At 40.8% G+C, this 144,179-nt stretch overlaps 5 protein-coding genes and 1 non-coding gene across 10 annotated transcripts in view; all 6 read left to right on the top strand.

Annotated features, from left to right (window-relative positions):
• The window catches only part of LOC131256122 (uncharacterized), a 4,464-nt gene extending 2,635 nt beyond the window's left edge, over nucleotides 1-1,829 (top strand). Inside the window, exons 2-3 of one of the 2 annotated variants that reach the window (XM_058257173.1) lie at nucleotides 1-58; nucleotides 944-1,829. The exon at nucleotides 1-58 is cut by the window's left edge and continues 274 nt beyond it. In XM_058257173.1, the coding sequence (XP_058113156.1) occupies nucleotides 1-58; nucleotides 944-1,276 (391 nt within the window). In that variant the 3' untranslated portion in view covers nucleotides 1,277-1,829. Of the gene's footprint in view, nucleotides 62-943 lie in introns of both variants that reach the window. The other variant, XM_058257172.1, reaches the window with a different exon arrangement.
• Nucleotides 1,830-1,923: 94 nt separating this feature from the next.
• Nucleotides 1,924-5,858, top strand: LOC131256121 (glutamate receptor 2.9-like). Its single transcript, XM_058257171.1, has 4 exons — nucleotides 1,924-2,443; nucleotides 2,826-3,141; nucleotides 4,023-4,429; nucleotides 5,203-5,858. The coding sequence occupies exons 1-4, from the start codon at nucleotides 1,955-1,957 to the stop codon at nucleotides 5,644-5,646; spliced, it is 1,656 nt and encodes a 551-aa protein (XP_058113154.1). The 5' UTR covers nucleotides 1,924-1,954; the 3' UTR covers nucleotides 5,647-5,858.
• Nucleotides 5,859-43,421: 37,563 nt separating this feature from the next.
• LOC131256120 (glutamate receptor 2.8-like) lies at nucleotides 43,422-88,807 on the top strand. Its single transcript, XM_058257170.1, has 4 exons — nucleotides 43,422-44,219; nucleotides 44,366-44,681; nucleotides 86,674-87,080; nucleotides 88,293-88,807. The coding sequence occupies exons 1-4, from the start codon at nucleotides 43,536-43,538 to the stop codon at nucleotides 88,794-88,796; spliced, it is 1,911 nt and encodes a 636-aa protein (XP_058113153.1). The 5' UTR covers nucleotides 43,422-43,535; the 3' UTR covers nucleotides 88,797-88,807.
• LOC131257101 (small nucleolar RNA R71) lies at nucleotides 54,253-54,359 on the top strand. Its single transcript, XR_009177120.1, has one exon. It is a non-coding gene; the product is annotated as a small nucleolar RNA R71 (small nucleolar RNA).
• A 7,323-nt stretch (nucleotides 88,808-96,130) lies between the features above and the next one.
• Nucleotides 96,131-104,493, top strand: LOC131256810 (glutamate receptor 2.9-like). 4 transcript variants are annotated; one of them, XM_058257848.1, is made up of 7 exons: nucleotides 96,131-96,839; nucleotides 98,284-98,615; nucleotides 99,520-99,844; nucleotides 100,476-101,032; nucleotides 101,410-101,728; nucleotides 102,624-103,030; nucleotides 103,846-104,493. In XM_058257848.1, the coding sequence occupies exons 1-7, from the start codon at nucleotides 96,692-96,694 to the stop codon at nucleotides 104,254-104,256; spliced, it is 2,499 nt and encodes an 832-aa protein (XP_058113831.1). In that variant the 5' UTR covers nucleotides 96,131-96,691; the 3' UTR covers nucleotides 104,257-104,493. The 4 variants fall into 4 exon arrangements, with proteins under 4 accessions (XP_058113831.1, XP_058113833.1, XP_058113830.1 ...); XM_058257850.1 differs by having other exon boundaries at nucleotides 96,132-96,839; nucleotides 98,284-98,393; XM_058257847.1 differs by having other exon boundaries at nucleotides 96,132-96,839; nucleotides 98,284-98,618.
• Nucleotides 104,494-115,611: 11,118 nt separating this feature from the next.
• On the top strand, nucleotides 115,612-116,301 carry LOC131256415 (uncharacterized). Its single transcript, XM_058257322.1, has one exon. It carries the CDS (start codon nucleotides 115,612-115,614, stop codon nucleotides 116,299-116,301), a length of 690 nt encoding a protein of 229 aa, XP_058113305.1.
• The last annotated feature ends 27,878 nt before the right edge of the window (nucleotides 116,302-144,179 follow it).

Raw genomic sequence — 144,179 nt, 5'->3', positions numbered from 1 at the left:
TCTGCATCCAATATCCTCCAAATTCCTGTCATCCCAGAACAACTCTAAAGACACTTTGGTGGTACGTAACAGATGAACTCCTTTGTAGACTATCTTAGGCTACGTTTGGATGCACATGTGAATTGAATCATGAAAATTCAGTTTAATTGAAGAGGAATGCCAATTTTAGTTATTTCTATTGATATCAACTTAATAATACATGCGAACATTCATTTTGAATCCTGCTCCAAAGAAACACGATTGCAATTTGTATCACTGGTCTAAAAAAACTATGGTCTGGTTATTTCCACTTTATTAGACTAGTTATCGCAATTCAATTTGCTAGTGCATCCAAACTTACTATTAGGCTGCCTTTGGACGTTCAATCGAATTTACAATAATTCAGTTCAATTGAGTGAATGGGGCTACTCCTGCCAATAAATATTTAAAATAGTTTGGTATGATAAAATATAAAAATAATGGAAGGGGATGCATCGAGTCAAATCAACCAAGTTAGTGAGTTGACTCAATGAGTCATGATCAGTCAAAGCCAAGTCAGGCTTACAACTGAGTTTCATAGTGACTCAGCTCAAAATCCTGCTGGGTCAAGTCGACTCCGCCTAGTTTCGAGTTGAGTTACCAACTGTCAGAACTATGCTTGATAGACTGGCAGCCAAATTTCAATTCTCTCATGTGGGCCATTTCCTCTTTAATGAATTGCAATTCAATTGCTCATCCAAACGCACCATTGTAGTGTAAGGCTTTTTTTTCTTTCCCTGTTAGCTTGTCAGTTCACACTTCAGTGTTAGCCACCCCCACAAGGGAATTGATACCAAGACTTCAGTTTTGAAACGAGGTATTTTCACTCAGTCTGCCACTTGAGCTATGGATCAGGGTGTATTGAAGTGTAAGGCTGGTTCTTGGTTGACTGCCTTCTATTTATGCAATTCCTTCTTTGAATCAGTTACCCTCCTCCAAGAAAACATCAGAGGTTGCAGTTGCTGGAAGTAGCACAATCATGGCAAACAGAGAAAGTCACATGGATTTCATGCAGATTTATGCTGAAATTGAAGTTTCCAGAGCCTATGAAATAATGGATTGTGACAACTATTCCGAGTTGCATATGGAAAGTTTCCAGAGCCTATTTCTGATTATCCCCCTTCTCGGCATATTGACATGGATACTGATATTGATTTGTAAGCTTAAGATAGTTCCCAGATTACAGCAGATGCAGTGGCAATGGCAGCAGGCCGTCTCTCTTTCTTGGAATCACTTGACGTTTGCACACAGTAAGTAGCAAGTTTTATAATTTTCTTAGCTACAGTCTCCTGAGCTGTGAGCCTCTCCATGGCTGGTTCTAGAGCCAGGGTAAAATAGGATAGTTGATGTTCAGTGGGCCCCAAATTGTAAAAATTTTCAATCAACCATTTAAAAGCCTGCCCCGAATGGATGGGAGAGAGGCTATGATGATGATGATGATGATGATCTCCTCTGTTTTATGACTCTGCTTGTCTCTGTTTTGCTTCCATCTACTACTATGAAAGAAGAATTTTGTTATGGTCGCGACCCAAGAAATGAATAAATCATCGTGGTTTTTGGTTTGTATAAGTGGGCGATGGTTAAATGATCCAGACAGTTAATTTGATGGGCCCACAGAGGATGAACCATGCCTTGAAAATCTCCTTGACTGGAAGATCCTGGCCAACTGATCGTTCACATTTTCCAGATGAATTAGGGGTGCTACACTAATTTGTTTATCAGCCATCTGTTCCTAGGGTGAGAATGGATGCATTGGGATTGCCCCATCAAGGAGATTTTTTTTGGTTCACCATAAAATGGACCCACCTTTACAAATTTTGGATCCAATAATCATATGATTCATCCATAAGAAGAGGATCTTCATATATTGCTTCACTATCACAGAAGAGGAGCTTCCAGATTTGTTATAAACCTGGCGACAATCATCTTGTTGATAATGGCGATGGGTTATGTTGCAAGATGGATGTCAATTCGAACTGTTGAGAAGCTGCAATCTACCACTAACAATGATTCAAAGGAATTTGGTGTACATGCAAGCCATTCAAGATCTTTGTTATTAGACAGGGATAGGCTCCCTAATCAGACTTGGATCAGCAACAAAGAAACAGTGATATTCAACCAGCATTCTGGAGCTCTTGAACACGATGATCGGTCAAGAAGGTCCACAGCAGTAGTGTCAGGTGGAACAACTGATTTGAAGCTGAGGATCGCTGTTCCCATTAAAAATGGGTTCCAAGAGTTTAGAAAGATAGATCATGATTCAAAAGAAAACCAATTGATAGTGAGCGGTTTCGTTATAGAGGTGTTCAAGAATGCGATGGATGCTTTGCCTTATCGGGTCTCCTGTGAATTCATTCCCTTTGCAAATGGCCATGAAAATTCCTCAGGATACTACAACGATCTCATCTACCAACTAAACCTCAGAGTAGTTCTTCCTTCCTTTCTTTTATTTTTTGTGATAATTTGACATTTTTGGGATCATTCATCAGGTGGGGCCCATTGTCAAGTTTCCATAGTCTAAATATCAGGTCTCTCCAGCCATCAGGTGGTACATGCTTGTATGAGAAACATGGATGGTTAGGAAACATAGCAAATGGTCCACATGCATTGCGTGCTTCTGTGCACCTGGTGTGTAGATTGTCCTGAATTTTTGGCCAGGGCCTTTTCATGGTATGCGCCACCTGATAAATGGATTTGATTCTCTCAGTCTCCACATGCGAGCACTTGTGCTTGTGGTCAGTCTATTTGATTACAGGCTTTCTCTTAAATCATTTTTGTTTTTTGAAACCTTGGGACAATGGGAGCAGAAGTATGATGGGGTTGTGGGAGATGTAACAATAATGGCAAGCAGACTGAAGCATGGGGACTTTACTGTTCCATATATGATGTCTGGAGTCGCCATGATCGTGCCGATAGAGGAGGAAAACGGCATGAACAGTATCTGGTGGTTCTTCAAGCCACTTTCGATGGAAACGTGGCTGCTCATAATCACTCTTTTCATGTTGAAGGGGGTTCTGGTTTGGATTTTTGAGCATGAAACAAACCAGGAATTCCAAGGCACACCTTCAGAACAAGTTGGGAAGATCCTCTCCTTCTCTTTCTCTATATTCGTCTTTGCTCAAAGTAAGTACCAGAGTTGCTCTTGGGCTAGTTATTCGAGGAATGCTCTAGCACTTCCGTGGCTTCCACTCATTCTCATACATGCCAAGCTGGTATATGTGCATGAGATAGAAGCCAAACATCATCTGGGTCTTACTAATTAGATTTCTTGTTTAAAAAGTAATGTTGATCTGATCATTAGGCCGGAACATATGTATGTCGAATGTGGATTGTTAGTCAATTTCTCCAAAAAAAAAATAAATAAATAAAAAATGTTAGTTCACTCTGATTCCATCTATGGACTTAAACAGGCTTGTTTATGTGCTTAGTTTAAACAGTTCATTAGTGCTTTACTTGAGCTTGGATTCAGGTCCACTGCTTGGACTGCAATTATCATCCCGTTCTTCTTGACATTTACTCCACCTTATGATCAAATCATCTTAATTTTTTTGGTAGAAAAAGCATCTAAATGTGAGACCCATTTGATGAGGGGTTCATATTCTAGACTTGCCACATTAGCATGTGTGAGAGATGGGTGTCCCAAGTGCACTTAGAATTCCTACAGGCCGTTGAGTGTTTTCACACCATTTCATAAACGTCAAGACTCATCCATTGTGTTGATTCGGATGTCCCAATTCGTGAACAAACAGAAAATGGAGCATAGCTCAAAATCGTACTGATAAGACAATCTGAAACCATCTTATATTAGCAATTCAATTTGGACAATTTCTATTCCAACAACCTATTGGATGGCCACCAAATTGGCCGGTTAGGATTGTCTGATAACTTAGGTAGATGAGTAAGGGACCATTAAGAAATAGTGAAAAACACATCTAGGAGTTTGGCTCCTCTTTGGATGTTCATGCCTACTGACCATCTTTGAGAATTTTTCTTGGTGATTACAGAGGAAAAGCTTGAATGCAACTACTCAAAGTTCATTGTAAACCTGTGGATGTTCATGGTGTTTGTAATTGTGACCATATATGCTGCGAATGTGTCATTGATGCTATTGATCGAGTCGCCACAACTGACTGTTACCAACCTAGAGTCATTGATTGAGAATGGCGACTGTGTTGGGTATCAGAAAGGATCGTTTGTGTTTGAGCTTTTGAAGCAATGGGGATTCCAAGAGTCGAAGCTCAAAGCATATGCCACTGAAGCAGAGTATGCAGAAGCCTTATTGCGAGGGAGCGGCAACAATGGAGTTTCAGCTATAGTCGACGAGATTCGTTATAAAAGAGTCTTCCTCACTCATTATGGCCATCGCTACGCTATGGGCAGTCTGACTCATGTTACAGGCGGATTTGGCTTTGTATGCTCTCTCTCTCTCTCTCTCTCTCTCTCTCTCTCATGCTTGATCAAATGGCCATTATAAAGAAGACCTAGATAGTTGATCAAATTGGCTATTTTAAAGAAGGCCCCATCACTTACTAATGCTCATTGCACTCAAGATAGGGCACCTTTCTTGCACTCGCCTCTTCAGTACCAAGCGGACACATGCGTGCAAGATCTAAACCACTCATCAGTCAAGGCCCCACTGTCACAGTGCCTTGTTTGAAAAAAATTCGACTGATCTGATCATCAAGTGGATCATTTCTCTTGTACCCATGTGGCTCACCTAATAATCAGAACAGTTGGATTTTTACGGGAGGTGCCCACCTTGTGGAGCCCAACTAATGAGCAGTCTGCATCATGCACACGTGTGCGCAGTGAGTGCCACAAGGTGCATGTTCGAGCATTACAATCTCTGCCCATTATTTCCCCATCTGCTAATGTGAAATGTCTGAAAGATGACATTCTTATTTGTTGCAACTAACTCACCTCTGATACATGCTGCAATACGGTCAGTGAATCCAAGCGGTCTGTCTGGTGATCCCATCACGACCACACAACGGGGAAATCTAAGTTTGATTAATTAGCGGAGTTCACTTTTGAATGTGGAGTTTGAAGCATCTCTCTTTTCTTTCACAATCTATTTGAAAGCCATTAATTGGACGACAATGATGGTATGTCCATGATTGGGCCCACCTGATGGACGAACCTAAAATCTGCTTTATAATCAATATGCATATTTGTCTTTGGCAGGTGTTTGCGAGAGGTTCAAAAATAGTTCATGACATTTCTGTGGCCATCTTAGAACTGGAGGAAAGAGGAATCATATCCAACATAAAGAGGAAATGGTTTGAGCCCATAACATGTCCTGACCCACCTCAAAGCTCATCAACTTACAAGAAGCTGGACCCACACGTCTTCCGTGGCCTCTTAATTTTCACAGAAGCTTCTACCGGTGCAGTTCTCATCCTCTTCATCATCCTCTGCATTTATAATAGATTCATGAAGGATAGCATTACAGGACGATGGGAAAGGATCAAAGATAGCATTACAGGACGATGGGAAAGAATCGAAGCCATTCTTTCCCACTTGTACAACTACCGGTGGGCCAATTCATCCCAATCAACGGTGGAGATTAGCAGCCTCCAAGAAGCTGATACTAGTAGCCACATGAATGAGGGAGGCCCTGACGTGTAAGGAGATAAAAGAGTAAGGGTCATGGAGAGCTAAATGATAATAGCACGAATGTGGAGTGTAATGCTTTGTTCTGTGGTCCATGTTTCAGCAATCCAAACCATCTGTCTGATCAATGGTTTGGATCACTGGCCATGGGCCCCATATGTAGAAATCACGTGTATCACAAGATGTACTAGGAAAATTTTATATGGTGTACCTGTATTTTGAAGACATTGTCACTGCAGCCCATGTACTCGGCTTTTGTATCAGTTGTGATCCTCAAAGTTCAATCGGAACCATTGAGGCCTCGAATGATACTCTCACGGCAACTAATCCTACACCTAGACACAGTCGTGGGAATGAGCATACATACTACTCAATCGAAGCCTTCCAAATTGTGGACCCCATTTTAGATGAGGTGTGGTGACAGATCTGACGCAGGGAAGGACGTGAGGTGGAGCACCATCTTCCTCGGGAGGATAATTGTTCCGAATCCACGGAACTTAACTAGACTCCTCACAAGGAAACCTCGAATCCACGAGGAAAAGAAAATAGAAATAATTCTAAAATATTGGAAATAATTTCATTGTTGAATTTTTAATGTCTATGCACCTGTTACACTACTAATATGGTATAAAAAAATAATACTAAAAAATAAATAAAAATAAATAAAAAAAATTCGAAATTCATAATTACCAAAAATAACAAATTTCTAATTCTTATAAAAATTCTAATTCTATTAAAACTCTTTTAAAGCATAATTTCTAAAAATAAAATTTCAAATAAACTTTACAAGTTATTTCTAAAAAGCAAGAAAATCTAAAACTCTAAAAATAGAAAAATATTAAAAATTTTGGAATTAGTAAAAATAGTATTTTTTTTAAAAAAAAAAAACTAAAAATTCGTTTTAGAGTTGATAAGGCGCATTTTCTGACGAAACGGATAGATGTGACCCACTTTGTGGGTTAGTTCATCTCAGATGGCCTGTTTCAGTAAAGATTGATAGGTTGTGCGCCTCGTAAAGATACCCGGATCAAAAGTTACGATCAATTTATGGTCTACCTTCTTTTGCTCCAACCACAATGGAAACATATATATCCATGACATGTTATACATCAATATCTCATTGATTGGACCATTCTATCCTTTAATCAATGGACTTTTGAACGTTAGGTACTTGTCTTATGAAATGTGAAAATTTTTACGAACAACTGCATAAGTAATGTGAATTTACATTCCAGTAACTTTTTCAAAAATCTATTTCGTTATAACCGGTTGGCATGGGACCAAATGGGTTGGCTTCATGGCTGGGCTTCATCTTGATGTTTAGTTAAAATGCAACCCCCACCATCGGTTGCGGCACTTCATTTTATGCTAAGGGCCCAAATTTATGTTTCTCTCTGGGGTAGCCCACTTGAATAGAAGATGACCTTTATTTTTTGGCCCCAGGCCAAAATTTTGGTGTGTCATCAAATGGTCAAAATGTATTTCATATAATAATCATTGTAGGCCTTGTAAAAATCAATGATTCACAACTGGGTCCTTTGGTGTGGTCCAATTGAATCATAAGTCAGCCTGATTTTTCAGCTCCGGCCTAAACTGGGATTAAATATCTAATGGTTGAACTTAATCTTGTATAAAATGTTGTTATAGATGTCTTAAATTAAGTCTGTTACTGTATCTGTTGATGCTATCGACAATCTGTTTGATGTCACCTTCAATGGTATCCAACAGTTCTCGATCCCATCGATGTCTTCTAGATTTTTTTCCGTTGATTACTGGACTAACAGGGCACTTTTTTGATTCCATCGATGAGTGTTCAATTCCATCGAAAATTTCGTGAAAATCATGTTTTGTCTTTAGACAATTGATGTGTTAGTTCGATGGCATCGACAGATTCTACGTAGATTTTTTGCAAAACTATGAAATTGTGGGATTTGTTTCCGATTTTGTTTTGGGATCCTTTCCAAGGCTATATATAGATATAAATGGGATTGGGAGGTATTTAAAAGGGTTTCTAAAAAGTTTTAGGGTTTCAAAGAGGTGAAGCAATGGTGAGATTCGAAGTTGTTCAAATCGGGTACGCCTTCTCTCTTTATAATTTCTGCTTTTATAGTGAATTTCTGTCGCTTTGTGCCGTAATTTTCAAAAAGATTTTCCACATTAAATCGCTGTAATCTCTTTCCTTTTGCTTGATACTTTTGGAATGCTATCCTAGATTCATCTTTGTGTGATTCTGCTGTTCTCCCAACATAAACATCATGGTTGGCCCCTCAAAATCAAGAGCTAGTTACATGAAATTCAGTTTTGCAATAAGATTTTGCTATGGTACAATTGAAGGGAGAAGTAGGACTTTGATTTTTGGCTATCAGATTTGTATGCGAAATCCACTGACTATCAGATCAACTAGGTTGAAATGTGGTTCTGATGGGCAAAACAATGGTAATAGTTGTGAGAGACGCCCACCCTATATTTTTACATTTCCCACTTATAAATATATAAAATCCACTCCAATTATTATATTACACACAAAACTTTAGACCAATATGCCAAAAATCATATACATCCGTGATTCACGTGGGCACATTAATGAAAACAATTTGAAGGGCGAGCGTTGTCATGTATACTATTTCTGATTATGTCGGCTACCTTCATTGTGGATTAATGGAGTTGAGTTTTGGGCCCTTGGCCTAACATGGGGTGACACATCTAGTGTTCGGGTGGAATTTAAGTATACCTTACAGTGGCGTCCACCCAAGCCATTGACCCATTTGTCCCAATGGAGGCTGGCAACAGGTTTTAAGGTAGGAGCCTCACAACCATGATCTTGTACGATGTTAAAGATGCCTCTTGGATTACAGTAGCATATCTTTCAAACCATGCACCAGATTAGCTTGAAATTTTTTACGTGTTACTTTAGCACGTACACTAAGATATCTTTGATTTTGATACGTTGTTGGGTCAAACTAGATAAGTGGGTTCAACTGGTCTACTCAATGATTTTATTTTATTTTATTTATCACTGTTCATTCGCTTCATGATTCTGACACATCAAATCTCATCTTACAATTTTATGGATTTCTTTTGCATATATGATAAGACAGGGTTTACATGGTTACGAGAGCTTACAAGAGTTAGCAATCAACAAATCCAATGACGACCATGTTTGTCTGAGTTGTAGATAATCTGATGACTCTGAATACTGTTTTCCATGAACAATATGATTCCTTGAACTATATGAGCCGTAGGTAACCCATATGCACATAGCTCAATAGAACATCAATGGACTTTTAAGATTGATCAGAATAACCTACAATCAAGTGTAACTTATAAATATAAACATAAATACACACATAATGATGATACAACCTTATAAATAATAATAAATATGTTTATAATATCTAGATTCGACTTCTAATGGGGTACATCCTAATAACTCTCATACAAGATTATATTTTGTTTATATGTGCACCCTTAAAATTTCTCTAGTTTTTATGACTGTGCTATTGCCATGAAATTGTAACAGAAAAATGTAATAGGTGGATTGATCTTTGAAGCTACTTGCAACTTTTTAAGGAACTTCTTAAACCATTTGCTTCATTTGTCACTTTGCTAGTTGTAATGTACTTGGGTGGGGGCGACATGGCTCTAGATAGGCCCTTATTCCATCTATAGCACGCCGAAATCCTGAGGAAAATGGATGTGATTCGAAGGAGCTACAAGGCCTCAAATGTGGACTCTCTCTCTCTCTCTCTCTCTCTCTCTCTCTCTCTCTCTCTCTCATTTAACGCAGGCTGCCTTCTTTTTGGAGGTTAGGATGCTTGGCCATGGTGGGCGTGGGCCTCGTGGCATGCGGGCTTGAATGCCTAACCGAAACGAGTTTGCGGTCCCCGTTGGGATGCAGTATTATACTCAGGGAGCGGATTATCTGTTACCCGGTTAACAGCTTAGTGGAAGTTACCGTTGCCGTGTGGGGCCCACATCGATGAATTTTTTTCATACCCACGCCGTCCATACGTTTTTATAGCTCATTTAACAAAGTTACACCAAAAATTAACCAAACCCAAATCTCAGGTGGACCAAACCACTGGAAAAAGTGGTGAATGACCATTAAAAGCTTTTTGTAGGAAACAAGAATTTTGGATCAAGCTAATATTTGTATTTTCTGTTCATTCAGTTCTGTTTGATCTTATCAATGGCTTGGATGGAAATTAAACATTAGGGATTGTTGAGGGTCAAATATTGCATATCAAACCCCATTTATTACCTGGATTTATGAGCATGACTCTGTTTAACGCCCGGTTTTAATTATGTTTTGTTGCAGGATGCAATCAGGAGCTTAAACTGAAATTGGGTATTAAAAGCGTGGATTCGGCACTCCGATGTCACAAAAGCAGGGGACGGACTCCTGAGGATTGGGATCGACGATTTTACACAGCCGAGATCCGGAAAAAATCGAGAAACTGAAGCTCAAGTGGCCCGAAAGTCAGCCAGAATACAAGATCATAGGTTTATCACCACCCGTTTGTCCCGAAATTTCATACACGACCTGAAGAACATAAATTAATCGTACATGCAGAATTTCGGCCGTTGTATCCTGGTGGAAGTGGCCTAATGGATAGATCATCCCTCGGAATCATGATTCTGGGCCCACCTGCTGTTTGGATCTGCTTCATCTCCGGTCTCCACGGTCTAAATGATGTGACAGAATGGATGGACGGAGCGGATTTCATATATACATCATGATGGACCCCATAAGGAGCATGCGAGTGCATAGACGGTGCACTCCTGTGGTGCACCGAATTCCTACAAAAGGGTCAGCCACCGCTGACCCGCGTCCTCTTCAAAAACGCAACAGCGTTTTCGCTGTCGTCCGCCGGTCCTCCTCAGTGGGGCCCACTCGACACCTGGAGTGATGATCCAAACCGTCCATTGTATCAAGAGGGTGGGCGTGAACATCGCCTAGGTGGCGTAATCTCGGAAGATAATGGAGAGTAGATTTCAGCTGTTAAAACGGATGATTAACGGTGACTTGAAAGATAACGTGGGTCACATGGAATTTAATCCAAAAGTAGTGCTTCCCACCTGATTTTTCGAGTAGAACGCAGTGGACGGCTCGGATTTTTCAAAAAGACAGTGAAATGGGGCCCACCATCGTCACAGCGTCAATGACGCTACCCTGTTTTCGCAACCGGAAGCCGTCCGGTTTTTACGGCGGATTGTACGCCCTTGGGCACGGTCGGACAGCTGATCTGAACCGTTCATCATGTAGGTGGGCCAGAAAGCTCCCAGAGGACGTTGTCCTTTTGGAAGGAAAGCAAAGAAGAAGAAGAGGAGAAGACTCCGAGTTTGGCTGCTGTGCGTGAAGACGTCTCCGCAACCAACTCGTCCGCGGACTCCGGCCTTTCGCACGGACCTCCTGCTCTACATACAGGAGTCTCCAGCTTCTGCAGCCGAGTCCTGCCAGGACTCCACAGCAGGGAGGTGAGAAGAAAGATAAAAGGAGAGGTCTCGGTTTGGGTTGTAGGCAGGAGGAAAACGAGGAAGAAAAGAAGGAGGGAAGCTGTGTGGCTGGAGGCAGGTGGACTTGAGCAAGAGGTTGGGTTTGAGAGAAGAAACAGAGAAGAAATAGAGAAGACAGGAAAGGAGGATGTGAAGTTTTTTAAGCTGTTTTTTTCCCTTCTCGTTCTTTTCTTTCTTTTCTCTATTATCATTTGTTTTGTTTAGTCCATCCATGTCAGGCTAAAACCTCTTAGCTAGGGCTAAGAGGTGAAGCTTGTAGAATGATGGGAGATTGTATGCGTGTGCCTTTTGTTTAGATTAAGGGGATTTTTTTAATTTAATTTTATTATGGAAGTATTGTTAGTTTTTAATGGCCTGTTGTGACTGAAATTACAATGGGTTTGCAATGGCTTTTAGTATTTCTTGTTCCTTATTTTGATTATGATATCAGGAAACCCTGTTGTTCGCCATCGTCTCCTGGGCATGGTTGGATGTCGGTACCCTTCATAACCTTCATAATCAGCTGATTGGTTGGTAATTAGTTTAATTCTGTTGTTGACTTTGTCTCTTGGGCATGGTTTGGTGATGGAATCCATTCTAATTCATATACCTTTCACCCCTTGAAAACTATATCAAAGGAAGTCTAGTCAATTTCCATGATTTCTGAAGCAGGCATAAGATCTCCCTGATCTCTACAAGTGGATCCTCTGAATCCCTAGTTTTCTTCCTTGGATTGTTTAAAGTTTTAGATAATTATTCCACAATTATTTCTGAAATTCTATTTGGTTTAGATCATATCTTAGTCTAGTTATATTTCTACTTGGTTTCAAATAACGTACAGGTATCAGTCTCTGTGGATTCGACCTCGGTCTTACCGAGTTTATTACTACATCACAACCCTATACTTGGGGAGTGAACAGGGATCTTCTTATGGTGGGCCTTGGGAAGTTTTTAATGGTGAACATTCAATCATCACTGTTTATTATGGTGTGGCCCACTTGAGATTTGGATATGCTTAATGTGTAACATGTCTTAAAATGACATGAAAAAACATATAGACGGAATGGATATACGACATATCATCAAGTTGGGCCACACGGTAAGGGTAACATCCGCTATTAGCAGAAGAAGTTGTCCACCTGGATCAAAGCTCACAACACTCAATCAGTATGGATCATTGAAATTACTGGATGCCTGGAAATCGACGGGGAATGTTGGAGTGGCTCAGATGAGGTCTGCATCATGGTCCATCTGCACTGGGCCTAAACAGATGAATGGTCAGGATCACTGAACCATGGGCTTCACATATACAACCAGAAAACGCTCTAGATATCCTCAAATGGACAACGTTGACTTCGGTTGTGTCGGCCATCCTACGTAGGGATGCGAATATAATGGGCGCAGATTGGGTCTACCCCCACCAGCCACCGCGACCTAGCTAGAGACGGACGGTCCTGATAGGGGCTCTGTGGGGACCACCGTGATTTACATGTTTTATTTACGCCGTCCATCCATTTTGACTGATCATTTTCAGGCAATATCCAAAAAAAAAAAAAAGGAGGAGAGAGATCGAAGGCTCCAGTGGTCCACACCGAAGGAAACAATGGCAACAATGCCGCTCACCGTTGAAACCTATCTACGGCCCACTGTGATGCTTATTTTCTATCCAACCTGTTCATGAGGTGATGTAGACCTTGATGAAAGGGAAATAAAAAATATTAGCTTGATCCAAAACTTCTATGCCCTAATAAGTTTTCGATGGTAAGCGTTCAATCACTACTGCTCTCTGTAGTGTGGTCAACTTGATCATTTGATCTGCCTCCTTTTTGAGCTAATGTCCTAAAATGATATATCAAAATGGATGGATGGCGTGGATAAAACACATACATCATGGTAGCCCTACAGAACCCCTGCTAGGACGATCCATCTCTACCAAGATCCTGATGGGGGTAGTACCCAATCCGCGTCCGAATATAATAATCCTGATCCTATTCTCAGTGGTCCGGGCTTGGACAGAGCTTGGCCACCTAATCCGGGCGTTGACAAAGAGAGGCATTCATACTCCGGTACAGTGTGATGGAAGATACGCAGGCACTTAGAAATTACACAAGTAGCCAGCTTAAACATTCCAAATCACCTATGTGGACGTATCATGGACATAAATTATACTTATTTAATTATTTAATTATCGGATTGGTGTACATTTTTCTTAGGTAAAAAATAGAGAAATATTGAATGATCTTATTTACACAAACAAGTTTCCATGAATCAGAGATTAGGATCGTTCAAACAATCCAACCTTGGGATCTTCACTTGAAGACAGTGGGCTCCACAACCTGGATGGTTTTCTTTGAATAGTATATTCCACATTTGCATTCGACTAGGCCTGACCATGATGTATGTATTGTATCCACACCATCCATCCATTTTGAGAGATCGTATTATGGCATTATCCAAAGAATGAGGCTGATCAAAAGCTCTAGTGGACCCACCACAGAAAAAAGTGGGGAGAGTGATTCCCACCATTAAAAACTTCTAAGGGCCACAAAGGTTTTCGACTAAGCTGATATTAGTGTTTTCCCTTCTTCATGTCTGCGTTAACACATGAACGGGTTGGATCTCAAATAAACATCACGGTGGACCTTAGGAAGGTTTCAACGGTGGGCGTCACTCTCCCCACTGTTTTCAGTGGTGGGTCCACTCCATCCTTGGATCCTTCTCATTCTTTGGATAATTCCCTAAAATGATCTCTCCAAATGAATGGACGGTGTGGATACACAACATATATCATGGTGGGGCCCACAGAACTTGGTGACGTCACTTCAGTAGTAGCTAATCCGCGTCCATCAACGTCACACGCGGAATGACCTTGCATCGGGTAGAACAGTCAAACCGGTATAATGGTGGGCCCGCAGAACGTTGACATTATGGTGGGGCCCGCAGAGCATTGACACCAGCTAGCTGGCTGATATGTTTGGCGGTCAATGGCAAACCGCGTCCAGCTGTGGTGTGGTATAAACACGAAAACTGCACCAGGAAGATGATATTAACTGACTTTTCCGTTACCATTTGGACCACTCATTCTTTCACTATTAACCGTAGCCATTAATTAGATGGTTAGGATTGCTTAATCAGTGTGATTTTGAAGACAAACTTTATCCAAAATGGGCCCCACAATTTGGATGGTCTGGATAGTACACACATTTGAGGAGGATGAGTCACCATGTGGATCCATGGGACTGGAAGAGAGAGAGAGAGAGAGAGAGAGAGAGAGAGAGAGAGAGAGATTGATTCTTTAGAGAGAGAGAGAGATTGATTCTTTAGAGAGAGAGAGAGAGAGAGAGAGAGAGAGAGAGAGAGATTCTTTCACGTAACCCACACACGGTTAGCCATGCGGTCAAAGTCAAACTTCTACTTTGATCAAAGCCGAAGTTCCCTTGTATGTATTCATGTCCGAACCGTCGAAGTAGATAGGACAGAAAACAGGCTCTCTTCAAACGAGGAAATGAAGCTCCTTTACATGAACTTCTTCTCATTGCTGCTGATTCTTCATACAACATCGATGGTGGTGGACGTTGCTGCCATTGAGTCTACGAACATCGATAACAACCAAAACGTTCGCAATTCCTGCATGTCCGTGGCACTCCATGATTTCTACTCCATCGCAAGCAATGCACCGCAACCGTCGAAAAGATCGTGTGATTATCAGAGCCATGATACCGGAGCTACCTCTAACGGTATGATCTGTGTCCCCCATCTCTCTCTCTCTCTCTCTCACTTACCTGTTTTCTCTGAATATCTGTGTGATCATACAAGTGATATTACACCACATCGAGTTGCACCCCTTTTTTTTTATCTTGCCAATCTATTCATCAGGTGGGTACACGCAAAAATTTTGATGTGTGGGCCACCTGATGACTGGACCGTAATTTTTGGCAGCTGCTGATCTTCGTGGTGGGGTCACCCTTTCGGAAGCGGCTTGGGTGGTGACCCCAACACTACTATCCATGTCATCCATCCATTTTGCCAATTCATTTTAGGGTATGTGCCCAAAAATGAAGCAGATCCGAAGCTCAAGTGGACCACACCATAGGAAAGAGTGGGGTAATGACACCCACCATTAAAAACTTCTTAGGGCGCACCGTAATGTTTATTGGTCATCCAACCTGTTGATAAGGTTACACAAACCTGGATGAAGGGTAAAAAACAAATATTAGCTTGATCCAAAACTTTTGTTACCTCCCAGAAGTTTTTAATGGTCGGCATCCAATCACCATTGTTTCTTGTGGTGTGGTCCATCTGAGATTTTGATCTTCTTCATTTTTGGGTTCATGCCCTAAAATGAGCTGACAAAACGGATGGAAGGAGTGGATAATATACAGATATCATGGCAGGCCCCACAATACCCAACATCACCTAGTTGGGTGGTGTTAGGAACACGCTTGATCCTGGTCCTACATCAGACCCCTTCACTTGAAAAAAAAAAAATTTGTTCTCGAGTTTGGTTCATGGTATGTGTTCAATTTACTTGAGTTCTTCGACATATTTAGTTCACAATATGTATTCAACTTCGGTTATCGACATTTATTAACATCTTCTTTGTATCTTGTTATAGGCTAATCTGGTTTCTCCTAAACACTGGCCGCCTGAATAGTTGTTACTTAAACTACCATATTCTTTGTTGCAACACTCATTCCGAGTAGTTTAGGTAATGGTAACAAGTCAATTTTAGGTTTAAGAACTCAGACATACACAGGCTTGGTTGGTAGATTGACTCTTGGTGTTGTTGGAGACAAACTCAACCTGAGAAAAATCAATCTCTTATATAAGAGACAATTCATCAGGAATTTTAGTGATCATAATTGTCTTAAACTCCTATAACACAGGTTTTACATCTTTTGAAACGGTCGCAAACATCACTCACGTCTCTTTAGAGTGATTGATGAAATCCCATTCGTTTACAAGATTCTGCTCGTCCACTTTAGAAATATCGGATTGGTTCTGCACTTCCATAGGGGTCACACGTATGCCACCGATGAATCTAGTGGCCTGTCGTAACTCCTTTTCGACTGGGTTGGCTCTCGCCTACAAACAATGAGATTATTTGTTTACAAAAACTCTCATCGATAGACTATCCAGGCGACGATTTTGGTATTGTTGGAACAATACCTAATCGTAATCTTGAAGAAGGAATTGTGTGTAATAACTGCTTCATCCATGGCCACATGTGGATTGGTGTTTTCATCTGTCTCATTCGCTTGAGTTGAAGTTGTTCCCACCAAACTGAAACTTCATCTTTCAACTTGTAAGCCACAAGTTTAACCCTCTTCTCTTAAACGACATCCATGTAGTCGAAGAGTCGTTCAACTTCAAGCAACCAATCGAGGAAGTCCTCGATGTGGAGTTGACCGATGAAACTAAGAAGGTTGACTTTCATCCTAAATTCCAAATCCATCTGATCTATCCGATCAATGCCTCATCCGAGATGTTGGGAAATCATGTCATTAGATCCCACCTTCTCAGAAGTGATTTTTCAATTCACCGCTGGCATCACCTTATGATCAACGTGATTACAAATTTCAGTACCTATCGGGAGCGGATCACCGCCATGAGGATAGAGTTTCCCTAGGGCCTCTGTCATGCGATCCACGATAGCTTGCAACCCTTGCATGAATTGTTGATACTCTTATTATGCCACTTCAAAAGGCATCATTAATGTTAAAGGATAATCCCCTTGAGCATTGTCAATGGGATTGTGCCCGACTCGTCGTTAGAAGCCACCGATCCGAGAAAAAGCCTTGCTCTAATAACAATCCTACATAGGGCAAGATATAACTGGGTCACAAGCACATCTAGTTCAAAGAATTAATTATGAATAGAAACAAATTTTCGTTCAAAGTGTGGATAGTAAATCAATCATAACTTTTGATTCATGCATCGTCATGAAACACATGACCTATGATCTTTATGTAATGATGCTTCAGGGGTCAACTGGGTTGTTATGTTGGCAATTCTTCCATTTTGCCAGAAAATGCACCCCCTTTAGTTCAACATTATGAATTTAGGAAAATATATTATTTTTTAATAATTTCTAATTTTGTCATATTTCTTTATTTTAGAGTTTTAAGATTTTCAACTTTTTATAAATTTCTTATAATAATGTTAGGAATGGTCTAGTAGGGTTTATCTAGACATTTCTGTTTTTGGCAAATTAGGCTTTAAAAGAGTTTTGCTGGATTTAGGAAATTAGACTTTAGAAAAGTTTTGCTATTTTGGGTAATTTCGAATTAGGTTTTAAGTTTTCTTTATTAGTGGTGTAATCGAACAATTATACACATTATTTAATAAAATATCCAAATTTCCTCTCTTATTTTCATGTGGACTCAAGAACTCTCCTTATGGAATTAAGGTTTTAACCACTTGAGGAGGATGAATCTTTCGCTTATTGTTTCATGCTCTTTCTGCATCAGAATCAACAATGAATGGTATGGTCCAACCTATTGGCCGGTCTAATCATCAAGTAGGATGCCATCATATAAAAGAGTAGATTGGTTAAAGATCCTCGTGAGCCAAATTGATTCATTACACATACGTAGTTTAAGACACCTTTTGAATTCAAGTCATGTTTCAATTATTTAAACCATTTATATGATGGAACTTGTTGTACATGAATGATTAAAAAAAAAAAAAAAAAACTAAACAGGCTATTTCAACCTTTGTTTATTTAATCCTTTTCCTCATTTGGTTAACCTTGGCTCGTATTAGACTTGTAGTGCATGACTTGGGTTGGACCTTTTCAGCCTAATTAAGGTTAGGCCAGGGCTGAGCTAGGGTTATCCCCTCCTATTTTCACCCTATTATTGGGCTTTTGATTTGCAAGTGGGCGCTATTTACACCTGCCCTGATGTACTCCACATTAGCCAACGAGGAGCCGTCATGTGTCAGCACAGTCATATGGAAGATGAGAGAGAAACTTACTCTAAGAAAGACTGCTAGTGGTTATTTGCCAAAAGAGTTAATTCTCGTAATCATACGCATAGCTACGATGAAAAAGGTGATCATCTCTCACATGACATGTGACGAGTACATGGGACACGTGCAACACTTGACATGTTAAGGAAGTTTCTAAGACTTATCGTTGCCTAATTCTTTGTAACTAGCATACGCATGGCATGACCATCTTGGATCAACTAAAAAATAATAATAAAATAAATGGACATTTAAAACTTTTTCAGAAATCATAAAAAATTAGGAGCGAACAATGGAAAGCCATCTGAAATTAGAAACAAATCACATATGATGACGTGACCTAGCAAGGAATCCAGATCCTAGTAGGATACGACTGCTGCGTAATCATGAGATTCATATACAAGTCAAGAAATTTTATTCATGTCCATCACCTCTTAGATGTCTATAAAAGTAGCACCTGAAGAAGAGCTCTACCCCTGCCAACACAAATCAATCAATTCTTTACAGCTCTACGCTGCTTGTCGTCCTCCATAGACAATTATTAATTTACCTTATTAGCTTAGTTCATCCACTTTTGTCTAGATATGCTATAACATGTTTAGAGTTATTAGTTCTTAGCTTAGATTCACTACTATTCACACATCACTGCAGTACGCACTTCGAGTAGCTTAATATTCATGAATTCCTTGATTATCGAGTTCTTACTTCATACATCTTTAATTACATCCTACTAACTTCACGTCATGATCGTCTCACAACTGTCTGGTATTTTCTATGGTCATTTTTTGTAACAACCTAGTTTCCGAAATACGAGTATACTACTCATTTTTCAAAAACCCGAGTGTTATCCCTTAAAGATAGTCTAAATTTTACGTATATTTTTTTCTTTTCTTTATTAGAGTTAGCAGTTTAGCAAAATAGAAATAAATTAAGCATAAAAACAAGTTTAAATATACATAACTAAATATTCGTGTTGCTGCCCGAAAGCTTATACAAACCAATGTCTTAAGTTTTTATAAATACATGAAAATACAAATTCAACATAAATGAAATATATAATCTAGAGTCACAAGGTCATCTAGCTCCTCATATTCCACATGAGCGCCAACATGCGCATCAAATATGTCTCCTGCACACTGAAAATCATTTAATAGCGTCAATGACTATTGCAGTGAGGTATAAACCCCAAGATTTATCAACCACCATGGTAATTAAGCATAATTGTCATAGCAATCTAAATTAAATATTTTACAATGACTATCATAATAATAAGATAGAGTTCATCAGATGCGCAAACGTTAAATAAATTTCACAATGATATTCTTATTTAAATGCATAAATGCATGCACATGCTCACAGACCTGAGTATCACATTCAGCTAACAAAAGGTCGCCCAAGGAGAACTAGTCACTTGAAAAAATACTCAATGTACATCCAATGGGCACTAGTCACCAGGAAAAGTCCATGCAAAAAGGACAACCCATGGTAGTCAAATGCACGCGATGATGACTTCCGATCACTCAGTAAAGTACTTTAAGGTATAACCCATAATGACCCAAGAAAACTACACGTCTTATATCAACCACTCGATAAAGTTCGCATGTCATGAAATGCATGATTAGCCCAACCATTATTAATCCAATTACAACCAGCTAATTTGTGAAAGCTTAAAGGTCACTATGAGGGTTTGTCACCTAATATAGGCTAATAACTCATTATAACATATCCCATTTCATCATTCTCAATTCATGGGCCTCTAATAAACATCCCATTTCATCATCCTCGACTCATGGGTCTCTAATAAATATGATGTTTTAAAGGTAACCTCTTTAACTAGTAGCCAACCATGGTTTGACAAGTGGAATTTACCATCGCAAGATTATATGCAAATAGTCCATCAAAGCAACATAGGGTAATCATTCCATTAAAACCGCACGGGGCAAATATTCAATCAATGCATGATGCGATAGAAATGGATTATTCTCAAAAGCCACATAAGCATAAATGATCTACATTATGGTAAATCCATGATAAAATTTTATTTAATTCGATACACAAAAATGACCACTAGTTCGATGACTTTAAAAAACCACCATCAAGTAAGCACAAGTGGCAGAACAAGCCACATGCAATGTCGTTAGCACTTACATATATAAAGTACGCATCTTAAACCAGAATAGGGATATTAGATATCCATATATAGCATGCTAAAAATACTTGAATTTAAATATAAACATATTGTATTGATGAAGAATTACTAAAATAGAACTAACATTTATCATCATTTCCATAGAGCACTATATTAAGTAATCAACAAAATAAATGAACTAAGTTAATATCATAATATGAAAAAACTTGAAGGGTGATCCTCACTCTCATGTTGCATTTACTTTTGAGTATTTGTTGGAATACGCACGCACGCTTTAGGATTGAGTCCTTGTTGCGAAATTTGATCCAACTCGACTTTGAATTTGATTGCTAACTAGCGACAACCAACTTAGGTTCACACTATTTTCTCAGTAGTGCTCTCCTATTTTCTCTTTCTTCTTTCTTTTCTATTCTTCTTCTTCTCTCTCTCTCTCTCTCTCTCTCTCTCTCTCTCTCTCTTTCTCTACTGAAAATCTACCCCATCTAGAACTTAAAAATCGAACCCGACCTTGTCCAGATGGGCTTGGACAAGCTCCACTCAACTTAGACAACTCAATTGTCTGGCTAACTCGCCTATAGACTCAGTCTGAGTCAACCAGGTGTGGCATGACTCACGGACCCTCTTCTACTACTACTACTACTACTTCTTCTTCTTCTTCTTCTTCTTTTTTTACACACGCACCCGACACACACACCCATACACGTTGTAGTGGAATTTCACCACCTATGGGTTTCGAACCTAAGACCTCATGTTGAAACTCCTAAGAGTCTACCACTGAGGCAAGGACTGGAACCCTCTTCTACTTCTTCCTTCTTCTTCCTTTCCGTCTTCTCTCTCTCTTTCTCTCTCTCTCTCTCTCTCTCTCTCTCTCTCTCTACTGGAAATCTAGGCACTCACCCGACCTGTAACACCCCGTACTTTTCGGTACTCGGGTGTTACTGTATAACCAAATTTAGAATAGTGCAGGCCTGGTGTAACACTCCGAATTTTCAGGGGCCATGTATGAACTCGGCCTCCGAATTCCCAGGTGTCGCTTATAATCTAATTATGGTAATTTGTACATAAATCAGTTTAAGTGAGCAATAAAGGAATCGACTGGAACATAAACCACAACTACAACTAATCTACTGAAACAAATACGACTAAGAAATACAAGTCTATAAGAATATCAAACAGGTCGCACAAGGCGTCGCCCGACAAATTTTTTATAAAATAATGTCCAAAAGAAATGGTGCACTAGATCCACAACTCAACAACCCATAATCAACCCGCATAGTCTACAATGAACTGCCCATGAGGTGGAAGTAGGAAGCTCCTCCTCCTCATCCATGATCACCTTGCTCCGCTCGTCGAGCTCCGCCTCACGTGCATCTAATTAAGGGTCTGGTTGGTATTTTAAAACACCGTCCCAAAGTGAGAGTGAGTAGCTAACTCAGTGGTTACTATTAGCCTTAAGTAATAATAAAAATCAATTATATGATGAATTTAATAAAAGACATACATTCACAAATTTCTAACTAGTCTTGTTAATGCATATGCATATGTTATGATACGATGTGTGCCCTCGCAACAACATTCTCTCGAGCGATTTCGTCTAATGATCGCGCATGACCAACACTCCTTCATTACAACCTGAACTACCAAGTCGCCAACCTAACTACTGTGATGCAATCATGAATATGTTAGCCGAGTTTTTAAATTAATTTCGTTCATCCAGCAAAATGGGAAAACCGGTACACCCTACGTATCATTGCTCTTAACTGGTTGCGAGGCCAAGGCCCCTTAACGTGCGAGGCCAGGACCCCGCGATCCTTGATCCCAACGGGTTCCCCATCCCCGATTTCAAGCACATGGGGAGTGCTGAGAAGAGGGATCACTCACAGTCACTACGGGGAGGCTCGTCACCCCAGCGTAGACTGACAGCTCGGACACAGTACTGTCCCATTCCACCATGCCTAGCTCTCGAGTCAGTGGATCGGTTTCAAATGATTATTAATAGGCTTCAGTGGTTGAAGGGTGTTCCAGGTTCCATACAGGCGTGAGCAGACATGGTTAACAAACATGGTTGGTAAGTAAGCGAACTAGACCGTGTAAGTTCAGGCCAAGTGCATGACGGACGACATCGAGTACAAGCAACCCATGTAGTCTAACTACTGTCGCCCATTCGCATCCGCCCAAACCCGCTGGTTTAGCCGCATGATAGTCCTACTAATGGGACTGCCTTCTCCTACTTCAGTTCCCTGACCAACCTAGCGGTCTATGACATTCAATAATACTTCAACGAATCAGAATTCATCATCTAATACAAGTGATGTCATGCACTCATACATTAAACATATAAATTTAGATTTATCTACAATTGCAACCACTAATAATAATATGAAATAAATGCGTATGTGTGTTGTGTGGGGTTAACGAAGAAATAAAGAGCTACACATCATTCATAGGATAAATGTACAACAAGGATTTATGCAATCATGCATGCCACAAGAAAGGTTATACTAGGATTGGATACGAGATGATCATATCTTACCAAATCAATCTTAATCATGTTGAAGAGCAAATAAACAATGCTCAATCATGTCATAGAATTTAGTAAAATCATATATGGGATGAACATGCCACACCAAAATTAAACCCAATCATGTTGAAGAATCAATAAACAATACTTATTCATTTTATAGAATTTAGGGGGACCTATCATGTAGGGTCTTGGCTAGGCTCTCTCTAGATTACTCAAGCACCTCATCCTAACATTCATAATCATTATGCTCATAGTAAAATTGGTGCTAGGCCACCTAAGGATAATAGTCCGCACCTTGTGACTAACCACTCGATTCATGGTGCTCGTAGGGTTATGGTGTTAGGAAATCATCGTTGAAATGCCTAATTAAGCATACACGCTTATAATAATTGGAAAGAATTAAACACAAAACCTAAATCTACAAACATAACTTAATACTTACCTTCAATCGTCGCCAAATCGACACCAATGAAGGACAGGGTTGCTATAGAGGAGATGAGAGGGTAAAGGTGCACAAACCCTCATGTTCCAAGCTTTCCCTCTCTCTTCCTCCTCTTTTTTCCTCATTCTCTCTTTCTCTCTTTCTTTTCTCTAGGGTAAATTCGTATAGGGAGAGGGGTGCCCCAAAGAAGCCCTTATATAGGGCCAGATTTGGTGTAAATGGTTCCAAGGGCTAGGTTTTTACTATACTAATCCTATGGGAGGGTCTTTCTAACCTCTAGGGCCCACTATGGGGCGTACATATTAATATACACCGTAGGATAGTTAGCCCTAATGATGATCTATGTAGGGATATGATTAGCCCGCCATTTGGATACGCCGATCAACAAATATGATTAGAAGTTTGTTCAATGGCCACCAATAGTCGATCGGGGCTGCGGTTATACGGATATGAGTAGAAAAATATTTTTACTCCACGTGTGAAGTTTGGTCGTAAACCACCGGTCTGAAATCCTCAACTTTGCATAAGAATGGACGACCCAATTCACTTAAGTTTCAGCTTCTTCCTTTAGAGTATTTGTACTTCTCATACACTCGTCCTTTGGCTCAAATTAAGCGGTTCTAGATAGTATTTGGGTTTGACTCTCGCGATGGACGTCAAGCCCAGTAAGATGGACATTATTCTATAGTTTTAAAACTAGTGGCCCACCAACGAGCGGTCTAGAGCGTGTTTAGAAAATCGAGCCATTTTTGGAATGAATTAGGTATTGAGATTTCTCGTGGGCAATGATTAAGGTTTGGATTAACTATGTTCATAGTGTGACTTATTTATAGCCAGTGAAAGTGGAGATTTGATCATAATTACTCTAAACCGTCGGTTTTAGGCTAGAAGAGTAACGGGGTTGATTTGATCTATTAGTCAAGATCCGGGTCTTATCTGACCTGGCTTCGGTTAGATCTTTAATTTAGTTATGATTGTCTTGATTAGTTAGCGATGTGTTAGTTAGATTTTGAGCCCTATGTGAGTAAATCATGGGGCTAGACTTAATATTCAGATGATTGGGCGGATTCGTTAGCTTCCTATGGCTGATTAATCGGGCTTGTGCGGTTCTTTACTAGTTTCACCCGTGTATAAACTAACATTAAGTGCTAATAGTCAGTAACTGATAATATAAGTTAATTACATAAAAAAATTTAAGGATTTTTGAAAATCCAGGATGTTACACCTAGCTAGATGAACATTTACGTTCATCCTAGCCAAAATCCAACCATTGAAAACAGTACCAATCCATACGTCAAATTATCTATCCGTCGATTTTTAAGATGGATCGTCATACTGCCAAAGAGACCTATCTTCTTAGGATCCACCGTTTGAAAACATAGATTGGGTTACCTGGTTTCATATCCAACTCCCGGATCACACCTAAGCGTTCTTTAATATCCCAATGGTTACTAAAAATTTAATGTTAGTCAATCTATTGTCTGAATGCTCAGTAAATCATGATTTAGCAATTAAAAATTTATGTGGTGTAGCTCGCACTAGTGCAAAGCAACCCTAAAGTTAGGATAGATAGCTGAATGACTCATAACGAGTAGCCTCACTTCCTACATAGGTATAATAATAATGATGAATAAATAAATAAACAATGCATAGACGATATTGGTTAAATATTAATAATATAAAATCATGAAATGGGTAGTCATGCAAAGTGGGACCCACAACATGATGTACATATATATACATATAATAATAATAAGAATTAAAATTAATATATTAAGTGAATAGAAACACATGATGGTGTATTTGAGCATAAAAAGGATTCCTTAGGACATTTTGACCGTTGATGGTCGAATTGGAACAAATCCGACCGTTGGATTAACACAATTGACAATAAACAGGCCTTAATCCGTTCGTATGGCCCACCTGAACTTTGGGTCTGACGATATTTGGTCAGAGGCCCTTAGTAGGACCCGTACAAACGAATGGAAGGAGTGGATTTCCTACAAACATCACGCTGGACCCCACACAAATGTTGCGTGTGCACCATAGGTGGTGCACTCGCCGTGCACGGATCCGGAGAGGCCGGTCAGACGCCTCTGACCCGCACTTTCCAAAACAAGAGATCTCTCTCTCTCTCTCTCCGGTTTACACAGCGGACGGACGGACGTCCGTTTGGAACGTCCGTGGCCCACCATGACCTCCCACCTAGACGATCCAGACCGTCCATCGTGTCCGGGGCTTGGGTCCCACCAAAAAAAAACCTATCTTACACGTTGAAATATGCGTGCGTAGGCACAATCCTTGCCGCAAGTGAGCCCGAAAGCACAAAGTTCCCAAAAAAGGAAACTGTCCATTGCCAGCTGAGCAATCCGCGTGCGCCCTCATCCTCGGATCTTAGCCGTCCATGGGAAGAAGATCCTGGCCGTCCAATGCCAGCTGATCCAGCTGTGTGAATAAAAGAAAAAAAAAAGAGAATGAGAGAGAGAAAGGAAACCGGCCGAGAGCTCCACCCTTCGAACCCACTGCCCAAAGCTTCTCTAAACTTCATATAGGCGCATTCATAAGCTTCATATGATCCATCTAACCTGTCCATGAAAACCGAATTGAAGAAAACATTGCCGTCTAGAAGTTGCCATTAGAGCACCATCTTCTTCTCGGCAAACCATGGTTCCTGAGTTGCTGCAGGCCACCTTCTGATGCGTCTGGGAGGAAAGGAATGAAGAAGATGAGGAGAAAAGAGAAGAAAGAAACGAAAAGAAAGGAGAAGAAGGGAAAACGGGGTGGAGAGGTGCGGCTGTTGCACCGCACCATCTTGACCCGACCGCTGCCGAGTCAAGCCAGGTTGAAAGTCCATTTCTGGACGTTTCAGCAGATGAAGAGAAGAAGCAAGAAGAGGGAAAAGGAAAAGAAGGAAGAAGGAAAAGAGACAGAGAAAGAGGAGAGTAATGTGGGTGCGTGGGTTGTTGCCCTCCAACCCAAACTCGAACCGAGCTAGCCTGACTCGCTGCCGAGTCTGGCGTGCGAGTTGGGCCTGGGTTGGTCTAGAAAGCCTGCTGGTTCGGTCCAGGAAAAGGAGAGAAAAGAGAGGAAATAGAGTAGGAAGAAATAGGAGAAAGAGAAAAGAAAGGAAAAACAGGAGAGAAAGCTGCTGCTCATAGTGGTGCTGCACCACACTGACTTGCACCAAGTCATCGCTTGACTCGCTGTCAAGTCCAGCAGTGTGAGTCGGATCGGGTCATGGCTGCTCGAGTCCGGACTGAGTTCTGACTCTGTGAGGTCACCCTAAGAGCAAGTTCCGATAAGGTAGGTGATGGCAAGTGCTGTCGAACCAGTGGCTAAGGAAGGAAGTTGAGGCGCTGATTATAGACCTGGTCCGAGGTGTGCAGTCGCATCGTCCTACTGCTTGTGTCGCTGATCTGAAGGGAAGATTGTGAGACTCTCGGGCTGAGCTCGAACCAAGTCTGAAACGACTTGGGCTGCATGAACCTATGGCAAGTCATCCACGACCACAACTAGTTAGTTAAACCCATTCTCTCTTTCTTTTAAAATCATCTCTGCTATTACTCAAACTAGATGGCTTGGTGACTTGATGTAGAACCGAGTTATTTAGCTATTTTTGGATCTAGCAGGCCATCCAGCCTCTGAGTTAGTAACTCAAGGTTTTTCCCTACTATTGAGATGAACTCTGGATGAACTAAAGTGTAGGCTTAATGCACTCAAGTTGGACCTGCCTCGGGCCTCCTTGTCACTAGATGAAAGAAAAATCCAAGCTAAACCAAGCCTAGATAGCTAGGAGATCAAGTTCACCGGGTTAGATCCATGAGTCGGGATAAAACAAGCTGAACCAAACTTATAAGTAAATGAATTGTTGCAATTATCCCTAGGATTCCTATCAACGGAGTTATTGATCTCAATTCTTAGTCCCTCGTATTAAGAATGACATAGGTGTTCAATCAAGCGACATTGAATAGGGGACTGTCTCAACTAATTGAGGGAACTTGGATTACTCTAAAAGAAAAACCATGTAAGGGAATTTGACTTGAGAGGTGATAAATTTTCCCCTTAAACTTTCTATTTTCAAATTGGTTTAAGTTATAGTCTTTATCAAATGTTAAAATTGTTGTCTCATAGCATGCGAGCTCTTACATTAGTATGAATTCTTAAGATGTGATTTATATCTGATTTATGGTCGATAGTTGTGAACCGTGATTGCATGCGATAGTTACTTACGCAATAACTCTCATTTTAATGGATAGTTCGCATCGTGAATTATTATAATTATTATGCTTACCTTTTATCTACCATGCCACAATTATATGCTTTCTCATGGATTGTTGTGAGTCGCTATAGATCTTTATTCACTACGCTTACTAGCGGGTGATACCTCTTGTATACGTGAACCCATGCTTAGGATGTAACAAAATGGAGTGTGCTAAGGAATGGGCCCTTGATTTAGAGGTTATAAGAGATATGGAACGTTAATGTGAGATTTACCATCTATAGGGCATACGGCTTGAATGGCTTGAAACGACCTCTTTAACCGCTCTGATTTACTCTTACCTGACCCTTTGCTAACTTGATTAATATTCCAAACATTCCTTTACCGCTGCGATTTAACATCTGTCTCACGTTTTGATGATTTCCTTACGTGCCTTTGATGGCTTATACCATGCAATGGGAATCCCTACTCATTGAATTTGATTGGCCACTGATCGATGGGTTCCATTAAGCATCCTAAGGTGGGGGAATCTCATGAGTCGAGGATGATGGTCATGGGACGCTATACCCGAGTTGTCGGCCTACGCTGGGTGACAAGCCCCCCTGTAGTGACTATTAAGTTACTTAAATTGGCTGACTGTAATTAGATTAATAACGGTTGGCTAATCATGCATTCATAGTATATTAGAGATGACAGGTCGCTAATTCTGGATGCTGTAGCACGTGCCTTAGAATTGTTAGGGTATCGTTTTGCTAGCTCCCAGACCATCGACTATCAACCCATTATTCCAACTGGATGATCATTCCCAGGTCGATGATCGCATGGGTGACGAGCCCAAGTCCGACTAGATGTGCATCCCCAGGTCGATGTGCATTCACGCATCCATGCATATAAAAAGACTGCATCATGTTTTGTTTTGATTGCCTTGTCATTTTAACTATGCTTAGCTAAGGCGGCGATGTGTAATCTTGAGAAAAATTCACACTGAGTTGGCTACTCATCCATCAAATATATAACCGTATAGGTAGCACAGGTGGCTTAAGTGATATGTAAGTTCAGACTGATGAGGAGCCGTCTTAGTAGTTAAGGATTCGGGGTTGTACCTGTTAAGGAAGCTACGCGATCTTACAGCTTTCGTTTATATGCTTTTATATATTTCTCATGTATGTAAATCTTAAAAGGTTAACGTGGGGACATTGGTTTGTATAAGTTATTATGGGCAAACTCTTGTATACTCTAAATGTAAATAAAAATTTTTCTTTATGCTGACTTGTCCATTCTACATTTATCTGCTAACTCTGATAAAAGAAAAAGATTATATATATAATTTGGCTCTTTTAAGTTAACACTCGGGTTCTTGGGAAACGGGTCATATACTCGGGTCTTAAAAACACGGGGTGTTACACGACCAATCCCAAACCCAACTCGGTACAGACTCCCAACTCTTACCATGACTCGAATCGAGTCAAGGTAGCCTGACTCGGTAGCAGCGGGACTCGGTTGCGACTTCCACCTTTCCTTTCTTATTTCTTTTGTTACTCCCTCTCCTTTCCTTCTTTCTCCCTCTTTGTTGAGGGTCAAATATTACATATTAGACTCCAGTTATTACCTAGTTTTACGAACATGATATCGTTTAATGCTATATTTTAATTGTGTTTGTGTTGCAAGGTGGATTTATGAGCTTGAACTAAAAAAAGGTGCTAAAAGCATGGATTTAATGCTCAAAAATCACTAAGGCAAGGGATGGACCCCATGGGACCGAAATCGAATGATTTACATGCCAGAGATCTAAGGAAATCAAGAAATTGATGTTAAATGGCCTGAAAGTCATCTAGAATGTAAGATCACACGATTCCCACTATCTATTCGGCTCGAAATTTTATATCTGACTTGAGGACCATAAATTAACGGTACACGTTGAATTTCAGTCATTGGATCTTTGTAGAAGTGGTCCAATGGAGTGTATTAGCCACTAAAGGACCGTCTCGGCCATCCTTGGCAGATTAGAGAAAAATTTAACCGGTTGAAAGATCTTGAGAAATGAGGATTTGTGGTAAAATTTCACTTCTTTTGGATGGTACAGTAGGGAGAAACGAACGACAAAAGTTCCTAAAAGGGAGAGTGGTAAATTTGTAAATAAACAAAACTCCATATGCATGCAAGTAAGGGAGAACAGAGGTTTGCTTCGACGGTGGGTAGTGCCTCATCACAGGTGGATGGTGTGGCCCACATAGAGTTCGAATTTACTTCATATTTTGACCCATGGGCTTACACATTACTAAGAAGATGATGCGCAAATTAGATCTCCAAGAATATCCTTAGAAGTGGGCCCCACCTATTTTTTGAACAAAACATCTAAAAAGTGTCCTTCTGCATGTTGCGTTAGCGGGTGACAAAACCTGAATTTAAAGATGGTTTTACCTCATCTTCTTGCTTCAATTGTGGGCTACCTGATCAGAGCATATACCCCATACTTGAGGCCATAATCGATCAAGACCTTGTGAAAACAATGAATGGGATGGATTTCCAGGAGGACACCCTGAATGGGCCCCACCAGATTCGCAGGCTGAACTGCTGCGCCAACAGATCTCATGAACTGTGAGACTCCTCACGCCCAAAAATCAGAAGGAAACTCCTTCCTTCTTTCCGTCGAAACAGATGGATGGACTGTGTCTATTCGAAATTTAGTGCGGCCCACCATCACGATAACTCCATTAGATCCGAACCACTTAAAGTCCATGGAAGACAAATTTGATCCCAACCGTGAATGTCAGAAAGATTAGATTCAAATTCCCATCACAACAGGAACACCGTTCCTCCTTATTATGCAAACAGATTATAAGGAAGGGAATACTCCGCTTTCCCTGCTGTGTAAGGTTTATGCACGAGACATCCCGCGGCCAAAAGACGATCGGGAACGTCCATTGAATGGCCCCCCTATAAGAAGATCTCCCTTAGACATCAGATGGAAATGATGGCTTCAACCACTCCGCAAAATCGAGATCATGCGCAGGTCAGGTGCTAAGCTTTTCGGTGCACAAACAAAAGTTCTGTCAGCAAGGACTGATAGCACCTGCATATGTAGAAGGTTCTGGATTTCCAAACCCTTATAAATACACCCCTCCCTCTAGGATATAGGGATCAGCTGGGACATGAAGCAGAGAGAGAGAGAGAGAGAGAGAGAGAGAGAGAGAGAGAGAAGTCATGTAGAGCAACTTTTCTAAACAGAGTTTTTTCTCTCTCCCCAGTTTTTGTTGATTTATGTTTTTTTTTGAGATTTAGTTTAATCATGGTCATGATTTGTTAAACTTCTTAGATAGGGATAAGAGGTGAAGTTTGTAGTGTGATAGGATTGGTTCTATGTCCTTGATTCATGCGTTACTGAACTGACTTTGATTATAGTTTGATTATGAGGAATATTCGTAGTTTTTAATGGTTTATTATGACTTAAAATTATAATGGATCTATGATAGCTTCGGGTATGTTCTTTGCATTATAGGGATTGTGAACATGGGAGCCTTGTTGTTCGCCATCATCTCATGGGCATGGTTGGATAATGGAACCCTTCCTAATGTTCATAAATTTCTTAGATTGGATATGGATTAGTTAAGTTTTGTTGTTTGCTTTGTCTCATGGACATAGTTTTGTGATGGAATCAATTCTAATTCTCATACCTCTCACCTCTTGAAAACTGGATCAAAGGATGTTCAGATTGGTTTTTAATGAAATATCTTCCAACTGGATGAAGATAAGACTCTCATTCTAATTGTGTTCGTGAATCAAGCATAGATCTCCCTGATCTCTACAAGTAGATCCTTGGAATCCCTAGTTTCCCACCTTTAAATTTTACAAGTTTTAGTCTAATACCATTATTCCCTTAATTTTCCCTAATTTAGTTTACATTGTCGCCTAGTTTTAGTTCAAGTTATTTTCAGATTACGTACAAGGTTCAATCCCTGTGGATTCGACCTCAGTCTTACCGAGATTATTACTACATCACAACCCTATACTTGGGGTGTGAAAACTCTTCCACTGAGTGGGAGTGGGACCGGACTCGATCAAATCATGCAGCGACTTGAACCGAGTCGACTCAACTCGATGTGGCTGTTAGAGCAGTCTCTCTTTTTTCCCTCAACCTCATTTCTCTACCTCTCTCTCCCTCCTTACTCCTCTCTTCTTCTACTTCTCTCTCTAATGGAAAGCCCCTGATGGGACGCTGGACTCAGCCCGACATACAGCAACTTGGACCGAGTCGACTTGACTTGATGCGGCATCTCGGTGCGGCCCCTCAAGTTGAAATTTCTCTCTCTTTCTAGCTTTCCTCTTTTGGAATGGTTTCCTTAAAAGGCAGGTTTTAATAGGCCCTATTAGTCTATTTTTAGAGGCTTCTATTCCAACTAATCGGCGGATTAGTTACAGGTTTAGTCATATAAGCCAACAAGATCTACGATGATCTTACCATATTCTAATAGCATGGCTACGATTAGACTGTATGAATCGACTTTTGGGACACTGTCCAACCTAACGGACAGCTTAGATCAGACAAAGGGGCCCACTCAAAGAGGATGGGTTTTCATGCTAAACGAAGAAGATGCCTCTGCTGGTAATGGCGGATTGTGATTGAAGGGCCGAACTTATGATCCGATGCATATGGATGGCATGGATCTAACCCTTGATCATTTTGGGACCCACCATTTATCTACATAGTCCCCAAATATCGTGAACCACAAGAATCCCCGCCACGGCTTAACAACTCGTGCATTTGCGACTTTCTCACGAGAACTCCGTTTCGAGCGAGATGATGTTGCTAGTTGCCCTAAATCCACTGCTAGGATGCTTCAGATGGCTTCTACAAGGTCACGGATGGCTGAGATTTCTCTGGTGCTAGAAACGGAAAGATTCTTTCCGTAACGCCTTTGCCTGTTGTAGAAACCCTAAAACAGTTCGATTTTGAAATCACGGTCGAGATTTCCTGGAGTTGGATGGCTAGGATTGTAAGAGCCCTCCCGTTTGCAGATTACCAGCTTGGCAGCAATGGAAAGTTTCCATTTTCGGAAACCATCGCACGCATATTCCTTTTGCGCCCGTTGTCGTGTGTACACACGTGCGCATGAGGTCGTGTGGACGATCTAGTCTTCTCTGGTTTTTACTACCAAGCCCGATGGACGGTTCCGATCGTTGATCGCTTGGTGGGCCCGGTTTCAAATCTACCGTAAGTGGGAAAAACAATGGAGAGAAAATCTCCTTTTTCTTATTTTTATCGGGTCAAACCGTGTTGACGATCTCGGTGTGTTACGAGTGCATGCACACTTTGTGTACACGCAGCCAAGGTGGGGTCGACATTGGTGTTCATGATAAGATCCACTCCATTCATTTTGTTCTACTGCTCCTTATAGATCATTAGGGTAATTTTTCAGTAGATCCAGCTGTTATATGTGCCATAAATCCAAATTTTTGGTTATTTAATTGTATTTTTTGCCATTCCGATGGCCATATTGTATTTAATATGATCATTAGCGGTTATTAGAATTCTAGGGTCTGCCTATATGAGATTTAACGGTAGAATTTTTGGTTTAATGGCCTAGGTGATTGATCGGTAGACCAAGGGTCGTGAGCCATATTTTTAGATTGGGAATTTAGTTATGGATTATTGCCATTCGATGGCCAGATTGCAGTCAAATCTCATCATTAAAAATGATCATGATTAAGTGATTGATCGGTAGACTGAGGGTCGTGGGCCATATTTTTAGATATGGGTATTTAGTTATGGATTATTGCCATTCGATGGTCTGATTGCAGTCAAGTCTCATTATTAATGGTGATTGATGACATTTGTCCATTTTAGAGTCAATTTCATGATTATTTTTATAGTTGGTTGTTCCTACATCTCAATTGAACGGACAATTGTGAATTTGAAGGTCTGAATCATTTTAGGACAGATCTGCAATGATCCAAAAGTCCTTTAAAGTCTTCTGTTGAATTTAATAGATGTTTTCGATGATTAGACCCATCATTGTATAATGTGAGGTCTTGACTATCTCCAATCCAATGATTGATCGACAATTTTTAAGAATTGGATCTTGGGATTCAACATGAAATTGTCTCAAAGGTGTTTCTCATTGATTCTAAGCACCCCAAAGCCTTTGTAGTCGAGAATATATCTTTTGGTTTATATTTAGATAGTTGGGTAGCTTAATTTATGGGTGGCGTCATGGTAACACCGAGTATTGAAAGTACAGGCTGTTATATTTGTAGGTATTTTATTCTTTTTTCTACTTTATTTATTTATTTATTTATTTATTTTTTTTTTATTTTTTATTTTTTGATTGTATTGATCTAACATTTGAATTAATAAAATCAACGATCTAACCTTATTTTGATTTTTTCTAAGCTTTTATTGCTCCATTGAAAAAGTTTATCTACTATCACTATTGGAAAAAAAGTCATTGGTTTCAAGGCAAAAAGATCCCATTCAGGAGAATTAACCCTCTCATTATAAAATTTTCCTATCCCTGTAACAGCTGGTAACTAAACAATCAAGCCAATCTTCTTGGATCTAGTCTTTATCAAATTGATTTAATGCTTGTGATCACAAGTCTGACGGTAAATCTAATCGCATACATTTAACCGAATTCAAGCCGTTGCACATGTGGCCACATGTCTGGATTGAACGGGCCCATTATTCCATATATTATCTAGATTTCAATCCATTATGCGATGGGTCACACCATGTGATGTGCTTGCAGCATCGTTCACATGTTGCTCACATGATGACTTGTACGAACTGACATTATTTTTCTACCATGGAGTAGACCTTGACTGGGTAGTGGCTCCTCTAGTACCCATATTGGTGTTGGAAAATGATGTAGAGTGGGCCACAGGCATCAAGTTGGACCTCACGATTGTGGCCGCACCGTGTTGGTTGAGGCCGGCGCCGCACCTAATTCGCTCTCGGTCAGTCTAAGCTATCACCAGGCGGAAGCGGACTGCGTACTGAGTAACTCGGTACCCGAAGCGTACTAAGTAAACTCTGTGGGGCCACTGTCATTCATGCATTTTATCCACTCCATCTATCCATTTTAACTGATAATTGTATGGCTTTAACCCAAAAATTAAGTCTATCAAAATCTCAGATGGACCACACCAATGGAAACAGCGTGAATTGAACGTCGACCATTAAAAAGTTCTTAGGGGCCACGGAAGTTTTAGATCAAGATGATATTTGTGTTTTCCATTCATCCATGTCTGATTAATCTTATTAACAGGTGGCCTCACGTGATTTTGGAGTCAACAGGCTGTAATAATAATAATAATAATAATAATAATAATAATAACTAACTCTTGCAGAAATTATACCTAGTGGCGCTCACGCGGTTTTGGAGTCAACAGCCTGTAATCGGGTGGAAGCTAGTCAATTGTCATTTGTGTGTGTGTGTGTGTGTGTGTGTATATATATATATATATATATATATATAGAGAGAGAGAGAGAGAGAGAGAGAGAGAGAGAGAGAGAGAGAGAGAGAGAGAGAGAGAGAGGCCCTTCTCATGTCTTTCTTCTTCATCCTAGTACTTTGCTCTCTATCCCCATCGGTGGTGGAGGGTGGTGCTATTGAATCAATATCGACCGATGAGGTTTTAGATTCAGGATTGACGGTTGGGATAACCAGCAACGCCTGCATCTCCGCCATGTTCCACAAGTTCTACGAGATCCCCTACCATCGAATGCAAATGGTGATCAATGGTGTAGATTCTCATTCTAGCATCACGGGAATTGCATCTGCAGGTACGCGGTTTGGTAGGCATTCATGAACAAACACACGCATGGGTTCGGATCATCGTATGTAGCATCCATAGGTATAGTGCAAGCATTCATGAACAAACACGTGCATGGGTTCAATTCATCGTGGATAGTATCCATATGGGTGACCACTGATACACATAAAATTCTTACTGGATAGCCAATGCGACCGATAAATCCGGCCTAAGTAATGCTCTCCTGAGGACTGATTTCCATAAAACTCCTAAAGCTAACCTTAATTTTTCTCTGTCCGGATCTAAAAATCTGATGAGCCATAAGTAAAGTGAGATACAAATTAAGAGCTGATGGGTTTTTACTTTGGTATGGTTCACCAGTTTTTTGGCTTGGGCAAATAATTAGCCCGACGTGTTTTTACTTTGCTTTGGTTCACCAAATTTTTGGGTCGTATCAAATAGTTAGCCCGGGCGTTTCATAAGGTAACTCATCTAGTGAGCCATTCGGATTTTGTGTTTATATCATAGTGTTTTGAAGTATTAATGAAATTCCCATGAGAAGCTGTTCTAACAGGAGAGCATTTTTGTATACACATAGGGAGATGCTTCTATTAAACGGTTGTATATACAACTATTTTTTAATTTAAGTATTAATTTATGCTAGTAAATGAATAAAGAGATGAGATTTTTTCTTTTTCTTTTTTCATGTGTGTCACCCTTCCTTAACCCCAAGGTCTGAAAATCAACTCTATTCATAATTTAGGTGGACCACAGTTGGAAACAATATAGGGGGAAAAGCTCAGCCTCCCAACTATTTCCTTTGGTGTGGCCCACTTCAATCAAATATGGGCCTGATTAATGGTTAGAGTGGATTTCACACACTCATCGTGATGGACTGTAAAATTCAATAGTGTGCGTGTCTCTCAGCTGTTCCATTGGTGTGTCCCACCTAATTTATAAGTTGGCTTATTTTTTTAACTCCAAGTGTGGAATAAGATTGCACATGTAATGGTCGAAGTAAATTTCATATACACGTTACGGTGGACCCATAAAAGATCAAGCTTGGGCGTCTGTCTCCTCCCATCCGTTCCAAGGAGTGGTAGTTGCTTTATTTCTTTCTTTTTTTCTTTTTTTTCTTTTTTTTTTTTTTTTTTAAAAAAGATCCTAGGTTCAAGTAGTTGGACCACAAGTTACAATATATCTATATGATAGCTTTCAAAGTATAAGTACATGTAAAGTCCAACCCTTTCAACAGGTTGGCCCCACCATGAGAATCGTATAGTGCATTGCTTGGTAGTATCTAAGCATCCAGTGGTCCACACCGTATAAAACAACATTGACACGTTAGTAAATAGGAAAACACATGTTTGGTCCACTCAATGAGTAAGTGCTGCAGGGTTTTCCAAAAGGTAATGCTCATTATAGCCAACCTATAGCCGGGTTGGATGTCATATGCACATGAATGGTTGGAAGTCATCAGCTGGTTGGACCTTGACCTAAAGTCCAGCCCAATGGACTTGAGACCTTCTCATTAAAGGTAATTTTCTACAGCAGTTGCCCTTGGTTTTTAAAGCGGGCCTCTATGATGTGTATTTGATATCCACTCCAATCATTAGATGTATTACTCTATTTTGAGCTTAAAGGAAAATATAAAAAATAAAATAAAATCAGCTAGACCTATGATTTAAGTGGGCCTCATCAAGGAAACAGTTGGAAGAGCGATGTGCACCCTGAATTTTTACAGGGCTCACTGTTATGATTATACAAAATCAACACCATCTATTAGATGCCATACCAAAATATGGGCTTGTGGCCCAACAGCAGGCCCATACATGATTCAAGTGGGACACCAAGGGACAAGTTTGGGACATGGGCTTTTTCCTATATACTGTTTCCAATCCTATGGTCCATCTTAATCACATACGTGGCTGATTTTTGGGCCCTGGGTCTACAATGTGGTGATGCACCTAATGATCGGGTGGATTTAACATTAACACCATACTGGGGCTGACCTAAGTCGCAGACACCTGTTTTGCAAAGTTAGTGAAATAACTCTTTTCTCTGAACTATTTCGTCGTATAACTGGTTACATGTTTGCAGTGGAGTTTTACAACAAACTATATAATTAATATGTAATTTATATTTTAATACCTTTTCGAAAAACTACCTCGTCAGTTGTCAATGATATAATTATTATTCCACTAGTAACATTTCTTTCGCAGTTGGTCGGAGGGGCGTGTGAGTGGGTTGGTTACATCGGTTGACCCCACCATAATGCTGATGTAAAATCCACATACATCACCTTATGTCAGTCCAAATTTTCAAAAATCACCTCTATCTATGATTCAGGTCGACCACATGATTTGTAATGTACAGAGAGCAACGATCACCCTCCATCTTGTTTTCCTTGGTATGGCCCACACGAATCACATATGGGTCTAAGTATGAGATCCAAAGCCTAAATTTTGGTGTGGCATCTAATGGTTGAAGTAGATTTCTCATAGTCATTAACATGGCCCCATAAAAATTAAGGGTAGACATCTCTCTCACCAGTGTTTTCTTTGGTGTGGCCCACCTGAGTCACAAGACAGCCTGATTTTTAATATCCAGAGATAAAATGGCATTATACATTTAATAGTTGGATTGGATTTTGCATACACATTACAGTGCTCCCGATTCATTTTTTAAAAAAAGTTAAGAAATTATTTAGAAAATAAGTAAAAAATGAATGGTCTATTGTGATGTTCATGTAAGATCCACCATGACCAATATAAAGAGACAAGATCAGGCTAACTCGAGACTTTGGTGGGCCACGTGAAAGGAAACATTTGGGAGAGAGATCTCTACCCATGTTTTTTTTTTTTTGAGCCTACCAACGCAGGATGGGTGTGATGAGCTTGATCACCATCTTCCTCAAGGGGATAAATATTCCGAATCCACATAACTTTTCTGTCTCCTCACGGAGATGCCTCAAATCTACGAAGAAAGATAAAAACTAAAAGTAATTCTAGAAATTAAATTTTCATTAATGGATAATTGTGTGCTATGTATATCCTTATTAAAACATTAATATAGGAAAAAAAGAAAAAATCAAAATTCGTAATTACCAAAAATAGCAAAATTCTAATTCTAATAAATTTCGTTTAAAGCCTAATTTCTAAAAGTAAAAATTTCAAATAAACTTTTACTAGAAGAGTCCTATCATGATTAAAAGTTATTTCTAAAAAGAAGAAATTCTACAACTCTAAAAATAAAAAAATATTAAAAAATTGGGATTACTAAAAATAGTAATTTTTCCTTAAAAAATCATTTTTGATATGAAAGTGCACGTTTTTTGATGAATTGGAAAGATGCGACACTTTATGGGTTGTTCACCTCGGATGACCCGTTTCAGTAAAGATTGATAGGTTACGTGCCCCGTAATGATACATGAATCAAAAGTTATGATCAATTTACAATTCACCTTCTTTTGACCCAACCATGCTAGGAATGTCTCTATGTCATGTTCTACATCAGACCCCTCCACTTGAAAAAAACTCATCCTCAAGTTACTCAATGAATTTGGCTCATGATTTTTAGATAATTTCTGATGCCGATGTCTACTTATTAGCCATTTTCTTGTACTTGGCATTAGGCTCTTGAGCTAACATAATACATGTGCTTAAACTCTCCTTAACTTGGCTAGTTTCGATCAATTCCTTCACTTGCCTTGGCAGAATCCCATGTTTTTCCTAATAATGTGGGCAATTAGGCATACTTGCTCCTGAGACAAGATCAATGTAGTTTTATATATCTCGTATCGGAGGCAATTTATTAGGAAGTTCATTAAGCACAATTGTCTTGAACTCCAACATTGGTTTCAAATCTTCTAAGATGCTCACTGGCTCTATATATTTTTTCTTTTCAACTAATGCATATATATCTCTTGTTTCCTCATATATATTGTTTAATGAAATCATATTTGGGTATGAGAGACTGTTCTTCAACTTTAAAAGTATTGAGTTGGTTCTCCATTTCCATAGGGATGAGGCCAATCTTTCTACTATCTTTAGTAAATATAAATATGTTATCTCAACATCTATACGTAACATCAATATTATTTTGTCATGATTGACCAAGTAACATATGACAAGCTTTTATGTCGGTTACGTCACAAAGTATTTGATCTTTAAAATTTTTACCAATTAAAAACGAGACAGTGCATTGTTTGGTTAACTTTATTTTGTTGATATCTTTAATCCATTCAATCGTGTATGGAGATGGATGATTTTCTGTTTTCAGTTGCAGCTTTTTTACAATTAATATTTTCGATACGAGCTTCTCATTGCTCTTAACATCGATGATCACATTACAAGCTTTTTGGCTTACAATGCATCTCGTTCAAAAGATGTTGTCTCATTGTAAATCTATTTCTACCCTTAACATGTATAACAGTTTCCTCACGATCAAAGTAGTGGCTTGTTGATGTAGAGCGGGTCGTGGACAGTTTCATGGCCAAGATGGATCAGAAAAGGCCCAGTTGACGACAGAAGTGATCCGGACCATCGGACCTTAGATCGGGCGTATCTCACAATCCGGAATGAGTTCTCTGATGTAAAATATATGATTTTGGGGTAGAACGAGCTATTTTAGCCAACCAACCCTACTACGCAGGGTTATGCAGCCTGGAATTATGAAAAACCCCTTGATCGATGGTCGTTTCCCTGTTTTAATTTCGTTTTTACTATAAATAGTAAGTTTTAGTTTGATTATAACTTTTCATCCATCGGGCTTTAGGAGTTGCGCCCAATGTGAAAAGAGCTTAGAATAATTAGGAGAACAGTTTGGTGAAGCTAAATAGGACACTTACTATTTTTGGCCGAAAAACTTGGGCACTAGTAGACGTCACGACCGTCTATTTATAGTAAGTCGCGAATTCTAGGAGTTTTAGTTGTAGTTTGATTCTGATTTCTTTCTCATTACTTGGTACCTCTATTTAAAGGGTTGTGAACTCGTTTTTATTCATTCATTAATTAATTTCGAATTTATTAGAATTTATTTCTATTTTCTGCTTTCTTTGCTCGTAGATTTGAGAAGTCTCTATGAGGAGTCCAGAGAAGTTCTATGGATTCGAAATAGTTATCCTCTTGAGGAAGACGGTGCTCGACCTCACGTCCTCCCTTGCGTCACTTGTGATTTACCATCATCTGATGGTGCTTTATAGAAATCAAGGTTGTGTCGTACAGTGAACACGGATGGTTGAACATCGCTTTGAGTTTGGGGCAGAATTAGCCATCCCCAATACTGTTGATTGTTGCCTACAGCCCTTGTATGGTCAACTGAGTCTTCCGATAGAAAGCTTTCATTCTTTCCTGAAAATAACGAATCCTTGTATCACTGTCTACAGGATTTTGGTTCATACATTTATTGTTTGCCATTGACCTGAGGGGAGTTCTCGCTCTAATACCAATTGACATAGGTAAGGACATGTAAAGGTCGATCACCATCTTCCTCAAGGGGATAACTACTCCGAATCTACAGAGCTTCTCTGGAATCCTTACAGAGATGCCTCAATTCCATGAAGAAAGATAGAAACTAGAAGTAATTCTATAAATCAAATTTTCATTAATGGATAATTGTCTGCTATGTATGTCCCTATTATATCATTAATATAGAAAAAAAAACTCAAAATTCTAACTCTAATAAAAATCTTTATTCTAATAAAACTTTTTTAAAGCCTAATTTCTAAAAATAAAAATTCTAAATAAACTTTTATTAGAAGAGTCCTATCATGATTAACAGTTATTTCTAAAAAAGAAAATAATCTAAAAATCTAAATATTAAAAATATTAAAAAATTGAGATTACTAAAAATAGTTATTTTTCCTTAAAAATTCGTTTTTGATATGAAAGTGTGCGTTTTCTAACAAAATGGACAAACGTGACCCACTTGGTGGGTCGGTTCACCTCAGATGGCCCGTTTGAGTAAAGATTGATAGGTTATGTGCTTCGTAATGATACCTGGATAGTTATGATCAATTTATAGCCCACCTTTTAATCCAACCATGCTAGGAATGTATCTGTGCCATGTTCTAGATCACCTAACATGATAATTTTATAAAATCCACTCCATCCATTGGATTCTAAACAAAATTTTAGGCTGGGGCCTGAAATTGATACCCATTAGTGAATGTTGTGGGCCACATTAATGGAAATGATTTGGAGGGCGAGCATTGTGATGTACACTGTCTCCAATCATGTGGTGCATCAAAGTGTACGTGAGCCTAATATTAAGTGGCACACCTGTTGGTCGGGTGGATTTTGCATAAACATTATAGTGAGCCAATCTAATTTGCTCGGATACAGGATAATTATACAAATTGATGAGGTAGCTTTTTGAAAACCACGGTGAAAAAGGTAACCGAATGTAAATTCCATGTTAATTAGGTGTGTAATTAGTACATGATAAGTGTCCATAAGGGGAATCCTCATTAATCAGATGGCCAGGACGGTCCACTAATTGTGTTTTTCTTACATCCTGGCTATTCATGATGAAGTCCCACCAGATGGACAATTTAGATTCCCTTCCATTCTAGTACTGCTTCTTCATTTGCAGTGCCGATCAATCCAACTCGTGTTTCATTTCTTCTCATCTGCAGTTCCGAAGATTATGAAAATGGTGGAGATGCAAGCGATGATCGGGCCAGAAGCATTATATCATGCGGATTTCCTACCCTACCTGGGAAGCGAAGCTTCCTGTCCGGTGTCCTTTTCCCACGACTATCATTCTCAGTCCTCCCTCTTGGCTAGCCAAGTTCTTTACTTCATACGAATGGCACAAAATAACTCATCTCATATTACATCCATCGTCACATCCATTCTCAATAATCAAACGAACGTATCTGATCTCTTGCTGGAGGTGTCCCACGCAATGATGGACAGATTGCCTTATCCGTGCTCCTATGACTTCTTCCCATACAACAATGGCCATGACAACGCTTCAAGATATTACGATGAACTCATTTACGAAATCTATCTTAAGGTGAGTATCTCTAGTTCTATACCCTTCGCAGTGCGGTTTTTCTTTTATTGTTTTTTAAATTTTCTAAATTGGTTTTGGTCTTTTTGCAAAATATCGAGAGCAGACATTTGATGCAGTCTTGGGAGATGAAACGATTGCAGCAAACAGAACAATTTTCTTGAGTGAAACACGTCAATATATGGAATCTGGAGATTCCATGATTGTCCCCATGAAGACGGATGATCATGCAGAGAGATCATGGTCGTTCATGAAGCTACTAATAATAGAATTGTGGCTGATCACCTCCGGTCTCTTCTTCTTGTGGGCGGTGATCATTTTGATTTGGATACTTGGAAGTAGGATTAACGACACAAAATGCTGCGGCCCACCTTCGCAACATATAGGTCAGATTTTCTGGTTTTCCTTCTCCGCATTCGTTTTTTTTTTTTTTTCACATAGTAACAAGAACATTCTTTCAGAGAATGCCTTTTTTTTTTTTTTGGGTTAGCTTGTTAGTACACACCCATGTCAGTAAACACACTCCATGTTAACCACCCCCGCTAGGGATCGATACCAAGACCTCAAGTGTTGAAACGAGGTATCTCCACTCACTCTGCTAATTGAGCTATGGATCTGGGTGTTCTTTCAGAGAATGCTTGGCTACTTATCATCTGTCCCAAATTGCAATTAGAGGAAATTAATGCAGAGGCAATATGCATGTGGATGGATTGAAGAGGTGGTATACATCTGGAATGTTACATGCGTGAGAACGTAGGCCGTTCATCAGCTGGGGCCCGATTTGAGCATTGCCTGGACCAAACTCAGGCAGTTCCAATCATCAGGTGGACCTCATGTGTAGGTTGAATATAAGCCGTTGGTCTTTTTTTTTTTTTTAAGAACTATTCAGTTTCTCAAATGCATATGGCCCACTTGATGAGTGGATTGGCCTGTCAGTTGTTATGTTTGGATGGAACTCTCTGCTTTCATGGAATTGTAGTTATAGTGTCTGGATGACTCCTTCCTGGGATTGAAAGAACTGTTTATAAAGAAGGTCGATTCCATGGAATTTTACATCCCACCATTTTATTTTTTTTCTTAAAATCAATCGATAGAGTGACTGATTTTGTGGAATTGCACTTCTGTTAGAAGATCAATTCCACGTACAAAGTAGTACATCGAAACAATGAAAGCTTAAAATTCCAAGGAATATATCTCAGTTCCTTTCCAAGCCTTTCTATGTATCCAAACGACCTGTTATGGATAAGACCATGACATTCACCTTGTCATCACAGAAGAGAAGCTGGAAAGTACGTACTCTAGATTATTCAAATACCTGGTGAAGTTTGTGGTGCTGATGTTGGTCATGGGGTATGCTGCAAGCCAGACATCCATGTTCATGGTTGAGAAGCTGAGATCAACAGTAAAAGACGATTGGAAGGAATCAAGCCTCAAATCAAGTGTATTTGGGTCATCATACATGCGAGCATCAAGGAATGATTCTTCTCGGGGTTTAATTTCCAGTGATATACTGAAGAACCACTCGGTGTTTGTGGAAGATCTTGTTACTGTCTTCTTGACGGAAGTACCAGCTGCTACAAGAGGTGGGAAGAACAACAACACACTGACTATAGCGGTCTCGGACAAAAATGGGTTCCATGAGTTGTTGTTGGTGGGCACTGATATACCAACAACGGCGGATATCAATGTAAATGCTTTAATGGAAGTGATACAGATGTTGCCTTACAATGTATCCCATGGGTCTTTTCAATTTCGAAATGGACACAAAAATAGCCACTGGATGAGGGCTGTTATTGAAGGTGGAATGATCAATAAGACCTTGAGGATTGCTGTGCCAGCTAAAAGCGGGTTTAGTGGTTTTGTCAATCAGAAAGGCGATCCACCTAGCGTGATGGGTTTCTCCATGTTCAAGGAGGTGATGAAATCTTTGCCTTATCAGGTCTCCTACATTCCATATGAAGCTGGCCATGAAAATGAGGACAGATACAACGATGAACTAATTTACAAACTATACCTCAAGGTAAGCCTATTTCAGTACAGACTTTTGAATTTGATGAAGAGTAGAAATTCCAAAATCTAAAATTATTTTTCTCACGATTGTGCATCCAAACACAACATAAAATTATTATTCTCCACCTCTATCTAACCATAGAAAAGTGAAAACAGGAATATGATGGGGTTGTAGGAAGTATAACCATCACAGCCAACAGATCCAAGTTCGTTGATTTTACGCAGCCATATATGATGTCTGGTATTTCAATGTTAGTGCCCATTGAGGACGATGATGACATGAAGAGTCTTTGGTGGTTCTTGAAGCCGATGACGGCAGAAATGTGGGTAGCTACGATTGCACTTTTCATGTTGAAGGGGATTCTGGTTTGGATTTTTGAGCATGGAACGAACGAGGAATTCCAAGGAACGCCTTCACAACAAGTGGGGAAAATCCTATGTGTCTCCTTCGCCGTATTTGTCTCTGCTGAAAGTACGTACTCAGTCTTTCTTAGTGTAATTACGTGCAGATGTGTCGTTTGTTTGGTGGGTCACACCATCTATCTATCTTGGCCAGAAAATCAGGCCAGTTTGGTCAGTTTGGGCCATACATGTATGAAAAAAAATCAGACGGATATATAAGATGTTCAATGTACAGTTGTGGTCCACTTCATGACTGGACCAGCCTGAATTTTGAGGCCATGACACGTGCCAAGTGGGTCCCAGCTGATAATTGGCCCGATATAGAACACGAAAGCTAAATTGCCATATTGGCAAGTAGAGAGTAGGATTCAGCTGTCTACACATCCTCCAAACCATGGTTATAAAATTGTAGACTGGGCTTAGTGACATTTCGAGCCAAGTCAGTGTGAAACTTGGTCCTGGCTGTGATCATCCCTGATTGGAGGGGATTCATCGGGCTGACTCAGCCATTCAGTCGACTCAATCCGCACCAGGTCGAAGCTAGTAACGTCGAGTCGAGACTTTGAGTCAACCTGACCCGGCTTGAGGTAGAGCAGGTCACTGATAATTTCATGGCTAAGATGGACCAGAAAAGGCCCAATCAGAGATGGAGGTGATCCAGACCGTCATAACCTTAAAATGGTCATATCTCGCAAACCGGAATGAGTTATCAGATGTGACATATATGATTTTGGGGTAGAACGAGCTACTTTAGCCACCAAACCAACTATGCTGGGTTGCCCATGCTGAATTTGCGAGATTCCATCAGATCAACGGTCGAAATCCCTGTTAATTTTCATTTTTACTATTTTTAGTAAGTTTTAGCTTGATTGTAACTCTTCCTATGTTGCGCTTTAGGAGTTGTATCCAACGCACAAAAAAAAAAAAAAAATGCTTAGAAAAATTAGGGAATGTCATGGTTCGGGCACTTACTATTTTTGGCCAAAAACCATGTGCCCCAGTAGAAATAACGACCGTCTATAAATATTAAGTTTACTATTTGTAGTAAGTTATGATTTTTAGGGAGTTTTAGTTGTAGTTGAATTCCAAAACTTCTCCCTAGGGTTTGTAGCTTTATTTAAAGAGTTGTAAACTCATTTTTTATCATCAGCAACATTATTTCGATTTTTCTAGAATTAATTCAACTTTCCTCATGGATTTGATGCATCTATGTGAGGAGTCTGGAGAAGCTCCCTGGTTTCAGAATAGTTATCCTTGAGGAAGACGGTGCTCTACCTCTACACGTCCTTTCCTGCGTACAGCTGAACAACGAGTTAATCTAGCACAAATGAATAAAATCTAACCTTGGTGAGCTTAGGTGAGCTCCTACATGCATGTTAACGAAATAAACAATTAGGCTTGTCCTGATTGTTGAGATATGGAGCCACATTTGGGGGCCACTCGACCAGTCGAGTGCCCTGCTTGACCGGTCGAGTTCGTAACTTGAATGTAGGCTGAAAGCTCGAATACGGTGTCCCATACACCATCATATTCGGCTCGACTGTTCACTCCCCAAGTATAGGGTTGTGATGTAGTAATAAACTCGGTGAGACCGAGGTCGAATCCCAAGGGACTGAAACCTGTACGTAATTTGAAACTAAGTAGAACTAGAATTAGAGTAAGATGAAATCTAAATCGAGTGTAACTTGAGGAATAATGATGAAATAATTATCTAAAACTTAAGGAATTCAGAGAAAGGACACTAGGGATTCAGAGGATCCACTTGTAGAAATCAGGGAGATCTTATGCCTGTTTTAAGTATTTAACTGGACTTAGAGTCCTATCTTCATCCAGTTGAAGGGTGTAACCATCAAACTGAACTTCCTTTGATATAGTTTTCAAGAGATGAAAGGTATATGAATTAGAATGGATTCCATCACCAAACCATACCCATGAGACAAAGTAAACAACATAATTAAACTAATTACCAACCAATCAATATGTTATGAAGGTTAGGAAGGGTACCGTCATCCGACCATGCCTAGGAGACGATGGTGAATAACAGGGCTTCCTGATGTCATAAACATTAAAAGGAAAGGAACATGTTCAAGCTATCGTAGGCCCATTGTAATTTTAGTCACAACAGACCATTAAAAACTAAAAACATTCCCTTAATAATCAAACTAATATCAAATTCAGTTCATAAATTAAATTAAAGACATAAAATAGAGTCTCCCATCTCCTACAAGCTTCACCTCTCAGCCCTAGCTAAGAGGTCTAACCTAACATGATTGGACCAGATCTCTGAAAAACCATGATTAAAAAAAACTACAAATAAAACAAATAAACAAAACTACTCCCTGTCTCTCTCTCTGCTATTGACGTTCTCAGCGAGATCTCCTCCAAGATCCCTTCCTGCTCTCTCTCTCTTCTTTCTTATAGGCAAGGACGCCCTGGAGAAGGAGTTCCGCAGTCCTTTTTACGAAATGTGGTTCGCAAAAACGCCAGACTGTGCACCTCTGCTCAGCAAAAACGCAGAGATGGGTTGTGTTTGAGGTGAATCCGAGAGGTAGGATCGCCCAAACTAACAAATCCAACCACATAGGAGTGGTAGAAACTTGTTTGGATAGCTACTGGACGGTTCTGATTGACGGTCCGATCACCACCATGGTCATACAACCTTCCGCAAAACTCGGACAGCGTCCGGGCGCGAAACAGAGCCTGCGTAAGATGGTTACATGTGATGATGATGGGATCCATGATCGGTGATGCCTGGAAAATCCATTCTATCCACTGAATTCCCCTCACAAAACCAGTCGAGTATGGATGACTTTTTCTTAGTTTCAGTGTGGCCCACAGAACTTTTCTTGCTGCCGTCCGTTCCGTGTTTGAATGGTTGAAAACCATTCAAGTTGTCCTCTTTTAGTTCCCTCTTCTAGGTCTGGGTCATATGGTCCTTGGTCTTTGAATGGACGGTTCAGATTTCTCTAATAGACACTCATGGTGGCCCACATCAGCATCCCACATGGACGGCGTGCGAACGCTGGAACGAAAATGGAAATTCCGTTTTGAAGAAGGAGAACTCGGTCAAACCGAGTTTGACCGGCTTGAGTGGTCCGGTGCACAGCGGGCGTGCACCTGCTGTGTACACCGGTCGCATGAAGTGGGGTCCATATTGATGTTTATGAGAAATCTAATCCATCCATCCTTTCTTCCAGCTAATTTAAGGGGTCAAACCCAAGTTTGAAGCATATCTAGATAACAGGTGGGCCCAAATCAATGTTTTATGACCTGATCTGTCCATTAGGATACTTCTAGAGGGATCTAACGGCTGAAATTCTACTTGTAAAGTTAATTTATGGTCCTCAAGCCATGTATGAAGTTTGGAGCCAATCATATGGTGGGAACCCTGTGATCTTGCATTCTGGCTGACTTTTAGGCCACTTGAGCTTCAGTTTCTCGATTTTCTCGGATCTCTGGCATGTAAATCCGTCGATCTTGGTCCCCTGGAGTCCGTCCCTTGCCTTGGTGATTCTAGAGCGTCAAATCCATGCTTTTAGTATCCTTTTTCAGTCCAAGTTCCTAAATACACCTTGCATAACAAACACGATTAAATTGAGCTGTTAAACAGTACAATGTTCGTAAATTCAGGCAATAACTGGGGTCTAATATACAATATTTGACCCTCAACGCAACCCTCAACCAGCATTTTGCTAGTCCCGAGCAAAGTGTGCGAAAAATAAGTTGAGAATTACAAGACAATTTCTATAAACTCGAGTGATTTTTAAAAACAATCCAGAATTAAAAGTCTAAGATTATGAATGTTGAACATTAATTTCTCCTGGACACAAGCGCATGGTAGACTTCATAATCAAGTTCAAAGGTATTAATTTATCAATTAGAACAATTCTAAACATTAAGTTCCCTGAGTGTATAATGTAATCTCTGCTTATCATCATCAAAATTCATTTCGTTATTTCATAATAGCATTGGTAACCAATAAGAGAATTCATGATAACCAAAACGTAAACCAAAACTTACCTCATATATCATCTTTTCATTCTTTCAGCTTTTGATTTTTTTCATTAAAAGCAATGCCTAGGAGGGGAATCAAATCTTCACCTATAGGGAGCAAACTTATGGTGAAGACCATATACCCAACTCTTTTCACATATTAATCATGGGGAATTAAATCTACACCTATAAGGAGCAACCCTATGGTGAAGATTATTCGCCCAACCCTTTACAAAGGTATCTATTTATTATTATTATTATTATTTTTGCTAGGTATTTTCTTTTTCTTCAATTGATCATGACGGATAATTTTTCCAAGCTGGTTCCTTACATGCTTAGTGATTACTAAGTTAATCATTCAATATCGAACTGAAACCTCAATGTATAAGCGAGATGTGATATGTGAAATCATGACTCAATCAATGTTTACAATTTCTAATCATTGATTAATAATTCGAATGTGACAGTGAAATCTAACAGATAACTAAGTTCAAGAGTAGTAAATCACCAACATTCTGTATCCTGTAATTCTAAATCAAAGATGGTTGTCAAAATCACATCAAAATCACAAGAAAATCCAAAAAAAATTAAAATTTTCACAATTTTTTGCTCAAGACCAAGAAAACATTGATTAGGTAACCTAATCTCCCACCCCCAACTAAAAATCTACATTGTCCTCAATGTAAAAGATATATGAGCACGCAATGCATATGGGACAATGAAAGTAAATGAAAAGTGATGGAAAGATAATACCTGGAGGAAGAAATCAAGAGAGACTTTCCAAGAGATCGCAGCTTGAGAGCGGGTGAGTACGAGAGTGAAACACAAAAATCAACTATCCTAAAACAACGTATCAAGCAAACTAACTTAACGGCATAAATCCGTATATCTTAGAACAGCATAAAGCAAACTACCCTAGTCCTAGAAAAGCGATAAACCTACCTATACCTCCATCAGACTAAGAGATCAAGCTTGGTAAACAGGATCAATCAGAGGCATGGACATGTCCTCTAAATCAAATTTCTCGACAAATGGTTTTAACCGATGTCCATTTACTTTAAACTTCTTGCCATTGTCGGGATCTCTTATTTTAACAGCCCCATGAGGATAAGCAGTAACAACAATGTAAGGGCCAGTCCAACGAGATCGAAGCTTACCCGGAAAGAGATATAGTCAAGAGTCATATAAAAGGACTTTCTGACCTGGCATGAATGTTTTTCGCAGAATATGTTGATCATGAAACGCTTTCATCCTGTCCTTATAAATTCTCGAGTTCTCGTATGCGTCATTTCGAATTTCTTCAAGTTCATTCAACTGAAGTTTGCGTAGCGAGCCAGCGTTGTCTAGATTGAAATTTAGATTTTTGATTGCCCAGTATGCTTTATGTTCCAACTCCATAGGAAAGTGACAAGCCTTCCCATAGACAAGTCTAAAGAGAGACGTTTTAAAAGCAGTACGGTATGCCCATAAGGCATCAGTCAATCGGGTTGACTAATCCTTACGATCAGGGTTAACCGTTTTCTCCAGGATATGTTTGATCTCCCTATTAGAAATCTCAGCTTGTCCACTTATCTGTAGATGGTATGGGGTACTTACCTTATGAGAGATACGGTATTTCTTCATTAGGCTCTCGAATGGTCTATTACAAAAGTGTGAGCCCCCATCACTAATGATGGATCGAGGCATTCCAAACCGTAAAAGGATATTCTCTTTTAAAAATTTAATGACAGTGCGATGGTCATTGTTTCGGCATGGAATTGCTTCGACCCATTTAGTGACATAATCTACGGCGAGTAAAATATGCAAATTTCTAAAGGATTGGGGGAATGGTCCCATGAAATCGATGCCCCAACAATCGAAGGCTTCAATGATAAGGATAGGATTCAAATGCATCATATTTCGACGGGACAATGCTCCCAATTTTTGACAACGCTCACAAGCCTTGCAAAACTCATGAGTGTCCTTAAACATCGTGGGCCAATAAAAGCCACACTGCAGAATCTTGGCCGTGGTTTTTTAACAGAAAAGTGACCACCATAGGCCTGTGAGTGATAAAAGGAGATGACACTTTGATGCTCATTGTCTGGCACACATCTCCTTAGGATCTGGTCTGGGCAATATTTAAATAAATATGGATCATCCTAGAAAAAGTTACGTACCTTGGTAAAGAATTTCTTCTTATCTTGCGCAGTCCAATGTGTTGGTATGGAACCTGTGGTAAGATAATTAGCAATATCAGCGAACCAAGGTGAATGGGAGACTCTGAACAATTGTTCATCAAGGAACATGTCATTGATATGTATCGTTTCAAGGGAATCAAAGGAATTAAGGCGAGAAAGGTGATCGGCCACTACACTCCCTTTTTATCTTTAATCTTCAAATCAAACTCTTAGAGTAGAAGGATCCATCGTATCGTGCGGGGCTTAGAATCATTCTTAGAAAAAAGATACTTAAGTGCCGCATGATCAGTGTAGATAATGATCTTAGATCCGATCAAGTAGGACCTAAATTTGTCCAAAGCGAACACTACGGCTACGAGTTCCTTTTCCATAGTCGAGAAGTTCACTTGGGCAGGATTTAAAGTCCTACTCGCATAATGAATGACGTAGAGCCTCTTATCTTTTCTCTGACCTAGAACCGCTCCAAGAGCATAATCAGAAGCGTCACATATAAGCTCAAAAGGGAGGCTCTAGTTGGGTGGCTGCATGATAGGTGCAGTGGTTAGCATGCCCTTAAGCTTGGTGAAAGCTTCCTGGCATTGCTCAGTCCACTCATACGGTGCATCCTTTTGCAGAAGATTACATAAAACATGAGAGAGGAGACTAAAGTCCTTTATGAATCGCCTGTAAAATCCTGCGTGTCCTAAAAAGGAGCGCACGTCTCTGATGTTCTTGGTTAGAGGTAGGTTAGAAATAAGATCGATTTTTGCCTTATCCACCTCGATTCCTTTGGACGAGATAATATGTCCAAGGACAATTCCCTTATGAACCATGAAATGACACTTCTCCCAATTAAGTACCAAGTTCTTTTCTTCACATCTTTTCAGCACACATTTAAGACTCTCTAAGCACTCATTGAAAGATGAACCGAAAACAGAGAAATCATCCATAAAGACCTCTAGATATTTTCCCACTATGTCAGAAAAGATACTCATCATACATCACTGAAAGGTGGTAGGGGCATTACATAATCCGAATGGCATCCTTCTGTAGGCAAAGGTGCCGTAGGGACATGTAAATGTGGTCTTTTCCTGGTCCTCATGGGCGATTTCAATCTGATTGTAGCCCGAATACTCGTCAAGGAAACAGTAATAGGAATGACCAGTTAGCCTTTCCAAGATTTGATCAATGAAGGGCAAAGGAAAGTGGTCCTTCCTCGTGACGGTATTCAGCTTCCTGTAGTCAATACACATTCTCCAACCAGTAGTAACTCTAGTTGGCACGAGTTCATTATTGGCATTGGCTACGATGGTAATCCCGGACTTCTTAGGAACTACCTGAGTTGGACTCACCCATTGACTATCGGATATGAGGTATATGATACCCACATCTAATAGTTTAAGAACCTCGGCCTTAACCACTTCCTTCATGTTTGGATTTAGTCTACGTTGTGATTGCCGAGCGGTCTTCGCATTATCTCAAGATATATGCGGTGAGTACAAATCGAGGGGTCGATTCCCTTGAGGTCCGTTATTGTCTATCCAAGGGTTCCCTTATACTCAATGAGAGTAGATATAAGCATACTCTCCTGTTCTTTCTCCAGATGGGAAGAGATCACCACTGGGTATGTCTCATCTTGACCTAAATATGTATATTTCAAATTAGAGGGTAAAGGTTTTAGGTCAAGCTTCGGTGGCTTGAGGTTAGACGGTAGAGGTCCTACATCGGTTTGTCGCAATTCTTCAAATTGTGGCCTCCACCGGTTAACTTCAAGTACCGGTGCAGTATCAAGTAAGGCACATGTCTCTCTAATAATGTCATCATCAAAATCATGGGAGTGGGCCAGGCACGTCTCTAGAGGGTCAGAGGATAAGGTCAGAGGTGTCGTATCTTCCACGAAAGAGTCAATCATATTAAGGTCGTGAAAATCGTCATCCTCCTCTAAGTTTCCGTCGTTATTGAAAAAGATGTTTGACTCCAATGTCATATTCCCAAAAGACAGTCATGACACCATTCCTGCAATTGATAATTGCGTTTGAAGTGGTAAGGAATTGGCGACTAAGAATGACGAGAATCTGAGTGCTCATGTTATTGATGGGTTCTGTGTCCAGGATAAAAAAATCTAAAGGATAGTAAAATCTATCAACTTGGACCAACACATCCTCAATTATCCCTCTTGGTATACGATTAGAGTGATCAGCAAGTTGTAGTATGATTAGGGTGAGTTTTAATTCACCCAAACCTAACTGTTTGTTTACCGAGTAGGGAATCAGATTGACGCTCGCTCCTAAGTCAAGAAGTGCGTGATCAATTCGATAGTCCCCGATTACACATGATATGGTTGGGCTACCGGGATCTTTGAATTTTTACGGCACGTCTTGCTTCAGGATGACACTCACTTTCTCAGTCAAGAAGATTTTCTTTTGAATACTCTGCCGTCGTTTGGTCGTGCATAAGTCTTTTAGGAATTTGGCGTATGAAGGTATCTGTTTTACGTCATCAAGTAGAGGAATGTTGACTTTCACTTGTTTCAACACTTCTAAGATATCTTGAGAGTTAGAGAGAGGTTTTGGTGCGACCAACCGTTGGGAAAATGGAGCAACTGGCTTTTCTAGAAGTTCCGGTTCTAATTTTTGTGGGGCATCACTAGATCCATCATTGCTGTCCTCTTCTGGTTCTTGAGGCTTTTGGGGCCTAACCGGAAGGGTTTTATCAATGATCTTTCCACTCCTAAGAGTGGTTATGGATTTAGCGTGCTCCATTTGATTTGAAAAGCTGGGATTACTTATCTCGTATTGCGGTTTAGGATTGGGGAGCGGTTGTGCAGGAAGCATCCCTTTTTCTATAACCGTCATACGTGAATCCATCTTTTACATAAAATCTCGCATTGCCTAGGTCAGCTCTTGCATGGAATTTTGAACCGATTCTTCTTGAGGTTTCCCCTGATTTGGATTTTGATTGAAGAAACCTTGAGGGGTAGCAGTTTGTCCATTTCTCCAACTAAAGTTTGGATGATTTTCCCAACCAGGATTGTACGTATTAGAGGTTGGTCCATTAAAAGGTCTTTGATAAGTATTTACGACATTGAATTGTTCATTCAACACTTCTCGAAAGGCGGGTATTATAAGACAATTTTCAGTTGTATGAATGTTGCAATCACAGATGCCGCAAACACTTTCATTAACCTTATCCTTCTTTCCTTCCATGGCCTCAAATTTTCTTATGAGCATAGACATTTTATACTTGAGATCATCATCTTCTTTCAAGAGATACAATCCACCTTTCTCCTTAGATTGAGTCGGCCTAGACGTGGTGTTCGATTTTGGGTAATAATCCCATGATTGTATTTTTTCAGCAAGACTATCGAGGTAATCCCATATCTCGTCGACATTTTTATTAATGAATTCTCCGTTACGCATTGTCTCGACCATTTGACGCATGGAAGATGTTAGTCCATCGTAGAAAAAATTTGTAATGCGCCACGTTTCAAAGCCGTGTTGTGGGCATGAACTGACCAAATCCTTGAACCTTTCCCAACATTGGTAAAATGTTTCATCCTCCTTTTGGGTGAAGTTCATAATTTCTTTTCTAGGGATAATCGTTTTATGATGTGGAAAAAATTTCTTTATAAATTCCCTCTGCATATCATTCCATGTGCCAATGGATCTAGGACGCAGTGAATGTAACCACGTCTTAGCTTTCTCCTTCAAGGAAAAAGGAAAGAGTTTTAGCCTAACTGTGTCCTCAGACACATTTTAAAAATATAAAGTGGCTATGATCTCATCAAACTCTTTCAAATGTAGATATGGTTCTTCAGATTCAAGCCCATGGAACTTAGGAAGGAGTTGGATAACCCCTGGCTTGATGTCCATATGTCCTGTATTTTCAGAAAAAATCATGCATGAGGGCGTACTCACCCCCGCTGGTTGTAAATAATCTCATAAAGTACGAGGCGGGGGTACTTGATGTACCTCATTCTCATCCTGAATGTCCTCCACCCTAGGCTGGGGTAGAAGAGGTTGGTTTTCAGCCATCACTTCAATTAACTCAGGGGATTTCGAGTGGTGTTTAGTCCAGCGATGGATAGTTAACCCCTCAACTAATCCTCTTTCAGTCACGAGACGTTGAGTGTTGTCACGAGCCCACTTGGGCATGAAACATTCGCAGCCCTCAATCAGATTCTAAACCTAATCCTAAGAAAGGAAATAAAAACCTAGAAAAAGAAGGTTGGAAAGAAGTTACCAAATTGGAGTCCCTAAGTTAAAAACCTACAAAAGAAAACAAAATAAGTTAGATTAAAAATGAGAAGAACTAAAATTAGAAAATCCTTAAAAAGAAAGATAGAAGTAAACTAGTTTCTAAAAGAAAAAATTCCTAAAAGAAAGTGGAAATTTCTAAAATAAATTAGGAAAGTCCTAAACTAGAAAGTAAGTTACTAAAAGAGATCTGAAAAATAGAAAGTAGAGAAAGAGCTTACCGAATTAGAAATTTCTATCTTAAAAGCCTACAAAATAGGAAGGTTAGTTTCTAAACAAAAAGTCTACAAGTAGAAAATTTCTAAAAATAAATTAGGAAACAAAGTTAGATTCTAAAAGAGTTAGAATTAGAAACTTGCTAAAATAATAATAATAATAATAAATAAATAAATAAATCCTAATTTAGATATAGCAAGGAAGAAATTAAGAAATTACCAATTTAGAAAGTATATATATTAGAATCCTACAAAACAGAAAAAATAAGTTAGTTTCTAAAAATCAGGAAAAAAAAAAATCTAAGGTTAGAAAAATCCTAATCTTAAACTAATCCTAAAACTAATTAATTTCAAAAAGCGTAACCATCAATCCCCTGCAACAGCGCCAAAAACTTGTTCACTCCCTAAGTATAGGGTTGTGATGTAGTAATAAACTCAGTGAGACCGAGGTTGAATCCCAAGGGACTGAAACTTGTACATAATCTGAAACTAAGTAGAATTAGAATTAGAGTAAGATGAAATCTAAATCGAGTGTAACTTGAGGAATAATGATGAAATAATTATCTAAAACTTAAGGAATTCAGAGAAAGGACACTAGGGATTTAGAGGATCCACTTGTAGAAATCAGGGAGATCTTACGTCTGTTTCAAGTATTCAACTGGACTGAGAGTCCCATCTTCATCCAGTTGAAGAGTGTAACCATCAAACTGAACTTCCTTTGATATAGTTTTCAAGAGATGAAAGGTATATGAATTAGAATGGATTCCATCACCAAACCATGCCCATGAGACAAAGTAAACAACATAATTAAACTAATTACCCACCAATCAATATGCTATAAGGTTAGGAAGGGTACCGTCATCCAACCATGCCCAGGAGACAATGGTGAACAACAGGACTTCCTGACATCATAAACATTAAAAGGAAAGGAACATGCTCAAGCTATCGCAGACCCATTGTAATTTTAGTCACAACAGACCATTAAAAACTAAAAACATTCCCTTAATAATCAAACTAATATCAAATTCAGTTCATAAATTAAATTAAAGGCATAAAATAAAGTCTCCCATCTCCTACAAGCTTCACCTCTTAACCCTAGCTAAGAGGTCTAGCTTAACATGATTGAACCAGATCTCTGAAAAACCATGATAAAAAAAAATACAAATAAAACAAATAAACAAAACTACTCCCTGTCTCTCTCTCTGCTATTGACGTTCTCAGTCGAGATCTCCTTTAAGATCCCTTCCCGTTCTCTCTCTCTTCTTTCTTATAGGCAAGGACGCCCTGGAGAAGGAGTTTCGCACTCCTTTTTACGCAATGTGGTTCGCAAAAACGCCGAACTGCGCACCTCTGCTCAGCAAAAATGCATAGATGGGTTGTGTTTGAGGTGAATCCGAGAGGTAGGATCGCCCAAACTAACAAATCCAACCACATATGTGTAACACCCTGAAAATCGGGGGTCGTGCATACGCTCGACTCCCGAGTTCCCGGGGTTACTTATATCCAGTTTTCATTAATATGCGATTAATCCAGTCTAAATGCGCATTCTGGAACTTCCTGGAACATGAAGCACAAATGCACCTGCCGACTGAAATGAAAGAGAACTAGCATATATATATACACACATATACATGACCAAGAAAAATATAAAGGGTCATACATGGTGTCACCCAACAAAATCACAAAGAATAATATGTCAAAAAAAAGAATAAAGCTGAGCCCTTTGCGCAGCGATCCAACGACCCATCTACTGATCCGATGGAGTCCTGCTCATCAACTGGAAGTAAGGGAACTCGTCCTCCTCCTCAAGGTTCGCATCGTCAGGCTCCATGAAATCTGTATTACCTGCATCTATGAACGGGTCTGGTTGGTGTATTAAAACACTGTCCCAGAGTGGGAGTGAGTGATCAACTCAGTGGGTGCTATTAGCCTTAAGTCGCAACAAGCATCAATTATAATAAGAATTTAATGAAAAATAATCAATTATAAACATCTATCTAGTCTTGTTAATGTGCATGGATGCAGGATGATATGATGTATGCCCTCACCACAACGCTCCCTCGTGCGACAACATCTAACGATCGCCAATGCAACACTCCCTCAGTGCGACCTCGACTGCCGAGTCGCTAACCTAGCTAATGCCATGCAATGATGATGTTAACCAGGTTCTTAGTTAAGTCCATTCATCCAGCAGATTTGGGAATCTGATACACCCCACGTATCAAATGCCCTGAACTAGTTGCGAGGCCAAGACCCTCCAATGTGTGAGGCCGAGACCCCGCGATCCTTGACCCCGTCGGGTTTCCCCCATCCCCGACTTCAAGCACATGGGGGGTGCTGAATGTGGGGTCGCTCGCAGTCACTACGGGAAGGCGCATCACCCCAGCGTAGGCCGACAGCTCGGACATAGTGTCCCATTCCACCATGCCCGGCTCACGAGACTGTGGATCAATATTCTATCCAGTATCGATGGGCTACAACGGTGGTGGGGTGTTTCAGTTTCCATAAATGTGTGAGCAAACAAGGTTAACAAACTAGGTGGGTCAGCCAGTGGACTGAACCGCACGAGCTCAGGCAAGTATGTGGCGGAACGACATCGGGTACAAGCGACCCATGTAGCCTAACTACTGTCGCCCACATGTACTCGTCCAAACCCATGGGTTTAGCCTCATGGTGGTCCTACCAACGGAACCACCTTCGCTCTCTTCATGTTCCTGACCAACCCAAGTGTAGGAATAGTGACTTATAACATGCTAACTACCAATGTAACATCAAACATTTTCAACACCTTGATCTCATATTGCTCAACATACAATTCAAATTTTCCTACAAGAAAAATCATTAATATTATAAATAAAGTGTATGTGTGTGGTGTGGGTTATTGAGGAAGTTAACACTTCCTCCATGTTGAGAAATCATACACACAAGAGTAATGAAATCATACGAAATATGAAGCAACAACGTATAAAAATTAACACGGCATGAGCATATGATCATCCATACATCAAATCATGTGAGAAACATAAACGACATCATGACAGAGAGAGTCAAAACATATAAATCCATATCATATCAACCAACATACAATTCCTAGGATTTCCTAAGCTTTCAAAAATAACATCTAAGCAATCAACATCATTAATCTCGTATTAAAATTGGTGCTAGGTCACCTAAGAGTAATAGTCCGCACCTATGGATCGCTGAGATCTTGGAAAACGACCTAGAAACGCCAAACTTGATGTTGATCGGTCGGAATCCTAAGACAATGCACTAGTATATTAGGATTTCATACAAATCCTTGCTCAACACAAAAGATTACAAAAAGGATGGGTGCTTACCTCCCCATTCGGATAGAAATGGCTTGTAGTTGTGCATATGGGAAAGGAAAGATATTTCTCTAAGGCCCCAAGCTTCCTTGGGCCTCACCTCCTACCACATACTCTTTTCCTTTCTTCTTCCTCTCTCTTTCTCCTCCTTTCTCCTCTTTCTCTTCTCCCTTTTCTCTCTTCTCTCCTTCCTTCTCTAGGGCAAATTCGTATGAGAGAGGGATGCCCCAAATGAGGCCCTTTTATAATGTCAGATTTGGTGACAATGGCCCCAAGTGTTGGGTTTTTACTATACTAGACCTATGAGAGGGTCTTTCTAAGCTCTAGGGCCCACTATGGGGTGTACAAGTCAATATACACCGTAGGATAGTTAGCCCTAATGATGATCTACGTATGGATATGATCGACCCGCCATTTGGATGCGTCGATCGACAGATATGATAAGAAGTCTGTTCAACGGTCGCCGATGGTCGATCGGAGCCGCGGCTATACGGATATGAGCAGAGAAATATCCTCACTCTATGTGTGAGTTTGGTCGCAAACCGACGGTCCAAAATCCTCAACTTTGCATAAGAGTGGACGACTCAATTCACTTAAGTTCCAACTCCTTCCTTTAAGGTATTTGCACTTCTCATGCACTCAACCTTCAGCTCAAGTTGACCGGTTCTGGATCGTACCCAGGTGCGATTCTCGTGATGGACGTCAAGCCCAATGAGACGGACATTATTCTATAGTTTTGGAACTAGTGGTCCACCAACGAGCGGTCTAGAGCTTGTTTGGATAACCGGGTCAGTTTTGGTGGCCCTCTAACCATGAAACTTATAGGATAGGTGCTCCATGGCCCGATGAAGGGCCATGCAAAATTTGAAAATGATCAGATATGGGGTTTGGTCGCACGGGTCTGATTCGCTTTCAACGGTCACCGTGCCACGATTGGGACCCAGATTTTTGTGGGCGGGTGTAGAAAAATACATTAAACACTCATCGTAAATTATGAAGAAATCTGATGGCTGAAATGTCTCACATTTCAATTTTTATTTACACGTGCCAGATTCTAATTTTGGCATTGGTGGGGCGCATCTGGCAAGTGCTAGATTACACTTCTGGGTGTCCACTAGGTCCGTGGTCCTCGATGGTCCCCAAGCCCAGTGAGATCTATGCTCCTCTCAATTTTTATAATTTTCTGACCTTCCCATGTCGCGGTATAGCCCGCACGGGCTGCCGCCAAGTGTAAATGGTCATTTGGCTTGACGGCGCGCACTTGACCCAATCACAACCCGACTGGTCTACTCTAATGGGCTAATCCTAACTTATTTTAGTTATGGCACCAAACCATGAGTAGTTTAAACGAACGGTCCTGCGGCAAATCTTACGAGGACGCCTCAGTATACTGTTCTGGTTGGACGGGACGTTACTTGATTAACCGGACTTGTGCGGTTCTTCACTGGTACACCCTGTATAAACTGACATTGAGTACTAATAGTCATTAAGTAATATTTAGGTTAATTAAATAAAATAAAAATAAAAATAAAAATTGATGAATTTTTGGAAGTCCAAAACAGTGAAAATCGAGGATGTTACAATATGAGTGGTAGAAACTTGTTTGGATAGCTACTGGACGGTTCTAATTGACGGTCTGATCACCACCATGGTCATACAACCTTCCGCAAAACTCGGACAGCGTCCGGACGTGACATAGAGCCTACGTAAGATGGTTACGCTGTGATGATGATGGGATCCATGATCGGTGATGCCTGGAAAATCCATTCCGTCCACTAAATTCCCCTCGCAAAACCAGTCAGGTATGGATGACTTTTTCTTAGTTTCAGTGTGGCCCACAGAACTTTTCTTGCTGCCGTCCGTTCCATGTTTGAACGGTTGAAAACCATTCAAGCTGTCCTCTTTTAGTTCCCTCTTCTAGGTCTGGGTCATATGGTCCTTGGTCTTTGAATGGACGGTTCAGATTTCTCTAATAGACACTCACGGTGGCCCACATCAGCATCCCACATGGACGGTGTGCTCACACTGGAATGAAAACGAAAATTCCGTTTTGAAGAAGGAGAGCTCGGTCAAACCGAGTTTGACCGGCTTGAGTGGTCCGGTGCACAGCGGGCGTGCACCTGCTGTGTACACTGGTCGCATGAAGTGGGGTACATATTGATGTTTATGAGAAATCTAATCCATCCATCCTTTCTTCCAGCTAATTTAAGGGGTCAAACCCAAGTTTGAAGCATATCGAGATAACAGGTGGGCCGAAATCAATGTTTTATGACCTGATCTGTCCATTAGGATACTTCTAGAGGGATCTAATGGCTGAAATTTTACTTGTACAGTTAATTTATGGTCCTCAAGCCATGTATGAAGTTTGAAGCCGATCATATGGTGGAAACCTTGTGATCTTGCATTCTAGCTGACTTTCAGGCCACTTGAGCTTCAGTTTCTCGATTTTCTCGGATCTTTGGCATGTAAATCCGTCGATCTTGGTCCCCTAGAGTCCGTCCCTTGCCTTGGTGATTCTAGAGTGTCAAATCCACACTTTTAGTATCCTTTTTCAGTCCAAGTTCCTAAATACACCTTGCATAACAAACACGATTAAATTGAGTCGTTAAACAGTACAATGTTCGTAAATTCAAGTAATAACTGGGGTCTAATATGCAATATTTGACCCTCAACATCGACCAGTCGTGGGATGTGCTCGACCGGTCGAGGACTCTACACGACCGGTCGAGCTTATGCAGATTTGAGTCCGGATTTGATACGGTCTGCGAAAATTTGAGTCCATTTTCACATAGCTGCAAAAGAGAAGTTGCCTAAACTATAATACGGGTTCCTAGGGCTTTTATAGGTATTATGAGAGTTATTCCAAGGTATGGGCAAAGGGTTTTCTCTATACTTCCAAGGGAGAGGTTAGTATATTGCCTTGTAATCTTCATTTTCTTTATAGTGGAAGTTTGCATCCATGGTTTTTTACCCTTGTTTGGGGTTTTTCCACGTATATCTTGTCTTGTGGTTTGTTTGGAATGCTTTGATTCTTTTTCTAGTTTATATTTCTTCTTGTTTATCATTTGTGGGTGAGACCGGAGATTGGATCTTGGTTCACTACGTTGTTGGCGTGTTGCGCAACAACTGGTATCAGAGCCAAGTTTCGATATTGATAGCGATGACGGAAGAAGATTAGAATTGAGAAGTTTGATGGTTTAAACTTTGCATTCTAAAAGATGCAGATAGAGCATTATTTGTATCAGAATGACCTCTATATTCCTCTAGGAGGAAAAGAGAATAAACCAGAAAAGATGACAGATGATGAATGGTTTTTATTGGATCGGAAGGCTTTAGGAACGATTCGACTCTCTTTGTCTAAGAGCGTCACCTTCAATATATCCAAGATGAAAACCACAAAAGAATTAATGGAAGCCCTAGCCACCATGTATGAAAAATCCTCCGTGTCCAACATGGTTCATCTTATGAAACAGTTATTCAACATGAAGATGTCAGATGGTGGGAGCGTAGCTGAACATCTAAACGAGTTCAATAAAGTCACGAGCCAGTTGGAATCTGTTGGCATTGTTTTTGAGGATGAGGTCAGGGCGTTATTGATCTTGTCCAATTTGCCAGATAGTTGAGATGGTTTGCTGATTGCTGTGAGCAATTCTTTTGGGTCGACAAAGCTGAAATTTGATGATGTCGCCGGTCTAATTCTCAGCGAAGAATCTAGATGAAAGACATCAGGAGTTTCAAGGGATTCAGGGAATGCTCTAAACGTTGAAGGAAATGGAAGATCACTGAATAAAAGAAGCAATAAACACGGACGTTCTAAGTCGAGGAAGAAGTCGAAGGGACTGAAAGACAAAGACGGGTGTTGGCATTATGGGAAGAAGGAGCACATGAAACGTGATTGCAAGACGCTAAGAAACAAGAAAGAAACTCTCAAGGCGGGAGGGTTTCAGTGAATTTATCTGAGGAGAGTGATACAGAGACTTTGATCTTGTCTCTTGATGAGAGGAATGAGTCTTGAGTTATAGACACTGGTGCCTCATTTCATGCCACTTTCTGTAAGGAAGTTCTGCATGATTATGTATCAGGTGACTTTGGGAGAGTGTACCTGAGTGATGATGAGCCGTGCAGTATTGTTGAAAAGGAAGACGTTCATATAAATCAGAAAGACAGAACGACTTTGAAATTGAAGGATGTCAGACATGTACCGAGTTTGAAACGAAACTTGATCTCAGTGAGATAGTTGGCCGATACCGGATATGTGACGACATTCACTAGTGATTCCTAAAATATCACAAAAGGTACCTTAGTGATATCTCGAGGCAAGAAGGAATGTACTTTTTACAAGACTTCAGGATCGTATAGTTTACTCGCAGTCGTATTAACTGGAGTGAATGGATAATTATGACATCAGATGTTGGGACATATGAGTGAGAAAGGGATGAAAGTGTTATTGTCAAAAGGGAAGCTACTAGGGCTGAAGTCTATTGACTTAAAATTCTGCGAGGACTGCGTGTATGGCAAGCAGAAGAGGGTGAGTTTCAAGAAGATAAGACGTGCTCCAAAGACGTATTTGTTGGAGCTTGTACACACTGATGTGTGGAGACTGGCACAGGTATCATTTCTTGGTGGCTCACGTTATTTTATTTCTTTTATGGATGATTCTAGTAGAAAACTGTGGGTTTATTTCTTAAAGAACAAATCTGATGTATTTGATGTATTTAAGAAGTGGAAAGTAATGGTAGAAAATGAGATAGGTAAAACAGTAAAATGTCTCAGATCTGATAATGGGGAGACACTACCAAAAAATCGAGTAAAGGCTATGGAAGTTGAAAGCTTTTAGCTACGGATTAAATCCGTAGCAAAATAGCTACGGATTTAATCCGTAGCTATAGACTAGGTTCTCTGTAGCTAAAACGTACCTTTCAACCTATAACCTATATGGTGCTTAGGGGGGTCCATGAGGTCCACTGGAATATATGTATTTGATCTAAGCCGTCCAAAAATTCGGATATATAATGTTGTTGCATGAGCCCAAAAATTATGTGGATTGAATATCTAGGTGGACCACACCATAAGAAATAATATAAATTAAATGTGTACTGTTAATTTGTTGTGTGGTCACCTTAAAGATTTAATCTAAATGAATTTTTTATCATCCTTAAAATAATAATTTAAATTTATTGGATGGAGTGGATATATGAAATACATCACAGTGGGCCCCACGTAACTAAAATTTTAAAACAACTCACGACCGTCCGTCACGCGCCGGTCCAAAACCCCGTCTCCCTCCAAAACTGAAACCCATCTCCATTTTCTCCCGCCCTTCAAAACCCAAACCCGTTCTCCATCTTCGTCTCCATCTCTCTCTCTCTCTCTCTCTCTCTCTCTCTCTCTCTCTCGCACTCAGTCTCTCTCGTTCCCTTGCCCTCTCTTCATCTCCCGATCTCCCTCACCCTCTCTCACTGTCTCAAGGCCGCATTCCGCATCTCCCGAAACCCATTTTGCTGCATGAAGTAGAAGAAGAAGAAGCATCGTACGGTGAGTATATTTCTTATTCCCTCTTTATCTCTTTCTCAAATCTTTCAGAGGTTCAATCCGCATTCCCCTCTCTCTGTTTCTGAAATGTAAGGGCCGTTTGGCCGGTCGGATTGGAAGGGATTGGATGTTATTGGAAGGGATTGGAAGGATTTGCCCCTTCTGTTTCTGAAATCTAAGGGCCGTTTGGCCGGTCTGATTGGAAGGGATTGGATGTTATTAGAAGGGATTGGAAGTTAAATCCTGGGATTGGTCGGGCGTACCAAACAGAGTCGGTGATCAACAGCCAATGCCTGAGACGCGTTTGGCTCGAGGGATTGGAAGGGATGGTAAGGTTTAATCCCAGTATTGGCCGGGTGTGCCAAACAGACTGGATATATCAATCCCATGTATCTGAAGCCAATCCACTGTCAACACCATCAATACCTAGAAATCCAGGCCATCCACCATAATACCTTTCAATCCCTTTCAATCCACCCAGCCAAACGGGGGAACGGACTGGCTACTCCCCCTAGCACCAGCTTTAGGCTGCTTGTCGGTGCTCTGTGGGCCCCATCATGATGTATGTGTTTCATCCATGCCGTCCATCTATTTTTACAGATAATTGTAATATTTGAGACAAAAAATGAGATATATCCAAATCTCAAGTGGACCACATTACAGGAGACAGTGTTGAATGAGCGTCGACCATTAAAAATTTTTTGGTGGCCATAAAAGTTTTGGATCAAGCTGATTTTTGTGTTTTCCCTTCATCTAGGTCTGTCTGACCAAATCAATAGATTGGATGTCAAATAAACAGTACAGTGGGCCCTAGGAGGATTTTAATGGTGGATATCCAATCAGTATTGTTTTCATGGGGTGTGGACCACCTGATATTTATATCCTTCTAATTTTTTCGATATGACATCTTTGGCTTTTATTCAAAAAATTAGGCTGTTTTAACTCCTAGTCTGGCCACTTATAAAATTATACCTAAAAATTGTAAATATACATCATATGGTCCACTTCAGTCTCGGAATAATACAATTTTTGGGTAGTTTTTTTCATCATGATGAGCCAATACTATATGAATGGATTGGATGCACAGGAAACAATGGTAATTCACCATTAAAACTTAATGTGGGTTGAAGAAATTTTGGATAGAGCTGATATTTGTGTGGTTTCTTTGAATGAATTGAACGGTTCCATATTTGGGACCATCCATACAGGGGGCACCTTGACACACCACTGTTAAGTTGGGAAATTTTCCTTATTTCTTGCATCGAAAGAGGAAATGTCCTCTTATAAAAGAAACAAAACGTACATTCATCAATCTCTTAATTTAAGATTAGTTGTACAAGGCTAGTTACAAATCCTATAATGTAATTGAGATCAATTTATAAATTTTATATATTTACAATGTGAAACCCCCCTCAAGTTGGAGAGTGAGTATTAAGAACACTCAACTTGGAGCTCAACTGTTGGAAATATTCCATCACCATCATTTTGGTAAATAAATCGGGGATTTGGAATCTTGATGGAACATAAGACAGTTGATGAATAAAACTGGATTTGATCTTTTTACAAACATGTGACAATCAAGCTCAATGTGGTTTGTACATTCATGAAAGACTTGATTGTTAGTAATGTGAAGACCGACTTGATTGTCACAAAAAATAGAAGTTAGCTGAAAATTGCAAACTTGAAGATTGTGAAGGAAATAGATATGCCAAGTTAGTTCACAACTGGTAGTAGCCATGGAGCCATATTTTACTTCGGCCGAGGATCAAGAAACAATGGTTTACTCCTTTATTGTCCACCAGAAAGGAGAATTGCCAAGAAAAGTGTAATAACCAGTTAGAGAGCAGCTGGTAATAGGACAACTAGCCCAATCAAAATCACAATAGCCTCTCGACATAAGAGAACTGGAAAATGACATAAGTAAACCTTGGCTCGGAGATCCTTTCATAAATCAGAGAACACAAAGTGCGGCAGCACAATACATCTCAGGTGAATTGACTAGGATTTTACAGAATATACAATATCCAGCCGAGTAATAGTAAGATAGATAAGACATCCAACCAATCGACAATATGGAATCGAAACGGTGAGAAGATCCCCTTCTACATCCATGAGTTTGAAGTTTGATCCATAGGCAAGTTTGTAGGACGGACACCAAGTAAACCAACATAGGATGAGATATCAAGAGTGTATTTTCGTTGGCTTAGGTAAATGGTCGATGGGAGTGAGAAACTTCAATTTTCAAGTAGTACTTAAACGGTCTGAGGTCTTTAATATGAAATTGATGTTGTAAGGTCTTTACAACAGAGATGACTTTGTCGTTGCCGCCAATGACAAGGACGTTGTCCACATAAACTAAAACAACAGTAAAAGTGGTACCATGATGCCGAGAAAGAAAGAGTAATCCATAATGAACTAAGGGCCCGTTAATTTGGATTTGTGAAAAGCGTGAGAAAAGAAATTGTATTTCCAAAGAAACCTTGTTTTCAAGAAAATGTGGGAAAGGAAATAGTGTTTATCATGTTTGTTTATCATCACCAACATTTTCTTAAGAAAATTGAGGTTTGTGTGGGGGTGTGCGCGCGTGTAAAAAAAAATAAAAAAAAAAAAAAATAAAAAAAAAAAAAAAAAAACATTTTCTTAAGAAAATCGAGGTTTGTTTCCAAATCATATATTTGGCAAAATAAAATTCTCTTGAGAAATTATTTTGGTACCATGTGGTGCCTATGTATCCAGCAGTAGGATGTATGGAATTAACAATTAATATTTCCTTTGTAATATGGAAATATTTATTGGAGGGGCGAAGGGTATCTGATGAACAGTTTAGATGGAACGTACTAGACATAAACTGATCATGTTCATCTTGCCCCTATAGTTTCTTGTGGTGTGGCCCACCTAAATTTTAGATCGGGTTAGTTTTTGTCCCGGTACCTAACATTGCAGGATAATCCCGATGGACGGAGTGGATTTGACGAAGAGAATATGGTGGCCCCATTTGAAACTAAGTTAAAGAAAGTCATCATGCCCCTATTTTTTAAAAAATTGGGATGATGACTTCAAACATGAGTTATTTCATTTTTTCAACTTCATTTTAGGGCCAAATCTCAGGTGGACCACACCATAGGAAACTGTGGTGATTGAATGCCCACCATTAGGGCCTGTTTGGCCGGGTAGATTGGATGGATTTGGATGGTATTAGAGTAGATTGTACAAATTTCAAGGTAATGATAGTTGCGTCAATAGATTGGTGCAAGATCTATGGGATTGCTATATCCCGGGATTGCTATTTCTGGTCTGTTTGGGACGCCTGGCCAATCCCGGGATTAAACTTTCCAATCCCTTTTAATCCCTTGAACCAAACACGTCCCAAGCAATTTTAAAGGGATTAGGGTGGATTGGATGGGATTTAAAGGTAATGATGGTGATGTCAGTGGATTGTCTTAAGATCCTGAAAGGAATTCCAGAATTATTTTTTTATGGGTTTGTCAGATTGTGACATCAATTTGAATTTCTATGTTTTTTATTTTTTTTAAATTTTTTTATTTACAATGTCTTTTATGTTACTGGCATAGGCATTCATATATATATATATTGAGAAATATGATTGAAGTGTTGGACTAGCATGTGCATTTACACCATTTTTTTAAATGTTGGTGACTCATCCACCACATGTGTCATAAAACATGTTAATCCACTGCATTGCATTCATCAGGAATCAAGCTTGGGGGTAAACATTTTTGGCTTTTATTCAAAAACTCAGGCTGTTTTAACTCCTAGTCTGGCCACTTATAAAGTTATACCTAAAAATTGTAAATATACATCATATGGTCCACTTCAGTCTCGGAATAATACAATTTTTGGGTAGTTTTTTTCATCATGATGAGCCAATACTATATGAATGGATTGGATGCACAGGAAACAGTGGTAATTCACCATTAAAACTTAACGTGGGTTGAAGAAATTTTGGATAGAGCTGATATTTGTGTGGTTTCTTCATCCTAGGTCTTTGTAAGCATTCCATTGCCCTTGTGTGGTGAAGTCTTTGACTGGTACGATCCATCATTTAGCTTGATATATTAGAATTGCATGCGAGACTTTTCATCTATGCAAGTGGTTTAATATTATACTTATTAATTGCATTATTAATTTTTTGTAAAAATACAATGATGGCAAACTCCTTAATACATTGTATTTGGTAGATAATATCTGTATGGGTCCAATCATCTGATAGCACTTTCTTCATTTTCAACTTTTGAGGAGGATGGTGCATTAGGTTAATTTCCAACTTTAATTTTTGGTAAGGTGCAGGTTGAAAATGGACCCATTGGTTAATCGAGATTTAGCTGTAATGAATAGGGAGTGGATGACACTAAGTTTCCCTGACCCACGTTTTCTTTCTGGAATCAGAAGTTTTTCAAAGTTTGCACAAGAAAACCTTCCTGGTAGAGAATTTGTTCCTTGTCCATGCACCACTTGCAGATGTGCACGTTTTTCAATTTCTTATGATAATATGGAAATACATCTAATGAAAAATGGATTCGACCCAAGCTATAGGGTTTGGAACATGCATGGGGAACATGTATCACCTAAGTGTACTGTACGTGAATCAAGTTCCCAACAATATCATAGTGTCTCGAACTTAAATGAGGTTCACAACGCGATCGTTCAAGAACTTGGTGGTAATAACCTAGATGAAGTTGTACAGGATGAGCCCAACGTGACCCCTATAGTTGAAGGCGTCTTCGGAGAAAATGAAACTAATGAGTTTGAAGCAAATCTACGAGACGCAATCACTGAGCTATACCCTGGGGCCCAAGATTTCACCGTGCTGACTTTCATTGTACAGCTTTTCAAATTAAAGGTGAATCATGGATGGAGTGAAAAAAGCTTTACAGAGCTCCTTCAACTACTAAAGAAGGTGTTACCTTCCAGTAACAAGGCCCCAACTAATACCTACCAAGCGAAGAAGATCATTACAAAGTTGGGTCTTGATTATGTGAAAATCCATGCTTGTCCAAATGACTGCATCTTATACTGGAGAGAGAACGAGATGAAAACCATTTGTCCAAATTGTAAAACTTCTAGGTACAAGACTGAAATGGGTTCTGAGAAAAAAGAATCTACAATACCTAGGAAGGTGTTAAGGTATTTTCCATTAACACCAAGGCTACAAAGAATGTTCAGTGTGCCATGGTTGGCGAAAGAAATGTCTTGGCACTCAACCAGAAAATTTCAGCATGAAAAGATGGAGCATCCGGCTGATTCTATTGCATGGAAGAATCTTGATGACAAGTATACAGATTTTTCAGTTGAGCCTCGCAATGTTCGATTGGGTTTGGCTACAGATGGGTTTAACCCGTTTGGCACTTTCAGTATGTCGCATAGTTCATGGCCCGTTATGTGTGTGACGTACAACCTTCCACCAAAGCTTTGCATGAAACCTCAGTTTACTATGTTGACTTTGCTCATTGAGGGACCGCGACAACCAGGAAAGGATATTGATGTTTATTTACAACCATTGATTGATGAACTGCAAAAGTTATGGCGAGAAGGGGTCACGACGTTCGATGCATACCATGAAAATAAATTCAACATGCGTGTTGTTCTGCTTTGGACAATTCATGACTTTCCAGCATATGGTAACGTTTCTGGTTGTAGGACAAAGGGTAAGTATGGTTGTCCTGTATGTGGTCCTAACACAGATTCTTTGCGACTCCAATATGGAAAGAAACATGTTTATATGGGCCACAGACGATGGTTGTCAATGTCAGAACAGGCTAGGAAGGACACAAGTGCTGGCACGTTTAACAAGAAGGTGGAGATACGACATCAACCGATCCGTCTGGATGGGATTGAGGTTGAAAGACAAACCGCGAACTTGAATATGCAGTGGGGGAAGACTAGGAAGAGTAATATAAGGGGTATTGATGGAGGCCGACAAGAGCTAGCGGATGTTGTTGAATCACCGTGGTTCTTCAAACGGTCTATATTATTTGATCTGGAGTATTGGAAAGATATTCCCGTGCGTCACAACCTTGATGTCATGCATATTGAGAAAAATATATGTGAAATTCTTGTTGCCTTGATGTTGAACACGCCTGGCAAAACCAAGGATGATGCTAATGCACGCAAGGACCTGAAACAATTGGGAATTAAGAAGCGTCTATGGCTGAAAAAGAACAATGGCAAGGTGATTCAGAAACAAAGTGTAACACCCTGAAAATCGGGGGTCGTGCATACGCTTGACTCCCGAGTTTCCGGGGTCACTTATAACCAATTTTCATTAATATGCGATTAATCTAGTCTAAATGCGCATTCTGGAACTTCCTGAAACATGAAGCACAAGCACACAAGTCTACTGAAATAGAAGAAAATCAATTATACTTATATATACATGCCCAAAAGAATACAAACGGGCGCACAAGGTGACGCCCAACAAATTCACAAAAAGAATAACATGACCAAAGGAATAAATCTGAGCCATTACTCGACAATCCAACGACTCATCTACTGATTCGACGGGGTCCAGCTCATCAACAGGAAGTAAGGGAACTCGCCCTCCTCCTCGAGGCTTGCGTCGCCAGGCTCCATGAAATCTGTATCTCCTGCATCTATGAACGGGTCTGGTTGGTGTTTTAAAACACCGTCCCAGAGTGGGAGTGAGTGATCAACTCAGTGGGTGCTATTAGCCATAAGTTGCAACATGCATCAATTATAATAAGAATTTAATGAAAAGCAATCAATCATAAACATCTATCTAGTCTTGTTAATGTGCATGCATGCAGGATGATATGATGTATGCCCTCACCACAACGCTCTCTCGTGCGACAACATCTAACGATCGCCAATGCCAACACTCCCTCAGTGCGACCTCGACTGCCGAGTTGCCAACCTAGCTAATGTCATGCAATCATGATGTTAACCGGGTTCTTAGTTAAGTCCATTCATCCAGCAGATTTGGAAATCTGATACACCCCACAGATCATATGCCCTGAACTAGTTGCGAGGCCAAGGCCTCCCAATGGGTGAGGCCGAGACCCCGCGGTCCTTGACCCCGTCGGGTTTCCCCCATCCCCGACTTCAAGCACATGGGGGTGCTGAATGTGGGGTCGCTCGCGGTCACAACGGGGAGGCGCGTCACCCCAGCGTAGGCCGACAGCTCGAACACAGTGTCCCATTCCACCATGCCCGGCTCACGAGGCTGTGGACCATTTTTCAGTGGGTTATTGATGGGCTACCTCGGTTATAGGGTGTCGCAGGTTCCATACAGACGTGAGCAAACAGGGTTAACAATCATGGTTGGTCAGACAGTGGGCTAGACAGCACGAGTCCAGGCGAGTGCGAGGCGGAACAACATCGGGTGCAAGCAACCCATGTAGTCTAACTACTGTCGCCCACCCGTACTCGCCCAAATCCACGGGTTTAGCCTCAAAGCGGTCCTGCCAACGAGACCGCCTTAACTCTCCTTGTTTTCTTGACCAACCCTAGCGTTTGGATGGTAATCCACAACATGTCAACGGACAGAGCCATCAACTAGCAAATCATCATCATGTTCTCACACCTCAATCATATAATTCAAATTCGTCTAATAAGCAAGCTAACACAATTTATGAGCAATGGTGCATGTGTGTTGTGTGTGTGGGTGAGGAAGTTGCTCACTTTCTACAACTCATAGAAACAATTACATAGGAATTAATAAGGCACGCATACTATAGGGCATCATCATATGAGCAATCCAACAAGTCATCAACAAGCGATCATCAAATTTGCACCAAGTCATGTAAGAAGCAAGAATAGCATCATGTGAGGAAATCAAATAAAACATACAATTCCATACCACTCTAAATAAACATGAATTCCTAGGTTTTCTCTATACTCTCTAAATGCATCAACCAAGCAATCAAAATCATTAAACTCATATTGAAATTGGTGCTAGGCCACCTAGGAGTAATAGTCCGCACCTATGGATAGTTGAGATCTTGAAAAACGACCTAGAAGCGCCAAACTCGATGTTGATCGGCCGGAATCCTAAGACAATACACTTGCATGTAAGGATTTCATACAAATTCTAGCTCAACACAAAGGATTACAAAAAAGATGGGTGCTTAACTCCCTAATAGGATGGAAATCGCTTGCATTTGTGGATGTGGGGTTTCTTGAGGAAAGGGAAGAGGGGTTTCTAGATCTTACCTTCCTTTGGCCCACCTTTATCTCCCTTCTTCCTTCTCTCCTTCTCTCTTTCTCCTCTCTTCTCTTCTTCCTCTCTTCCTTCTCCCTTTTCTCTCCTCTCTCCCTTTGTTCCCAAGGGCAAATTCGTATAAGAGAGGGGTGCCCCAAATGAGGCCCTTTTTATAATGCCAGATTTGGTGACAATGGCCCCAAGTGTTGGGTTTTTACTATACTAGACCCATGAGAGGGTCTTTCTAAGCTCTAGGGCCCACTATGGGGTGTACAAGTCAATATACACCGTAGGATAGTTAGCCCTAATGATGATCTACGTATGGATATGATCGGCCCGCCATTTGGATGTGCCGATCGACAGATATGATAAGAAGTCTGTTCAACGGTCGCCGATGGTCGATCGGGGCCGCGGCTATACGGATATGAGCAGGGAAATATCCTCACTCTATGAGTGAAGTTTGGTCGCAAACCGACGGTCCGAAATCCTCAACTTTGCATAAGAGTGGACGACTCAATTCACTTAAGTTCCAACTCCTTCCTTTAAGGTATTTGCACTTCTCATGCACTCGTCCTTCAGCTCAAGTTGACCGGTTCTGGATCGTACCCAGGTCTGATTCCCGCGACGTCAAGCCCAATGAGACGGACATTATTCTATAGTTTTGGAACTAGTGGTCCACCAACGAGCGGTCTAGAGTTTGTTTGGATAACCGGGCCAGTTCTGGTGGCCCTCTGACCATGAAACTTATAGGATAGGTGCTTTATGGACCGACGAAGGGCCATACAAAATTTGGAAATGATTAGATATGGGGTTTGGTCGCACGGGTCTGATTCGCGATCAACGGTCACCGTGACACGATCGGGACCCAGATTTTTGTGGGCGGGTGTAGAAAAATACATTAGACCCTCATCGTAAATTATGAAGAAATCTGATGGTTGAAATGTCTTACATTTCAATTTTATTTACACGTGCCAGATTTCAATTTTGGCATTGGTGGGGCGCATCTGGCAAGTGCCAGATTACACTTCTGGGTGTCCACTGGGTCCGTGGTCCGCGATGGTCCCTAAGCCCAGTGAGATCTATGCTCCCCTCAATTTTTATAATTTTCTGACCTTCCCATGTCGCGGTATAGCCCGCACGGGCTGCTGCCAAGTGTAAATGGCTATTTGGCTTGACGGCCCGCACTTAGCCCAATCACAACCCGACTGGTCTATTTTAATGGGCTAATCCTAACTTAATTTAGTTATGGCACCAAACCATGAGTAGTTTAAACGAACGGTCCTGCGGCAATTCCTACAAGGACGCCTCAGTACACTGTTCTGGTTGGATGGGACGTTACATGATTAACCGGACTGGTGCGGTTCTTCACTGGTACACCCTGTATAAACTGACATTGAGTGCTAATGGTCATTAAGTAATGTTTAGGTTAATTAAATAAAATAAAAATTGATGGATTTTTTTGAAAATCCAAAACAGTGAAAATCAAGGATGTTACACAAAGTCCTTTCTGTCTAAGAAAAGAAGAGAAAAAACTTTTCATCCAGACTTTGCATGAGCTGCGTGTTCCGATCGGTTTTAGTGCGAATTGGAGGACCATTGTAAAGGAAGATTGCGTGGATTTAAAGGGAATGAAGTCTCATTCTTACCATGTGTTGATGCAACATCTGCTCCCAGTTCTCATCCAGCATGCATTCAGGGATAGAAAGGTCATTCGTCCTATAATTACAAGCTTTTGCATCTTCTTTAATGCCTTGTGCTCGACAACCGTAGACCTTCAAACACTCCTTACTCTCGAGAGAGGCATGGCTAGGACGTTATGTCAGCTTGAGACTATATGCCCGCCATCGATATTTGTCATTATGATGCATTTGTCGATCCATTTGGCTTACGAGGCTCGCATATGTGGTCCTGTATACTATCGATGGATGTATCCATTCGAAAGGTACGTTGTGAGCTTAATAAGAATAAATCGGCTTAACATCTACATTTGCATGTGTATATAATGTATCATTAACTTTGTCAGGTTCATGAAGACATTCAAGGCCTATGTCCGTAACAAGACACGACCTGAGGGTTGTATTGCAGAGCAGTACATCCAAGAGGAGACAGTTATATTCTGCAATCAATATAAAGGAAAACAGAAAACAAGCCTACTGGAAAAGCTGAAAAAATGGTTTAACAGAGTCATTCCAGGACTACGTAAGTTGGAAGATATCGTTGATGATGACTCTAATGATGATGATGTTGGTCCAGTAGGTACGGGTCAAAGTGTTATCCTAGCGGGTATCGAATACGAACAAGCTCGTAGATGGGTACTGAAGAGTCATCCCAGCTACGACGAGTGGGAATAGTATGTATAATAAGCTCATATATATGTATATATATATATATATATTTATCTTCTTTACTTTATGCGATTTCAATATAACAATGTTATCGAATATCGCGCAGGAAGCACAAAGATTTCTTGCAGCGATGCTATAAGACTATTGCTGTTAGAGATGGTCCTGCCCCCCAGGTATCCTTATGGAGGATTGGAGGGTCTTCGTGGAACAACGTACCACCGAGAAGTTTAAGAGGGCAAGCACAAGGAATACAGTCAATTGGGCCAAGCTAAAAGGACATGCGTGTCTTGGGAGGCACAGCATGGCTGTTACTCGTTATAAGATGGTATGTATTTAAAAATAGATATTATAGTTTTAAATTGAATTTATATTTGAATTATCATTCATCTAAATCTATTAATGATGTGTATTTCAATGATATATAATGTGCAAAAGGCGATTCTTACCTCTGATGTCGAGATAAGTAGATGTGAAGTCTTCTTAAGAGCCCATACAAGAAAGGACAAAGTTGTCCAATATCCTGAACTTGCTGTAAGTGTATCCCTCGTACCACTAACTAGTACCCTTGTGAAAAGCCTAAGTATAACTTTGAATTATATTGCATTCATTTGTATTTTTCACAGGAAAAACTAGATGAGCTCTATAGTAGCAATCCTGCTTCTAGGATGATCGGCATGGATGATGCCCTTACAGAGGTAGTAATAAAATTTAAAAATTAGTAGAGTTTTATGGTAATTATGAATAACCTAATAACTTAATTTACAATGTTTTACAGTTGCCCGATGCTCATGTGCAACAAATCACCTCTTGATTCTTCACACCCACACTCAACTGGGTCCCACCATTGCAACAGTGAAATGTTAAAAACCAAAAAGAAAAAAGGAAGAGCGTTTTTTAAAACTTTTCCAAGAAAAGTTAATCCTCCTAAGAAAAATTTTTTTGGAAAGGATGGGCCATTAATTGGAGAGGGGGACATTTGTGAATGGGGAAAGATTTAGAATTCAAAATTTAAAACAAATTTTTTTTTTAATTTTGTTGTGTTCATTTTGAACTCAATTTAAATTTTTTCATTTTGAATAATTTTAATTGTTTGTGCATTTTAACTAATTTGGCACTTGTTTTTTATTTTTTTAATAAAAATTTTTCTTTTTTAAATCTACAATGGCTGTCAGTCATCAATTTTTTTAAAAAATTTTTTTGAAAACCAAATGGGCCTAAGCCTTTAATCCCAATGAATTTCATTGGGCCCCAACCTTTAAAGGGGAGGGAAAATTTGAATGAATGAACTATGGAAGGGATCTTGAAAATGGGTTTATATTGGTTTTATAGTTTTACTTGTACATTTATATTATTACTAACATGAGGTTATCCATTCTTTCGTGGAGTTGATGTGGGAGGGTTGGAGTTTTGCATATTTGATTCAACATCGTCGCTTTTCAAAAATGCACATGTGTAGTTCATTAAACAAACATTATGTGATATCATGTGCATGATATCTATGTTGTAACCCTCATGTATTTTGCTTAAAATCCATTTTATGTATGATTCTCATGCATTGACATGGATTTGAGCTAAAAAAGATCGAAATAGAAAATTTGAAAAACAAATTTTATTTTAAAGTAAGTATTTGGGACCAAGTGGACTTTTGCTCCATTAAATTTTCAAATTAATGGAGCAACATGTCCGGGAGCTATCCAAACCCCTAAGGTAACAAACCTGATAACCTTTCCTATGGAAACCTTCTTTCCATTTGGATACCTGTTTTGTATTTGATCGAAAAAAAATTTTAAATTGGAAAAGGGAGGGTTTGGGTAAATGGGAGGGGGAAACAGAGGAACTTAAACCTTAACCCTTTTTCAATTCCCTAAACTTAAACCTACACCTAATCCTAATCGTAACTCCTAACCTAAACCTATCTTAAATTGAAAACCCAAACATAAACCCACCGAACCCAAACCCGATTTCCTAAACCTAAACCTTAACCTATTCTAATTCCCAAACCTATGTCTTATAACCTAAACCTAAACATAAACCTAAAACAAAACATTAACTTAACCTAAACCTATATCCTAAACCAAAACCCATGAACTAAAATCCCAAAACCTATAACCTAAAAAACCTTTAAAACCCTTTAAACAAAACCTAATAACCTAACGAACCCTAATAAACCCTTTAAACTTAAAACCCAAAATAAACCCAAACCCAAACCCTTTAACCCAAATTTATTCTCAATTCCCAAAACCTAAGCTAAACTTAATTCCCTAAATCTAAACCTCCTAAACCTAAACCTAAATCTTTAAAACCTGAAACCTAAACCAAACCCCAAACCCAAACTCCTAAAGCCTAAACCTAAACCTATTCTCAATTCCCTAAAAATTCCTAAACCTAAACTAACCTAAACCAACCCTAAACCTTAACCTAACCTAACCTAAACCAAACCTATACCTAAAAATCCCTAAACCTAACCTAAAACCTAAACCAAACCTTACCTAAACTAACCCTAAACCTTAACTTAAACCTAACTTAAACCTAAACCTATACCTAAACTCAAATCCCTAAACCTTAAAAACCTAAACCTAAATTAAACAAAACCCCCAACCTAAACCTAAACCTTAAACCTTAAAACCAAACTTAAACCAAAAACCCAAAAACCGATAACCTAAACCTAAACCTTACCTAAACTCAATTCCCTAAACCTAATGCTTCTAAAACCTAAACCCAAAGCCTAAACCTAAACCTAAACTTAAACCTTACCTATTCTAATAACCTAAACCAAAACCGACCTAAACCTAAACCTATACCTAAACTCAACCCTAACCCATAAACCTAAACCTAAACCTAAACCTATAACCTAAACCAACCCTAAACCTAAACCAACCTAACCTAAACCTAAATAAACTCAAATCCCTAAACCTTAACCTAACCAACCTAAACCTAAACCTTCCCTAACCCTAAACCTAATAACCTAAACCAAAACCTAAAACCTAAACCAACCCAAACCCAACCTCCTAAACCTAAACCTATCCAAAACCCAAACCCAACCCTAAACCTAAACCAAACCTAAACCTTAACCTAACCTAAAAACCCCTTAACCTTACCAAACTAATCCCTAAACCAACCCCTGACCTAAACCCTTAAACCTATAAACCAAACTCAAATCATTTAATAAACCTAAACCTAAAACCATATAAACTAACCCTAAAACCTAAAACCTAAACCTAAACCTAAACCAAATAAAATACCCAACCCCTAACCTAAACCTAAACCTAACCTAAACTCAATCCCTAAACCTAACCTAAACCTAAACCCTAAACCAAACCTAAAACTTATTAAACCCAACCAAAACCTAAACCTAAACCTTAAACCTAAACTCAATTCCTAAACCTAACCTTAAATAACCTAAACCTAAACCTAAACCTAAACCAAACCTAAACCTTAACCTATAACCTAAATAAATCCCTAAACCAAAACCTCCAAACCTAAATCCTAACCTAAACCTAACCTAACCTAAACTAAACCTAAACCTAAACCAAAACCCAAACCAACCAAAACCTAAACCTAAACCTAAACCTATCCTAAACTCAATTCCCTAAACCTTAACCTAAACCTAACAAACTGTATTTACAGTCACATTTTCAAAATCTTTGAACACCTAAACCTATAACCTGACCTAACCTAAACCTATAAAACTAAACTAACCCTAAACCTTAACCTAACCTAACTTAAACCTAAACCTAACCTAAACCTTCCTAAACCTAACAAACCTAACCTAAACCTAAACCTAAATTAAACCCTAAACCTTAACCTAAACCTAACCTAAACCTATAACAAAAACCCAAACCAACCTAACCTAAACCAAACCTAAACCTTAACCTAATTAAACCTAAGTCAAAACAAACCATTAAAACTAAATCCCAAACCTTAACCTAAACAAACCTAAAAAACCTAAATGTAAACTCAATTCCCTAAACCTTAAAACCTAACAAACCTCGCCGAAAATGAATCAGAGGCTAAAAATAAAACTTAAACCATACCAAACCCCAAATTCCCTAAACCTAACCTAAACCTAAACCTAAACATATAGCCTAAACTCAATTCCCTAAACCTTCCAACCTAAACCTAAACCTAAACCTATACCTAAACTCAATTCCCTAAACCTAAACCTAAACCTAAACCTAAACCTAAACCTAAACTCAATTCCCTAAACCTAACCTAGACCTAACCTAAACCTAAACCAAAACCCAAACCACCCTAAACCTAAACCTAAACCTAAACCTAAACCAATAATAACCTATACCTATTTCCAAATCCCTAAACCTTAACCTAGACCTAGACCTAAACCTAAACCTATAGCCTAAACTCAATTCCCTAAACCTCAACCTAAACCTAAACCTAAACCTATAGCCTAAACTCAATTCCCTAAACCTCAACCTAAACCTAAACCTAAACCTATAACCTAAACTCAATTCCCTAAACCTCAACCTAGACCTAATCCTAAACCTAAAACAAAAAACAAAACCCAAAACAAAAACAAAAACAAAACCAAAACCAATAACCTAACCTCAACCTAGACCTAAGCTTAAACCTATAGCCTAAACTCAAATCCCTAAACCTTAACCTAGACCTAGACTTAAACTTAAACCTATACCTAAACTCAATTCCCTAAACCTCAACCTAAACCTAAACTTAAACCTATAGCCTAAACTCAAATCCCTAAACCTTAACCTAGACCTAGACCTAAACCTAAACCTATAGCCCAAACTCAATTCCCTAAACCTTAACCTAGACCTAGACCTAAACCTAAACCTATAGCCTAAACTCAATTCCCTAAACCTTAACCTAGACCTAGACCTAAACCTAAACCTATAGCCTAAACTCAATTCCCTAAACCTCAACCTAGACCTAATCCTAAACCTAAACCTAAACTTAAATCCCTAAACCTTAACCAATAACCTAACCTAAACCTATAACCAAAACCCAAACCGACACCTAAACCTAAACCTAAACCTAAACCTATAACCTAACCTCAACCTAGACCTAAACTTAAACCTATAGCCTAAACTCAAATCCCTAAACCTTAACCTAGACCTAGACCTAAACCTAAACCTATAGCCCAAACTCAATTCCCTAAACCTTAACCTAGACCTAGACCTAAACCTAAACCTATAGCCTAAACTCAATTCCCTAAACCTCAACCTAAACCTAAACCTAAACTCAATTCCCTAAACCTCAACCTAGACCTAATCCTAAACCTATAACCAAAACCCAAACCGACACCTAAACCTAAACCTAAACCTAAACCTATAACCTAACCTCAACCTAGACCTAAACTTAAACCTATAGCCTAAACTCAATTCCCTAAACCTTAACCTAGACCTAGACTTAAACCTAAACCTATAGCCTAAACTCAATTCCCTAAACCTCAACCTAAACCTAAACCTAAACCTATAGCCTAAACTGAATTCCCTAAACCTTAACCTAGACAAAGACCTAAACCTAAACCTATATCCTAAACTAAATTCCCTAAACCTTAACCTAGACCTAAACCTAAACCTAAACCTATAGCCTAAACTCAATTCCCTAAACCTCAACCTAAACCTAAACCTAAACCTAAAACCTAAACTCAATTCCCTAAACCTCAACCTAGACCTAATCCTAAACCTATAACCAAAACCCAAACCGACACCTAAACCTAAACCTAAACCTAAACCTATAACCTAACCTCAACCTAAACCTAAACCTAAACCTATAGCCTAAACTCAATTCCCTAAACCTTAACCTAGACCTAAACCTAAACCTAAACCTATAACCTAAACTCAATTCCCTAAACCTCAACCTAGACCTAAACCTAAACCTATAGCCTAAACTCAATTCCCTAAACCTCAACCTAAACCTAAACCTAAACCTATAACCTAAACTCAATTCCCTAAACCTTAACCTAGACCTAGACCTAAACCTATAACCAAAAACCCAAACCCAACCTAAACCTAAACCTAAACCTAAAACCTAAATAACCCTAAACCTCAACCTAGACCTAACCTTAAACCTATAAACTAAACTAAACCTCCTAAACCCAAACCTTAACCTAACCCTAAACACCTTAAACTTAAACCTATACCTAAACTCAAATTCCCTAAACCTTAACCTAACCTAGACCTAAACCTAAACTAAACCTTATCCCCTAACCCAATTCCCTAAACCTTAACCTAGACCTAGACCTAAACCTAAACCTATAGCCTAAACTCAATTCCCTAAACCTCAACCTAAACCTAAACATAAACCTATAACCTAAACTCAATTCCCTAAACCTCAACCTAGACCTAATCCTAAACCTATAACCAAAACCCAAACCGACACCTAAACCTAAACCTAAACCTAAACCTATAACCTAACCTCAACCTAGACCTAAGCTTAAACCTATAGCCTAAACTCAAATCCCTAAACCTTAACCTAGACCTAGACTTAAACTTAAACCTATACCTAAACTCAATTCCCTAAACCTCAACCTAAACCTAAACTTAAACCTATAGCCTAAACTCAAATCCCTAAACCTTAACCTAGACCTAGACCTTAACCTAAACCTATAGCCTAAACTCAATTCCCTAAACCTTAACCTAAACCTAAACCTAAACCTATAACCTAAACTCACTTTCCCTAAACCTTAACCTAGACCTAACCTTAAACCTAAACCAAAACCCAAACCAACCCTAAACCTAAACCTAAACCTAAACCTAAACCTAAACCTAAACCAAACCCTAACCTTAAACCTATAACCTAAACCTAAACCCTAAACCAAAACCCAAACCAAACTTAAGCCTTAAACCTAAACCTAAACCAATTCCCTAAACCTCAACCTAAACCTAAACTTAATCCTATAACCTAAACTCAATTCCCTAAACCTTAACCTATAACCTAACCTAAACCTAAACCTAAACCTATAGCCCAAACTCAATTCCCTAAACCTTAACCTAGACCTAGACCTAAACCTAAACCTATAGCCTAAACTCAATTCCCTAAACCTCAACCTAAACCTAAACCTAAACCTATAACCTAAACTCAATTCCCTAAACCTCAACCTAGACCTAATCCTAAACCTATAACCCAAACCGACACCTAAACTTTAACCTAAACCTAAACCTATAACCTAACCTCAACCTAGACCTAAACTTAAACCTATAGCCTAAACTCAATTCGCTAAACCTTAACCTAGACCTAGACCTAAACCTAAACCTATAGCCTAAACTCAATTCCCTAAACCTCAACCTAAACCTAAACCTAAACCTATAACCTAAACTCAATTCCCTAAACCTCAACCTAGACCTAATCCTAAACCTAAACCTAAACTCAATTCCCTAAACCTTAACCTAGACCTAGACCTAAACCTAAACCTATAGCCTAAACTCAATTCCCTAAACCTCAACCTAAACCTAAACCTAAACCTAAACTCAATTCCCTAAACCTTAACCTAGACCTAAACTCAATTCCCTAAACCTATAGCCTAAACTCAATTCCCTAAACCTCAACCTAGACCTAATCCTAAACCTAAACCTAAACTCAAATCCCTAAACCTTAACCTATAACCTAACCTAAACCTATACTTATAACCTAAAACTATTCCCAAATTCCAAAACCTATTACCTAAACCTAACCTTTCCCTAAACCATAACCCATTCTCAATTCCCTAAAGCTATAACCTATAACCTAAACCTAAACCTAAACATAAACCTAACCTAAACTTATAACCTTTCCTAAAACCTTTAACTTAAACCTAAACTTAAAACCTAAATGTATTCTCAAATTCTTAAACCCAAACCTACACCTAATCCTAATCTCAACTCCCTAACCTAAACCTAAACTTGAAAGCCCAAACCTAAACCCGATCCCGAACCCGAACCCGATTTCCTAAACCTAAACCTTAACCTGTAATCAAGTTCCCAAAAGCTATAACCTATAACCTAAACCTTAACCTAAACCTAAACCAAAATCTATAACCTAAACCTTAACCTATAACCTAAACTTAATTATAACCTATAGCCTAACCTTAACCCAAACCTATAACCTAAACCTAAACCAAACCTAAACCTATAATCATATGGTGAGACCATTTCTTTTGTGTCAATTTCATTCCTCTTTGAGTTTTTTTTTTAATTCATTAAGAAAAAAAAAGTGGTTATACGTGATGCACTTCTTTTACTGTCTTTCTTTTCTCTAATGGGCATTCTAATTTATGAATGACATGACTGTTTGTAGGATGATGGAATATACGAAGCTGCTGAAATTCGGTGAAGTCGAGCACATTTCTCTAATGAAGCTAAAGATTTGTATTTTCAGCATTATTGTATTTGTAACTGTATTTGATTGTAATTGTAATTAATTGAATGAAGGATTGTAATTGTAATTGAATGAATGAAGGATTGTAATTGTAATTGAATGAATGAATGATTGTAATTGAATGAATGAATGATTGTACAGGTGGTATTTGAATGAACAGGTGGTAATTGAATGAACAGGTGATGAATGAATGAATGATTGTACAGGTGGTATTTGAATGAACAGGTGGTAATTGAATGAACAGGTGATGAATGAATGAATGATTGTACAGGTGGTATTTGAATGAACAGGTGGTAATTGAATGAACAGGTGATTTAATTTTTCAATGTACAAAATAGCTACGGATATTGACCGTAGCCACTAGTCAAACAGGTGGAGACTTTTTAATTTTGGCATATTGCTACGGACTTTCAGCTACAAATAATATCCGTAGCTGTTTGAAGTTTTTGCTACAGATATAATTGCTATGGATTATATCTGTAGCTATTTACAATATAGCTACGGATTAAATCCGTAGCCAATAATCAGATAGGTATAGCCTTTTAAATTTTGCCCTATTGCTACGGACTTTCAGCTACAAATATATCTATAGCTGTTTTTTTTTTTTTTGCTACAGGGGAAAAGGCTACGGATTAAATCCGTAGCCTTAGGTCTATGGCTACGGATTAAATCCGTAGCCATAGGTTCCAGACCTATTGTTATGGCACCTACGACGACGGTCGTGTTACGGACTAGCTACGGACTTAATCCGTAGCCTTAGGTCTATGGCTACGGATTAAGTCCATAGCCTTTACCCGTTTTTTTGGTAGTGAGAGTACTGTGATAAGAAATTTGAGGAGTATTGTACAGCAAATGGAATCAAATATCAAAAAATGATTTCAGGGACACCACAGTAGAATGGTGTGGCTGAGCACAATAACAGGATCATCCTTGAGCGCGCTAGGAGCATAAGATTACATGCAGGGTTGCCGAAGACCTTTTGGGCAGATGCTGTGAATACTGCCACATATCTCATCAATAGAATTCCCTCATCACCATTGGATGGTGGGCTACTAGAAGAAACGTGCATTGGAAAAGAAGTGAACCTTGCACATCTCAGAGTGTTCGGTTGCACTTCATATGTTCACATTGATGCAAAGCACAAAAACGAGCTATATGCGAAGTCCAGGAGGTGTACGTTTATAGGCCACAGGTAGCATGATTTTGGCTACAGGTTTTGAGATGCAGAAAACAGAAAAATCATTAGAAGTAATGATGTAGTCTTCAATGAAAAAGTGATGCATAAGGACAATATGCAAGAAAATAAGGCCGAGGAGAAAGAATTTGTAGAGTTGGAAGAGTTACCGAACACGGGTGTTACAGCGTCATAGGATGATCATGCATATGACATTATGAGGCAGCGCCACAGACACCAGTTGTGAGGAGGTCTACTCGAGAGAAGAGACCCACAGTCCAATACTCACCCTCCATATATTATCTAATGTTGACAGATAATGGTGAACCAGAGTGTTTTGAAGAGACATTACAGTCAGATACATGATAAAGTGGGAGCAAGCCATGGATGATGAGATGGACTCTCTTGAGTCTAACGTACATGGGAGCTAGTCACTCTACCTAAGGGTAAGAAAGCTCTTTATAACAAGTGGGTTTATACACCGGAGGAGGAGCACGATGGTTCGAAACGGTACAAGACTAGATTGGTTGTGAAAGGTTTCAACAAAAGGCAGGTATCGATTTCACTGAATATTTTCACCGGTAGTGAAAATGTTTATGATTCACATGGTAATGAGTATAGTGGCTCCAGAAGACTTACATCTAGAACAGCTAGATGTTAAGACAGTCTTTCTTTATGGGGACCTTGAAGAAGACATATATATGCATCAGCCGATAGGATACGTGGCACTAGGAAAGGAGAACAAGGTGTGTAGACTGAAAAAGAGTCTATATGGCCTGAAGTAGGCCCCGAGGTAATGGTACAAGAAGTTTGACAGTTTCATGTCGGGAAATGATTTTAGGAGATAACATGCAGACCACTGTTGCTATTTGAAGAAGTTTGATACGTCATACATCATCCTTCTTCTGTAAGTTGATGATATGCTTATGGCCGGATCAAGCATGAAGGACATCTCAGATCTCAAAAGACAACTGTCTAGAGAATTTGCCATGAAAGATTTAGGAACTGCAAAACAAATCCTAGGCATGAGGATAAAGCGTGACAGGTAAAACAAGAAACCGGTTTTGTCACAGGCAGAATAGATAGCCAAGGTACTTGATCGATTCAATATGGGAGGTGCTAAGCCGGTTAGCACTCCATTAGCCAACCACTTCAAGCTATCTAAGGAGTAAGGTACAAAGATGCAGGAGGAACTAGACTACATGGCTAAAGTCTCATACACGTCAGCTATTGGGAGTCTTATGTATGCTATGATGAGCACGAGGCCAGACATTACTCAAGCAGTGGGAGTTGTTAGCAGGTTCATAAACAACCCCGAGAAGGAACATTAGGAAGTTGTGAAGTGGATCCTCAGATACCAGGTAGGTACTGTGGATAAAGGGCTGTGCTATGGTGGATCAGAAATCAAGCACAAGGCTACGTAGATTCAGATTTGGCAGGAGATATCGACAGCAAAAGAAGCACTACAGGTTATGTTTTTACTCTGAGTAGTGTTGCAGTCAGTTGGGTCTGTCAATTACAGAAGATAGTATTTATCAGTACGATGGAAATAGAATATGTTGCAGCTACAGAAGCGTGCAAGGAGATAATATGGATGCAAGGTTTCATGGAAGAATTGGGTAAGAAGCAAGCAGATTAGAAGCTGTACAGTGACAGTTAGAGTGCAATACATTTGGCTAAGAATTTAGCATTTCATTCAAGAATCAAGCATATTGATATCAGATATTACTTCATACGTTCGTTACTTGAAGATAGATCAATTACTCTGGAAAAGATTCATATAAGTAAGAATCCTAAGGATTTGCTGACTAAGGCGGTCAAACGGGAGAAGCTGAAGCTCTGTTCAGCTTTGATTAGTCTTCAGGCTTGAAGACGGGGAAGTGGTGCACTCCGGATGTAAAAGACAGATTTATGGTGATGTGTCTCCAAGTGGGAGATTGTTGAGATATGAAGCCACATCTGGGGGCCGCTCGACTAGTCGAGTACCCTACTCGACCGGTCGAGTGGCCCACTCGACCGGTCGTGGACTGGCTCGATTCGTTTTACAGCGAGTTGGGGTTTTAGATTTTCAAGGTGCTCGAGCAGTCGTGGGATGTGCTCGACCGGTCGAGGACTCTGCACGACCAGTCGAGCTTACGCAGATTTGAGTCTGGATTTGATACGGACTGCAGAAATTTGAGTCCATTTTCACATAGGTGCAAAAGGGAAGTTGCCTAAACTATAAATAGGGGTTCTTAGGGCTTTTCTAGGTATCATGAGAGTTATTCCAAGGTGTGGGCAAAGGGTTTTCTCTATACTTCCAAGGGATAGGTTAGTATATTACCTTGTAATCTTCGTTTTCTTCATAGTGGAAGTTTGCATTCGTGATTTTTTACCCTTGTTTGGTGTTTTTCCACGTATATCTTGTCTTGTAGTTTGTTTGGAATGCTTTGATTCTTGTGGTCTGCCTGATGAAGGGCGCAAATCTTGCACACACATGCTACATTTCATTTGGCGATTGCAAGTCGCGATGGTCTTACTCATGATCTGTAAATTTTTCTTATTAATGACAGAAGAGAAGCTACAAAGCAACTATTCCAGATTCATCGTGAGCATATGGACGGTTGCAGTGCTCCTGCTTGGGGCGTGTTACGTTGCAATCATTTCATCAATTTTAACGGCTGAGAAGCTCCAACCGGCTGCGACGGACATAGAGTCGCTGGTTGAGGATGGGAAGTGTGCTGGATACCGAAAGGGATCATTGGTGTTAGAATTTCTAAAGCAAATGGGATTCGAAGAGTCGAAACTCAAGGCTTACACAACCAGAGAAGAGTATGCAGAAGGGTTGTTGAGAGGAGGTGGCAACAATGGAGTTTCTGCTATAGTAGATGAGATTCCTTATTTGAAGGTTTTTCTTGCTAAATATGGTCATCGCTACGCCATGATGGGACCCATTCACAGACCGTCTGGATTTGGATTTGTACGTCTCTCTCTCTCTCTCTCTCTCTCTCTCTCTCTCTCTCTCTCTCTCGTGTGGCTCTTTTGAGGTTTGGATCAGGCTGATTTTTAGAGTTTGTGCTCTAATGGTAAGGTGCACCTGATGAACGGTTTGGATGGAATATACACACGATGGTGGATCGCAAACACAAAGCTATGGTTGGCATCTGTGCCCCCTTTTTTTCCTGTGGTGTGGCCCACCTAGGAGCTGATTTATCTCCCCGGGCTAATCCTGTGTCCCCCGCCCACAAGAGGTTCCTGTGGTCGGAAACTATGTTGGGCCCACATAGATGCCCGTGAGAATCTACACCGTCCATCAATTTCTCAAGCTCACGATAGGGCTGAAGTTCAAAAATCAGGGCCATCCAAAACTCAGGTGGACCATGCCATATGAAACAGTGGAGATTGAACGCCCACCATTCCAAACTTTGTGAGGGCCACAAAAGTTCTATATAATTGTGAGATTTGTGCCTACAGTCTATCCCAGTGGTAGTAACCTTATACACGGTTTGGATGGCATATAAACATCATCGTCTGCTCTAGGAAGGTTTTAACGGTGGGCATTTCCATCTGTTTCTTGTGGTGTGTCCAAACTGAGTTTCGAAAAACTGATGAACGGATTAGATTTCGTACGGGAATCTTTTTGAGCCCCTTATAGCTTCTGTCGGATCCGATTCGAATCAGGGCTATCGAGCGTCTAGATCACAGGCTGCTCAGTAATCAGCTGTAAATAAAATTTTAATGCGGATCAGTGAGAAGATTGGGCCTAGTCTGGCTAACAGGCTTCTTAAATGGGCACTGTGGCACAACCAATTATTCGAACCTGGCCCATTACAGGATGGACCCATGTGAGGAAATTTCTTAACGGCCGCGTTTCAACATGTTTGAGGAAACTTGGACTAATTACGTTGCACATGGGTGTACGATTAGTGAATCCTGACCAACCATGTGGCAGGCCCATCAATGGGTGGCATATGTTACAAGAGCCACACCTGTTAGCCAATCCTTACCATCCAAACTGATGAGATTTTTAAACTTGGACATGGACGATCAAGAATTATCTATTTATGGATAGGAGTTCACCCAATGTGTGGTCCACCAGATATATATACCATACGGATCACCTTACTATGCATCCATTTTCAACTCCATACTCTCTTAAACTGACCCATTTTCATTTCTTTATCTTCTACAGGCGTTTCAAAGAGGTTCCAAGATAGTGCCTCATATTTCTAGGGCAATCTTGGAACTCACTGAAGGAGATAAGATGTTTGAGCTAGAGCAGAAATGGTTCAGACGCTGCAAAACAAGTCCTGACCCACACCAAACTCCAGTAGTCCCTAACAAGATATCTCTACATAGCTTCCGCGGCATACTCCTCATCACCGAACTCACTTCCGGCGTAGCTCTCTTCATCTTCATCATCTTGTTCATTTATAAACGGAAAACAACCAGGCATGGAAATGACTCGTCGTCCCAAACATCATTTGTGGGACCCAGGAATAGTCGAGAAGCTTTGGGTAACTGTTCTATCGAGATAACTGCAAACCACACAAATGAGGAGGATTCTAATGTCAATAGAGAAAGAGAAAGGGATCTGAGAAGACCCGAAGATGGTCAGCTTGATGAGAGGACCACTCAATATGGTATCCCTTCGGAGATCATTTGTGAGGAAGATTGTTGCACTGAGGAATGCTAACTGAGAGAGAGAGAGAGAGAGAGAGAGAGAGAGAGACCCAGGTGCTTCAGAAGGCACTGGGTCCGCTACCCTGTAAAACCAATTATAACTACATAGCAATGCTTTGATCTCCTTCGCATGGTAACTAGAAGACAATAAGAGGGACGCGGTTTGCTTATGACCTCCAACACTAGCCAGCTAGCTGGTGTCAAATCTCTGTGGACCTCCACCACGATGTATTTATTTTATCCACGCTGTCCATCCATTTTTTATTTTTTTTATCCATATAATTTTAGGGCATGAGCCCAAAAATGAGGCAGATCCAAATCACAGGTGGACCAAAACTCAAGAAAACAATATTGATTCAATGTCAAAGTCCACTATACTGTTTATTTTCCATCCAACCCTTATAAAGGTCAGATAGACCCGGTATGGAAGAAGGGAAAAATCAAATATCAGCTTGATCCAAAACTTCTATGGCTCTTGAAAGGTTTCAATGGTAGGTGTTCAATCCCCACTGTTTCCTGTAGTGTGGTCTGCTTGAGATTTGAATCTGCCACATTTTGTTTTTGGCTCATCTCTAAGATTAGTTAGAAAATGGATAGATAGTGCAGCTACTTGGCCAGTGTTGGGGTTACTAGCCAAACCTCTCCCTGTAAGAGACAGCTTGTTTTCCCTTCATCTAGGTCAGTGTTAGCCTCAGCCCATATTCTCATTAATGAAGATCTGGAGGAACTTTTCCACGTTTCTTTATAAAAAAAAAAAGGTCAGTGTGACCTTTTTTCTTCTCTTTTTTTTGTTAGCTTGTTAGTATACTCCACTGGCAGTTCACAATTCACCGTTGGCCACCCCCGCATATGGAATCTATACCAATACCTCAGCGTTGAAACGAGGTATCTTTCACTCGGTCTACCACTGGAGCTATGGATCAGGGTGTGGGTCAGTGTAACCTAATGAACAAGTTGGATGCTAGATAAACATTATAATGGGCTGTTTTCTTGAGGTGTGATCCACTTGAGATTTGGGTTTGCATCTTTGTTGTTCTCATGCACTAAAATGATCTCATAAAATGGATGGATGGTTCTGATGTAACACATATGTCATGGTGGAGCCCACATACTTGGTGATGTCAGGTCAATGGCGTGTGGCACGCCATGCAATCCCCTACTACCAGTGGCAAAAGTCCAGATTTCCCACTAAAGCCTTCTCCGTAAATTTCTTACGTTGGGATGTTAGGTGGGGCCATCCTGACATTTGTGGGAAATCCACCTCGTCCATTCATTTTGCAAGCTTATTTTAGGACAAGAAAACAAAAATGAGGTGGATCCAAAACTCAAGTAAGCCGCACTACAAGAAAAGAGTGAGAATTAGGGCCCACCATTGAAAACTTCTTATGGCCACAGAAGTCTCTGGATATTTGTGTTTTCAATTCATCCAAGTCTACGTGACCTTATAAAGAGGTTAGATGGCAAGCTCATAGTGAACCTTAGGAAGATTTCAACAGTGGTTGTCGTTCAATTCCTGCAGCTTTCTGTTGTTTGATCCACCTGAGCTTTGGATGTCCCTCATTTTTTAGGCTCATGCTCTAAAATGATTTGGAAAAGTTGATGAATGGTGTAGATCTAATATATAACTCATGACGGGGGCAAAGAAGTTCTCCAAATTAATAGTTGGATTATGTATTATATATTTTGTTACCAAGAGAGAGAATCTTTTTAGCGGGCGCGGATTAGGTACTTCCCCCGCCTGTTCCGGGCCCGGGACGGGCAGAGGCTCTGAGGGCCATTGAAGGTCCACCGTGATGTTTTAATTACATCCAAGCCGTCCATCCATTTTTCCATATCATTTTAGAGTATTGAGTAAGAAATAAGATAGATCCAATGCTCAATTGGACCACACCACATGAAGCAGCAGTGCTAAGGATGCCCACAATTGAAACCTTCTTAGGGCCCACAGTGTTTTTTACTTGCCATCCAACCTGTTGATACGGTCATATACACCTGGGTGAATTGAAAAAACAAATATCACCTTGATACAATACTTCGGTGGTCTCTAAGAAATTTTCAACAGTAGGAATCTAATCCCTACCTTGTGGTGTATTTAAGCCTTTGATATTCTCTATTTTTGTTTTAATAATTTAAAATGATATGGAAAAATGGATAGATGGTGTGGATAAAATTCAAACGTCACGGTGGACCCTTAGTTGCCCTTGGAGCTGAGCAACGCGCGTACTGGTAAATTAAGGATTCACATAGTACATCTCAAGTCGAATCAAGGGAGTGCTTTTGAGGTTTCACGTTATTATTATTATTTTATTTATTTATTTATTTATTTATTTTTTGTAACACACGCGCACCCAACACACACACACCCCGTAGTGGGATTTCACCGCCCAAATGGGTCTCGAACCGTAGACCTTGTGTTGAAACTCCTCGGACCCAGTAGTAGTTCAATTCCTGCAGCTTTCTGTTGTGTGGTCCACTTGAGCTTTGGATGTGCCTCAGTTTCTGGGATCATGCTCTAGAATGATTTGAAAAAGTTGATGGATGGTGTGGATCTAATACAAAACTCAAGGTGGGGGCTAAAGCAGTTCTACAGATTAATAATTGGGTTGTGTATTATATTTTATTGGGATTTTTTATGAAAGTTGGTGGGCCTGTAGCTGGCATCACCTTTTTGGAAATATATATATATATATATATATATATATATATATATATATATATATATATATATATATATATTACTGGGATTTCACGTTAATAAACATCACTCTACGCCGGAGAGTCTTCAAAGTTTATCATTTTCTGCTGATTGCACGCTTTTTTCTGTTTTTTGATTGATTATTTAGGGTTTTGTTTTGATTTGCTATACATATTTAGAGCGTTGTCCTATTAGTTACTAGGGTTTAGTCTCTAATTTGAGTGATTGAACCTTTTATATATATATATATATATATATATATATATATATATATATATGTGTGTGTGTGTGTGTGTGTGTGTGTGTGTGTGGGAAAAGGTATTATATATGCGCTCGAGCTGATGGGACTGTCCCATGAGGTCGAGCTGTGTGGGCCCCACCATGATGCGTTTCAAACATCTACCCCATCAGTCAGATGCACCATTCCATCGTGGGCCTAGGTCTCAAAAATCAAGTCAATCCGTGACTTGTGTGGGCCACACCACATACAGAAGTGGGGAGGGGCCGTGCACCATTAAAACATTCATAATCATTTTTTGGGCCCACTGAGATGTGGTTTGCAAATCCAGCCCATCCATTATGTGTGTCCCACTTGTATGAGGGTTCAAACCAAGTTTCAGCAATATTCAAAACTCAGGTAGGCCCTACCAAGTGCTTTTATATGTTTTTGGCATGTCTTCACATGATTTTAGATGGTATGGCCCACCTGAGTTCTGTATACGGCTGATTTTTGCGATATCCCATAATTTAGAGGGGACCCATCAAATGCATGGTGTTGATAGTCGACATGCATCACGGTGGGGCCCACACAAGCGCATAGTACCTTTTCCATATATATATATATATATATATATATATATATATATATATATATATATATATGAGAAATCGTTCTATGTGGTCAACCCATGAGGTCAAGTTGTGTGGGCCTTAGCATGATGTTTATCGAACATCAATACTGTGTATTTGATGGGTCTCCTTTAAATTATGAGATATCCCAAAAATTAGTAATATATGAAACTCAGGTGGGCTATACCATCTAAAATCATGTGAAGACATGTCTAAAACATATAAAAGTACTTGTTGGGGCCCATCTAAAATTTGGATGCAACTGAAACTTGATCTAACCCCCCATCCAAGTGGGACACATATAATGGATAGCCTAGATTTGTGAACCACATCTCAACGGGCCTAACAAATGATAATGAATGTTTTAATGGAAGGGTAACCCCTCTCAACTTTTATATGTGGTGTGGCCCACATGTCATGGATTGACTTGATTTTTAAGCACGAGGCCCACCATGGAATTGTGCATCTGACTGATGGGGTAGATGTTCGACACGCATCACGATGGGGCCACATAGCTCGACCTCATGGGAATATATATATATATATATATATATATATATATCTGAATGCCCAGCTACCCACCAATTTGCACCGAGCTCGTTTGAACTTTTTAAAAACTCATCATACGTTTTATATATATATATATATATATATATATATATATATATATATATATATATATATATATATATATATATATATATATATATATATCTCTGAATGCCCAGCTACCCACCAGTTTGCACCGAACTCGTTTGAACTTTTTAAAAACTCATCATACGTTATGTGAGTCCAAAATTTGAATGCTCCACGTGATGCAGCACCCTATGAAACCCCTAGTACCCAACTTTTACTTTGATCCAAAATTTTGGTAGGCCATGAAAAAAGAAAACAGTTTCCTCCCTTAATTTGCATATCTCTTTGCTATGGCCTACCAGAGTTTTAGATCAAGGTGAAAATTGGTCCCTTAGGGTTTCATGGGATGCCACATCACATGGACTGTTTGAATTAGACGCCCATGACACATGTACAAAGGTGCGCATGTGCGTAGGTAAGCATGCCTCTCTCTCAATCTATCAAAGACATCTGTGAGGTTTAGAGTTGATCGGAAGGATGCAAGATCAAGAGATATATGTTTGATCATTTAGATCAAATAAGGGGCCGTTTGGATGGTACGCAATGAGTAACTTTTTTTAAAAGCTTACATGATAAGTTAACTTTTAAACTTAAGATAGTTTGGTAAGGCTTGTTGTGAAAGTTACTTAAGTGATGAAAGTTATTTAGTTTTATTTTTTCCTTTTGAATGTTTTGATTTTCTACTTATCTCTCTCATCTCTCCATGTGATAGCCCCACAAGACTGATGGTCCACATCAAAGGTGGGCTCCACATGATGGGCAGTAGACATTGAAGGTATGCCCCACATAATGGATAACCGACATCAAGGTGGACCCCACATAATGGATGGTCCACATAAAAGGTCAGCCCCCTAATGATGAATGGGCCACATCCAAAGTGGGCCTCGCATGATGGATGGCCCACATCAAAGGTGTGGCCCACACGTTGAACATTCCATGTTAAAGGCTAACCCTACATGATGGACCATGGATATTAAGGGTGGACTAAACAATCTAGAGGAACAAAGTACTTATGTGATCTGGAAAACCAAACATCAATTTCTATTTTTTGGCGGAAAGGTATGTTACATGACAAACAGACTTATATGTTGAATAAGTAGAAATTCAAGATAAGCTACTTGAGGCATAAAGTAATAAATAGTTTATGTAAAGTAACTTACAATCCAAGCACACCCCAAATGTCAGTGACTAGAGAATCTGCTCCAAATTGAAGATCAAAATGAAGATTTCATTATATGAGATGGTGTGTGAAGTTTGGAGTTAATATAATGATCAGATCAAGCGAGATCAAGAGATCTGTATTCATCTAACACGAACAGTTGTCATGGCCCACTTATGGGTATGTTTCTAAAAATGTACGTGAAGATATCAACACACCTAAGCCACGCACAGAAGTTCGAAGTCAATTACAAGACAAGATAAGGCCAGATCGAGCAGATGTTGCCACTTATCATCATAAATAGGCTACATGGGATCCACGTGTCAAATGTGCTTAATGAAGTGCACTTGGGCATCTTATCATAAAAGAAGTATATATAAAAAATTTAAGATGATCAGATGTCAGGATCATGAAGAAGTGAATCAAGAGTGATAAAATATCATGGCGCCTGCTTCGATAGGGCTGAAAGTCGGGCAGGTTGGGTCGGGTTGGTGCTCAACCCTATTCCAACCCAAGTTCCTATACCTCAATCCTAACATAACCCAACTCAACGTCGGATTAGGAATTCTCAACCCAATCCCAACCCGAGGGAAGTTAGGGGTTTGCTAGCCCTTGACAATGCCAGTTTAGGTTCATTTAGAAATCCTTGAGGTTGTTTACCTTCCTTTTTAGGCCCGTTGGGCAAATGGCTCAGCCTGGGAAGTGTCTTTCCTCCTTGTTCGGTTCCCTTTCTTTTTCTGAATTAGCTCTGTGTATTTAGCTCATTTACAAGTTTCATAATAGGTGGGGTCCGTACCTTTTTGTTGGGCCCCACCCAAAGGACTGTTCATGTATGTGATTAATGAAATTGTGGCAAGAGTCCACTTTTTTTTTTTTTTTAAAGATTGGTCAAGTGGATATATGCTAATATTTTCATTATTATATTTTCAATATTCATCTTATTTTTTGTACCTATGATTTTATTAATTATATATGTAGTCATTTGTCGTAAAGAATTTTAATTGTTCTAAACAAATAAGCTAAAATATAGGACAATTATTCATTTAAAAGTCCTGTTGTGTAGCACGCAATCTATTTGGGAGAAAGAAATCTGACGTATCTCACTAGCGACATGCACTCTATTTGGGAGAGGGAAATCCGACGTATCTCGTTAGCTTTGAGTCATCGAAAATGACATGGACTAATGAAACCCAATAGCACGGAAATTCTCATGCCTTTCACACAAACTATCTACCCTTAATTATAATTTATAACTTATATATCAATCGGGTTTAGGTTGGGTCGGGCAACCCGAGCTCAACTCAAGTTTTATCAAGTTGGTATTTGTACAGCCCAAGCCCAAGCCCAACCCAATGTCCTGTAGGTCACAGGTAAGTCGGGTTGAACCCGCCCAACTTTCAGCCCTAAGCTTCCATGCAGCTCCCTGGAATCATACTCCGATGGAACGGATAGATCGCTTATGACGGTCTGTCATTGAAGTGTGGCCCGTGGGGCCCGCCATTAGTGGCATAAGTTGTCCATCTATGTCTAAGCCCACAGCTGTCAATTGATTTGGACCATTGAAATTACTGGATGCCCAGATATTGACGGCGGTTGGAGTGGCTCAGATGCGTCCTGCATCATGGCCCATCTGCACTGGGCCTAAACCGATGAATGGTCTGGATCACTTAACCAACCAGAAAATGCTCTGGATGTCCTCAAGTGGGCAACGGAAACTTCGGCTACGTCGCTCATCCTACATAGGTACGCGAATTGAATTTCCTGGAACACCGGCTGCAAGGACGACCACGCGCAACAACAAGCTCTGCGGGTCCACCTTCTAATGTGTGACATCACTCGGAGTTGGGATATTATTTGCACAAAAATGCGACCATGAATCGTTCAAACAATCCGATATTGGGATGTTGACTTGGAGACAGTGCACTGCACAATCTAGATGGTTTTATTTGAAATGATATAGTCCACGTGGTGAACTTCTGAGTGCCTGTGCATCAATGTTATACGCGGCCTGAGTAGCGTATTCGTCTTGTGACTATTCCATGCGTAAAAAATTTTAGATACGAAATTTCTAAACCTTTAACCATGGTTCCCATTCGATGATTAGAGGGTCACTATTGTATCGCTAGGATCTTCTGCTCTTAATGATTTTTTCTGGATGGACAATCCACGGTGAGGCCGACCATATGAACGTTTTGGGATCATTGAAACATGGGCTCCAGCTATACAAACACACAAACCTAAGGTTGCCATCCATCCCCATTGCTCCATTCTGGTGTGGTCCATCTGAGTTGCACACGTCGCAGTGGGTTTTTTATTTTTACCCCATACGTAGAGGATAGAACCTAATGTACAGACTAGATTATACATATACAACATGATGAGCCCTACAAAACAAGATTGGATGTTTCACGCGTTGCGTAAAACAGGGGTTTGCATACGATTCCGGTCCCGAAATTGGAAGGAAGGTGATCGAGTGGGGTCCGCAATTTTATTTTATTTTTTGTCAACTGCTCGTATTATCATCACAGCATAAATTGAAGAATGAGAGATAGTCATAACCAGGCCTTCAATGAAAGAAGAGATGAAGTTCCTTCAGATGCCCTTCTTGTTCATGCTGCTGCTCTGCTCTTCACCAAAGGCCAAGGCGGCAGCCGTAAATGGCGCCAATGGATCGGAAACCATCCATAACGGTGGGCCCATGGGACTTGAACCAGCAGGTATGGTGACGAGCCCTTGTTTCAGTCATCTAAATGAGTTTGGATAGTTTTACAATTTACTACGTTTAGAAGGAAATTTTACAAGAAAAAACTAGAATTTTACATTCCCGATGCCTTTCTCAAAAGATTTCTTCGAGATTTCTTAACGGCGACTCCGGTCCGCCGTGCGAAGAAGAGGGTCTTCAGCTTGGGTGGGATCGACCCTGATGTTTATGTAAAATCCACCCTAACCACCGGGTGCATCACCCACCCACCGTTAAGTCTAGGGCCTAAAATGCAGCTCCATATGTGAGTCAGGTGGACCACATGCTTGAAAACGTTATACAAAGGCATCACCGCAATCATGAATGATGCTGAGTTTTGGACCCTAAGGCTAACAGAGGGTGACATGCCTGGTGGTCAGGGTGGATTTTGCGTAAATCAGTATGGGTCCCGCCCAAGTGCCATCAAGAATTATAACGAAACGTACGCTGTGATAATTCGGTAGTTTATTGAATACCTATCAAAAAAATGTGAGTTCTATATTAAGTAGGTAGTACTCTGTGATGGCTACTGTAGTTTATTTTAAACCTTTCTGGATTAAAAAAATGTAAATTCTATATTAACTAGGTAGGTTTTTTTTTTTTTTTTTTTTTTTTTTTTTTTGTGTGTGTGTGCGTGTTTCGAATTCCTTTTTAGAGAGTTTATGTTTACATTATGAATGATATCTTATCTGAAACTATCAATTTCATTCTAGTTATATGATTTGATTCTATTGAGGAATTTTGTGATTCTCCATCCAAAGATATGTACAGTTTGATTGGGTATCCACTTGTAGAAGTGGGGTCCCCTGTTAAAAGATCCAGGCCATTGTACTTTTTCGCAACCATAGAACGGCCCCAATAAAAAATTGTAGATCTGTTAAGATCAAATGTAGGCCATTGATGCATTACTTCTCCAGACCACAAATTGGAAGGGTTTGAATTGTCCTACCAGGAGATTTTGAGGACAGTTCATCCATGATGGGCTCTAACAGACTGATGATCTAGATCACTGAACTATGGGTTCCTCTTGGATAAACTTAAAAAAACCCCAATACATGCCCTCCTCGACAATTATATGATTCAAGTTTCTAAAATCTATATGGCCTACTTAGAGAAAATCCAAGATGGAAGACTCCGGTGAAATCCAATAATAGTTCTGTTGTTTGTTTTGGACTGCGACTTCTTATGAAAGTGTTAAAAGGCCAATGGTTAAAAGGTGACTGATGCTTTTCATAACCTTGGAAATTGACATTAACATATTATTTAGGACAAATCGATATGCGACCTTTCTACGTAAAATCATGTAAATGGAAATCAAATTCCACAATTTGTACACAAAAGTGGCAAACTCAATTTCCATAGAAATTAAATTCATTTCAGAAGTATTCACTCAATCCAAACACCCTTCCTTCCATTTCCAGTTTCAGGCTTGATAAGACTGGCAGAGGTGCAAGAGGAAAGTAGGCCACAAACAGGACACCATGAACATTTCCTAGCAAACATGGAAAGCGGATTGATCTTCAAGAATCAAGTGCGGTACTTTTTCTATGTAATGGAAAACAATCCCAACAAGGAGAGAACCATCATCACTTTCATTCCCAGCAAGCAGACAAGCCTGACAGCTTTCTGTATGAAGGCATTCCATGCAGTGAAGGATTTCTCCTTAGAGGCATTCGCCGCAGCGATGGAGACATTTCTGTATCTAATATCCTCCAAATTCCTGTCATCCGAGAACAACTCCAAAGACACTTTGGTGGTACGTAACAGATGAACTCCTTTGTAGACTATCTTAGGCTACGTTTGGATGCACAAGTGAATTGAATCATGACGATTTAGTTTAATTGAAGAGGAATGCCAATTTTAGTTATTTCTATTGATATCAACTTAATAATACACGCGAACGCGAACATTCATTTTGAATCCTGCTCCAAAGGAACACGATGGCAATTTGTATAACTGGTCTAAAAAAACTATGGTCTGGTTATTTCCACTTTATTGGACTAGTTATCGCAATTCAATTCGCTAGTGCATCCAAATTTACCATTAGGCTGCCTTTGGACGTTCAATCGAATTTACAATAATTCAGTTCAATTGAGTGAATGGGGCTACTCCTGCCTATAAATATTTAAAATAGTTTCGTATGATAAAATATAAAAATAATGGAAGGGGATGAATCGAGTCAAATCAACCAAGTTAGTGAGTTGACTCAATGAGTCATGATCAGTCAAAGCCAAGTCAGGCTTACAACCGAGTTTCATAGTGACTCAGCTCAAAATCCTGCTCTGTCAAGTCAACTCGGCCTAGTTTCGAGTTGAGTTACCAACTGTCAGAACTATGCTTGATAGACTGGCAGCCAAATTTCAATTCTCTCACGTGGGCCATTTCCTCTTTAATGAATTGCAATTCAATTGCTCATCCAAACGCACCATTGAAGTGTAAGGCTTTTTTATTCCCTGTTAGCTTGTCAGTACACCCCACTGTCAGTTCACACTTCAGTGTTAGCCAACCCCACAAGGGAATCGATACCAAGACCTCAGTGTTGAAATGAGGTATTTTCACTCAGTCTGCCACTTGAGCTATAGATCGGGGTGTATTGAAGTGTAAGGCTGGTTCTTGGTTGATTGCCTTCTATTTACGCAATTCCTTCTTTGAATCAGTTACCCTCCTCCAAGAAAACATCAGAGGTTGCATATGCTGGAAGTAGCACAATCATGGCAAACAGAGAAAATCACATGGATTTCATGCAGATTTATGCTGAAATTGAAGTTTATGAGGTCTTGGAAATAATGGATTGTGACAACTATTCCGAGTTGCATATGGAAAGTTTCCAGAGCCTATTTTTGATTATCCCCCTTCTCGTCACATTGACATGGATACTGATATTGATTTGTAAGCTTAAGATAGTTCCCAGATTACAGCAGATGCAGTGGCAATGGCAGCAGGCCGTCTCTCTTTCTTGGAATCACTTGACGTTTGCACACAGTAAGTAGCAAGTTTTATAATTTTCTTAGCTACAGTCTCCTGAGCTGTGAGCCTCTCCATGGCTGGTTCTAGAGCCAGGGTAAAATAGGATAGTTGATGTTCAGTGGGCCCCAAATTGTAAAAATTTTCAATCAACCATTTAAAAGCCTGCCCCAAATGGATGGGAGAGAGGCTATGATGATGATGATGATGATCTCCTTTGTTTTATGACTCTGCTTGTCTCTGTTTTTCTTGCATCTACTACTATGAAAGAAGAATTATATGATGGTCGCGACCCAAGAAATGAATATATCATTGTGGTTTTTGGTTTGTATAAGTAGGCCATGGTTAAATGATCCACACAGTTAATTTGATGGGCCCACAGAGGATGAACCATGCCTTGAAAATCTCCTTGACTGGAAGATCCTGGCCAACTGATCGTTCACATTTTCCAGATGAATTAGGGGTGCTACACTAATTTGTTTATCAGCCATCTGTTCCCAGGGTGAGAATGGATGCATTGGGATTGCCCCATCAAGGAGATTTTTTTTGGTTCACCATAAAATGGGCCCACCCTTACAAATTTTGGATCCAATAATCATATGATTCATCCATAAGAAGAGGATCCTCATATATTGCTTCACTATCACAGAAGAGGAGGTGGAAAGCAACTGTTCCAGATTTGTTATAAACCTGGCGACAATCATCTTGTTGATAATGGCGATGGGTTATGTTGCAAGATGGATGTCAATTCGAACTGTTGAGAAGCTGCAATCTACCACTAACAATGATTCAAAGGAATTTGGTGTACATGCAAGCCATTCAAGATCTTTGTTATCAAACAGGGATAGGCTCCCTAATCAGACTTGGATCAGCAACAAAGAAACAGTGATATTCAACCAGCATTCTGGAGCTCTTGAACACAATGATCGGTCAAGAAGGTCCACAGCAGTAGTGTCAGGTGGAACAACTGATTTGAAGCTGAGGATCGCTGTCCCCCTTAAAAATGGGTTCCAAGAGTTTATAAAGATAGATCATGATTCAAAAGAAAACCATTTGATAGTGAGCGGTTTCGTTATAGATGTGTTCAAGGATGCGATGGATGCTTTGCCTTATCGGGTCTCCTGTGAATTCATTCCCTTTGAAAATGGCCATGAAAATTCCTCAGGATACTACAACGATCTCATCTACCAACTAAACCTCAGAGTAGTTCTTCCTTCCTTTCTTTTATTTTTTGTGATAATTTGACATTTTTGGGATCATTCATCAGGTGGGGCCCATTGTCAAGTTTCCATAGTCTAAATATCAGGTCTTTCCAGCCATCAGGTGGTACATGCTTGTATGAGAAACATGGATGGTTAGGAAACATAGCAAATGGTCCACATGCATTGCGTGCTTCTGTGCACCTGGTGTGTAGATTGTCCTGAATTTTTGGCCAGGGACTTTTCATGGTATGCGCCACCTGATAAATGGATTTGATTCTCTCACAGTCTCCCCATGCGAGCACTTGTGCTTGTGGTCAGTCTATTTGATTACAAGCGTCTCTTAAATCATTTTTGTTTTTTGAAACCTTGGGACAATGGGAGCAGAAGTATGATGGGGTTGTGGGAGATGTAACGATAACGGCAAGCAGACTGAAGCATGGGGACTTTACTGTTCCATATATGATGTCTGGAGTGGCCATGATCGTGCCAATAGAGGAGGAAAATGGCATGAACAGTCTCTGGTGGTTCTTCAAGCCACTTTCGATGGAAACGTGGCTGCTCATAATCACTCTTTTCATGTTGAAGGGGGTTCTGGTTTGGATTTTTGAGCATGAAACAAACCAGGAATTCCAAGGCACACCTTCAGAACAAGTCGGGAAGATCCTCTCCTTCTCTTTCTCTATATTCGTCTTTGCTCATAGTAAGTACCAGAGTTGCTCTTGGGCTAGTTATTGGAGGAATGCTCTAGCACTTTTCTGGCTTCCACTCATTCTCATACATGCCAAGCTGGTATATGTGCATGAGATAGAAGCCAAACATCATCTGAGTCTTACTAATTAGATTTCTTGTTTAAAAAGTAATGCTGATCTGATCATTAGGCCGGAACATATGTATGTCGAATGTGGATTGTTAGTCAATTTCTCCAAAAAAAAAATGTTAGTCCTTTCACTCTGATTCCATCTATGGACTTAACCAGGCTTTTTTTGGGCTTAGTTTAAACAGTTCATTAGTGCTTTACTTGAGCTTGGATTCAGGTCCACCCTTGCAAGCTCATCTATGCTTCTTTGCTTGGACTGCAATTATTGTCCCGTTCTTCTTGACATTTACTCCACCTTATGATCAAATCATCTTAATTTTTTTGGTAGAAAAGGCATCTAAATGTGAGACCCATTTGATGAGGGGTTCATATTCTAGATGTGCCACATTAGCATGTGTGAGAGGTGGGTGTCCCAAGTGCACTTAGAATTCCTACAGGCCGTTGAGTGTTTTCACACCATTTCTTAAACGTCAAGACTCATCCATTGTGTTGATTCGGATGGCCCAATTCGTGAACACACAGAAAATGGAGCATAGCTCAAAATCATACTGATAAGACAATCTGAAACCATCTTATATTAGCAATTCAATTTGGACAATTTCTATTCCAACAATCTATTGGATGGCCACCAAATTGGCTGGTTAGGATTGTCTGATCACTTAGGTAGATGAGTAAGGGACCATTAAGAAATAGTCAAAAACACATTTAGGAGTTTGGCTCCTCTTTGGAGTGTTCATGCCTACTGACCATCTTTGAGAATTTTTCTTGGTGGTTACAGAGGAAAAGCTTGAAAGCAACTACTCAAAGTTCATTTTAAACCTGTGGATGTTCATGGTGTTTGTAATTGTGACCATATATGCTGCAAATGTGTCATTGATGCTATCGATCAAGTCACCACAACTGACTGTTACCAACCTAGAGTCATTAATTGAGAATGGGGACTGTGTTGGGTATCAGAAAGGATCGTTTGTGTTTGAGCTTTTGAAGCAATGGGGATTCCAAGAATCGAAGCTCAAAGCATATGCCACTGAAGCAGAGTATGCAGAAGCCTTATTGCGAGGGAGCGGCAACAACGGAGTTTCAGCTATAGTCGACGAGATTCCTTATATAAGAGTCTTCCTCACTCATTATGGCCATCGCTACGCTATGGGCGGTCTGACTCATGTTACAGGCGGATTTAGCTTTGTATGCTCTCTCTCTCTCTCTCTCTCTCTCTCTCTCTCTCTCTCTCTCTCATGCTTGATCAAATGGCCATTATAAAGAAGACCTAGATAGTTGATCAAATTGGCTATTTTAAAGAAGGCCCCATCACTTACTAATGCTCAGTGCACTCAAGATAGGGCACTAATGCTCAGTGCACTCAAGATAGGGCACCTTTCTTGCACTCGCCTCTCCAGTACCAAGCGGACACATGCGTGCAAGATCTAAGCCACTCATCAGTCAGGGCCCCACTGTCACAGTGCCTTGTTTGAAAAAAATTTGACTGATCTGATCATCAAGTGGATCATTTCTATTGTACCCATGTGGCTCACCTAATAATCAGAACAGTTGGATTTTTTCGGGAGGTGCCCACCTTGTGGAACCCAACTCTTGAGCAGTCTGCATCATGCACACGTGTGCGCAGTGAGTGCCACAAGGTGCATGTTCGAGCATTACAATCTGCCCATTATTTCCCCATCTGCTAATGTGAAATGTCTGAAAGATGACATTCTTATTTGTTGCAACTAACTCACCTCAGATACATGCTGCAATAAGGTCAGTGAATCCGAGCGGTCTGTCTGGTGATCCCATCACGACCACACAATGGGGAAATCTAAGTTGTTTGATTAATTAGTGGACTTCACTTTTGAATGTGGAGTTTGAAGCATCTCTCTTTTCTTTTACCATCTATTTGAAAGCCATTAATTGGACGACAATGATGGTATGTCCATGATTGGGCCCACCTGATGGACGAACCTAAAATCTGCTTTATAATCAATATGCATATTTGTCTTTGGCAGGTGTTTGCGAGAGGTTCAAAAATAGTTCATGACATTTCTGTGGCCATCTTAGAACTGGAGGAAAGAGGAATCATATCCAACATAAAGAGGAAATGGTTTGAGCCCATAACATGTCCTGACCCACCTCAAAGCTCATCAACTTACAAGAAGCTGGACCCACACGTCTTCCGTGGCCTCTTAATTTTCACAGAAGCTTCTACTGGTGCAGTTCTCGTCCCCTTCATCATCTTCTGCATTTATAAAAGATTCATGAAAGATAGCATTACAAGACGATGGGAAAGGATCAAAGCCATTCTTTCCCACTTGTCCAACTACTGGTGGGCCAATTCATCCCAATCAACGGTGGAGATTAGCAGCCTTCAAGAAGCTGATACTAGTAGCCACATGAATGAGGGAGGCCCCGACGTGTGAGGAGATAAAAGTGAAAGGGTCATGGAGAGCTAAATGATAATAGCACGAATGTGGAGTGTAATGCTTTGTTCTGCCGTCCATGTTTCAGCAATCCAAACCATCTATCTGATCAATTGTTTGGATCACTGGGCCATGGACCCCATATGTAGAAATCACGTGTATCACAAGATGTACTAGGAAAATTTTATATGGTGTACCTGTATTTTGAAGACATTGTCACTGCAGCCCATGTACTCAGCTTTTGTATCAGTTGTGATCCTCAAAGTTCAATCGGAACCGGTGAGGCCTCGTATGATACTCTCACGGAGTACGGATACAACTAATCCTACACCTAGACACAGTCATACACACATGAGAATGAGCATACATACAACTCAATCGAAGCCTTCCAAATTGTGGACACCATTTTAGATGAGGTGTGGTGACAGATCTGACGCAGGGAAGGAAATAATTCTAAAATATTGGAAATAATTTCATTTATGAATGTTTAATGTCTATGCACTTGTTACACTATTGATATAGGAAAAAAAAAAAAAAAAATCCAAAATTCGCAATTACCAAAAATAGCGAATTTCTAACTCTTATAAAAATTCTAATTCAATTAAAACTCTTTTAAAGCCTAATTTCTAAAAATAAAATTTCAAATAAACTTTACAAGTTATTTCTAAAAAGGAAGAAAATCTAAAACTCTAAAAAGAGAAAAATATTAAAAATTTTGGAATTACTAAAAATAGTTATATATATATAAAAAAAAAAAAACTAAAAATTCATTTTTGAGCTGATAGCATGCATTTTTTGACAAAACGGATAGATGTGCCCCACTTTGTGGGTCGGTTCACCTCAAATGGCCCGTTTCAATAAAGATTGATAGGTTGCGCGCCCCGTAAAGATACCCAGATCTAAAGTTAAGGTCGATTTATAGTCCACCTTCTTTTGGCCCAACCACAATAGGAACATATCTATGACATGTTATACATCAATATCTCATTGATTGGACCACTCTATCCTTTGATCAATGGACTTTTGAACGTTATGTACTTGTGCTCATGAAATGTAGAAAATTTTACGAACGAACAGCTGCATAAGTAATGTGAATTTACATGCCAATACCTTTTTAAAAAATCTATTTCATTATAACCGGTTGGCGTGGGACCAAATGGGTTGGCTTCTCGGCTGGGCTTCATCTTGATGTTTAGTTAAAATACAGCCCCCACCACTGGCTGCAGCACTTCATTTTATGCTAAGGACCTAAAATTCTGTTTCTCTCTGTGTAGCCCACCTGAATAGAAGATGGCCTTTATTTTTTGGCCCCAGGCCAAAATTTTGGTGTGTCATCAAATGGTCACAATGTATTTCATATAATCATCATTGTAGGACTTGTAAAAATCAATTATTCACAATTGGGTCCTTTAGTGTGGTCCAATTGAATCATTAGTCAGCCTGATTTTTCGGCTCTGGCCTAAACTGGGATTAAATATCTAATGGTTGAACTAAATCTTGAATAAAATGTTGTAATATATGTCTTAAATTAAGTCTATTATTGGGTCTATTGATGCCATCAACAGTCTGTTCGATGTCACCTTCGATGGTATCCAACAGTTCTCGATCCCATTGATGTCTTCTAGATTTTTTTTCGGTTGATTGCTGGACTAACTGGGCACTTTTTTGATGCCATTGATGAGTGTTCAATTCCATCGAAAATTTCGTGAAAATCATGTTTTGTCTCTGGACAGTTGATGTGTTAGTTCGATGCCATTGACAGGGCTTTGATGGCATCGACAGGCCTTTGATGGCATCGACAGATTCTGCGCAGATTTTTCACAAAATTGCGAAATTGTGGGATTTGTTTCCTATTTCGTTTGGGATCCTTTCCAAGGCTATATATAGGTATAAATGGGATTGGGAGGTATTTAAAAGGGTTTCTAAAAAGTTTTAGGATTTCAAAGGGATGTAGCAATGGTGAGATTCGAAGTTGTTTGAATCGGGTAAGCTTTCTCTCTTTGTAATTTTTGCTTTCATAGTGAATTTCTGTTGCTTTGTGCCGTGAATTTTTTCTGAAAGGATTTTCCATGTTAAATCGTTGTGATCTCTTTCCTTTTTCTTGATGCTTTTGGAATGCTATCCTAGATTCATCTCTATGTGATTCCACTGTTCTCCCAACATAAACATCATGGTTGGCCCTTCAAAATTAAAAGCTAGTTAGATGAAATTCAGTTTTGCAATAAGATTTTGCTATGGTTCAATTGAAGGGAGAAGTAGGACTTTGATTTTTGGCTATCAGATCTGTATGCAAAATCCACTATGACTATCAAATCAACTAGGTTGAAATGTGATTCTGATGGGCAAAACAATGGTAATAGTTGTGAGAGACACGCCCACCCTGTATTTTTACATTTCCCACTGATAAATATATAAAATCCACTCCAATTATAATATTCCACACAAAACTTTAGACCAATATGCCAAAAATCATATCCATTCATGATTCACGTGGGCACATTAATGAAAACAATTTAAAGGGCGAGCATTGTCATGTATATTGTTTCCAATTATGTCAGCTACCTTCATTATAGATTAATGGAGTTGAGTTTTGGGCCCTTGGCCTAACATGAGTGACACATCTGGTGTTCGGGTGGAATTTAAGTAAACCTTACAGTGGCGTCCACCCAAGCCATTGACCCATTTGTCCCAATGGAAGTTGCATGGGAAAGCACTTAATGAGATAGTTTTTTAAAAACCTTTTTTAAGAAAAATACCCCAAGATTACCTCAATATTATTAGGAAGTTTTTCTATAAAATTTTCCTAGTAAAGATCACTAAAAGCCGAGTCCAATGAATAATTTGAACCATCAGTTTATTTCGACTCTTCGTGAATCAGTTATGGTCTCCAACACTTACCTCCAGTAGACTAAGACTGTGGTTGCTAACAATTGGCTGGGGATCGATCTATTAGGTGCATGGCTAATTTCGGACTTTAAAGGTCCCATGATCTTGTACGATGTTAAAGATGCCTCTTCAATTACAGTAGCATATCTTTCAATCCATGCACTAGATTAGCTTGAAATTTTTTACGTGTTACTTTAGCACACTAAGATATCTTTGATTTTGATACCTTTGTTGGGGGCCTTGCATAAAACCTTAGGATATAGCCTCCCAAAACACCAGAATTATGGGATAATAAAGCAATGAAATAAATCAAAGCACAAACCACACGACACAAAAGATTTTTTCGGGGAAAAACCCTCAAAGAGGTAAAAACCACGGGACTTCGTCCAGATCAACAATCCACTATGAAGTAGAATGCTACAACATTCTTCACTCACGCAGGAGTGGATAAATAATAAGAGAATAAAAGAAAAACGGAGAAATCTCACTAATCACGAGGACGTAGAAGCGCTGAGATGTTGAGTGCACAGTAGATCACCTCCACAAGCATAATCTCCCTTCCACAAGCTTCCTCTCTCTCCATCTCACATCTTTTGATAGCCCTAAACCCTTTAGCAAACCCTTTCAAAGCTTTAGAAAATCCTTTTGCATTGCCTAGAAAAGCCCTAGGCACTCCTATTTATAGTTTATGAAACTTCTTTCCTCACCTTGTGGTGAAAGGCCTCAGATTTCTGTAGTCTGCATTAGATCCGGACTCAAATCTGCATAAGCTCGACTGGTCGAGCCGAGTCCTCTACCGGTTGAGCGGACCACTCGACCGGTCAAGCACCTCCCTTGACTAGTCGAGCACCTCGGAGAAAATACAACAATTGGTCGCTGGACTTTGAGTCAAGCCCCACTCGACTGGTCGAGCGCCACCCACGACCGGTCAAGCAGCATGGTGAAGTACTCCAATTTTTCAACCCACTGCTCCATCTCTCCTCTAAACTGAGGAGGAAAACCCCATCAAATCTTCCCCTTTCCGACTCAGGAGAAATTTACCTTCTTCAAGCCAGAAAGGTTTCTACAAACCTCAAACTTGCCCTTGAGCAAATCCTTGGTCATCATGTCTGACCCATTATCGTCCGTGTGGACCTTCTCAAGCTGTAACACCTTCTGTTCCAAAGTATCCCTGATCCAATGATGCCGAATCTCTATTTGCTTCGACTTGGAATGCTAACTTGGATTCTTGCTCAAGTGTATAGCAATTTGACTATCGCAATAAGCCACGTGCTCTTCCTGCTTCGGGTTAAGTTCTTGCAGGAACCTTTTCATCCAAAGCATCTCTTTACGTGCCTCTATGACTGCAATGTACACGGCTTCTGTTGTCGATAATGCTACGACCTTTTGTAGCTTGCTCTGCCAAGAAACCGCCCCCTGCAAAAGTGAACATGAACCCCGATATAGATTTCTTGGAGTCTATGTCGCCTGCCATATTTACATCTGTGTAGCCCTCTAACAAAGGTTTTCCATCACCATAGCATAGGCTCAACCTGGATGAACCTCTTAAATACTGCAGTATCCATATCACCGCTGCCCAATGCTCTTCGCCAGGATTGGCAAGATACCGGCTGACAACACCAACCGCATATGATATGTTTGGACGGGTACACACCATAGCATACATCAAACTTCCTATAGCTGATGCGTGGGTATTTTCTGTATCTCTTCCACCTCTGCCTTTGTCCTGGGACGCTGCCTGTCGCTCAATCTGAAGTGACCATCCAGTGGAGTACTGATCGGCTTCGCTGCATTTATATTGAACCGCTCTAGGACTTTCTCAATATACCACTCTTGTGACATCTAAAGCTTCCTGCTGCTTCTATCACGGCTTATCTCCATTCCTGGGATATGTTTAGCCGAGCCCAAGTCTTTCATCGCGAATGACTTGCCCAACTCTTGTTTCAGCTTATCAATCTTCTTGATGTCTTTTTCCATGATCAGCATGTCATCAACGTATAACAACAGAACTAAGAAATCACCATCTGAGAACTTGTGCGTGAACACACAGTGGTCTGACTCCGTTCTGTCATACCCATGCTTTAACATAAACGAGTCGAACTTCTTGTACCATTGTCGTGAAGCTTGTTTTAGCTCATACAAGCTCTTACTCAGCCTACACACCATATGCTCTTTGCCATTGACTTCGAACCCCTCTGGTTGGTGCATGTAGATCTCTTCTTTCAGGTCACTATGGAGGAAGGTTGTAACATCCCGTCCAACCGGTACAGTGTCCTGGGGCATCCACGTAGGATTTTTCGCAGGACCATTCGTTTAAACCATTCGTGGTGGGGTACCATAAGCTAATTAACTTAGGATTAGCCCATTGGAATAAACCAGACGGGCCATGACCAGACCAAGTGCGAGCCGCCAAGCCGGATGACCATGTACGCTTAGCAGCAGCCCGTGTGGGCTACACCGCGACGCAGGAAGGTCAGAAAATTCTAAAAATGAAGGGAACCATAAATCTCACTGGGCTTGTAGACCATCGCGGACCATGGACCCAGTGGACACCCAGAAGTGGGATCTGGCACTGACTAAATGCACCCCACTAATGTTATGACTGAAATCTGGCGCTTGCAAATGAAACTGAGATACTAGGCTCTCCAACCATCGGATCTCTTCTACATTTACGGTGGAGGTCTAATGAATTTTTCTACACCCGTCCACAAACTCTGGGACCCTATCGTGGAACGGTGACCGTTGATCGCAAATCAGGCCCGTGCGACCAAACCCTAGATCCGATCGTCCCCAAATTTTGCATGCCCCTTCATCGGGCCATGGAGCAACTATCCTATGAATTTCATAGCTAGAGGGCCACCACAACCACTCCAGTCACCAGAATGGACCCCCGTAGGGCCATTTAAAGATCAGAACCGTTGACTCAAATCCCATAACCGTTCATCCATTTGTTCCCAAATTTTATATGGCCCCTCATTGGGCCATAGAGCACCTACCCATGAAATTTGGTGAGTAAAGGAGTGTTAGGACCGCCCCTAGACCAATAGGGAACCCTAGAGGGTCATTGTAGGCATTTAACGAAACTTAAGGCCAAAGGGCCCAGGTCTAGGAAACAAAAACCCTAGCTCTCTCATAACCTCCTCCTTTATTACAACCACTAAGGAGTAAAGAGAGAGAGAGAGAGAGAGAGAGAGAGAGAGAGAGAGCAAAGGAGCAAAGGAGAGAGAGGAGAGTGTGAAGGAGAGCTAGGGGACCCTAAATAAAGGTGGGGCCCAACAAAACAACCCCACAACTCCTTACATCTTCACCAACAAGTACCATCATCCTCGGCCGCCCTCTTCACTCCTTTGATCATCTAGGTAAGACCCATCCCCCATTTTCGTTGAAACCCATGTGAATGAGAAGGGATTTGCTTGGGTTCTAACGTATTAACGTTGTATTAGGGGTTCCGGCCGATCAACCCCCGTAATCTATCCTCCTAGGTCGATCCCACGCCTTCTACCATCCTAAGGTATGGACTATTATCCTTAAGTGGCCTAGCACCAATTATAGTAGGAGTTTAATGATTTGTTTGTTTGGAATGTTGTATTAAAGAATCTAGAAGAAACCTAGGAATGGCATGTCATTGGAATTGTATGGATTTGCATGCTTGGTGCTCATTTAATGATTGATATTACCTCTCACATGATTTGGTATATGGATGATTTCATGCTCATGTTTGGTTGATTTCTCTCATATGTGTTTGCTTCCTAGTGTGTAGGATTCATTGCTCATGTGTATTTGATCCCTTGAGGCATAGGATGTGCTTAACTTCCTCCCTAATCCACACTGCTCACTTGCACCTTAATCATAATGTTGTAGCTTGCTCGTTAGGAGTATTTGAATCATATGTTGCGATATATGTGAACATGATACTGTTATGCTTGTTGATAACCTTGATGTTGGTATATTATGAACCGTTCTCAAACCCTTGGATTGGTTAGGAAATATGAGGAGAGACGGTAGCCCCATTGGTAGGGCTACCCTAAGGCTAAACCCATGAATTTTGGTGACTACGCATGGGCGGCAGTAGTTTGACTACATGGGCCTCTTGCGCTCGATGTCGTCCGTCGCACCCTCGCCTAACTCGTGCAGTCTAGCTTACTCACTGGCCAATCATGATTGTTAACCATGTTTGCTCACATATGTATGGAACCTGAACCACCCTACAACCGTTGTATCCCATCAATAACCCACTTGACACTGGTCCACAGTCTCATGAGCCGGGCATGGTGGAATGGGACACTGTGTCCAAGCTGTCGGCCTATGCTGGGGTACCGCGCCTCCCCGTAGTGACCGCGAGCGATCCCTTTCTCTCGGCACTCCTAATGTGCTTGAAGTTGGGGATGAGGAACCCGACGGGATCACGGATCGTGGGGTCTCGACCTCACGCATTGGGGGTCTTAGCCTCGCACCCAGTTTAGGGCAGTAATACGCGGGGTGTACCAGATTTCCCAACCTGCTGGATGAAAGGATTTAACTAACAACCCGGTTAACACGATCGCATTGCATCGCACTAGTTAGGGTGGTGACTCGGCAGTCGAGGTCGCACTGAGAGAGTGTTGTCATACGCGATTGTTAGACGGAGTCGCTCGAGGGAGCGTTGTGGCGAGGGCATGCATCATATCATCCTGCATGCATGCACATTAATAAGACTAGTTAGGTGTTTATGATTGACTGCTTTTCATTAAGATCATATTATAATTGATGCATGTGATAACTTAAGACTAATAGCACCCACTGAGTTGATCACTCACTCCCACTCTAGGATGGTGTTTTAAAACACCAACCAGACCCGTTCATAGATGCTGGTGACTCAGGACTGGAGGAGCCTGACGAGGCGAGCTTCGATGAGGAGGACGAGCTATCTTATTTCCAGTTGATGGACGGTTCTCCATCGGCTTGAGGGGCAGGATTGGGATTGCTGGTTGTGGGCTCAGTCATGTTATTTTTTTTGGGACATAACATTCTTTTGTCGTTTTGGTTAGGCAACGCCCTGTACGACCCATTTATATCTTTGGACCTGTATATATATGATAGGTTTCTTTCATTTCAGGAGACTTGTGTGGTTATGTTCATGTTCCAGAAAATTTCAGGCTGCGCAATTAAACCGGATTAAATGCACATTAATAAAAATCGGTTATAAGTGACTCTCGGGAACTCGGGAGTTGAGCGTATGCGCGACCCCCGAATTCCAGGGTGTTACAAGTTGGTATCAAAGCATGGTTTAGAATTAATTGGGCCATGGGTCATGAACCCACTAACGCGTTCGCTGACTTGTGAGGTTACGCAATAGAAACCACGAAGCATTAGGAACCACCCCATTCCCGGACAAGAAGTTGGGAACTTGACGGCGCGAGATGATTTAATTAACTAGGAAATCCCGTCTTGCACTCATTCCAGACATGTCATTCCCAATCTCGAGTTGGAATTAACATGGCCATCCTAATTAGTACAACTTAAGGTCACTTGCCAAGCAGGCCAAGGGTCGAAATTCTTTTTCCAATATATCTTAAGATATTCGCCTATCATCGCTCTATTCTCGAACTTCCCCCGTATATTGTTAGAAACGAGCTGTAGACTGAAAGATTTGACAGTAGGAGCCCTCGTTCAAGTGCAGGTGAACTAATATTAGGCTGAGCATGCTAGTTCTGACCCATTCGGGGGTTATTAGGTAAGTACAAAAGAAATTTTACCAAAGATAGAGAGGAAGAAGGAAAAATCGAATTTTTTTTCCTAACCAAGAAGAATCACATGAAATCATTAGGCCCATTGCGTAGATCGTCTCCTCCTACCCCAAAATCATATATGGTACCTCCATGGGGGCTGCACTAGCGCCTCGAAAAGGGGGTTCAAAGTGCACCCCACCAACCGGCGTGGCCACCTCGCCAAGCCGGCGTGCCCACTCCGTCGAACATCCAGTGGGGTGCGTGGCCCCCGCCAAACCGGCGTGGTCACCCCGCTGGACCACCTTTGTTGGCCCCCTTGCAAAAATCTGAAAATGGGGTGGGCCCCACCGCTTTGTGCCCTTAAAACCCTACCACCCCACCTCTTTTCTCCTTCTTTACACTCCTCTACTAGCCACCCTTTCTCTCTCATTTCACTCACCTTCCTTCCTCTTCACATAATCCTTCTTCTACTCTTCTCCCTCCTCTTCCAAAACCCATCCTCAACAACTCCCCATTCTCCCACAAATTTTTCTTCTTTCCTTTATCCACCTTTCCTCACAAACTCCTAAAACCCATTCCATCCTCATTTCCAAAACCCATCACATTCTCAAGTTTACCTTCAACACCCAACTCCAAACCCATTTCAAAAACACCTTTCACAACACCCATTCCTTCGAATTACTAATTTCTCTTCTCCATTTTTCATTTTCTCAAACTCCCATTTCCCCACCCCATCCTCAACCCCATTTATTCAAGATCATTTCTCCTTCAAATTCCTACCCAACCCACATTCTCCTATTCATTCACAAATCCATCCTCAAAACACAAGTTACAACCTATTCTAAAAACCCATCCCCTTTTTCCTAGAGTGATGGCATTCCTTGCCACCATAGTCTCATTCTTCACTATTTCGGTGATCATTTCCCTCATGGGAAAGAAAAGGGTGGCTCCTGAGGGAGCGGGGCCGAGCCAAGAGCGACGAAGTAAAGCGAAGGCCAATCTGAAGGGAAAAGTAAGCTTAGATGTCCGATCCAAGAGGTGAAATGATTCCCAAAAAGATGAAGCAGTCGTTACAGATTTGAGAAATTTTCGCGTGCGCCAAGTCGCCTCTGAGGCCTCCATGGAGGAACACCTGCTAGGTAACCACCCCTTACTTAACAAGCTTATGAAGAAGGATTGGGGCCCTATGTTTTATGGAAGCGAGAAGGCCAATGTAGGGCAGGCCAGGGCATTCTACACTCGAATTAGAAACCCCAAATTCGAGCCCTTGGGATTTGACATATTAATTCGTGGTGAAAACATCCACTTGGGGGTCGAAGAATTGGCTGAATTCATGGGAGTGTCATTGGGGGAGGTGCAAATCGATAAGAAGGAATTGGAATCGGGTCAAGCCCGTGATGTGCGGACTCGCCTCTTGTGTGGCCAAGCTGCCCAATGGACGCGGGACGTCCGCCTGTACGTAACATCCCTGGCCCCCGAATATCGGGTACTCTACCACATTGCGACCCACAATATATACCCGAGATTGAAGAATCGCGGTGAATGCTCCCGTTACATGGTGGAGTTCTTATATCAGGTGGGCTTGGGAGCGAATGTGTGTGCCCCTAGCACCGTGCTCTACCAGATTGTGAAGGCCGCAAGCTCAGTACGGAAGGACGTAGCTCTCCCATTTGGCCGACTGGCCTGCCACATAGCCAGACAGTATGGGATAGGCGGATCAGACGGGAATCCCGTACCAATGAAAATCCTGGGGGACAAGTTGCTAAACTCTATGAGAGTGGGACCCAAACAAGAACGGGCCCACATAGACCGATATGGGGATCCTGTCGAGGAGAAGAGGATAGCGATGGAAGTGATGAGAATGAGAGCGAGGATGAAGCCGAAGAGGCGGTAAGAGCCGACGAGATCGACGAAGTTGGTAAGGAGCCACTTACCATTCTAGGTATACGCGATCGCTTGGATACGCTCCAGGCCGATGTAGCAGAAATTAAGGAGAGCCAAGCGAGGATCGTGGAAAACCAAGCGAAGCAGGAGAAATGGAACAAGAAGATGTATCGGGCCATAAGGGCCCTGATCTGCTATAGCAAGGGAGAAGAAGCACCACCACTGTCGCCCGATTCAGACGAGTAGCTGCATGACCTTCTACTGACTAGTAGTTTGCTTTATGTCGGTTAGGTTTAAATTCCAAGTACTGAGAATGCTTAGGACTTTTGCTTAAGTAGCTTGTACTTCTTTCCGTTTAGCATATCTAGAAAGGCTTATAATCCATGCAGTAACATGTAATTGGCCATACCAATGGCATTTTGAAATTAATGTGAATGTATGGATTGCCTTAGAAATTTCTTGTTGCCATGGAAATGCTTGAATGAGTATCACCCATATGCACAAATGGAATCTATATGGATCTTGCATATGTACGCATAAACTGGGTATGAGAGATGTTTTGGTACCTAACCTATCCAGGGATGTTTTTTTTCAGGAAATGCCTTCGCGAGAGGAGGGTCGATACTTCCACCTACCTCATGGCGGCTTGGTCGAGAGGGACCAACTCCTAGGCACGAATGGATCCTACAATACGGGTAGCACCACCCAAGAGGTGGCCCCGAGTGCTTCGCCACCGCAAGCCGCGACACCCGTGCCTCCTACGCCGTAAGTTATGGATCGAGTAGACCAGATGTTGCTCTTCATGCAACAACAACAACAGATGATGGTCATTAATATGCAACAATAACAGCAGATGATGGCCACTATGATGGGGGCCATGGCCCAAAACTTGGGCATGCTGCAACCTGAAGCGCCCGGCTTAGCCACGCCCGTGACTAACACGAATAACCTATATGAGCGGTTCCAGAGGCATAGGCCGCCTACTTTTGCCGGCACCCACCGCCTAGAGGAAGCGGAATACTGGCTCAACCGAGTCACCAAGTTACTACAGCCTCTCCACTGTTCTGAGGCAAAAAATGTCGAGTTCGTCTCATATCTCTTTGAGAAAGAGGCGGACCTATGGTGGGAGAGTGTCCTCCGACCTATTCCCAAGAACCACATATGGACATGGGAGGCATTCGAGGCCCGCTTTAATGAAAAGTATATCCCTCAATTGTATCAGCATAAGAGGGAGAATGAATTTCTCTGCCTCCAACAAGGGGGGATGAGCGTGGCCCAATATGAGAACCACTTTACGGAACTCTCCCGCTACGCTTCTGAAATGATCGCCAATGAAGCGATCAAGATGAGACGGTTCACGACAGGGTTGAGGAGCGGTATTCGCTCCAAGATGTGTTGTGCGAGCATCAGGACATATGCGGAGCTTGTCGAGATGTCCATAAGGGCGGAGCAGGATGAGGAGCGAGTCGCCCGAAACAGTTCACAGTTAGGGCCACGAAAAGGGTGGAGGGACCGTCCTCCACTTTTGCAGGAAAAAGGGCGCGCCCTAGCTCACCACCCCGACTAGCCACCACACCGGCCCCTTCTACACGACCGGCCCAGATATGTACTTATTGCAGGAGAGCGGGACACTCTGAGCCCTACTGTTTTACGAGGATGAGAGGCCTCGGCTTCACACCGCCACAGCGTAACATTAGGCCCCCACAGTAGGCCTTGTAGATTCCGCCCCTACGGGCAATGGGGCCTAGTCAGTAGTTTCTTCATCCACCACCACCTCAGGTTAGGCCGCCACAACAGCCCATGCAGCGGCCGAACTTTCCACAGTAGGCTCGGGTGCATGTCCTAACGGTTGATGACCAAGATGCATTTATTCTCAATCCTACAGCCTTCGAGGTGACGGCCCACGTTCAAGGTACTCCCATATTTCTGCTAGTGGACACTGGAGCTACTGTTTCCCTGGTATCGCATGCAACCGTCAAGCGCTTAGGGCTACGCCTCACTCCTATCATAGGGATAAGAATCATTGCCGCCGCCGGAACTACTTCTGAAGTGACGAGGATGTGTTGTGATTGCCCCATAGACTTGGGGGGCAAGGTGGTACTCGTTGACCTGATCGCGACTAAGATTTTTCATTACGATGTCATCCTGGGTATGGACTGATTGACATCGATGAAGGCGAAAATTGATTGTGAAACAAGGACAGTGAAAATATACGAGGGCGACGAAGTTCCCTTCACGTTCCCATTCCAGGTCAGCCACTAAGAAAGAATTTTGTGTTATGCTTCATTGGAGGAGGGTTATGATGGGCCCTCAATAACGGACACACACGTAATCCAAGATTTTTGGGATGTGATTAAAAACATACCTGGACTTCCGCCTCGATGGGAGATAGACTTCACAATTGATCTGGTTCCTGGAGCCAAGCCCATCTCCTTGCCTACTTATCGTATGGCCCCATGTGAGATGGAAGAATTGCGGACTCAAATCGACAATTTCCTAGAGTCAGGCTTCATCCGGCTCAGCGTGTCGCCATGGGGAGCCCCGGTCCTATTTGTAAAGAAGAAGGACGACTTTTTATGACTATGTGTGGATTACAGAAGACTGAACCAAGTGACGGTTCAGAACAAATACTCGTTGCCCAGAATCGATGATTTATTCGACCAGTTGAGGGGTGCTCAATATTTCTCAAAGATCGATTTACAATCAGGGTACCATCAACTGTGAGTTAGGGATGAGGATATATAGAAAACGGCCTTCAGGACCTGTTTTGGCCATTATAAGTTCCTTGTTATGTCGTTTGGGCTCACCAATGCCCCAGCGGTCTTCATGGACCTCATGAACAGAATCCCTAGGCCATTCTTATACAGATTCGTCATTGTGTTTATCGACGACATATTGATTTATTCAAAGAGCCGTGAAGAGCATGAAGAACATTTAAGGGCAGTCTTCGAAACCCTAGAGAAAAATTGACTGTTTGCGCAATTTAGGAAATGCGCCTTCTGGAAGGAGGAGGTCAAATTTCTGGGTCATGTAGTGTCTAAGAAAGGGATATCTGTGGATCTCGCCAAGGTGGCGGCGGTACAAGATTGGAAGCAACCGAAGTCGGTTACGGAAGTGCAAAGTTTTCTTAGTCTTGCAAGCTATTACCGCAGATTCATTAGAGATTTCTCGAAGATAGCCCGACCGTTATCCCAGCTAACTCGGAAGGACCTCAAATTTGCCTGGAATAAAAAGGCTGAGGCGGCCTTCCAAGAGTTAAAAGATAAACTGACGTCGGCACCTGTGCTTGTGCTACCTGAGCAAGGAGTCAAGTACACCGTCTATACTAACGCCTCGCATGTGGGCTTAGGTTGTGTACTCATGCAAAAAGACAGGACAATTGCGTATGCGTCGCGACAGCTAAGGAAGCATGACGAGAACTACCCTACACATGACCTCGAGCTTGCGGCGGTAGTTTTCGCATAGAAGATATGGAGACATTATCTCTATGGTGAGGAGTTTGAGCTCTTCTCTGATCATAAGAGCCTCAAATACATCTTCACCCAAAAGGACCTGAATATGAGACAGTGTTGCTAGATGGAGACGTTGAAAGACTTCAAGTTCGATGTCTCATATCATCCTGACAAGGCCAACTTGGTGGTAGACGCCTTGAGTCACAAGAAGACAATTGAATTTGCGGCCCCGCTAATGGTGAGAGAGTGGGACATGGTGGAGTTCGTTCAGGACTTCGACACGAAGCTAACCGTGGAGGAGCCGTACGAGGTCATAGCCCACATTCAGGCCCAGCCCTTGGTCAACAGTAAGATCATTGAAGCCCAGGGGGGCGATGAGTTATTAAAAAAGATGAGGGAAAGAGCATGGAATAATGGGAAGTCTGAGTGGAGGATCGATACCGATGGAGGGTTGCGTTACCGAGGCCGCCTTTGTGTTCTAAGCCTTCATGGACTATGAGAAGAAGTTCTAAATGCCGCTCACAACTCCAAGTTGGCGATGCATCCTGGTAGTACAAAGATGTATCGGGATCTAAAGCGAACCTATTGGTGGGACAACATGAAGAAGGAAATAGCGGAATATGCGTCCCGATGCTTCACTTGTCAACAAGTTAAGGCTGAACACCGCCGACCACCGGGCCTATTACAGCCCATGCCTATAACAGAATGGAAGTGGGACTTCATATCTATAGACTTCATTACCGGGTTACCCAAGACTAGGAAGGGGCATGACTCGATATGGGTGATTGTGGACAGGCTAACCAAATCAGCTCACTTCCTACCGATCAAGACTTCTAGCTCCGCCGATGATTTGGCTAAGCTGTATATCAAGGAGATATTGCGGCTCCATGGCATTCCATTGGAGATTGTGTCGGACCGGGATACTCGATTCACGTCGATCTTTTGGACCCGCATTCAAGAAGCTATGGGAGTGAAAAACTGAAGTTTAGCACCGCCTTCCACCCACAAACAGATGGGCAAACCAAACGGGTGAACCAGATTTTGGAAGACATGTTGCGGGCTTGTGTTCTGGACTTTCAGGAGAGTTGGGACAATTGCCTCCCATATGCCGAGTTCGCCTACAACAATAGCTTCCAAGCTAGCATCGGTATGACACCTTACGAAGCATTGTCTGGGCGTCCATGCCGATCCCCGCATTGTTGGGAGAAAATTGGCGAGAAGAGTTTGCTAGGACCGGATCTGGTACGGATCACGACCGAGAAGATTGGAATTATCCGGCGCCGCCTCTTGATGGCTTAAAACAGGCAGAAAAACTATGCCGACACAAGGCGAAAAGACTTAGAATTTGAAGTTGGGGACCACGTATTTCTCAAGATCTCCCCAATGAAGGGCGTCTTACACTTTGGCAAGAAGGGAAAGCTAACGCCACGGTTTATCAGGCCGTTCTAGATTTTAGACCGTATGGGTGTGGTAGCCTATCGTTTAGCCCTATCTACGCCCCTCGCCGGAGTGCATAACGTCTTCCATGTATCAATATTGAAGAAGTACATCCCCGATCCTTCGCATATCATTAAGTGGGAGCATGTGAAACTTAAGGAAAACGCCACTTACATTCTCCAACCCACTCAAATACTTGATAGGAAGGAGCAGGTCCTACGCAACAAGGTCATCCCATTAGTCAAGGTACTATGGACCCATCATGAGGAAGAGGAGGCCACTTGGGAGACAGAAGCAGAAGTCCACAAGCATTACCAAACCCTGCTTCAGCAATACGAACAGGTACAAATTTCGAGGACGAAATTTATTTGTAAGGGGGGTAGATTGTAACATCCCGTCCAACCGATACAATGTCCTGCGGCGTCCACGTAGGATTTTCCGCAAGACTATTCATTTAAACCATTCACGGTGGGGTACCACAAGCTAATTAACCTAGGATTAGCCCATTGGAATAAACCAGACGGGCCATGACCAGACCAAGTACGGGCCGCCAAGCCGGATGACCATTTACGCTTAGCAACAACCTGTGTGGGCTACACCGTGATGCAGGAAGGTCAAAAAATTTTAAAAATGAAGGGAACTATAAATCTCACTGGGCTTGTAGACCATCGCGGACCACGGACCCAGTGGACACCCAGAAGTGGGATCTGATACTGACTAAATGTACCCCACCAATGTCAGGACCGGAATCTGGCGCTTGCAAATGAAACCGAGATACCAGGCTCTCCAACTGTCGGATCTCTTCTACATTTACGGTGGAGGTCTAATGAATTTTCCTACACCCGTCCACAAACTCTGGGACCCGATCGTTGAATGGTGACCGTTGATTGCAAATCGGGCCCGTGCGACTAAACCCCAGATCCGATCGTCCCCAAATTTTGTATGGCCCTTCATCGGGACATGGAGCAAATATCCTATGATTTTTATAGCCAGAGGGCCACCACAACCCCTCCAGTCACAAGAATGGACCCCGTAGGGCCATTTAAAGATCAGAACCGTTGACTCAAATCTCATAATCGTTCATCCATTTGTTCTCAAATTTTATATGGCCCCTCATTAGGCCATAAAGCACCTACCCACCAAATTTGGTGACCAAAGGAGTGTTAAGACTGCCCCTAGACCAATAGGGAACCCTAGAGGGCCATTATAGGCATTTAACTAAACTTAAGGCTAAAGGGCCCAGGTCTAGGAAATAAAAACCCTAGCTCTCTCATAACCTCCTCCTTTACTACAACCACTAAGGAGTAAAGAGAGAGAGAGCAAATGAGCAAAGGAGAGAGAGGAGAGTGTGAAGGAGAGCTAGGGGACCCTAAATCAAGGTGGGGCCCAACGAAATCAACCCACAACTCCCTACATCTTCACCAACAAGTACCCATCATCCTCGGCCACCCTCTTCCCTCCGTTGATCATCTAGGTAAGACCCATCCCCCATTTTCATTGAAACCCATGTGAATGAGAAGGGATTTGCTTGGGTTCTAACGTATAAACGTTGTATTAGGGGTTCCGGCCGATCAACCCCCGTAATCCATCCTCCTAGGTCGATCCCATGCCTTCTACCATCCTAAGGTGCGGACTATTATCCTTAAGTGGCCTAGCACCAATTATATTAGGAGTTTAATGATTTTGTTTGTATGAAATGTTGTACTAAAGAATCTAGAGGAAACCTAGGAATGGCATGTTGTTGGAATTGTATGGATTTGCATGCTTGGTGCTCATTTGATGATTGATATTACCTCTCACATGATTTGGTATATGGATGATTTCATGCTCATGTTTGGTTGATTTCTCTCATATGTGTTTGCTTCCTAGTGTGTAGGATTCATTGCTCATGTGTATTTGATCCCTTGAGGCATAGGAAGTGCTTAACTTCCTCCCTAATCCACACTGCTCACTTGTACCTTAATCATGATGTTGTAGCTTGCTCGTTAGGAGTATTTGAATCATATGTTGCGATATATGTGAACATGATACTGTTATGCTTGTTGATAACCTTGATGTTGGTATATTATGAACTGTTCTCAAACCCTTAGGTTGGTTAGGAAATATGAGGAGAGACGGTAGCCCCATTGGTAGGGCTACCCTAAGGCTAAACCCATGGATTTGGGCGAGTGCGCATGGGCGACAATAGTTCGACTACATGGGCCTTCTGCGCTCGATGTCGTCCGTCGCATGCTCACCTGACTCGTGTAGTCTAGCCTACTCACTGACTAATCGTGATTGTTAACCATGTTTGCTCACATATGTATGGAACCTGATCCACCCTACAACCGTTGTAGCCCATCAATAACCCACTTGACACTGGTCCACAGTCTCATGAGTCGAGCATGGTGGAATGGGACACTGTGTCCGAGCTGTCGGCCTATGTTGGGGTACCACGCCTCCCCGTAGTGACCGCGAGCGATCCCTTTCTCTCGGCACTCCTCATGTGCTTGAAGTCGGGGATGAGGAACCCGACAGGATCACGGACCGTGGGGTCTCAGCCTCACGCATGAGGGGGTCTTGGCCTCGCACCCAGTTTAGGGCATTAATACGCGGGGTGTACCAGATTTCCCAACCTGCTGGATGAAAGGATTTAACTAGCAACCCAGTTAACACGATAACATTGCATCGCACTAGTTAGGGTGGTGACTCGGCAGTCGAGGTCGCACTGAGGGAGTGTTGTCATACACGATCGTTAGACGGAGTCGCTCGAGGGAGCGTTGTGGCGAGGGCATGCATCATATCATCCTACATGCATGCGTATTAATAAGACTAGTTAGGTGTTTATGATTGACTACTTTTCATTAAGATCATATTATAATTAATACCTGTGATAACTTGAGACTAATAGCACCTACTGAGTTGATCACTCACTCCCACTCTGGGATGGTGTTTTAAAACCGCAACCAGACTCGTTCATAGATGCAGGTGACTCAAAACTGGAGGAGCCTGACGAGGCGAGCTTCGACGAGGAGGACGAGCTATCTTATTTCCAGTTGATGGACGGTTCTCCATCGGCTTGAGGGGCAGGATTGGGATTGCTAGCTGTGGGCTCAGTTGTGTTATTTTTTTTAGGACATAGCATTCTTTTATTGTTTTGGTTGGGCAACGCCCTGTGCGACCCATTTATATCTTTGGACTGTATATATATGATAGGTTTCTTTCATTTCAGGAGACTTGTGTGGTTACGTTCATGTTCCAGGAAATTTCATGCTGTGCAATTAAACCGGATTAAATGCACATTAATAAAAATCGGTTATAAGTGACTCTCGGGAACTTGGTAGTTGAGCGTATGCGCGACCCCCGAATTTCAGGACGTTACAAAGGCAGTTTTAACATCTAACTACTCTATCTCCAGATCCATGCTATCCGCCAACCCAAGCAACATCCGTATGGATGTCATCTTCACCACTGGTGAGAATATCTCCTCGAAGTCTATGCCTTTCCTTTGACCGAACCCTTTTACCACAAGTCTGGCCTTTAACCTCGTCTGTGAATTCTTCTACTCAACCTTCTTTTTGAACACCTACTTGTTACTCAAAGCTTTCTTGCCCTTAGACAATTTCATCATATCATAGGTGTGGTTCTTATGCAAGGATTTCATCTCCTCTTGCATAACTTTCAACCACTCCCTCTTATGCTCGTCGGTTAGGACCTCAGAATAATCTTCTGGCTCTCCCCCATCAGTCAGCATAATGTACTCATACGGCGAGTACCTCTTGGACGGCTGTTTGTCCCTTAATGACCTCCTCACCTGTGGCTTAACAAGTGGATCAAGTGGGGCTTGCTCTCCTGGTCCATCTTCTAAAGGAACTCCCTCATCATTTGTACCTTGTTGTACTCCCTCGTCATCAGGCACCATGGGAGGAATAATCGGATCCATGTCCTCTAGCTCACCCGAACTAGGCTGGTTCTTTTCTGACTTACCAATGTCTTCTATACACTGATCTTCAAAGAAAAACACATCTCTGCTCCTGATAAGCTTCTTCTTGGTCGGATCCCATAATCTGTAACCGAACTTTTCATCACCGCACCCCAAGCACACACACTGCCTGATCTTCATATCGAGCTTGGACCTCTCATCCTTTGGTACGTGAACGGATGCCCTGCATTCAAACACCCTGATATGACTGTACGATGGATCCTGTCTAGTCCATACCTTCTCGAGTACTACTTCATTCAATGGGGCTGATGGAGACATGTTTATCAAATACACTACAGTATACATTGCTTCTTCACAGAACGTCTTGGACAATTTCACATGGGTTAACATGCATCTGATTCTCTTAACAATGGTGCGATTCATTCGCTCAGGTATACCATTATGTTGGGGGGTCTTGGGAACTGTCTGCTCATATCATATACCTAGGGACTTACAATACTCATGAAAATCGCCAATGTATTCACCACCATTGTCAATGCGAATGCACTTCAATGATCTACTTGTCTCTCTCTCAACCATAGCATGAAACAATTTAGACACACCAAAGACCTCGTCCTGAGATTTCAAAGTATAAACCCAAATCCTCCTAGATGCATCATCTATAAAAGTGACAAAATACAATGACTTACCCAAGGTTTTTGTCCTCATAGGACCACAAACATCAGAATAAACCAAATATAATGCATGCACTTTATTAACATGAGAAGCAATTTTAACAAATGAAACTTTATGCTGTTTCCTTGATAAACAATCAATACAGGTTTTGAGAGGTATACCTGTCACGTCTGGAAGGAGTTACTTCCTTACTAGTAACTGAAGCCATTTTTCACTCATGTGACCTAGACGCCTGTGCCACATGTCAATAGCTGAATCTTTCGCTGCGTTCAACCCACCCTTGCACACACTAACACTTACCTTGTAAAGGGTGCAACACTTCTTTCCTCTGGCTGCTATCAACGAACCCTTGATGAGCTTCCAGCGCCCACCAACAAACCGACTTTCATAGCCATCATCATTCAACCTTCCCGTCGACATCAAGTTGAGGCGAAAGTCTATGATATGCCTCACATCCTTGAGAACCAATGTGCAGCCCACATCGGTCTTCATACAAATATCACCAACCCTTATGATCTTCGATACGCTAGAATTCCCCAACTTCACGGTCTCAAAGTCACCTGACTTGTAGTTTGTGAAGAAGTCTCTGCGTGGAGTCACATGAAAAGAAGCTCCTGAGTCAATCACCCAGTCGGTGTCCTGACTCATAGCCATGAGATATACATCGTGATCAGCTAAAAGAATAACTACAACGTCGCCATTTGAAGCGACCGCAGTGAAATCTGATTCATCTTCCTTCTCCTTTCCTTTTCCTTTCTTATCGTTCTTCTTACCACGACATTCATGCTTGTAGTGACCCTTCTTGCCACAATTCCAACATTTAACATCTTTCTTGATACTTGACTTGCCTCTTGATTTATCTCGGGCCTTCCCACCCTTCCTGTTCTTTACTCTCCCCCGTTCCTGTGTTACAAGGGCCTCTTGCTAAGTAAACCCCTGAGACTTCCTCTTTGTCTCCTCATTGAAGAGACAACTGGTTACCTGTTTCATGGATATCTTTCCGTCTGACATGGAGTTACTTAGAGATACCACCAATGTCTCTCAACTGTCAGGCAATGAACTAAGCAATAGCAAAGCCTGTAATTTATCATCCAGGACCATCTTCATAGCGGAGAGCTGGTTCACTATATTGCTGACCTCATTCATGTACTCGGTCACAAAACCACCATCTTTGAACTTAATATTCACATGTCGCCTTATCAGAAAAATCTTATTACCGACTGTCTTCCTCTCATACAGCCCTTGTAATTTCAGTCATAGGCTAGTGGCTGAAGTCTCTGTAGACACATGGTGGAACATAGAATCATCCAGCCATTGTCTGATAAACCCCATCGCCTTCCGGTCCATCTTCTTCCAATCATCATCAGACATATCCTTAGATTTTGTTGATATGCTTAAAATAGGAAAATATAGGTCTTTAATAAAGCAAGTCATCCATCTTAGCCTTCCATATGGTCTAGTTAAAACCATTGAGACTGATCATCCTTGATGAGTCACCTTCCATAATTCATAACCGATCCCACTCCGTTCAATTAACTTAGCTTTGATACCACTTTGTTGGGGCCCTTGTATAAAACCTTAGGATCTAGCCTCCCAAAAACACCAGAATTATGGGATAATAAAGCAATAAAATAAATCAAAGCACAAACCACACGACACAAGAGATTTTTTCGTGAAAAAACCCTCAAAGAGGTAAAAACCACGAGACCTCGTCCAGATTAACAATCCACTATGAAGTAGAATGTTACAACCTTCTTCACTCATGCAGGAGTGGATAAACAATAAGAGAATAAAAGAAAAACGGAGAGATCTTATCGATCACGAGGACGTAGAAGTGCTGAAATGTCGAGTGCACAGTAGATCACCTCTACGAGCATAACCTCCCTTCCACAAGCTTCCTCTTTTTTTTTTCTCTCTCTCTCACCTTTTGATAGCCCTAAACCCTTCAGTAAACCCTTGCAAAGCTTTAGGAAACCCTCTTGCATTGCCTAGAAAAGCCTTAGGCACCCATATTTATAGTTTAGGAAACTCTCTTCCACACCTTGTTGCAAAAGGGCTCAGATTTCCGCAGTCCGCACAAAATTCGGACTCAAATCTACTTAAGCTTGACTGGTAGAGCCGAGTCCTCGACCGATCGAGCACCTCTCTCAACTGGTCGAGCATCTCGAAGAAAATACAACAATTGATCGCTGGACTTCGAGTCGAGCCCCACTCAATTGGTTGAGCGCCACCCACGACCGGTCGAGCAGTGCGGTGAACTAATCCGATTTTTCAACCCGCTGCTCCTTCTCTCCTCTAAACTGAGGAGGAAAACCCCATCAACCTTGTTGGGTCAAACTAGATAAGTGGGTTCAACTGGTCTACTCAATGATTTTATTTTAGTTTATTTTATTTTTATCACTGTTCATTAGCTTCTTCATGATTCTGACACATTAAATCTCATCTTAAAATTTTATGGATATCTTTTGCATATATGATAAGACATCCTAGTACATTTAAATGAGGGTTTACATGGTTACGAGCGCTTACAAGAGTTAGCAATCATCAAATCCAATGACAACCATGTTTGTTTGAGTTGTAGATAATCTGATGACTCTGAATACTGTTTTCCAAGAACAATATGATTCCTTGAACTATATAAGCCATAGGTCACCCTTATGCACATAGCTCAATAGAACATCAATGGACTTTTAAGATTTAGTACAATAGCCTACAATCAAGTGTAACTTATAAATATAAACATAAATATAGACATTATGATGATACAACCTTATAAATAATAATAAATATGGTTATAATATCTAGATTCGACTTCTAATGGCGTACATCCTAATAACTCTCACACAAGATTATATTTTGTTTGTATGTGCTTGGCATCCTTACAATTTCTATGGTTTTTATGACTGTGCTATTGCCATGATATTGTAACAGAAAAATGCAATAGGTGGATTGATCTTTGAAGCTACTCACAACTTTTTAAGGAACTTCTTAAACCAGTTGCTTCATTTGTCACTCTGCTAGTTGTGATGTACTTGGGTGGGGGCGACATGGCTCTAGATAGACCCTTATTCCATCTATAGGACGCCAAAATCATGAGGAAAATGGATGTGATTCGAAGGAGCTACAAGGCCTCAAATGTGGACTCTCTCTCTCTATCTCTTTCTTTTATTTAATGCAGGCTGCCTTCTTTCCGGAGGTTAGGAATTAGGATGCTTGGCCATGGTGGGCGTGGGCCTCGTGGCATGCGGGCTTGGATGCCTGACCGAAACGAGCTTGCGGTGCCCGGTGGGATGCAGCACACTAGTATTATACTCGGGGGAGCGGATTATCTGTTACCCGGTTAACAGTTTAGTGGGTGTTACCATTGCTATGTGAGGCCCACATTGATGAATTTTTTTCACATCCACGCCGTCCATACGCTTTAATAGCTCATTTAACGAAGTTATGCCAAAAATTAACCAAACCCAAATCTCAGGTGGTCCAAACCACTGGAAAAAGTGGTGAATGACCATTAAAAGCTATTTGTAGGAAACAAGAATTTTGGATCAAGTTAATATTTGTAGTTTCTGTTCATTCAGTTCTGTTTGATCTTATCAATGGCTTGGATGGAAAGTAAACATTACAGATCTTCTTATGGTGGGCCTTGGGAAGTTTTTAACGGTGAACGTTCAATCATCACTGTTTATTATGGTGTGGCCCACATGAGATTTGGATATGCTTAATGTTTGTTAACGTGTCTTAAAATGACATGAAAGAACATATGGACGGAAGGATATACAACATATCAAGTTGGGCCCTACGGTAAGGGTAACACCCGCTATTAGCAGAAGAAGTTGTCCACCTGGATCAAAGCTCACAACTTTCAATCAGTCTGGATCATTGAAATTACTGGATGCCTGGAAATCGACGGGGAATGTTGGAGTGGCATATATGAGGTCTGCATCATGGCCCATCTGCACTGGGCCTAAACAGATGAATGGTCTGGATCACTGAACCATGGGCTTCACACACACACACATATATACACACACACACACAACCAGAAAACGCTCTAGATATCCTCAAATGGACGATGGGTCTACCCCCACCGTCCACCGCGACCTAGCTAGAGACGGACGGTCCTGATAGTGGCTCTGTGGGGACCACCGTGATGGGGACCACTGTGATCTGCATGTTTTATTTACGCCGTCCATCCATTTTGACAGATCATTTTAAGGCAAGATCAAAAAAAAAAAAAAAGGAGGAGAGAGATCGAAGGCTCCAGTGGTCCACACCGAAGGAAACAACGGTAACAATGCTGCCCACCGTTGAAACCTACCTACGGCCCACCCTTGATGCTTATTTTCTATCCAACCTGTTCATAAGGTAACATAGACCTTGATGAAGGGAAATAAAAAATAGCAGCTTGATCCAAAACTTTTGTGCCACAAAAAGTTTTCAATGGTAAGCGTTCAATCACCACTGCTTTCTGTAGTGTGGTCAACTTGATTATTTGATCTGCCTCTTTTTTAGGCTTATGCTCTAAAATGATCTATCAAAATGGATGGATGGTGTGGATAAAACACATGCATCATGGTTGCCCTACAGATCCCCTACTAGGACCGTCCATTTCTAGCAAGATCCTGATGGGGGTAGTACCAATCCGTGTCCGAATATAATAACCCTGATCCTAAAATTCGGTGTCCTATTCCCAATGGTCCGGGCTTGGAGAGAGCTAGCTTGGCCTCCGGGCGTTGACAAAGAGAGACATTCATACTCCGGTACAGTGTGATGGATGATACGCAGGGCACTTAGAAATTACACACGTGGCATACAAGTAGCCAGGTTAAACATTCCAAATCACGTATCTGGACGTATCATGGACATAAATTATACTTATTTAATTATTTAATTACCGGATTGGTGTACATTTTTCTAAGGTCAAAAATAGAGAAATATTCAATGATCTTATTTACACAAACAAGTTTCCATGAATCAGAGGTTAGGATCGTTCAAGCAATCCTTGGGATCTTCACTTGAAGACGGTGAGCTACACAATCTGAATGGTTTTCTTTGAATAGTATATTCCAATTTCCGCGTTTGGATTTCTGCGTGGCTCTGCATCAACGTCGGACGCGGATTAGCTACTGACAGGTCGAGTAGCGAGACTCCCTACTGAAGTTGCGTTACCAAGTTCCGTAGGCCACACCATGATGTATGTACTGTATCCACACCATCCATCCATTTTGAGAGATCAAATTATGGCATTATCCAAAGAATGAGGCAGATCAAAAGCTAGTGGATCCACCACAGGAAAAAGTGGGGAGAGTGATGCCCACCGTTAAAACCTTCTAAGGGCCACAAAAGTTTTTGATCAAGATGATATTAGTGTTTTCCCTTCTTCATGTCTGGGTTGACACATGAACGGTTTGGATCTCAGATAAACATCATGTTAGGCCTTAGAAGGTTTCAATGGTAAGTGACACTCTCCCCACTATTTTATGTGGTGGGGTCCACTCCATCTTTGGATCCTTCTCAGTTTTTGTATTATTCCCTAAAATAATCTCTCTAAATGGATGGACGATGTGGATACAACACATACATTATGGTGGGGTCCATAGAACTCAATGATGTTACTTTAGAACCAGTCTCGCCACTCAACCTGCTAATCTGCTTCCATCAACGGACGCGCGGTTTAGATTCTGACTGGTTGAGTTGCGAGTCTACTGAAGTGACATCACCAAGTCCCGTGGGTCCCCCTCTAATGTATATGTTGTAATCGAGTCGGGATCCTCTGTTATCAGGTCAACAGAGAATTCCTGTTACCCTAATGGTTTGGCGTCCGAAGCTGTTTTTTATTTATTTTTATTTTTTAGTGAGTGGTGACGTGGACCAATGAGGCTTAGGGTATCAGGAATTCTTTGTTGACCTGATAACAGAGGATCCGAACTCGTTGTATTCATATCCGCGATTCATTTTGAGATATCATTTTAAGGCATGAGTCAGGTAAAAAGCTGCAGTGGACCCATCACATGAAATAGTGGGGAGAGTGGTTCCCACTGTTGAAACTATCCTAAGGCTCACTATAATGTTTATTTGAAATATAACTTGCTCAAAAGTATTTTTTTTTTTTTCTAAAAGAAGCTTAAATAGGAAAAAACAAAAATATCAGCGTGATCTAAAACTCCCGTGGCCATTAGAAGTTTTTTATAGTACGCGTCACTGTCCCCACTGTCTTATGTACTGGGTCACTTGAGTTTTGGATTTAACTCCGTCTCTGGATATTGTCCTAAAATAATCTCTTCAAATGGATGAAAGTTGTGGATACAAAACATACATCATGGTAAGGGCCACATAACTTGGTGACGTCACTTCAGTAGCCAGTCTCGCTGCTCAACCTGTAAGTAGCTAATCCGCGCCCTCCATCAACGTCACACGCGGAATGACCTTGCATTGGGTAGAATAGTCAAACGGGTATAACGGTGGGCCCGCAGAGCGTTGACATTTTGGTGGGGTCCGCAGAGAATTGACACCGGCTAGCTGGCTGACATATTGGGGGTCAATGGCCAAAACGCGTCCAGCTGTGGTGTGGTATAAACACGAAAACTGCACCAGGCAGATGATATTGATTATCTGACTTTTCAGTTACCATTTGGACCACTCATTCTTTCACTATTAACCGTAGCCATTAATTAAATGGTTAGGATTGCTTAATCAGTGTAATTTTGAAGATAAACTTTATCCAAAATGGGCCCCACAATTTAGATGGTCTGGATAGTACACACATTTGAGGAGGATGAGTCACCATATGGATCCATGGGACAGGAAGAGAGAGAGATTGTTTCTTTCACGTAAGCTACGCACGGTTAACCATGCAGTCAAAGTCAAACTTTCATTTTTTTTATGTTTTTATTTTTTTTTATATATTTTACACACGCACCCGCTACACACCGTGCACACCGTAGCGGGATTTCACCACCTATGGGTTTCGAACCCAAGACCTCGTGTTGAAACTCCTCAGAGTCTTCCACTCGGTGAAGGCCTGAAACCCACAAACTTCCCACTTTGACCAAAGCCGAAGGTTCCCTTGTATGTATTCATGTCCGAACCGTCGAAGTAGATAAGACAGAATACACGCTCTCTTCAAACGAAGAAATGAAGCTCCTTTACATGAACTTCTTCTCATTGCTGCTGATTCTTCATAAAACATCGATGGTGGTGGACGTTGCTGCCAATGAGTCTACGAACATCGATAACAACCAAAACGTTCGCAATTCCTGCATGTCCGTGGCACTCCATGATTTCTACTCCATCGCAAGCAATGCACCGCAACCGTCGAAAAGATCGTGTGATTACCATAGCCATGATACCGGAGCTACCTCTAACGGTATAATCTGTGTCCCCCATCTCTCTCTCTCTCTCTCTCTCTCTCTCTCTCTCTCTCTCTCTCTCTCTTACCTGTTTTCTCTAAATATCTGTGTGATCATACAAGTGATATTACAACACACCGAGTTGCACCCCTTTTTTCTCTTGCCAATCTATTCATCAGGTGGGTACACGCAAAAATTTTGATGGTGTCGCCCACCTGATGACTGTACCATAATTTTAATTTCGGCAGCTGCTGATCTTCGTGGTGGGGCCACCCTTTGGGAAGCCGCATGGGTGGTGACCCCAACACTAACCAGCTAGGTGGTGTTGGGTGCTGTGGGACTCGCTTTGGCGTACGTGTTTTATTTCCATGTTATACATCCATTTTGCGAACTCATTTTAGGGTGTGAGCCCAAAAATGAAGCAGATCCGAAGCTCAAGTGGACCACACCACAGGAAACAGTGGGGTAATGACACCCACCATTAAAAACTTCTTAGGGCCCACCGTAATGTTTATTTGTCATCCAACCTGTTGATAAGGTGATATAAACCTGGATGAAGGGGAAAAAAAAAATAGCTTGATCCAAAACTTTTGTCACCTCCCAGAAGTTTTTAATGGTGGGCATCCAATCACCACTGTTTCCTTTGGTGTGGTCCACCTGAGATTTTGATCCTCTTCATTTTTGGGTTCATGACCTAAAATGACTTAAAAAAATGGATGGAGGGAGTGGATAATATACATATATCATGGTAGGCCCACAATACCCAACATCACCTAGGTGGGTGGTGTTAGGAACACGCTTGATCCAGGTCCTGCATCAGACCCCTTCACTTGAAAAATAAAATTAAAAAATCATTCTCGAGTTTGGTTCACGGTATGTGTTCAATTTCCTCGAGTTCTTTAACGAATTTGGTTCACAGTATGTATTCAATTTCGAGTACCAACATTTATTAACATCTTCTTTGTACCTTATAATTGGCTTATTCGATTTTTCCTGGACACCGGCATGAATAATTGCTACCCGAACTACCATATTCTTCGCCGCAACACTCATTCTCAGTAGTTTAGGAAATGGTAACAAGTCGAGTTTAGGTTCAGGAACTCTGACACACAACCTCAAATTAGGCCTGGTTGGTAGATTGACTCTTGGTGTTGTTGGAGACAAACTCAACTTGGGAAAAATCTATCTCCTACATAGGAGAATTCATCGGGAATTTTAGCGATCATAATCATCTTGAACTCTTGCAACATGAGTTTTACATATTTTGAAACGGTCATGAACATCACTCACATCTCTTCAGAGTGATTGATGAAATTCCATTCGTTTACAAGATTCTGCCTATCCAATTTAGAATAATGGATTGGTTATGCACTTCCATAGGGGTCACACGTATGCCATTGATGAATCTGGCGACCTGTCGTGACTCCTTTTTGACAGGGTTGGCTCTCACCTACAAACAACGGGATTTCTCTACAAAAACTCACAAATCATCTGAGACGACCACGCAACCAGATCCATAGAGCAGGACGAGCTAAAAAACATCCATACTTTTCCCCCATACATAGCATTTGACATGGAGGAGTGAAAACCAAGCTTTAGCCCAATGCGGATCCGCTTGTCATCCTTGAGCATGGGCTCCAAAATGACCACAATAGCAAGCTTAAACTTGTTGATCAAACGCTTCAATGAAGTGATGGTGGGTTTATTTCCCACACCCTGAGCATTCCATATGAGCGTATTATCCATTGAAGCTTATCATGGACTTTGGACAATGACTCTTGATCTTATTCAGCTTCCCCTTTAACACAGATACAGGAACAGTGGCAGCTATGTATCTGTAGCGGCCTTTCTTAGCTGCTAGCCTGATCGATCTCCTAGCGTAGAGATATAATTAGCTACAACTGCTAGATGATTAATCGATTGAAGAAAGATCATGAAACCTCATCTTAAGTTAGAAGTGTAATTAGCCACATCTATTAATCGGTAAGTTAACAAGAGAAAATAGTGATGATTGATTCCGAATATAATTCTCCTATTATGACCCTGCATCTCTATATATTCTGGAGAATGATGAGCTCCGGGTCCATGCCACTCCAATATAACACTATGCTTTTACCGCCACGCTACTTATCCTTCATCCTCTACGTATACTTATCTTAGTATTTATTCAATCTAACTCCATTGTTAACCAATGGAATGTTACAAACCATCCTGGATCCGTAGATTAGAATTAGTTTACTTACCACTCTATACCTGCATTTATGCTGCCAAACCTCTAGGAAGATTTCTAATCTTCCAATAGGAGGCTAGCGAAGCTTTCTAACCTACATGCTTAGAGATTTCCTCGACCATGTCACCATGAGGTTCAACCCGAGTAATGGACAAACTCCCATTAATCACGGTTGTCTCACCGTGGGGTTTGATTCAAACCATGAATAGGTTGTCGAATTCATAACTTTTGATGAATAGGGAGAAATTGTCGTTTGAAGCATGAACGATAGGCGCCCCTAGTTTTATGTCATGGGGCTGCCCGAATGTATATTTTGATGATTCAGTGAAATGAACAGCCTTTTGAATAAAAAAAAAAGAAGAAAAAAGAATAAGTTGTCGAATCGTGACATTTTTTCTATAGAGTAAGGACCTGAGTAATGAATAAATAGTCTATGGAGTTTGGTTTCAAGTATGACATATATATAACCCCACCGTCCTTCTCACATACGAAGTATGTGGTTGAATAACGAAGATTCAATCGTCACCTTGATTGACTCGCTAGTGTAGGACGTGGGATTGGTGCATTCTTAGTATGGCTAGACTAAAAGAAGGCTAAATGGAAGTGGAAGTAGTTCGTTAGATCTGGGCCTAGTCCTACACAAGGCATGGCGTAATTGGTCACCAGTCACGTTTGATTCAAAGAAATTTAATTTGGATAGGGAGAAATTGTCGTTTGAAGTATAAACCATAAGTCATTCATAACTTTTGATCTGAGTATCATTACAGGATACACATACGACCTATCAATCTTTAACAAAACAGGCCATTCGAGGTCAACAGACCCACATGATGCGTTGCATCCGTTCGTTTCATGAGAAAACTCATGCTTCCAGTTCAAAAATGAGATTTTAGAGAAATTTATTATTTTTAATAAGTTTAATTTTTCTCGTATTTTTTTAGTTTTAGAGTTATAGATTTTTATCATTTTAAGAAATTATTTGTAATCATGCAAGGGCTTTTCTAGTAAGGTTTATGTGGACTTGCTATTTTTGGCAAATTAGATTTTAGATGAGTTTTACTATTTCAGATAACTTTTATTATGGTTAGAATTTTACTATTTTGGGTAATTTGGAATTAAGATTTTTTTTTGTTTTCTTTATTACTAGTGTAATAAAAAAAACATACACTTTTTTTAAAAAAATTTTTAAATTTTTTTAAATTTTTAATAAGGAAGTAGGTGGAATTCCCCACCTGAATTATATTAACAAAAGAAAATTTACAGCCTAGCATTTCGGATGGGCTCCATAAAATAAAACAAGCCTCACCTATCATATGGACAAACACTAACTAAAAGGAAGTAAAGAAAGGGGTAGCACGCCCCATTTAGGAATAACCGAAGGGATAAGAACGGAGAAGGAGAAGATGAACAGAAGCTGGGGCTAGAAGGGGCTAACCAACCAAGCCATTGGCCCCAAACAACTCTAAGGAGGGACTCCCAGAACTAAAATAAAACCAGCCATTCAATAGATCAACTGCCAGGCAAACCAAAAACTAGACATTCCACCCTACCCACTGTTGGCCCTGCAGTTAATCCCAACAATCAGCCCTTGCAAGTAGCCTATGAAATAACAACCCCTCCAAGCAGCCATCCTCAAATCCAGACAACAAAAAGCAGCCAAGGCTGTGATTTGTGTTCACTCCCCAAGTATAGGGTTGTGATGTAGTAATAAACTCGGTGAGACCGAGGTCAAATCCCAAGGGACTGATAACTGTACGTAATCTGAAACTAAGTGGAACTAGAACTAGACTAAGATGAAATCTAAAGCAACTGTAATTTGAGGAATAATGATGAAATAATTATTTAAAACTTAAAGAATTCAGAGGTAGGAAACTAGGGATTCAGAGGATCCACTTGTAGAAATCAGGGAGATCTACGGTCGATTCATGAACTCAACTGGACTTCGAGTCCCATCTTCATCCAGTTGGAAAATATAAATTGAAAATCAACTCTTAACTTTATTTAATCTAGTTTTCAAGAGATTAGACGGGTGTAAATTAGAATGGATTCCATCACAAAACCATGCCCATAAGACAAAGTAAACAACAGAATTAAACCAATTCACAGCCAATCTGAGTGATGTATGAATGTAAGGAAGAGTTCCGTCATCCAACCATGCCCAGGAGACGATGGTGAACAACAGGGTTCCCAAATTCATAAACCCTATAACGCTAAGAACATGCTCAAAGTTATCACAGACCTATTGTAATTTCAGTCACAACAAACCATTAAAAACTGGAAGCATTCTTATTAATCAAACTAAATCAACATCAATTTAGTCTAACATGAATCAAAGCCATAACATGAATCAAAACCATAGAATCGTTCCCATCACACCACAAGCTTCACCTCTTAGCCCTAGCTAAAAGGTTTAGCCACTCATAAACACAATGAGGCTAAACATCTAAAATAAATATAAGCAGAAATTAAGAAAAGAGAAGGAAAAAACTCTTTTGAAGCTTTACCCGTACTCCACTCTTTCTCTCTCCTTCTCGGCTCTCCTTCTGATCCACGTCCACAAACCGATGGATGCTTCCACCTTCTGGATCCCTTCTCCCTCTCGTTTTCCTTCCTTTTATAGAGGAGGAATAGTCGGTCCAGAGTCCGCCAGACTGACTCTGTTTACGCTGAAGAAAACAGCCGCACCCTGTTTTTGTATCCGACATGGAGAATACACCCGGCGTTTCAAATTAGTTTGGGAGAAAAGAACCTCCCGTCTTCGAAATTCGCTTCTTAGTAAGGAAAAGAACCCCTTGCTTGGAACTTTGGACGGTTTGGAACAATTATCTGGCCACGATTAAGATCACGGAATGGCCATGGAGGGCCGGACGTGCGAACGCACGTCCCTGCGTGAACAAAGATGTTGTGATGATCAGTAGGCCCCACAGTGTTGTTTTTGATAAAATCAACCCTGTCCATTGAATTCCTAGCGAAAATTCAGCCAGGAAGGGGTGGTTATGGTCGAGTTTAAAGTGGCCCATTGTATCAAATCAACACACCGTTCATCCTGCGTTTAAACGGTTAAAAACCAATCTCTGTTGTCCTCTGGAATTCCGTCACCTATAAGATGGTTACACCCCCCCTATGGACACATTGTACGGTCCCGATTATCCATGTGATGGGTGGTGTGGGCCCACTACACACTTCAGCGGACGCACATCCGCTTCCTGGCCAAAAACGGAATTCCCGTTTTAGAAAGAATACGGATCAGCGCGGTTTGACCGCCCTGACCATTTTAATGTAGCGCGTGTGCGCTTGCATTGTGTGCACGCCAAATAATATATGGGGTCTACTGTGATATATGTGAGTGATCCAATCCGTCCATCCATTTTTTCATCCAAATTAAAGAGTTGAGACCAACTTTAAAGCATATCCAAATATCAGGCGGATCCCGAATCAGGGATATGGGGGCTAATCTGTCCATTGGGCCACTTCTAGAGGGATCCAATGGGTGAAATTTTAGGTGTACGGTTAATTTAGTATCCTCAGCACATTTATGTAGTCTCAAGCCGAACAGACGGTGAGAACCCTCTGATCTTGCATTCTGGATGATTCCCATGCCTTGTCATCGTTGATCACGTGATTTTCTTTGATATATAGCGTGTAAATCCTTCCATCCTGGTCCCCTGGAGTTCGTCCCTTGCTTTTAGTGTCATCAGAGCATTAAATCCATGCTTTAAGCTCCATTTTCAGTCCATGCTCGTAAATACACTCTGCATCACAAACATGATTAAAGCGGGCCATTAAACGGTATCATGTTCGTAAATTCAAGCAATAACTGGGGTCTAATATACGATATTTGACCCTCAACACAACCCCCAACCAGCATTTTGCTAGTCCCGAGCAAAGTATGCGAAAAATAAATTGAGAATTACAGGACAATTTCTATGAAACCAAGTGATATTTGAAAGCAAATTCAGTCAATAGAATTCTAAGATTCATGCATGTTGGGCATTACTATCTCCTGGACTTGAGTGCATGCTAAATTCCATAGTCAAGTTCATAGTATTAATCCATCAATTAGAAAAATTCTAAACATTGAGTTTTATGAGTGTTTAGCAAAATCTCGGCTTATCAGCATTAAAATTCAATTCTTTATTTCATGATGTCATTGGTAACCAACAAGAGAATTCATGATAACCAAACCTAAACCCAAACTTGCTTCACAGATCATCCTTTATCTTTTTTTTTTCTTTTTTCTTTTTTTTAAAAAAAATCAGCTTTTGATTTTTCCATTAAAAGTAACGCCAAGGAGGGAATCAAAACCTCACCTATAGGGAGCAAACCTATGGTGAAGGCCAATCACCTAACTCTTTCCAAATGTTAACCATGGGGAATCGAATCTATACCTATAGGGAGCAAACCTATGGTGAAGATTATTCGCCCAACCCTTTCCAAAGGTATCTTCTTTTTTTTAAATTTTTTTTAAGGCTAGTTCCTTTCATGCTTAGTGATTACCAAGTTAATCATTCAATGTGTAAGCGAGATGTGTCCTATGAAATCATGACTCAATCAATGTTTACAACTTCTAATCATGGATTAGTAACTCGAACTTAACTGTGAAATCTAACAGACAACTGAATCTAAGAATCATAAATTACCAACATCATGTCTCTTTTAATTCTAAATCCAAGATGATTGTCAAAATCACTTCAAATTCACAAGAAATTCCAGAAAAAGTAAAAAATTTTCACAATTTTTGCTCAAGACCATAAAAATACTGATTAGATAGCCTAATCTCCCACTCCCAACCTAAAATCTACATTGTCCTTAATGTAAAAGAAATAATCATGCAATGTACATGGGATAACGAAAATAAAAGAGAGTGATGGAAAGATAGTACCTGAACGGAGAATCAAGAGGCTTTCTCAAAAATATCAACGGAAAAGTGAGTTAGCACAAGAGAGAAATCAACAAAAATAAAATAACAAAAATAAAATTACAAAAACAAGATCCTACCTACACCACTTTCGCAGGTACTCTCGATTGCATTTAGCGTATGCAACAAGCCTTTAAACCCCTAGGTTACCCTTAGTGGACGAGTTGTAGTCTTGTGAGGATTTGCAGCAATGTTACCCGCAAACATTGAACTAACTAACTAGGAAAATGAAATGGAATGAAAAGCTGGGTTGCCTCCCAGGAGCGCTAAGTTTAACATCTATCCTAAAGCAGTATAAAACAAACTACCCTAGTCCTATGAAAGCAGGAAACCTACCTATACCTCCATCAGACTAGGAGATCAATCCTGGTAAACAGGATCAGTCAGAGGTATGGACATGTCCTCTGAATCAACTTTCTCGACAAATGGCTTTAAGCGATGTCCATTTACTTTAAACTCCTTCCCATTGTCAGGATCTCTTATCTCAACGGCCCCATGAGGATACGCTGTGACCACAATGTAAGGGCCAGTCCAACGAGATCGAAGCTTACCTGGAAAGAGATGTAATCGAAAATTATATAAAAGGACTTTCTGACCAGGTGTGAATGATTTTCGTAGAATACGTTGGTCAAGAAATGCCTTCATTCTGTCCTTATAAATTCTCGAGTTCTCGTATGCATCCTTCCGGATTTCTTCGAGTTCATCCAACTGAAGTTTGCGTAGCGAGCCAGCGTTGTCCAGATTGAAATTCAATTTTTTTATTGCCCAGTAGGCTCTATGTTCCAACTCCACAGGCAAGTGGCAAGCCTTCCCATAGACAAGTCTAAAGGGAGACATTCCAATAGGAGTTTTAAACGCAGCACGGTAAGCCCATAAGGCATCAGTCAATCGTATTGACCAATCCTTACTATCAGGGTTAACCGTTTTCTCCAAAATGTGTTTGATCTCCCTATTGAAAATCTCAACTTGCTCACTTGTCTGTGGGTGATATGGGGTGCTCACCTTATGAGAGATATCATATTTCTTCATTAAACTCTCGAATGGCCTATTACAAAAGTGTGATCCCCCATCACTAATAATAGCTTGAGGCATTCCAAATCGGGAAAGGATATTCTCTTTTAGGAATTTAATGACCGTGCGATGATCATTATTCCGACACGGAATCGCTTCAACCCATTTAGTGACATAGTCCACAGCGAGAAAATATATAGATTTCCAAAAGATTGGGGGAATGGTCCCATGAAATCAATACCCCAGCAATCAAATGCTTCTATGATAAGGATGGGATTTAAATGCATCATATTTCGACGGGACAATGCTCCCAATTTCTGACAACTCTCACAAGCCTTGTAAAACTCATGAGTGTCCCTGAACATAGTGGGCCAATAAAAGCCACACTGCAAAATCTTAGCTGTGGTCTTTTTAGCAGAAAAGTGATCACCACAGGCCTGTGAGTGACAGAAGGAGATGACACTCTGATGCTCATCGTCTGGCACACATCTCCTTAGGATCTGGTCTGGGTAATATTTAAACAAATATGGATCGTTCCAGAAAAAGTCGCGTACCTCAGCAAAGAATTTCTTCTTATCTTGTGTAGTCTACTGTGTCGGTATGGAACCTGTGGCAAGATAATTAGCAATATCAGCGAACCAAGGTGAATGAGAGACTCTAAACAGTTGTTCATCAGGGAACATGTCATTGATATAGGTCACATCAAGGGAATCAAAAGTATTAAGGCGAGAAAGGTAGTCGGCCACTACATTCTCTACTCCCTTTTTATTTTTAATCTCCAAATCAAACTCTTGAAGTAGAAGGATCCATCGTATCAGGCAAGGCTTAGAATCATTCTTAGAAAGAAGATACTTAAGTGCCGCATGATCTGTGTAGATAATGAACTTGGATCCAATCAAGTAGGACCTAAATTTGTCCAAGGTGAAGACTACGGCTAAAAGTTCTTTTTCCGTAGTCAAGTAGTTCACTTAGGCAGGATAAAGTCCTACTCGCGTAATGAATGACGTAGGGTCTCTTATCTTTTCTCTGACCTAGAACCTTTCTAGGAGTATAATCAGAAGCGTCGTACATAAGCTCAAAAGGAAGGCTCCAGTCAGGTGGTTGTATGATGGGTGCACTAGTCAACATGCCCTTAAGCTTAGTGAAAGCTTCCTGACATGGCTCAATCCACTCGTATGGTGCATCCTTTTGAAGTAAATTACATAAAGGATGAGAGAAGAGACTAAAGTCCTTTATGAATCTTCTGTAAAACTCATCGTGTCCTAAGAAGGATCGCACGTCCTGTATGTTCTTGGGTGGAGGTAGGTTATAGATAAGATCAATTTTTACCTTATCCACCTCGATTCCTTTGGATGAGATAATATGTCCAAGGACAATTCCCTTATGAACCATGAAATGACACTTCTCCTAATTAAGTACCAAGTTCTTCTCTTCACATCTTTTCAGCACACATTTAAGACTTTCTAAACACTTGCTGAAAAATGAACCGAAAACAGAGAAATCGTCCATGAAGACCTCTAGATATTTCCCCACCATGTCAAAAAAGATACCCATCGTATCGCTAAAAGGTGGCAGGGGCATTACATAATCCGAATGGTATCCTTCTGTAGGTAAAGGTGCCGTAGGGATATATAAATGTGGTCTTTTTCTGATCTTTAGGGGCGATTTAAATCTGATTGTAGCCTGAATACCCGTCAAGGAAACAGTAATAGGAATGACCAGCTAGCCTTTCCAAGATTTGATCAATGAAGGGTAGAGGAAAGTGGTCTTTCCTCGTGACGGTATTCAGCTTTCTATAGTCAATGCACATTCTCCAACCAGTAGTAACTCTAGTTGGCACGAGTTCATTATTGGCATTGGCTACGATGGTAATCCCTTTCTAATTTCTCTACTTTTTCTATTTTTAGAATTAGGTACTTGGGGAGTGAACAAGTTTTTGGTGCTGTTGCCAGGGAGGGGTGGTTTTGGTCGAGTTTGAAGTGGCCCATTGTATCAAATCAGTACACCGTTCATCCTGCATTTAAATGGTTAAAAACCGATCTCTATTGTCCTCTGGAATTCCGTCACCTACAAGATGGTTACACCCCCCCTATGGACACATTATACTGTCCCAATTGTCCATGTGATGGATGGTGTGGGCCCATTACACACTTTAGCGAACATACGTCTGCTTCCTGGCCAAAAACGAAATTCCGGTTTTAGAAAGAATATGGATCAACGCGGTTTGACCGCCCTGACCATTTTGATGTAGCACGTGTGTGCTTGCGTTGTGTGCACGCCAAATAATATATGGGTTCTACTGTGATATATGTGAGTGATATAATCCGTCCATCCATTTTTTCATCCAAATTAAAGGGTTGAGACCAACTTTAAAGCATATCCAGATATCAGGCGGGTCCCAAATCAGGGATATGGGGGCTAATCTGTCCGTTGGGCCACTTCCAGGGGGATCCAATGGGTGAAATTTTAGGTGTACGGTTAATTTAGTATCCTCAGCACATTTATGAAGTCTCAAGCCGAATAGACGGTGAGAACCTTCTGATATTGAATTCTGGACGATTCCCATGCCTCTTCATCGTTGATCACGCGATTTTCTTCGATCTATAGTATGTAAATCCTTCTATCCTGGTCCCCTAGAGTCCGTCCCTTGCCTTTAGTGTCATCAGAGCGTTAAATCCATGCTTTAAGCTCCCTTTTCAGTCCATGCTCGTAAATACACTCTACATCACAAACATGATTAAAGCGAGCCATTAAACAGTATCATGTTCGTAAATCCAAGCAATAATTGGGGTCTAATATGCAATATTTGACCCTCAACAATTTGTATCCTCCCAGCCCTTGACATTTCCATTTCTTTGGGATACAAACAGCAAACTATCCTAATTAAAACTCTAGAACGTTCCCTGAGATGTCAACCACAATGAGAAAAAAAAAACACATACATATTAGACATATTATTAGATAAAATTATTTGAGTTTCTCTCTTTTTTCTTATGAATTCAAGAAACTACCTTGTGGATTCAAGGCTTTTATTACTTGAGAAAGACGGTGATTTTTCTTGTCATCTTATTACACTCTTTCCTCTGTCACTCACCCACGAGGCTCAGCCATGCGAGATAATGAATAGACTATCGTTCCTAAGGACTGTTCTGCCATGAAGCCTAGTCATGCGGCAAACGAATTGTTGAAGATCTACCCGTACATCGTCCATCTTGCTAAGGAACTTGATCTTGAGTAATAAGCTGTTAATCACCCCAATGACTGCCTTGCCATGAAGCCAACCGTGCAACGGGCATACAACCATTCTCGTGAAATACAATTGTCTCTCATAATGAAGCTTAGTCATACAAAGAATAGATTGTCATTCCCAATGATTATCTTACCATGAAGCCAATTGAGCAAGTAGTCTTGCTATCATGTCCGATGATCTTCTTACTATGAAGTTTGGTATTTTACCAAATGATGAACAGACTGTCATTAGTTATCATTTTTATTATCCTTTTATTTATCTTCTAGCCAATTGTAGTTACATTTAGATATATTAATATTATCGGCTTCAACATCTTTTATTTTTTTAGCGCTACTGTGTTATCGTTGAACAATGTAAGCTATCATGCATTTAATTAAAAGTCATTTATTCAAATAAAAAATAATTTATTAGAAGGACGAACCCTCCCCTTCACTAATCGCATAATTCTTTGTGATCAATGGTTGAATAGATGGCTAATCTACATAGATCTATTTCGGTGCCTTTAGTCACAAGGTGTTTGGTTTATTTGAGCTATATTAATTCTACTGTATCATGCTCGGTATGTACACATCGTGCAAACGACTTAATTTGAGCCAAACAAAAATGCCTATTCTATCAATCATGTGTGTTCCCCATTGACGCAGGGATGAACGTGATGAGGTCGATCACCGTCTTCCTCAAGGATAACTACTCCAAATCCATGGAGCTTCTCTGGACTCCTCATAGAGACTTTTCAAATCCACGAGGAAAAAAATAAGAAAAATATAAATAAATTTTATAAAATTCGTAATTTGATTGATTGATGAATAAACGAGTTTATACCTCTTTAAATAGGGATACTAAGCCATGGAAGAAGTTTTAGAATTAAACTACAATTAAAACTCCTCCTTGGCAGGTGCCCTTTGTGAGCGCTGCCCCTGCTTCCATCTAGTTCGCACGGGATTCCCCTCTCCCTGCTCCTATCTCATCGATTCAAAGCTGCTAGCCTGCACGGTCCATCTTTCTTCCCATGTGTTGCTGGTCCCTCTCCTTGGGGCCTTCCTTTTTTAGTTTCTTTCCCTGTTTTTCTGTTTAACCATGTATAGGAGTTCTAAATGATAGGCAGGTTCCAGATCTTTTTTGTTGGAACGTCCGAATGGCTGTACATCCTAGTTCACACTTATAAAATTCAACTGGAATGGCTCCACCTTTTACTAAAAAA

Source organism: Magnolia sinica, chromosome 9 (assembly GCF_029962835.1).
Source record: "Magnolia sinica isolate HGM2019 chromosome 9, MsV1, whole genome shotgun sequence".
Lineage (NCBI taxonomy): Eukaryota > Viridiplantae > Streptophyta > Magnoliopsida > Magnoliales > Magnoliaceae > Magnolia > Magnolia sinica.
The sequence above is the reverse complement of the archived record's forward strand: the minus strand, read 5'-3'. Positions and strand labels throughout refer to the sequence as shown.

Excerpts from the sequence above, each read along its gene's own strand:
- LOC131256810 (XM_058257847.1), top strand. The coding sequence starts at position 96,692 with ATGAAAGAAGAGATGAAGTTCCTTCAGATGCCCTTCTTGTTCATGCTG. Across the intron at positions 98,619-99,519 it reads ACTCCAAAGACACTTTGGTG|TTACCCTCCTCCAAGAAAAC; the intron begins GTACGTAACAGA and ends TCTTTGAATCAG. Across the intron at positions 99,845-100,475 it reads TCACTTGACGTTTGCACACA|AAGAGGAGGTGGAAAGCAAC; the intron begins GTAAGTAGCAAG and ends TCACTATCACAG.
- LOC131256120 (XM_058257170.1), top strand. The coding sequence starts at position 43,536 with ATGTTGGTCATGGGGTATGCTGCAAGCCAGACATCCATGTTCATGGTT. Across the intron at positions 44,682-86,673 it reads CGTATTTGTCTCTGCTGAAA|AAGAGAAGCTACAAAGCAAC; the intron begins GTACGTACTCAG and ends TATTAATGACAG. Across the intron at positions 87,081-88,292 it reads GACCGTCTGGATTTGGATTT|GCGTTTCAAAGAGGTTCCAA; the intron begins GTACGTCTCTCT and ends TATCTTCTACAG.
- LOC131256415 (XM_058257322.1), top strand. The coding sequence starts at position 115,612 with ATGGCCCAAAACTTGGGCATGCTGCAACCTGAAGCGCCCGGCTTAGCC.
- LOC131256121 (XM_058257171.1), top strand. The coding sequence starts at position 1,955 with ATGGCGATGGGTTATGTTGCAAGATGGATGTCAATTCGAACTGTTGAG. Across the intron at positions 2,444-2,825 it reads TCTACCAACTAAACCTCAGA|AAGTATGATGGGGTTGTGGG; the intron begins GTAGTTCTTCCT and ends CAATGGGAGCAG. Across the intron at positions 4,430-5,202 it reads TTACAGGCGGATTTGGCTTT|GTGTTTGCGAGAGGTTCAAA; the intron begins GTATGCTCTCTC and ends TGTCTTTGGCAG.